The sequence below is a fragment of the Perissodus microlepis genome, unplaced genomic scaffold (assembly GCF_051167445.1).
Source record: "Perissodus microlepis isolate ML-2025 ecotype Zambia unplaced genomic scaffold, ASM5116744v1 scaffold_39, whole genome shotgun sequence".
Taxonomy (NCBI): domain Eukaryota; kingdom Metazoa; phylum Chordata; class Actinopteri; order Cichliformes; family Cichlidae; genus Perissodus; species Perissodus microlepis.
Window position 1 is genome coordinate 1 of NW_028182061.1, and position 115,528 is coordinate 115,528.

Genomic DNA, 115,528 nt, shown 5'->3' on the forward strand with positions numbered 1-115,528 from the left:
AACCAATTACATTTGCCACGCTGCAATGGATCCTGGTTTTTATGTGGCTTTTGTTTTCACACAGACTGCCCTACTTAAACATTATTGCAGCCAAATTACACCTCCCATATGGCAATGGCACTCCCTGACGGCTGCAGCTTCCCTTGGAAGTCTAATGCGTCAGACCGGAGCTTAATTACTCAGGAACAACAACAACAACAAAAAAAAAAGATAAATCCACATATATATTAGCGTCTGAGTTGCAAGGGCCAGCAGTCAAAGCAATTTTAAATGACATTTTATTTAAACATATGGGATCCCAGCACCACCCTCTCCCCAGCCACCTACTCCACCTCTTCCAAAGTGAAGGTGTGGTATCAGGGTGCTCAGCCCCGCCGTGAGATGTAATGTCTCCAGCACGTCCTGGGTCTGCACCAGCTTACAAAACAAAGAAACAGATTAGAGCTGGGGACCTGTCGCTGTTCTAAATGTCTTTGAGTGGTTACAATTTCCACTGCTTCAAATCTGTTAACTAACAAGTTTTCATTTAAATATGTGTATGAGACTCCAACGTATTTACAAGTAGTAACCTCCAGGTCTGAAAAATTAATCCAGAATGGAAGTGCAAACAACTAACAGGAGCAGTTCCTCTGAAAGACACCAAGGCTGGTGCCAATTCCCGCAGTTAGAGCAACAAATACTGAGGCAGCAGTTTGAACAGGCTTGCCAAAGCTGGACACAGCGGAAGATTGAAAAGATGTTGCTGGTCTGATGACTGCTGTGACATTCAAATGGTAGGGTCAGAATTTGGTGTAAACGACATAAAAGAATGAACATCTTGCCTTGTATTAACATTTCAAGTTGCTGATAGCGGTGTGAGAGTGTGGAGAATATTTTCTAGGCATACTTTGAGCCAATTAGTACCAGCTTAGCATTGTTTAACCACCACAGCCCAGCTAATGCTGACCATGTCTATCACTTTATAACCACACTGTACCCATTTTTTGATGGCTGCTTCCAGCTCAAATCATCTCAAACTGGTTTCTTGAACATGAAGATGAGTTCACTGTACTCCAATAGAGCATCTTTGGGATGAGGTGGAACGGCAGATTCAAGTCAACAATTAATGAACATGACTTCATGACACAGTTCTGTCAGCAACAGGGGTCATACCTGCTATAAACAAGGTGTACCTAACAAAGTGGCCAGTAATTGCATATATGCTGTTATGATGGATGTTTATAATAAATATTAACTGAGAGAGAAAAGATACACCAAAGCTACTCTAGGGTAATAACAAAACGAGGGAAATTAACAAACTACATCTAACTGTTTTGGATTCAGAACTATTATTTTCAGCCTTTTATAAGGATTAAAATTTATTTCTGGATTAATTTTGGCAGCTTGAACTAGTTAAAGAAGATGCTGCCTATCCTGACATTTACATGAGAAGTCAAAACTACTATTTAAACACAATGACGACAGACTCCAGGCAGACAATCCTGTAAAACATGGAAATATGAAGCATCTCTGATGGCTCAACACAGTAAGAAGAAGGGATGGAAATGATGTATAACTAGTTGAATACTGGAATCAGTGTTTTAAGCTGTGATGTAATAAACTAGTGCTGGGAAAATGAAAAAGAAAGAAGACAATTGTTTCCCTTTTGTGTTTTCCCGATTATGTGTCCGATATTTTAAAAAAAACAACAACTACAAACTCTTTACAGGAATAAACCTGAAACCAATTGTTCTGCTGGGGAAGTTTTGTAAGCGGTACGAAGTTTAAAAAACAACATTCACCTGAGGGAGGCCCCCAGGAGCTCAGGTCTGACTGGTTTCAGTGACCAGAAACTGGAATGTACGGTGAGCAAACTGTGTTAAAATGCAGTGACTGATAAAAGACGGATGAGCACCATCACCATCACAATTAGTTGATCAATATTCTCAATAATATAACAAAATGCTTTCTCACAGACTGTATTATAATACAAATACAAACCACACATGGATTATTGCATGGTCCTGAAGCCAGCAGCGCCCTTGGTCATGAGATTTGTTTTAAATGTTTGCTGTATTATTGTTTTTAAATCATTGGAGTATACAGATTTTAAAAGTGTTTTATGATTACAATAGTTCGTAAAGTAGCAGAAGTATTCACACATCACAGTGACGGAGGTTAAAGGTTAATTATCAACCTTCTGTGGAGGAAATAAGGTGCTTGTTGTGCATTACGTTCAACATTTTCCTAATGTACCTTCAAACAGCTAATACCGCTTGAGCATTCCTGTCTGTGCCTAATGTCAAGTCATAGTCATGTAGTTTCTCTTTTCAAGTTCTTCTTGATGAAAATCACACTTTAACCTTTGACTTTCATAAATGATGTGACAGACTTAACACCATGTTAAGTCTATTTGGCAAATTCTGATCAATTATGAAGGATTATCCAGAATATTCTGACCGGCTACCTTTGATAACGCAGAAACAGAAATCTTGAGTTGTGGTATCAGGGTGCTCAGCCCACAGATATTGAACTTCACATACCCCATCTGCCTCCATTTGGGACTGCAATGGCCTTAAAAACCCTACACATATCTTCCCTACTTAAGTGCAGCCTTTTTTCTAATGGAATTACAATATCGGCATCTGGTCTCTGACTTCTCATCAATTGTGTGGGCGTCCTTTAGAGGACATTTCATCGGAATAAAGGCAAATACGGTGGTGCCTTTATCTGCAGAAATATGTGGCCTGTAGCCAGTGGGTGGGGCACCACATGCTCGCTCTCACTGTTAGATTGGATAGAAAAGTCTGCAGCAGGACAAGCGAATATTAATGACGTTTCTGAGTGTTTCGATTCCATCAAGAACAAAAACAAATCTTAGCTAACCAACACTCACTGGGTTTTAGTGGATTACTATATTTCACAGAAATATTACAGAAACAGTTTCTTTGGTACAATAATCCAGCTGTGCAGAAATCAGGGAGTCGGGAAGAAGCAGCTCATTAAATTCTGTGCTTGTTTAAGACTGAAGCACATATTATATTATCATAATACCAGAGCTGAACTGGATGACTCATTCCTCATTAAATTACTTCAGATGTTATTTAAAAAATATATATATTTTATGCAAGTGAAGCTGCTTGTGCTGCCACCTAAACCAATCATAACGTGGCCTCAAATGTTAAAGTAACCTTATGAGCAGAATCTGATATAAGAGACTATCAGTTATGGAGACAAAGATAAAGGCAAAAAAAAAAAAAACTGTATTTAAATTAAATAAGCAAACTGATATGAATGAACCTTACATTTAGATAATACAAATCATCAGCAAGAATAATAAAAAACAAGCAAAAACAAATAATAAAAGAAACCTCAGCTAACGTGGAAGCTACACTGCAAGGTGGTCTGTTTAATAAATAAAATCTGACAGGTCACATACAGGACCATTAACATCTCTGTAAACAGAACTCAGCTCCCACAAAGCTCCAAATGAAGAAAAACTGCCTCTGCATGCAGAGAACTGTTCGTGGAGACATCCAGCATGTCGACGCACAGTGAGTGAATGATGAAGAACAAACCATAACGAGGGGCAGGGCTACTACACTGCATTGTGTCCATCAGGTAAAAAAAAAAAGAAATCTGTTGGCTAATCTACACCATATCAATAACAGCTTCCTTAAGGTTTTAAAATGCACTGCAGCTGCATTTTAAAACATATCTACAAGCAATGCCAAAGAAACACACAGGTATGAGTACAGAGGTACTATGAAGGTAGCTCACTTCTTACTGGAGTATATCACCATAGTGACTTAAACTGTAGAGCAAACCTGCTTCAGAGCAGGTTGTGTTTGAGATTACGGATCAACAAGTATGAAATCACCACTTAGCTACCAATCAGTTCTCTGGAAAACTGCTTTACAACAAGTACCTGAAAGATCCCTTTGGACTGCTGTGCCATGGATAGTGGGAGGATCTTTCCATTGATGAGCATCAGTAGTCTAATCAGTTTAGATTCTTAAATTCAACTTCATTCTTTGACTTTTCCCATTTGTCTGCAGAACAATTTCACAACATTTTGAATTCCTCTATAAACATTAATCTCGTTTTTTTCTTTTGTCTGCAACGCTTGTTCCTAGCATGTCCTCGTCCATGAAAGCATTTGATCTTATCTGAGCAATTCCTCTTGGTCTCCTGTATCACTGCTCATCATTCGACATGCTTTTCCCAGTATATCCACGGCCATTTTTGTATTTATGCTTGTATTTTCTCCCAGACTGGTAAACATCAACAGAGCTCAGCAAAAGAACTTTTAGTTCCTATTTGAACTTTATTAATACAAGTGTTTAACCTTTTCATGTTTATAGTTTTATCTTTCTTTGTAAAGTCAGCTGTTCTGCTGCTCTGTATGTGATTGGTCAGATGCCCCCAACGCCACCCCTTTCATGTAAACAGGCTAGTAGCTAAAATGGGAAACCCTGGGTTACCTTATAGAGTTGATAACTAGCGTCATGTGATCACTTAGTCTGATTGACAATGTTGGGATAAGTTAATCAAGATAACAGAAAGATTTCTTGAGTATGATGAACAATGAATTTAACTCCTAAATATGACTTCCTAACACAGAATGTGATGACGTCATACGCTTTGTACTTTGATGTGTGGTGATTGGAAGTGTCTGTGTGGTGCAGCCTGGACAGACCAGACCAGCTGCACCACACAGACACTTCAAACCTCACCCGAGGACAAAAAGCACAAGAACAACAACAAAAAAAGAAAGAAAACAAACCTTAGAAACATGCAGGGTTACAGGAGAAGCCAGTCGTGCAGAGGTGAGCCTGTGCGAGTCTGAATTTAACTCCTATTTATGACTTCCTACCAAAGAATGATGATGGGAGAATTTGGATTTATTTATTAACAGATTTATTACGCATTAGTTTTATGGGTCTGTTCCACTTAAGGTCAGATTGGTGTCTATGAACCAAAATGAGTTTCACACCAAGACTAAACTCGTGTCATGGTTTGCATTATGCAGTGGTTACAGTGGTGACACTTATTAGACTCTGAAGTCTGTGCACCAGTTTTTCAGGGTCCTATAGGTGCAATTGTTGCGACCACTGTAAATGTGACACCATCACAGAAAAATTGTATAAAATCAGAAGAAGAAAGAGAACTCTAATATGATGGCTGCACACCAGCTGGATCATTATAACAACATCACATCACATGAGTAACTTCAACATGACGAGACTTCAAGGACTCCAACAATGTTCATACAGTGAGGATAAATAATGTTTTTTATTATTTATTATAAAAAGGACACAATATAGATATATAAAATGCAGCCAGAACTCCAATAACTAACATGTCCATTAATTTGACACGTTGGTTTATATATAATTTCTTTTTCTCTCTTAGCTTTTCAGCTCCACATTTTTGCCATTTCTTCCACACTCAACTCTTTTCTACAAGCTGAGCAAACAGTGAAGGTAGGGGAGGGCTGGTGGCATTAAGAGATTTGATTGGGCAATCTAGGGGCCAGTTAGTTCTTTCCTTTGGTGAAAGTTGGGCTCTTCAATTCAGCATGGTACAACTCCAAAGATTCTGCAACATCAAACCCTCTGTCTGCTAATATTACATCCAGTTACAAGATGAGCTTCCCGACCCCCTGAACTACGGATGCCCTACATGACTGTTAGGACAACTTATGTATTGCAAGTATGCAGTACTAAGAATAACTTGATGTTTCTGACTTTGCATTATGAATTGTTTACCCACTGACAAACATTTCAAGTTCTACTAAATTAAAAAACAATTTGTGGTAACCTGATTATGATTCAAAAAGAATAATTAACAACACTTCTTGTAATGGTGTTAAAATCAGCCCAGCTTTTATTTTCATATGCAAAAAGTAAAAGAAAATCAGCCAACATACTGGACACATATAATTGTCAATATAATTGTTTATTGTTCAACACAATAAACAATTATACTGTCACCATGGTTACTGGTATTGAAAGCTTATTGATAATTTGTCCAAGTAAAGAATGCCCTCTCACAAATGTCATGTGACCACCTCATTGGCTTACAGAATCGTGATGTCACACACATTTAGAATCTTACCACCACTGTGATCCTTTGATCCTTTGATCCTAAAACCCTTAAATAGGGGTGAGACGCAAGAACTTTCAGTCCGTTATTCGCAGCATTTATGTGTGCAGCATTTAAACGTTCGCCAGAGAAGCCTTTTTTTTGGATCCTTTTCAGAGTCACTGTTAACAGATTCCAACATGTCTCCAAGAAAACAGAAAAAAAGAGAAAACGTAAAGCCCAGCGCTCCTCTTTGCAATCGAGAAGACGATACTCAACTGCAGAAGATGTGCTCGGAAGAAATGCATGAGCAAAATCTCATGACCAATCACAATACGCGACACCCGCCCCAGTCAGAGTACACCAGTTACATCTGGGAAAGTTTTTTTAAACAACGAGCGGAGATTATCAAACTGAGAGAGCACTGTGAGAGAAGGACCGCCGAAGTAGATAGACTGTTCAAACAGCTTCTTGATAAGGAGGATATTCAAAAGGAGAAAGAAATGGAACTCCTAGATATGCGGGGGAGGAACTTTGAGCTCCAAGCAAAGCTTAATAAAGTACAAGAAAAACCAACAGAAGAAATCCTCCAACAGAAGAAAAACGAGAAAGAGAGGGAAAAAAAGATTCAGGAGCTGCAAGTAAAGCTGGATGAAGCTCTGCAAAAAAATCAAGAACTCCTCCAAGAGAAGAAACAACTGGTCATAAAACTCCAAGGCACTGAGATAAATCAAAAAGTGCTGAAAGGAAGGGTTGAGTTTCTTCAAAAGAAAGCGCAACAGACCATGAAAAAGGAAGATATGGATTGCAAGCTTCAGGACAGCGAGAAACACAAGGAAGCCTTGCAAATAAAGCTTGATGAAGCTCTGCAAAAAAATCAAGAACTCCTCCAAGAAAAAGAACAAATGGACATAAAGCAGCGCAAACTGCAAGGCATGGAGGAAAAGCACAAAGGACTTCAGGCAAAGCTTGAAAAAACACTGAACAAAAATAAAGAGTTGCTTCAAGAAAAAAAGCAACTAGAAATTAAACAGAAAGAAACGGACTCCAAGCTTGAAGGCGTGGAGGAAAAATACACCGCGCTGAAAATAAAGCTTGATAAAACAGTGCAAAGAAATAAGGATTTCCTACAAGACAAAGAACAGCATGACACGAAACAGAAAGATCTGGATTGTGAGCTGCAGAACATCAAGAAACACAACCAAGGTTTGCAAGTAATGCTTGATGAAGCTCTGCAAAAAAATAAAGAAATCCTTGAAGAGAAAGAAAAACTGGACATAAACCAGAGAGGCATGCAGGAAAAATACGGAGCGCAGCAGGTAAAGCTTGATGAAACGCTGCACAAATATCAAGAGCTGCTTCAAGACAAAGAACAACGGGAAATAAAGCAGAAAAAAGATAAACAAATTCTCCAGAACTTTGAGAGGAAAAACCAACAACTGCAAGACCGTTATAACAAACTGAACTCCAAAACAACTGAGCTGGAGGGGGAAAAGAAAAAAGTGCAAAAACAATGCTCAGAGATGCAGAGTAAGCTCAGTGACATGCTGAGAAAAAACACAGAACTGGAGAAACTTTCCAACAACTTGAAGTGCAAAAACACTGAGGTGCAGATGTTAAAGCAGCAACTAGAGAAAACAAGCAAAGACCTGCAGTGTACACTTCAAGAACTCAAGAGAAGTCAGCAGCTACAAGACGCACACAACAAATTACAACACAGTTATACAGAGATGCACGAGGCAAAGCTTATGCAGGAGGCCAAATGTAAAGAACTGAAAGAAAGGCTCGAAGAAAAACAAGCCAAATTAGAAGAAGTGGAGACAACATGCAGGAAACTCGAGAAGGAAAATACACAAACAATTGATGAGTTACGAAGCCTCATCCTAGAGAAAAAAGTGCTCGTGGAAAAGATGATGGAAAAGAAGAAAAAACGCTTCCGCTTCTTCTGGAGAAAGAGCACTCCTGCTTTTTCTACTTTTTCTACTTTTCCTTCTGCTGATGTCACCCCGTCTTCCTCCTCCACCGTTGCATCGTAATTTTCACCTTAACTCCTAACACCTGTCCCATCTCCCCCCCCTTTCTCTTTCACCCTCACCCCCCAACCAGTCCCGACAGTTGACTGCCCCCTCTAGAGCCTGGTTCTGTCATAGGTTTCTTCCTTTAAAGGGAGTTGTTCCTATCCACTGTCGCACCCAGTGCTTGCTCAGAGGGCATAGTTGGGGTTCTCTCTCCTCTATCTCTTTCCTCCTTTCTATCCCTTTCCTTTACCCTCTTCTTTACCCCCCACCCCTCCCCCCTTTTCTATTCCCCCGCTTTTCTATTTCCTTAATAATTTAATAATAAACACAATTGGCTACATTTTAAATGTGTCTGATCAACGTCTTCATTCAAGAATGAATTGTCTTTCTCACGGAGTCATGTGTATTTTGTGTTTTCCTCGGGCTGGTGATCCCCGCGGTCGTTCAGCCCCGGAGTCCAGAGTTTTAGTGTTTTAATCACATTTAGTGTTACATTTCAGATCACCACAATAGGATATCCATAATTTAGGATTCAGGAATTTGTTTTAGTTCAATATCGTAATCATTCTATGACTGAGTAGTTTACAGAACCTTCAGTCTGCAGCAATAACTTCTGTTGGAGCTATTTGTTCTTATTTTTTATTATTTTGAAATTAGTTAAAGTTTGTTGTTAGTTTACTTATATTTTGGGGTTTATTTACAAGTTTATTTGTAGGTTAATATTTCTTTCAATGTTTTGTTTGTTTGATGTTACCTTGTTAAATTAGTCAGTAAAAGCTGTAGGGCCATTTTGTTTCTATAAATAAAGACACTGGTATAGGACCAGCATGCACTGGGGTGAGCCTATGGTTTTTTACTAGAGCAGGAGAAGCAGCAGGAAGTAACTAAAAATGGATCTTGTTATTGCTTGCCAAACTGGATAAAATAAACCATAAAAACGCAACTTTAAAGTTTGGACAGTGGACTTCTTTTGCCTGCGTACGAAATATTATCTCAGTGCAGCAGTGGCTTGTGGACCTTTAACTGTGGGATGTTTGGTTTGTCAAACAAAAGGAATTGCCACTACAAAAAGTAAAAAACCTGCCCGTGGACAAAGGAATAATCCTTCATTAATGGATATGTTGGATATATGGATTTCAAGGATCACCGTCGAACTCGAATAAAAGTTACTGGATCGTCTGTAAGTACTCCAGACGGATTTGATGTTGAAGCCTGGATCAACATGTCACTCGTTCATCAAAGCTGGTGAGTGATAATATTGTTTAAGCCGTAAAGGAAAACGGTGAAGCTATTGGAGTTTAAAGACATTATTTCACTACAAAGACTGATGAACTGAGTTTTGATGTACTAAATTTGTGCATAATAGGATGACTAATTGAAACATGCCAACGCCCTCTGTGGAAATGTTTGTTCACTGCAATCATGTTTGCGCTTTATGCTATGGATTCTCAGTGTGCTGTGCATCTTTATAATGTTTGAAATAATCCAAGAGGACAATAAAAATGTCGGATATTAAGAGTAAACAAGAGAGTAAACAAGAGGATGACACTCAGATGCAAGCAGAGAAAAGAAGCATCAAATTTACGCCAAAAGGTTTGGATTTGTATATAAAGACATGCCAAGAAAAGCGGAGTTCAATGTGTAAGCAAGCATCTAAGTACATGGCGAAAATTTAATGACCTCACATGAGAAGGTTAAGGAAGTGTCTTCTGAATTTGGGAAGTTTATTAAATTCTATCAAGATGCTTCAGGAGGAAAACTGCTTCAGTTATTCTCTCAGATTAGTTTCATATTTTCTGCATCAGATTTGAGTGAGATCCTGGAATGAAGACAGAAGAAAAGACTTTGTTCAAAGTTTGATTTATAGTCAAACCTTCCAGTTTATTCACACAATAAAACATCAACACAATATATGAATTCATTCATTAAAATCACAGTTTTTCCTCATTTGTTTGATGATTTTGACAAAAACAAACACAAACACACACACACATGGTCTGCCATACTCATAAAGAGAAATGTCGACATTTTTCAATACAAATATTCCAGAAACATTTAGAGGATAGAGAAGTTTACATTTTCATGTGGAGAAATATTTTAGTAAATCAAAATGATGATGAGCAGTGATAGCCTCCATAAACAGTCACAGGAAAGATCTCCTTTAAAAACTCAGAAACATCAAGAGAACAACTAGAAGATGTGGAGGTACCACCCATAATGTTTGACTGACAGCTGATCTCTGTGCAGAAATGATGGAGAGAAAATAAAATGAAACTAAAATACAGATTTAAACCCACAATATGAAATACTTCAGTCTATTTCACTTTAATCAACTCAGCAGTGTCTCCATAATTTTGAAGCCTCAGTCCAGCATAGAGCGGCTGAGTGAATGTGGTCTGGACTCTGTGGAGGAGAGTCATGGTTTCAGAGACGCTGTAGAAGGACAAAATACCTGCTCTGTGATCCAGGTACACTCCTACTCTGGAGGAACGAGGACCTGAGACAGGAGTTTGGATGTTGTTGTACATAAATGTATAACTGTTGTTGATACAATTTAATGACCAAGATTTGTCATTACGTCCAAATAAACATTCATTACCCCCATCCTTTTCTGCTGATATTCTTGTATGCGACTGCTACATAAACTCCTCCCCCTCTCCACTCCACCTCCCAGTAACAACGTCCAGTCAGACTCTCTCTACTCAGGATCTGCCACAATCCAGTGAATCTGTCTGGATGATCAGAATAAGACTGTTGATGCTTCATTAATGTTACTTTTCTGTTCCCCTCTGATAATAACAGCTGTTTGTTTGCTGTGTTTGGATCCAGTGTGATTTCACATGAATATTTTAAGAATCCAGCTCTGGTCTTTGGCCCTGGTGGATCTGACAGTAAAACATCCACTTCAGTGACTGTCAGTGAGATGTTTGTCCATTCCTCTCTCAGAATGTCCTGTAGTTTATCTCTGACCTCTGACACAGCTGCTGTCACATCCTCAAAGTAGCTCAGAGGACGGATATTGATGCTGGATGAGTCTGTAGACTCACTGAGTGCTGACAGTGAGGGGTAGTTGTGTAGAAACTGGATGTGATCCTCTGTGTGTGAGAGCTGCTTCAGCTCAGCATCTTTCCTCTTCAGCTCAGTGATCTCCTGCTCCAGCTTCTCCTGAAGCTCTTTGACTCGACTCACTTCAGTTTCCTGCTGGGATCTGATCTGCTGCTTCACATCAGAGCTTCTTTTCTGGATGAGATGGATCAGCTCAGTGAAGATCTTCTCACTGTGCTCCACTGTTTGATCAGCAGACTGATTGATGGCCTCCACCTCCTGTTGAAGCAGCTTCACATCTTTCTCTCTGTCCTGGATTCTCTGCTGGATGTTTTGTCGACTCACCTCCAGCTCTCTCTGCCTCTCAGTCCTTTCTGCTGCAGCTGAGACTGTGTCGTGGCCTTTATGTTCATCCACAGAGCAGAGATAACAGATACTCTGCTGATCAGTACGGCAGAACATCTTCATCACCTCATCATGACGAGAGCAGATGTTCTCCTGGACCTTCTTGGAGGGCTCCACCAGCTTGTGTGTTTGAAATGTGGAGGATATAAACAGAGTAGCCAGTAGTGGGACATGGTTCCAGCAACTCTGATGGTGACGGCCCGTTTGAAGCTGAAGCTCCGGCATGTGTCAAAAAATCAACACACTGCTTCAGAAACGCTGTGCTGAGGCTTGGTTTGTCTGAACAGAGTCACGTGATCAATGACGTCTGAAGCTTCATTCAGCACGTCACTGCTTCAGTACCTGATTCAATAATTTATAAGGAATTGAATCATTGGTGGGATTTGTGCTGTGTTTTGTTGATTTTGTGAGAGCGAATCAGTGTGTGACATAATTATAGACATGGAGCCAGGAAGAGAGGACGCTCTGCCTGTTCCTGAATAAAAACCAGTTCATCAGCATTTCTGCTCCCAGGTCTAAAATGTACATAAGAAATATGATATACACATAATTATAATGATATAACTTATAGTATATTATATATAAACGTACCAGTCTGCTGGTTAATTACATAATCAGGTGGAGGCAGTGACCTCACAACCTCCTATAAGCTTTAAGTTAAGGTTACTTTATTTATACCCACAGGTAAATTTGCTTTACAGAACAATGATAGCATTTGGCCTCCCTTCACAAACACACACACCTAATGAAACCTGACAAAACACATATTTAGTAATTAAACAAAATGAATCAAATCAAAAACAATTCTTATTGAGTTCAGTGACAGCAGCAGGGACAAAGCTGTTTTTATAATGCTTTGTCCTGCATCTTGGAACTAGAAACCTCCGTCCTGAAGAAAGAAGCTAAATCCACCCCGTAGAGGATGGGAACCATTTTTAAGGATTGATTAAGCCATCTGTGGTACCTGTTTAGAGTACAGGGAGTCTAAACAGGCCTGTGACTCATCTATCAGACGACTGGACCATCTCACTAACTAATTCAGTCAATTTTTCTCTGTGACAGAGGTCTGACTGAACCATGCCACCAAACAAAAAGATAAAACAGACTCAATAAAAGAACAAGAAAACAAAGTTAAAATCTTTCGCTCAATGTGGAAATGAGCAAGTTTCCTGAGGCAGTAAAGGCACTGGTGACCCTTTTTACAGACCGATTTGCAATAAAAGTTCAGTTTTTCATTGATTATGGTCCCAAGATATGTATATGATTGCACTTGCTCTATTTTCTGACCTTTAATTAAAGTGACTCTGTGCCCATTTTGTTGTTTCCTAAAATCAATAACCATATCTTTTGTTTTAGATATGTTCAATTGGAGATAAGACTCCTCCCACCACTGAACAAAGTCAGCAATGATTGGACCGTGGTGAGTTTCACCCTCTTTCAGTAAGCTGACAATAACAAAGTCATCTGTAAATTTAATGATGGCCCTGTTTTCATATCTGCTCTGACACATGTTTGTAAAGAGAATGAATAATAAGGGCGATAAGAGACACCCTGGAGGAGAACCTGTGGAGGAGAACACTGGGTCAGACAGAACCCCATTTATTCTCACTCTTTGTGACCTGTCAGTTAAAAGATCTAAAATCCAGCAAACCAGGTTTTTCCTGATTTCAAACTCTTCTAAAAGTCTTTTCATTAAAATATGGGGCTGTATTGTATTAAAAGCTGAAGAAAAATCAATGAAAAGAAGTCTTGCAAAAGTCCCTTTACTCTCTGCATGTTTAAGAATCAGATTTAGTCGAGTCAAAAGCGCGTCCTGCACTCCTCTGTTGGGCCTGTACGCAAATTGCATTGGATCCAGCTGATATTTAATCTCTTCCATAATCACATTTCTGATGATTTTTTCAAAGACTTTCATGACAACTCAGGTGAGGCAACAGGCCTGAAGTCATTCAGGACGTTTGGACGACTAGATTTAGGGACATGAACGACGACAGCTTCCTTCCAAAGCGAGGGCACATTTTGTATTTGAAAGGATTTATTAAAAATAACCTGAAATTTAGGACTGAGCTCTTTAGCACAAGATTTAATTAGGCGGCACTAATGTTATCAGGGCCCTGGCTCTTGTTCACATTAACTGTATGAAAGGCCTTTTGGACATCGCTGAGTTCAGTGATGAAGTGTTGAGTATCTTTCAGTTTCTGTTTCAGTTCAGAAGAACTAAAACGAGCATAAAGCATATTCACATCTCTGTCTGACTTAAAACCGTCTACAATGATCTGACTGCTGCTCTGGGGATTTTGAAACCCTGATATGGTTTTCATACAAGTCCAGGCAGACCCAATTTTTGCAGCAAATTTGTTTGATGTTTCACCTCTCATCTGAGAAGCTTCTTCAGTTCAGAATTTCTTCAGAGAACTGAAGTAGCTTCTTGAATGAAAGGTGAAACGCTCTTCAAGAAACTTAAAGAAGTCCAGATGCTTTTCTTTCCAAGCTCCTTAGACTACGATGACCTGAACGACTGAGAACCTTAACAGACAGTTCTTCCCTTCATTCATCATGCCTGATTTCAAAACACCAAGATGGCAGTCGTGAAAACACTCATCTTGAGTCTTCATGGGACTACGGTGAGATCAGTTATGCCTCTTATGATGTTGTCCCAGACTTCAAAGCAGTATAAAACATGTTTGCATCCTGTAACAACTCCCACTTCCCTCATTACCTTCTGTGTATTTATGTCAGAGTGTCCCTTTGTTCTGTGTTGCGTCGTCCCTCTAGGTTGTGTGCATTTCCCGTGTCTTCCCAGCGCCTCAGCTTTAGTTTCTCCCAGTATAGTTTTGTATGACTTCTTATGTTCCTGTTAATAAAGACCTGCCTTTGAGTTCATTCCCGTGTGTCTAGAGCCGTGCATTTGGGTCCTCTCTTGCCTTCACACAGCCGCCGCATGACAGTTAATACTTCCCATGGATATATCAGATCTCCATCACAAATAAAATAATAAAGGGCCATAATAAGAGTTAGAAATCCATTGTTACCGCTCAAGCTCCAGTCTGGCCCTCTCCTCCTCCAGCCGAGCCTGGATCTCCATATTAAGGGCAACTTCCAGCTGCTGCTGTGTCAGCTCCAGCTCCCTGATCCTCTTCTTCTGTTGTTCAGCCTCCTTTTCCTTCACCTGCATCTCAGCCTGCATGCTGTCTTTTATCTATGCACACACACAGCTACATAAACAGATGCACCAACAGAGCGGTATAAACTGACCTATTCCTGAATCACCTTTTCCTGGACTGTCATAACCATTTTTCCAAATCATTAAAGACTAGGTGTGAATTTTATAATGACAGTCAACATTTTGCTGCAGTTCTCAAAGATCAAAGTCAAGGAGAAAAGACTCTGTACATAATTGGTGTCAAGTGGAAAACTTTTTTTTTACCATCTCAGCCTCTTTCAGCTGTCTTTCCAGTTCCATCTGCACCTCCCTCTGCTTCCTCCGCTCTCTCTCCTCTTCCTCCCTTCGGCGAGTTTCCAGTTCCCGTGCATGCTGTGAAACAGATGAAAGAGCCATTGTTTGGTTTGTGTTTTCACCTCTATCCAGCAGGTGACACTAGGCCATCAGCTTCGAGGTTCAACGTATTGTGCTTTCAGCGGTGCTCTTCTTGATAACTTGGTTGAAGTAAGTGGGTATTTGAGTTCATGTTGCTTTCCTTACAGCTGTAAATAATCTGCTCATTCCGCTTTTGATCTTTGGCACCAACAAGTGATTTTTTCCCAGAGAAGTGCTGCTCACAGGAGATTTCCTCCATTTCAGACCATTTTCTATAAACTGGTTAGATGGTTGTACAGTTTCTGAAATACTCAGACAAGCCTGTCCGACACAAACAACAATGCATGTTCAAAGTCATTTAAATCCCCTTTGACCTTTGACCTTCAGCAGGTCGTCTTATTAACGTATACATGCCTAAATGCACTGAGCTGCTGCCATGTGATAGGCTGATTAGGTATTTGACCTAATGAGCAGCTCAACAGGTGTATCTAACAAAAATGTGGCCAGTGAGTGTACATGGTACTTTTTAAATGGACAAAATGAACTGCACTGGCAGCTGCCCAGTGCCACTATGAATTAGTTAAATAAGCACTACCATGGATAGTTTGGTGCATGATGTAATTAAATAAATATTACAAAAAAAGATTCTTATAGCCCTCACTTACCTTGATAATGTTTTCAATCTCTAAGTCCTGTTTGTCTTTCTCTTTTTCTGTCTTCTCCGTCTCATGGATAGTCAAGTCATCAGATTGGCTGCCCCTGCTGCTGCAGCTGCTGCGGGCGCTCCGGCTGCGTTCCCGCTGACTGTTTTCCCGCTGGATCCCTCTCTTCAGTTTGAGTTCATGGTGAAGGGAAGACTTTCCCTCACTCTGAAGACGGAGGGCAGTTTGAATGGCTGAATACCAGATGTAAAATCTTGGGTGTACTTTCCATTTAACTTTCCGAGTCAGACTGAATAGGATGGGTTATCTTAAAAAAATGAGGACTGGTGTAGCTTTACAGAGTAACTGAATGCATGTTTCAGAAAATATGTTAATCCCTTTTGGATAAAGTGGCTGACTGACCTCCACCTGCCGGAGCACCTCTCTGAGGGGTTCAGTAGCCGATGCCATCAGCTCAGTGTGGAACGCACCACTGACTGGGAGAGTTTTGGTCCGCATGAACTTTAGGCGCCGAGAGTTTTCCTGGAGGAAATCCAGAGCCTGAGAAGTCAAAGAAGACAGCAGAAATGACAAGAGCAGCTCTAACAACTTTTTTGATGGTTGAGAGAAGACAGAAAAGAGAACACAATAGATTCACGGTATATTAAAGCAGCAAGAATATATGAATGCATTACCTGCTGGTGCCCTGCAATAACCCTGCCATCTGGAAACAGGTAGTTGGCCACAGAGCACACAGGATTCTCCATCCCCAGACTCTTGCAGTGCTCTTTTGCCTGCAGACAGGCATAATTATACTGAGCCTGAGGTCTACCAATGACTGACAGCATCCCACTGGGAACCAGTTCTGAGGCCTTCTGCATAGTCTCCGCTCGCACCTTCACTGCATACAAAGCTAGAAGATGCATAAGGAGTAAATACAGAATATTAACCAAAGTTGTGATTAAAACACCTTTTACAAATGCACAAAAAAACCCAAAAAAGAAATCTTTCTACCTTCTGCAAAGTTCATCGCCCCAGAAAAGACAAGAGCAGCAAATTCTCCGACACTGAAACCTGCAGCAGCGAAACACATCTCAATGGCCTGTGTACAGCAGGAAACAAGTCAAAAAAAAATAAAAATGAAAATGTAACAGCCTCCCAATTATGACCGATATATCATTTACGTCACTGATACATCCGTAACTGAAATTAACTCAGAACAATTTGTTTATTTTTTTAAATGGTCATTCAGAATCCGAAGATTATTTACGGTGATGTTTTTGGTGGGAGTGAAACAACAATCTACTGATAAAAACAATAAAAACAAGATGTGATAATAAGAAATAACCACTGTTGGAAGCCTTATTTACTCTATCGCCTTAATCAGGTGCAGTAATTAAAGTTGAAATTAGAAACTTTGCATTTGAAAGATGCAAAGTAAAAAAGTAAAAAAAAACTTCCTTGTTGTACTTAATTTTTACTCCCTACATTTTTAAACAAATATCTGTAGTTTCCTCTCCGTATATTTTCAAAACAAACTCGTTACTTTGGGTTTAACGCATTTGGGGGAAGTTAATATTTCAAGTCACTGCAGGCCTTCAAACAATGAGATTTGAGCCTAAACAGTGACACATGAAAGGCAGTCGCGTTTTAATCAGTAGAGATGAAAGAGCAAACCATGTACCGTAGTTTTGATTTATTTATTTTTAGCACAACACCAGAACAACCCCACGTGCCCATAATTTGCGGTACTTCAGAAAAAAAGGAGTGAACATAAAAGGGAGTAAAATGTTGTGTCAGGTAATTTCAAATGCAGCATTTCTATCACCTCAACAAACACTAACTGTGTCACAGTGTGTTGCTAGCTAAAGCTCCACTTGCTGTATTTCACAGGAAGAGAAAGAGTGAGAGCTAACTTCACTCAGAGATATAGAAAGAAAGAGAAAGAAACCAGGCTGTATTTAAAGGTAAGGACTGCTTAGTGATATTTGATAAAATGTAATTGTATTTTAACAGGGACATAAAGTGCTTGTCTTACTCCGGCAATATGTCTGTGAAGGTTCTCAGTCATCCAGGTCATCGTAGTCAAAGGAGCTTGCAAAGAAAAGCATCTGGACTTCTTTAAGTTACTTGAAGATGTTTCACCTCTCATCCGAGAAGCTTCTTCAGTTCTAAGGTCAAATGGTGGAGAGTCCCAGATATAAACCTAGTGGGAGTATCCCCCCACAGAGGGACAAAAGGACCCCCTGATGATCCTCTAATCGCCTGAGCCAAGGTGTGAAACTGGGTGTGGGTCCCAATCAGCCAGAGTTTTGGGTGTGTTCATTGTGAAACCTGGCCCCACCTTATCATGCGAATTCCTGAGGTCAGATGGCCCAGGATGTGAGTGGGCGTTAAGGCGTCTGGGAAGGGATCTCAAGGTTTATATCTGGGACTCTCCACCATTTGACCTTAGAACTGAAGAAGCTTCTCGAATGAGAGGTGAAACGTCTTCAAGTAACTTAAAGAAGTCCAGATGCTTTTCTTTGCAAGCTCCTTTGACTTGTCTTACTCCCTTCTTCTAGCTCGAAATTACTTGCCAAGTGGTAAGGACCGTTCATGGTCACACGGTGAGAACATTGGTGTTGACTATGAAGAGATATGGTCAGACAGGGGAGGGGCCAGTCAGATTTATCAACTCAACCTCCTTAAAGCATGGAGAGAGGCTGAAACCAATCTCTGGTGAGCCCGGTTAAGGAAAGAGATGAGTTGGTGCCTGAGATGCCAAATTCCAACATCCTCATTCCCGCCATTGAGATAACAGTCTCACACAGGCCCAGAGAGCAGATGTTGCTGCATTGCAGATGTGTTATACCCCCTGCCCAGCCGAATGACTCTCAAAAAGAAAATTTTGCAGAAAATCAATGTGATCGCTTGGATCACTGGAATTATCATCTCGATATCTCTTGTCCTTCTTTCATTTCAGACGTCTTGAAAACAAGTTTTAACAAAGTCCTGGAGAAGTGCCCAATGCTGGAGGACCTCCTGCTTTACCCCTGGCTCAGATAAACTCCTCTCTGACACAAACACACACGCATACTGAATTCACATCTTGCCATACAAATGTGATACAGTAACCAACTTTCTTTCTTTCAGAAAAAAAGAAAATTGGGAGATTCAAAATTTTCCTCACAGTAATGTTTGCATCAGTCTATCAGATGAATCCCCTCCAAGTCCAATATTTACATCAGTTACAGTGATAATGCTTGGTGTCTACTTTCAGCCACCGCAGTAGAATGCCAGGAATGAATCTCATTGAAATTGTAGTTGCATTTGCTATTTAATTTAATTGTCATGGATGATACACAGACAACCCAACAGCAAACAGAGGAAAACAATGGGCTTAAATACACAGAGGGATAAATGAGGGAATAAGACACAGGATGAGAGCACAGCTGCGAGAAATCACAAACAACAAGACCATGGGGAAGGAAAACTGAAAACACTAACATAGTCTAAGGAGCTTAGAAAGAAAACGTCTGGACTTCTTTAAGTTGCTTGAAGACGTTCAAGCAAAGTTTAAGTTCTTTTCATCCGAGAAGGTGAAACATCTTCAAGCAACTTCAAGTCCAGACGCTTTCTTTCCAAACTCCTTAGACTACGATGACCTAGATGACTGAGAACCTTCACAGACATGAAAACACTAACATAGCACACAAGACTATCAAAGTAAAACAGCAAACAAGAGACTTTTACAAAGACACAGAGTTGACACAGAGACATGACTGACTGGGGAGAAATTGGGGAACATGGAAACAAGAGTGACTAGACATGACACGTGGGACACAGGGGCAAGGCAAAGTAACAGAAACCTAAAGCCTAAGAATATAACACAAGAAGAAAACAATAAAGAGAACCAAAAACATACTTAAGAATAATCAATGAATATAAATGAACAAACACAAAACACTGGGTCGCAGACTCAGTACCATGACAGTTAAATGTACATAATAAATACTTTAAATCAGATGACAATGTAGCTGACACTGTGTTTATTAGTGTGTGGTCAACCACAAATCTTCATACTGTCATCCATACATGAGGTCTTTATACAAATGATGAAAGATAATGAAAGAAACTGTTTAATTGATATGAAATGATTGAATTATATGAAATATTATGGCTTTGTCTGCCAGTGTTTTTCTGTGAACTACTTTGAACTACTGGCAGTCAGTGAAGTCACTGAAAGGCAAGATTCTATGTTGTGTTGCCGTAGTTTCCAGAGTTTACTTATAAAGCTCACTTACAGAATTCAGTTAGAAAAGTCAAGCATTTGAAGGGCGCACATTTGAAGGAATATTAACTCAATATTAACTCATTACGGTTTACATTTTCGAGTTTAAAAGTTCTCCGAAATTACAATGAAAAAGGAAACAAGAAAAATTACCACTCCAGCCGATAAGAAAGATTCAGGAGATCAAGGTAAGTAAAATAATAAAATAAAATCCTGGTAAAATCCAAATCCTAGAAATGTTGACACTGTGTGAATCATTTTTGGAGCAATTGAATCATATGTTTGATTGAAAATAGCTTTAATACAAGATGTCTAATCAAAGAAAGGTTACCGGTCTTTTGGTAAAATAATGTAATAAGTTTATTCTTGGACTCAACAGTAAAAACAGACCAACAAGTGTCATCAAGATCTGAGACTTAGTAAACCTAGTATCAATTCGCACTGGTCAGTTTTTTTATCCCAAGAATAAACTTGTGATAATTTAAGCAAAAGCAATTTCAAATTCTTTGCCATCAAACTGCTTCCAGTCCTGATGTCGGGGACTCTTTTTCACCACTGTGTTGTTGTCGTTTATAGATTGTAAGAGCAGGACTGCTAAAAGAAAGGCCAGTCCTGAAAAGAAGACCCCAATAAAAAGGAGGAGGGTCGCTGAGCAGGCTGGTCCTTCCACCAGCTCAGATGTGGTCAGAGGAGTGAAGCGCAAGGTTGTGCAAGATGAAGAGGGCACAACAAAGAAAGCAAAGAAGGCTAAACTTCTCGACCATATGAGCGGTGACAAGGAGCAAGCATCCTCCTCGTTGGACCCTGGTAAAGGTAGGCTAATTAGTTGAATAAGGGGGTAGATTAAGTGTGGTTGCTAGGTTTAAGATATTAGTGTTTAGTGTTTGTGTCTATCATCCAGTGAGCTGATGTGCTTTTGGTGTTTTCCACATCTCCAGACTTGAACAACAAACAGGTGTGCGCAAAAAATGGCAAAAGAAAGGCCGCGGGAGACAACAGAGAGTCACCCAAGAAAAAAAAAAGGAATGTGGACCAGGACAAAAAATCAGTGGCAGACCAAAAACGTAAGTAGCAAGCAGCTTGGGTTTTATATTCAGGGGAAGGGCAAAAGGAACATTTAGGCTACAGAGGAGAGTAATTTGTGTCACAGCTGTAATAAAACAAGATTTGTTGTTTTGTCTGTTCAGGTGAATTCCAAGCCAGATATGTGGAGGAGCACCAGCTCGGAGAAGGAGGCTGCGGAGCAGTGTTTGCTGGCTACCGGATAGAAGATCGTTTTCCAGTAAGTGTTCAGATGATGGTAGTAAGACGGGCAGTAACGCAGATAATGGATAATATCGTAAACTGAGACGTCTGCTGTGTTTCCACCTTTCATTATGTCATACTGAGGAAATGCTCACCAATGCTCTGTGTCTTCTAGGTTGCCATCAAACACATTCCCAAAAATAAAGTCTACTGCAAAGTGGCGGTAAGCGTCCAACACTTGAATTAGTTTTACATTACTGGATTGAATGCGGCGTTCCTCATCATCCACTTTGTTGTAATATTTCAGGATGAAAGCGGGAAGAAGCTCTCAGTGGAAGTGGCCATTATGGTTAAACTTGCAGGTGAAGCAGAAGGGTCAGTGGGAATATCAGCACCTGTGTCCTTGCTGGAGTGGTTCGACCTTGGCAAAGAGCTGATCCTGGTGCTGGAGAGACCTGTCCCCGCTGTGGACCTGCAAAAATACAAAGCAGAAAATGGAAGAACTTTATCAGAGGACAAGGCCAAGGTAGGTTGACTGGAAGAACCTTAGACTGTACAGCATTCAATCAAGGCAGAAAAGCATTAACTCATTATTGTGTTTTTCATCTTTTCCAGGTCATTCTGAAGCAACTAGTTGATGCTGTAAAGGAACTTGAGGATAAACACATCTTTCATCGGGACATCAAGGGAGAAAACATTCTGATTGAGACCGGCTCAGATGTGCCTCGAGTTCGCATCATTGACTTTGGACTGAGCTGCTTTGTTAAGCAGCGATCTCTGTATCGCATCTTCTATGGTAACATATTCTGCTCCTGCTTTTCACAGATGTAACAATTTGTGTCTTTTGTTTTAGAAGAAATTGTAATTGTGTCTGTTTGTTAGGCACTCCTCTTCACACCCCTCCCGAGTGGTACAGGAGGAGCTGCTACAGGTGTGGACCCACCACGGTGTGGCAAATGGGAGTGGTGTTGTATGAAGCGCTTCATGCACGGGACTTTAGTACCGAGAGGTTCCTCACAAAGAAACTGAGCATCAAAAAGCGTCTGTCCACAGGTAAGAAAACTTCACACTTCCAGATTCACTGATGCCTTGGATCACTAGAACTATCATCTTCATCTTTTTGATCTTTTCTTTCTTTCAAGAATGCCGGAATTTCTTGGACGCATGTTTAACTACAGTCCCGGAGAAGCGCCCAACACTGGAGGAGCTCCAGCTTCACCCCTGGCTAAGATAACACACACAAACACACAATTCACACCTTATCATATAAGTATGATACATTGTAGTAACTTCCTTTCTTTTTTCTGTTGGACAGGAATAGATAGAATGGGTCAATCTTAAAAAATAAATAAATAAAAATTTAGCTTTTTTGGAGTTCCTGTAACCCCCCCAGCCATCCCAGGAAAGGGGATCTCTCTTTGAATGGGCTTTCCCGAGGTTTCTTCCCATCGATCTGGCCCCCTGGGGAGTTTTTCCTCGTCTTCATAGAGAGCTTGGGCTGGGTCAGGAGCTCCATCAAAACTGTCTTTATTTGATGACATTAAAGTCATCAAATAAAGATGTGTTTTACTTAACGTAAAATTTGATCAAAATAAAACTTGTTTAATTCATCTTTGCTGAGGATTCTCCTTCATTACTATTTTGTTTTGTTTTTTTTTACCCATGGTGCATTTTGACAAATAAGAAAACTGAATCAGGTTAAAGTGTGCACAAAGACAGTCACACTGCAAATGATCTGAAGACTTGCATCTGTTGCTCTAACCCCCAACTAGTTTAGACAGATTTCCTGGTTCTACCAGAGGTTTTTTCCTTCAAGAAGGGAGTTTTTCCTTCCCACTGTTGCTGAGTGTTTGCTCATAGTGGGTTGTAAAAGCATAAAAGTTAATAAGAGGCATTCATAGCAGAGTTATCACAGCGGGAACTATATAGCTTAAATGTACAATTTCTACAGGACGAATTATAACTTCATTATGTATAAAAGCTCCTGTGGATAATTACTCCTATTTGTAACTTTACACAAGAGAAAGTTTGCTGTCACACTATTTATAACAGGTTGGATTTTGTCCTCTGAGTTGAGCCTTTGGTTGCAGTTTATTGAAGAATTTCCTCTAAAGTAGCTGTTGATAAAGATTTAAAGTCCTGTTTATATACAGAAATATGCTTTAGTTCATGTTTTTTTACATGTCTGCCTCAGTGGATCAGTAGAAGATCTGGCACAGGAAACTAGATGATGAAAAAAGGGTACGAATACACATATATATCTATATCTATATAGATACAGATATATATACACACACACACAGGTTGCAATGTAGTATTTTCATTTTTTCTTAGCATTTCTTTAACGTCTTGGTGCAAAAGAATACCTGCATTTGTGTGTAAAGAAATGTTACATATATACTAAAAACAGTTGGAAAAAAGAACTACAAATTTGGAAAGGAATTTATTCATGTTCTTACTCATAGATGGAGTACATGGTTTAAAAAACACTGAGGAAACAGATATGAGGCGGCTGTATCAACATAAAAACATTAATACAGTTAAAAATGAATAAAAAGTTGCACGCTTAAACTTATTTCTCTACAGTTTGTACAATTAATCCATGTAACAATAGGTTCTCTCTTAATATAGTAGTTAATTAAAATATCTTTACATAAAAATACATTTTTAAGTACTCTCCGGTGGAAGTCTGTTGTGGCTTATGTTTCTAAATGACACAACCATAAAGCAGCCCACAGAATATACAAATATGTCTTTGATAAGTGAATGTTGGCTCCCACAATGGCCTGTTAAGTTATTGCAAAAATAATTTACTGCATAATATGTCAGATTAGAACATGTTATAAGCACAAAACTGAAGGGGAAACAATAAAAACAAAAATTAAAAAACAAATACTAAATTAAGTTAAAGGATATTTCTTACTATACTATATAATTGTATAATGTTGCGTTTGATTGCAAAAGAAAACCCACCAAGAAAAAAAGAAAGAAAGAAAAAGAGAGAATAGAGTTTGATTTATTCAAAACACATTCTTTTCTTTTATTTAAGCTGTAGCGAGATTCAAATGGACAAAAGAGAAAGAAAAATATTACAGATTTGTTTTATTAATCATGAATAAACTTTATTATACACAACTCTAAATTTCAGTTGGTCTTAGTCAGATGTGTTTTTAATTAAATCCTGCAACACTGTGCTCGCTGCCATCACTTTATATCTTAGTGTGCAATTCAAATATATACTTATTACAATATTTTTCCCCCTTAACTCTCAACTCGCGTTTTTAAAATGTCTGTGATCATATTTGTCCGTTGACTTCTGTCTGGGCCTCGAACGATTCATCAGACAGGTTGGCAGCCTCCAACTGATGCTCCAGACTTTCATCATCGCCTCTATTCTGATCAACTCTTATCTTAAACTTAGTGATGAACTCATTACTGGCCAGCGCGCCCTCCTTTTTAGGGCATGTGGGCTTTGATAACAGCCGGCTTTCCAGTCGCTCTGCAAAGAAAATTCACAACACATTTCTTATTTGGTAAGCTTGTTAACAAATTTTAGTTCAGTTTTGCTGAAAGTTATAGCATGCATCAGGTAAGAAGCAATTGGTTTTTAAAAAGCATATACATTCCCCAAAACATTTTTATTATGTGCATTTTGGAGAATAAAAGATTGTACACAATTTCCCTTTTTAAAGTAAAAAGATTATTAAGTCTAATTCTTACTTATTCAGTAGATTAAAGTATTGAAACATCATTATTCATAAAATATGCACATTACAAAATTAAAGTTATTCAAAAATTACTCAAGTACTTACTCCAATACTCACATTATTCAGGTAAATTAAATTTTGTGCCAATGTAATGTCACATAAAATCTTAATCTGAATAAGGGATTTGAACCCCACTGTCACGGCCAGGGGATCAGCAGGCCGCTGACTAGTAGTGTTCTCTCTCTTGCTCTCTCTCTCTCTCTTGCTCTCTCTCTCGCTCTCTCGCCAGGGCGGAACTCATGGTGGGTTCACGCCCTCGGCCCACGCCCCTCTGAAGAGGAAACACCTGGGCCTCATCAGTGCAGCCAGCATTTAAGCCAGGGAGTGGCTTCTACTCATCGCTGGATCGTTGTGTGTGACTCGCGTCAGTGCAGCCCGGCTCTGAGCAAGTTCTCTTTTGCTTCCCTGTGCAAAACCTCTAACGTGTGTTTCCTTCTGTACATAGATCCCCTGGACCCGACTCTGCATTCCCCGAGCGGATTCCCTTTTTGTGTGAGTGTTTGGAGAGAGAGTCAGAAGAGGAGCAAGTGTCTTTTCCCTACCTGGATTTCCCCGGAGCCTTTTCCCTGTCACCGCTTTGTATATAGCACTATCCCCTGCACTGTTTGTATATACACCTGGTGGAACTGTAATAAATACTGACTGTGCCTCTGAGTCCTGCGTGTGAGTCCTCAAGCGAACCGTGACACCCACACAGATGAGAGCTTAGCAGTGAAGCTCTCTCTTAAAATTTGAGTTATAAAGTCAGAAGTTATCACTGACAGAGATCCATGTTCTTTTAACATAAGAAAGAATATTTGCTGTATTGACATTAATCCAAGCCCTTAAAACGCCATTTTGGATTAAGCATTTCCTTTTAGAAAAGTCTTCAATGAGCAGGAAGCTCCAGTACTGAAAAAGAAGCCAACATCAACTGCTAAACGTGCTAAAAGTAAGTAAGTCCCCGTAGACTCCTATGATCAAAACACATACAGTATAAAAGTTATAGGTTACAGATCTGAAAAGTAAAACAAATGTCAAAGTGCAAAAAGACTTATGGTCCCATAGAAGTCTATTCCATTTGCCTGGAATTAGGTGAACACCTTTGTGACAAATTTAATGGCTCAGTCATTTGTTTCATGTCATATTTAATAAAAGACTGACATGGTGGCATGTTGAATTGTCCATTTTGCACATATTTGGTCATTCTAAGCGTCAGAAGGGGAAAGATCATTCTGGGAATGCCTACTGGCGAAGGACGTGTGACTGACAAGTCCAGTGTGTGAAGTTTAACTACAGTCTAAGGAGCTTGGAAAGAAAAGCATCTGGACTTCTTTAAGTTTCTTGAAGAGCGTTTCACCTCTCATTCAAGAAGCTTCTTCAGTTCTCTGAAGAAATTCTGAACTGAAGAAGCTTCTCAGATGAGAGGTGAAACATCTTCAAGAAACTTAAAGAAGTCCAGATGCTTTTCTTTCCAGCTTCATTAAAGAAACACAAGCTGGTGGAGCCCTCCAAGAAGCTCCAGGAGAACATCTGCTCTCGTCATGATGAGGTGATGAAGATGTTCTGTCGTACTGATCAGCAGAGTATCTGTTATCTCTGCTCTGTGGATGAACATAAAGGCCACGACACAGTCTCAGCTGCAGCAGAAAGGACTGAGAGGCAGAGAGAGCTGGAGGTGAGTCGACAAAACATCCAGCAGAGAATCCAGGACAGAGAGAAAGATGTGAAGCTGCTTCAACAGGAGGTGGAGGCCATCAATCAGTCTGCTGATCAAACAGTGGAGCACAGTGAGAAGATCTTCACTGAGCTGATCCATCTCATCCAGAAAAGAAGCTCTGATGTGAAGCAGCAGATCAGATCCCAGCAGGAAACTGAAGTGAGTCGAGTCAAAGAGCTTCAGGAGAAGCTGGAGCAGGAGATCACTGAGCTGAAGAGGAAAGATGCTGAGCTGAAGCAGCTCTCACACACAGAGGATCACATCCAGTTTCTACACAACTACCCCTCACTGTCAGCACTCAGTGAGTCTACAGACTCATCCAGCATCAATATCCGTCCTCTGAGCTACTTTGAGGATGTGACAGCAGCTGTGTCAGAGGTCAGAGATAAACTACAGGACATTCTGAGAGAGGAATGGACAAACATCTCACTGACAGTCACTGAAGTGGATGTTTCACTGTCACAACCAGAGCCAAAGACCAGAGCTGGATTCTTAAAATATTCACGTGACATCACTCTGGATCCAAACACAGCACGGATATATTTGTTATTATCAGAGGGGAACAGAAAAGTAACATTAATGAATCAACAACAGTCTTATTCTGATCATCCAGACAGATTCACTGGATCGTGGTCGGTCCTGAGCAGAGAGAGTCTGACTGGACGTTGTTACTGGGAGATGGAGTGGAGAGGGAGAGGAGGTTATGTAGCAGTTGCATACAAGAGTATCAGCAGAGCAGGGAGTGAATGTGTATTTGGACGTAATGACAAATCTTGGGCATTAGATTGTATCAACAACAGTTATACATTTTGGTTCAACAACATCCAAACTCCTGTCTCAGGTCCTCGTTCCTCCAGAGTAGGAGTGTACCTGGATCACAGAGCAGGTATTTTGTCCTTCTACAGCGTCTCTGAAACCATGACTCTCCTCCACAGAGTCCAGACCACATTCACTCAGCCGCTCTATGCTGGACTGAGGCTTTACGATAATTTAATTTATCCTGGAGACTATGCTGAGTTGATCAAACTGAAATAGACTGAAGTCTTTCATATTGTGGGTTTAAATCTGTATTTTAGTTTCATTTTATTTTCTCTCCATCATTTCTGCACAGAGATCAGCTGTCAGTCAAACATTATGGGTGGTACCTCCACATCTTCTAGTTGTTCTCTTGATGTTTCTGAGTTTTTAAAGGAGATCTTTCCTGTGACTGTTTATGGAGGCTATCACTGCTCATCATCATTTTGATTTACTAAAATATTTCTCCACATGAAAATGTAAACTTCTCTATCCTCTAAATGTTTCTGGAATATTTGTATTGAAAAATGTCGACATTTCTCTTTATGAGTATGGCAGACCATGTGTGTGTGTTTGTGTTTGTTTTTGTCAAAATCATCAAACAAATGAGGAAAAACTGTGATTTTAATGAATGACTTCATATATTGTGTTGATGTTTTATTGTGTGAATAAACTGGAAGGTTTGACTATAAATCAAACTTTGAACAAAGTCTTTTCTTCTGTCTTCATTCCAGGATCTCACTCAAATCTGATGCAGAAAATATGAAACTAATCTGAGAGAATAACTGAAGCAGTTTTCCTCCTGAAGCATCACAAAGTTCAGAGTTCATGTTTAGAGCAGAAGATTCAGCAGTCGCTCTGTGACCTTTCAACTTTCTTCACTAAAACAGCTTCATTACAGAGAAACAAGTCACATTTTCTTGATGTTCTTAAGTCCTTTACAATGTTTTTAATGGTCCTTGAATGCAGCATCAGTGTCGCAGGTTTAAAAGGTCACTTTCTGTTGTGTTCAAAGATTTCCTTCAGATATGGTCTTTAATCAGTAAAGCCAGTGATACAGCAGTGTCATTAGCTGTGTTATTGGCACCAGGCTGTGTTTATGTATGTATTTAATTCTGTCTGAGGATGTCTTCAGCATGAAATGATCATTTGCTCAGCTGCTGTGTCTCATCTCTTATCAGACATTGGTTGGAACAGAGTTTTGTTGCTGACCATCTGACAAGAGGGTGAAGAAAAGCTTCAGGCTTCATTTGGACACTACGTTGGACAGAAGTCTCCACAAAAATGACTCAGAAACACAAATATTATTAATGAAAGTCCAAATGTCAAAAAGGGGTCATACATGATCCTGAGAAATGTCCTTGAACATTTGAACATGAGTCAGAGGGTTGTCAGGTTTCTACACTGCATCGTGGCATCAAGCCTGAGATGTCTGTGTAAACAAGTATGGAGGACACAAATGCACAGACGCAGTCGAGCTGTTTACTGCTGATGAGGAAGGAAAATAGTCTGTTGGATATTAAAGCAGCATTTATTAGAGTAAGAACAGATACTTGTGTCCTTCATTTGATCCCCGTCAATTTACAGAAGACTTAAGGACCCTTTGACTTCTAACATACAGCTGCATGTTTACAATTTTATTATTTATTGATTTATTTCTAGCAAAGCGAGACTTTACTGATTAAAGACATATAATCAGACAGACAGTAATAAATAATCAAATACATCAAATTATCATCAATGTTTAAATAAAAGCAAGCATTGCAACAAACAAAACAACAATTCAACAGACAGTTCTATAAAACTGTGGATGATTCAAAGTGCTGCTATAACTGCACAACAAAACTGCAGTGAGTAAAGCTTTGGATGTTCAGTTTAGTTATAATGACAGTTAAACAACTAAAATACTCGATTAAGTAGGTGAGAAAAAGTTACATTTACTGGATCAGTTTAAGACCAAAATACATTTGAATGAATTACTGACATGGACACTGTGAAAAATTACTAAACAGTTCAGGCAAAATTTTACTAAAACCTTGAATTAAACTTTAAAGTTTACATTTCAAGCACATCTTGATGTTTTAATTTAAAATCCACTGTGACTGTGTACACAGGAAAGACTACAAAATAATGTTTTGTTTGTTTGTTTTTGTAAACATTGTGGAGCGATCTGCATTTGTTATTGCTAAATTTAAATATTTGTGTCTATTAAATGATCATGATGGCAGTAATGTCATATGAACATAGCATAGCATCTTTATTTATAATGCACTTTACATCCAACAATGTTGACCAAAGTGCTACAAATATAAAACAGAGAGAAAACAGTTTAAATTACATATAAAATATCTTAAAATTAAAAATAATATAATTAATAAGAAAACATATTAAGAGACATCAACAAGTCCTGCTGTGCTGAAAGCCAAGGTAAATAAATTTAAGATAAGATAAGATAACCTTTATTAGTCCCACACGTGGGAAATTTGTTTTGTCACAGCAGGAAGTGGACAGTGCAAAAGTTATATAGCAAAATTAGAATACAATAAGAATAAAATACTGTACACAATTGTACAGAATAGAACAAAATAAAATACTATATACAGTAGAATAAATAGAATAAAATATACAATAGGATAAAAATAGAATGCAAATGCTTTATACAACTGAGTAAAAATACAACTTTGTCAGAAAAAGAGTATTGCACTTAGTGTTATTGCACATGTGTGGATGTGTGTGTTTGATCAGTTGGAGTCTTTGTTGTGGAGTCTGACAGCAGTGGGGAGGAAAGACCTGCGAAATCTCTCCGTCCCACACCGTGGGTGCCGCAGCCACTGAAGGAGCTGCTCAGTGCTGTCACAGTCTCCTGCATGGGGTGGGAGATGTTGTCCATCAGGGACGACAGCTTAGCCACCATTCTCCTGTCACTCACCACCTCCACTGGGTCCAGAGGGCATCCTAGAACAGAGCTGGCCCTTCTAATCTAATATGTTTTAAGACGTGATTTAAAAACAGATAAGGAAGGTGCCTGTCTAACATGTAAAGGCAACTCATTCCACAATTTTGGTGCTGCCACATCAAACGCCCGATCCCCTCTGAGCTTACGATTAGTCCTAGGCACACTCAAGAGGAGCTGGTCTGCCGACCTGAGGGACCGGGAAGGTATGAAGAAGCTCAGAGAGGTACAGAGGGGCAGCATTGGACAAACATTTAAAAACAAATAAAAGCAGCTTAAAATGGATCCTAAAATGCACGGGCAGCCAATGAAGTGAATATAAAACTGGGGTGATATGCTCGCATCTACGAGTGCCAGTTAAAAGGCGTGCAGCAGCATTCTGAACTAGCTGTAGTCGAAAAACAGAAGATCCACTCACCCCAAAATAAAGAGAATTACAGTAATCCAGCCGAACGGTTACAAAAGCATGGATTACTGTTTCAAATTGTTGTCTCGCAAGTAAGTGCTTAATTTTGGCCTCAGATGAAAGAAACTAGACGTTACAACCAACCCGATCTGGCTTTCAAGCTTAAGCTCAGAATCCATTTTAAAACCCAGATTAACAATCTCTGGTTTACAGAATGATTTCAGGGATTGCAAATCAACACACGGAACAGCAGTAGAGGCAGGTCTGAACACCATTACTTCAGTTTTAGAATCATTAAAACAAAGAAAGTTTAGCGCCAACCACGACTTGACGTCCTCCAGACATGTTTGCAAACGATTTACAGACGACCCATCTTTCTTTTTAAGAGGAACATAAATCTGGCAGTCATCTGCATAACAGTGAAAAGAGAGTCCGTGTTTCCTAAGAATTGAGCCCAATGGAAGTAAATAAAGCGAAAACAAGGCCCAGAATGGAACCCTGTGGTACTCCATGAGACAACGGAGCACGGGAGGACTCACAGTTTCCTAAGCGAACTGAAAAGGTTCGATTTGTTAAGTAAGACCTGAACCATTTCAGAGCCACACCTGTTACACCGACACACTGCTCCAAATGTGAGATTAAAATTTCATGGTCTACAGTGTCAAATGCAGCAGTTAAATCGAGTAAAATAAGAATGACACTTTCACCAGAATCACATGATGAAAATCTATCATTAAAAATTCTTAAAAGTGCTGATTCAGTGCTATGCATTGCTTTAAAACTAGATTGAAAAATCTCCTGAACATTTTGTGCATTCAAGTATGGGATCAATTGGTCATATACAATTTTTTCCAAGACTTTAGATAAAAAGGGCAGCTTAGATATTGGTCTAAAATTTTCAACAGCGTTTGTATCTAGCCCAGGTTTCTTAAGAAGTGGCTGCACAATTACATCTTTGAAATCCTTTGGAACCACACCTGAGGTAAGGCTGATATTTAAAATGGTTAAAATAGTTGGACCTATGGTAGGAAAAACTTCTTTCAGAAAACGGGGAGGGATAGCATCGTAAGGTGAGCCTACAGGCTTTAAATGATCCACCACCTCCTGTAGCTGAGCAAGAGTAACCAACTCAAACTGTTGCAAGACAGCTGAGAAAATTGGAAGATCAGAGGGGTCAGATGTGGGAAAAATAATCCGCGCCCTAGCCGAGGCTACCTTGTTTATAAAGAAGTGCAGAAACTTTTCACACATTTCATGTGAAGGCTCAAAACTAAGAGCAGAGGGAGGGCTTAAAATAGTCTCAATTGACTTAAACAATATATGTGGTTTCTGATAATTCACCATAATAATGTTTGCAAAGTATTTCCGCTTTGCTTCTTTATTGTAAGCTGATATAAGGCCCAGTGCTCTCTTAAATTTTGTAAGGAGACCAGTAAGTTATCTTTTTTCCATCTCCGCTCAGTCCTACGACATTCACGCCTCGCAGCACGGGTTTCATCATTCAACCAATGTTCAAACGTAGTCTTAGGATGCCTGATTTTTAGAGGGGCAACAATATCCAAGACAGTCTGACAAGTGGTATGAAACCAAAAACTGAGTTCCTCTACGTATTGGAGCGTCTCAGGCAGGGTTGATTTTAGCCCATTTTTGAATGAATCAAAGCCCCCCAAAGATTTCTTACTTCTCTGACAATATTTGCTGTTTGTGTGACACACTACTAAAAATGTAAAAAGCACACAGTACTTGGTTGAGACGTAACATTTTAACAACAAAAGTATAGATAACCCCTCCCCCCTCCCAAAATGGTTTGTTCCAGCTCGCCTCTCCCCTACTCTGGCTCTAGCACCCTTGGTGCCAGAGCTATGGTGGCTGAGACGCAGCGGAGCGGAGGTGTAAGTGCCTGGCTTAAAACAGGACATATTAGCTGCATTTAACCTTCAGTTACTCTTTATATAGTTAGGTAGGAGTCAGACCATGTTTCTTTTTAGCTGAAAAACATTACACCAGGTAACCTGCAGTGTTAAAAATGTGTTTTCCGACGATATTTGCTACCCTACAATCCGTCCTGCTCTGTAGTAAAATCAGCCACATTTGACCGCCCTGTTGCTCCCATTGAAAGTTATACAGCCTATTTAAAATCTAAAACTTAAAATTGTCAGTAGCCTGCTGCTGTTACCACTGTCCTGTTTGAAATGGAATGAGAGAAGCTGGTTATTTTGTCATATGTGCCGAAATTAAACCCAGGAGCCACATTCAGGTAAAAGTGTAAGAACAAATGATCCATCAATAAAGGATAATGTTGGATCAGTGTTTCAATATTTATATCTTTTATTAGATGTACATGTGGTTTGGTTATTTGCCTTTTGTTGAAAGTACACTGAGAGAGGACTTTTATTAGTGATCTTAATAAAAAAAAAATTTCATATTAAATTTTTTCATATTAATGTAATTTTTTCATCTAATTGAATACAATCTATTTGTGTATGATTGTCAGTCCAAAGAGGGAGAGAGGAGGAAAGAGGGGAACGTGAGGAGAAAGTACAAGGTCAGGAAGAACCAGGTAAGGAACCAGACAGGGAACAGTGACAGGCACAAGAGAAACTGTTAACCTGCTTGAGAGAGTTGACCACCAAAAGTGACAGACAGATTTGCCAACTTCAAGGTGAGGCGACATAGGTTAAAATAAAAGAAAACATCTGCAGAGCCATAGTAGTATCTGCAGTAAAGATCTTTTTCATACATAGTATACACCGTACCACAGGCAAAGTTGCCTCCATTTTTGTAATTTTATATCAATATTTTGTACATTTGTACATTTCAAGGACTCTATTTTTGGAGTGTATTTTTATATATCTGTATTGTATTATACACACACATTAAAAGTGAACCTCTGTCCAAAAAATGCACTCAGTTTACTTCTCATTTACTGTGAGCATCATTCTCCCTCAGTAATTACGGTTAGGATATGTTTTTTTTTTTTATTTCAATCCATTCTTCATTTGCAGCATTTAAATAACCTTTATCTGATTTGATGGTTTTGTTATATACTTTAAAAACGTGTTTTGCTTTTCTTTCACAAATGTGGGGATTAAATTGTGTTAAAATGTACAAAACAGTGATGTCATGTTTTGTGACGAGGACCCAGACACAGAGAAACTTGATGAATTTAAGAATCTTATGATTTAATAAAGAAATTTAGAGACTTGCACAGAGATGGTAAAATTATGATGACTAATAACGGAGATGAAGACAACAGACGACAAGGACAGGGAGGAACAGGGGTTTAAATGCACCAAGGAGACACTCAGAGGAAACTCAGGACAACTGGAGACATTTAAGGATGCAGGGACTGACAGAGACAGGGAAGAAGTCTCATCGTGATGAGTAAAGTTTATCTTGCCTGGCTGGGCAGCTCTCTAGGTGCTCAGCCCCCTCAAAGCTCTGATCCACGAATCGCCCCTGGTCTCAGGAATGGAGAACTGATTATAGTAGGTGGAGAACCGTGCTGCAGTGGAAGAATTTAACAAACGAAATGTCTTAGCAGGGACATGCCCCCTGAATTCATTTCTAGATAAAGAGATGTCAAACAGAACCGGCATATGATCAGAGAAAACAGGATCAGAGACTTTCAGATTAAAAACAGGCAATAAGTGCGCTACAACCAGATCGAGAGTGTGGCCACACTGTTGCGTGGGTGCAGACACACATCGAACTAAATTAAAAGAATCAGTAAGATTCAAAAAGTCTTAAACCATCGGCTTATCTGGACAGCACACATGAATATTAAAATCCCCAACAATAAGAAAGGAGTCATATTTTATCGTGACTTCAGTTAGAAATGCAGCAAATTCCTTTATAAAGTCCTTACTGAATTTTGGGGCCCTGTATATTATTGTGCACAGTACAGGGGGAGAACAGGCTATAGAGATTGAAAATGTGACGTCATTCAGGGGCAAAACCGCAAAGGATTCTGGGAACGAGTGGCAAGCGGTACTAGCGCACGCAGGCTTTCACATGAAAACAGTCACACAGCGATAAAAAGAAACACAAAAAATGACAAAAAGCTGTTGTATTATTAACTGCAATAGCTGGTCGCATGACAGCCACGGGAAGCCGACGGTAAAGAGATCGGTTGTTATCGGATTACGTCGTGGAAGAGAAATTGTTTAACGTTTCCGAAGTAACAAAGAGGCGACGGATGGCCTGGATTGCAGACCAAATATAACGTTTCAGAACACTCCAGCTCACATGTTAGTCTGCTCCAAGCATTTCCACAAAGGTAAGTCTTCTGTTGTAGTTATTACGTAATTTATCATAACATCATTGTTGATGTAGGTTACAAATAAGTCTTATATTGATTTGAATTGAATTCGTTGCTGCTTTGTTCGCTGTGGCTTTGCGGGCTAATTTTTGCCAATTTTTGATGTGTTTTATAGAAAAATCAGCCTACAAAATGCTGGAATGCGATCCAGACTGGGCACCCTCTATCAACCTGGGTCATACCGAGTGTAAAGCTGCTACCACAGCGAGATTTGATCGGTTAAGAGAGAGAGCGATATCAAAACAGCCACAAAAAGTCTGCATATATGTGCCCAAGTGTTGTATTGAAGCAAGCAAGTGATGAATAACTGTTTTCCAGTATGTTGGTTTTTTTTCTCATTGTTGATTTGTTTTTCACCGAAGCAGCTAATAAAGCATGATGGAATACAAGTTTGCCTCTTTCTTGTAAGATTCTATAATAGAATGAAACAATAATGCCATTTATAAATAAAGAAAAAATGAATGAATTACAAAACACTTTTTTTCTATTAGATCTGAAAATGTTGTGTAACACTACAACCTGAAACAACAAATAGATTGTGTTGGCCTGTACAGGAGATAAAGAACAAAAATGTAACAACAGCAGTGAAATGGAATAGTCCAAATCACCAAAGTAAACTGGACCTGGGCTTGTTGCAGGGATCTAAAGTTACTAAACATTTTGTGAGTGTATGCACTCACACTTCACTCAGGATCATATAATATTAAATATGTGCATGATGAAAGTTGGGCAGCACGCTAACGTGCTTACTCCACTCTGTATGCTCGTATGGGTCTGACCCTTTCACTCCTTTGATTTTTTCCTCGTACTTTTTTTTTTTGGCCTTTTCGTCAAGTCTGTCTTCGTACGGACCTGCCGAGTTCTTCGTCGTTTTGTACATAACTGTTTTGGGGGTAAATAAAATGCAAGTAGGGATTAAAACCGCAGAATTAATGATTACCGGTGCTGGAAATGCTAGTGTTTGATGCAGTGTCTTGATGTTGTTGCCACTCGTACCCGGCATGCAATGCACGAAAGTCACGTGGTCTGTCAATCTCTATTTCAAACAGTAACAGTTCAAAACTGGAAAAATAAAATTCCAATGAAAGCTGTTTACACTTGTAGCGATCTCTGAAGATAGTAGCTACTCCTCCACCTCGACCAGATCTGCGTGGAACATTAAAATAGCAGCAAAAGTTCTGCAAAGGCGCTGGAATCACCAGCAGTTATCCACGTCTCAGTTAGGCAGAGAAAGTCCAAGTACTGTGACAAAAAATATTCCTTAAGGATAAAAGTCTTATTCGATACCGGCGTTTACCAGGCCAAATTTGGCCGGAGTTGAATAGTCACCAGACTTAGAAGCTCGTGCAACATAACGCAGGTTTTGCAGATTCACTCCGCGCTGCCATGGACAGGGAGGCAGGGGGTGGCCGGGCGGGAACAGCTCAGAGCCAGCGAGCGGCACCAGATACGTATAGGATGGCTTACGAAGATGCCAGGGAAAAGGGGGGCGACAGGCAACGCCAGGGACAGCAAAACCAAACGCCAGACAGGCCTTCAGTTTCACTAATCTCCCACTCCGTTTGCCGCGACGGCGACCTCGCTTCCGCAGAGACGGCACAGGTACACGGAGCAGGTGAGTAAGAACCAACGACAGGAGCGGAGGCGGTATTTTGTGTGCATTTCCCGGTCTACACACCGGCGTATTGGGGGATAGTCGAAGATCATAGACCAGCAGGGAGTCTACATCATAGCAGAATAAAAACATTAAAACAGAAATTTGGAGGAACAGACGGCAAGACATACACATCGGCGCCATCTTCGATCCAGCAATCTGCGATTTTCTGTTTGATTTAGTGGAGTCAGTTGTTCCCATGCATCATTCTGTAAGTGTGAGAATGAACTAAGATTAGAAAATGTCAAAATATAAAGTTTTATTTATTTTTATTCATCACAGCATCCTAAACTTTGCTGAACTTTTTGAAATATAAAATGAACTTGCTGAGTGTTGACTGTCATAACTCAAGAAAACTTAAACTGGGCTGACCCAGTTGAAACTAATTTTAACAGTTTAAACCAGTTAAACTAGTTTATCTGGGTCAGACTTGTTACTGCATGCTGTAACCAAACATACCACACCCTGCATCATGTGATTGGCTCTTGGTCGCTCTGTAAGAATATTTCTTTAGTGCCTCCCTTCACAGATGTGTCTGTATCAGGATGGGTCTAAACAACATGGTGTAAATGCAGTTGCTGGTGAGCCTCATTTCCTGTAGGAGGTGAACAAGAGCAGAGATCTGTTTCCCTTCAGAGCACAAAGGTTGTTTCTGTTCAGAGGAAGTGAAACTGTCTGACAGTCACTGAGAGACGGTGAAACGGCACAGCACATGAATCAAATGGACCAAACAAAATTCTGCTGTTCAGTCTGTTTGGATCTACTGAAGGATCCGGTGGCTATTCCCTGTGGACACAGCTACTGCATGAACTGTATTAAAAGCTTCTGGGATGAAGAGGAAAAGAAGAAAATCTACAGCTGCCCTCAGTGCAGACAGACTTTCACAGCGAGGCCTGTCCTGGAGAAAAACACCATGTTAGCAGATTTAGTGGAGGAGCTGAAGAAGACTGGACTCCAAGCTGCTCCTGCTGATCACTGCTATGCTGGACCTGAAGATGTGGCCTGTGATTTCTGCACTGGAAGAAAAATGAAAGCCTTCAAGTCCTGTTTAGTCTGTCTGGCATCTTACTGTGAGAAACACCTTCAGACTCATTATGATGTGGCTCCATTAAAGAAACACAAGCTGGTGGAGCCCTCCAAGAAGCTCCAGGAGAACATCTGCTCTCGTCATGATGAGGTGATGAAGATGTTCTGCCGTACTGATCAGCAGAGTATCTGTTATCTCTGCTCTGTGGATGAACATAAAGGCCACGACACAGTCTCAGCTGCAGCAGAAAGGACTGAGAGGCAGAGAGAGCTGGAGGTGAGTCGACAAAACATCCAGCAGAGAATCCAGGACAGAGAGAAAGATGTGAAGCTGCTTCAACAGGAGGTGGAGGCCATCAATCAGTCTGCTGATCAAACAGTGGAGCACAGTGAGAAGATCTTCACTGAGCTGATCCATCTCATCCAGAAAAGAAGCTCTGATGTGAAACAGCAGATCAGATCCCAGCAGGAAACTGAAGTGAGTCGAGTCAAAGAGCTTCAGGAGAAGCTGGAGCAGGAGATCACTGAGCTGAAGAGGAAAGATGCTGAGCTGAAGCAGCTCTCACACACAGAGGATCACATCCAGTTTCTACACAACTACCCCTCACTGTCAGCACTCAGTGAGTCTACAGACTCATCCAGCATCAATATCCGTCCTCTGAGCTACTTTGAGGATGTGACAGCAGCTGTGTCAGAGGTCAGAGATAAACTACAGGACATTCTGAGAGAGGAATGGACAAACATCTCACTGACAGTCACTGAAGTGGATGTTTTACTGTCAGATCCACCAGCAGAGCCAAAGACCAGAGCTGGATTCTTAAAATATTCATGTGAAATCACACTGGATCCAAACACAGCATTCAACTGGCTGTTATTATCAGAGGGGAACAGAAAAGTAACAGTAATGGAAGAACATCGGTCTTATTCTGATCATCCAGACAGATTCACTGGATTGTGGCAGATCCTGAGTAGAGAGAGTCTGACTGGACGTTGTTACTGGGAGGTGGAGTGGAGAGGGGGAGGAGTTTATGTAGCAGTCGCATACAAGAATATCAGCAGAAAAGGATGGGGTAATGAATGTGTATTTGGACGTAATGACAAATCTTGGTCATTAAATTGTATCAACAACAGTTATACATTTATGTACAACAACATCCAAACTCCTGTCTCAGGTCCTCGTTCCTCCAGAGTAGGAGTGTACCTGGATCACAGAGCAGGTATTTTGTCCTTCTACAGCGTCTCTGAAACCATGACTCTCCTCCACAGAGTCCAGACCACATTCACTCAGCCGCTCTATGCTGGACTTTTGTTTTATGATTATGGAGTCACTGCTGAGTTGATTAAAGTGAAATAGACTAAAGTCTTTCATATTGTGGGTTTAAATCTGTGTTTTAGTTTCATTTTATTTTCTCTCCATCATTTCTGCACAGAGATCAGCTGTCAGTCAAACATTATGGGTGGTACCTCCACATCTTCTAGTTGTTCTCTTGATGTTTCTGAGTTTTTAAAGGAGATCTTTCCTGTGACTGTTTATGGAGGCTATCACTGCTCATCATCATTTTGATTTACTAAAATATTTCTCCACATGAAAATGTAAACTTCTCTATCCTCTAAATGTTTCTGGAATATTTGTATTGAAAAATGTCGACATTTCTCTTTATGAGTATGGCAGACCATGTGTGTGTGTTTGTGTTTGTTTTTGTCAAAATCATCAAACAAATGAGGAAAAACTGTGATTTTAATGAATGACTTCATATATTGTGTTGATGTTTTATTGTGTGAATAAACTGGAAGGTTTGACTATAAATCAAACTTTGAACAAAGTCTTTTCTTCTGTCTTCATTCCAGGATCTCACTCAAATCTGATGCAGAAAATATGAAACTAATCTGAGAGAATAACTGAAGCAGTTTTCCTCCTTTGCATCTTGATAGCATTTAATAAACTTCCCAAATTCAGAAGACACTTCCTTAACCTTCTCATGTGAGGTCATTAAAGCAGAAGTTTTCCCCATGTACTTAGATGCTTGCTTACACATTGAACTCCGCTTTTCTTGGCATGTCTTTATATACAAATCCAAACCTTTTGGCGTAAATTCGATGCTTCTTTTCTCTGCTTGCATCTGAGTGTCATCCTCTTGTTTACTCTCTTGTTTACTCTTAATATCCGACATTTTTATTGTCCTCTTGGATTATTTCAAACATTATAAAGATGCACAGCACACTGAGAATCCATAGCATAAAGCGCAAACATGATTGCAGTGAACAAACATTTCCACAGAGGGCGTTGGCATGTTTCAATTAGTGATCCTATTATGCACAAATTTAGTACATCAAAACTCAGTTCATCAGTCTTTGTAGTGAAATAATGTCTTTAAACTCCAATAGCTTCACCGTTTTCCTTTACGGCTTAAACAATATTATCACTCACCAGCTTTGATGAACGAGTGACATGTTGATCCAGGCTTCAACATCAAATCCGTCTGGAGTACTTACAGACGATCCAGTAACTTTTATTCGAGTTCGACGGTGATCCTTGAAATCCATATATCCAACATATCCATTAATGAAGGATTATTCCTTTGTCCACGGGCAGGTTTTTTACTTTTTGTAGTGGCAATTCCTTTTGTTTGACAAACCAAACATCCCACAGTTAAAGGTCCACAAGCCACTGCTGCACTGAGATAATATTTCGTACGCAGGCAAAAGAAGTCCACTGTCCAAACTTTAAAGTTGCGTTTTTATGGTTTATTTTATCCAGTTTGGCAAGCAATAACAAGATCCATTTTTAGTTACTTCCTGCTGCTTCTCCTGCTCTAGTAAAAAACCATAGGCTCACCCCAGTGCATGCTGGTCCTATACCAGTCTCTTTATTTATAGAAACAAAATGGCCCTACAGCTTTTACTGACTAATTTAACAAGGTAACATCAAACAAACAAAACATTGAAAGAAATATTAACCTACAAATAAACTTGTAAATAAACCCCAAAATATAAGTAAACTAACAACAAACTTTAACTAATTTCAAAATAATAAAAAATAAGAACAAATAGCTCCAACAGAAGTTATTGCTGCAGACTGAAGGTTCTGTAAACTACTCAGTCATAGAATGATTACGATATTGAACTAAAACAAATGCCTGAATCCTAAATTATGGATATCCTATTGTGGTGATCTGAAATGTAACACTAAATGTGATTAAAACACTAAAACTCTGGACTCCGGGGCTGAACGACCGCGGGGATCACCAGCCCGAGGAAAACACAAAATACACATGACTCCGTGAGAAAGACAATTCATTCTTGAATGAAGACGTTGATCAGACACATTTAAAATGTAGCCAATTGTGTTTATTATTAAATTATTAAGGAAATAGAAAAGCGGGGGAATAGAAAAGGGGGGAGGGGTGGGGGGTAAAGAAGAGGGTAAAGGAAAGGGATAGAAAGGAGGAAAGAGATAGAGGAGAGAGAACCCCAACTATGCCCTCTGAGCAAGCACTGGGTGCGACAGTGGATAGGAACAACTCCCTTTAAAGGAAGAAACCTATGACAGAACCAGGCTCTAGAGGGGGCAGTCAACTGTCGGGACTGGTTGGGGGGTGAGGGTGAAAGAGAAAGGGGGGGTGGGGGGGGAGATGGGACAGGTGTTAGGAGTTAAGGTGAAAATTACGATGCAACGGTGGAGGAGGAAGACGGGGTGACATCAGCAGAAGGAAAAGTAGAAAAAGTAGAAAAAGCAGGAGTGCTCTTTCTCCAGAAGAAGCGGAAGCGTTTTTTCTTCTTTTCCATCATCTTTTCCACGAGCACTTTTTTCTCTAGGATGAGGGTTCGTAACTCATCAATTGTTTGTGTATTTTCCTTCTCGAGTTTCCTGCATGTTGTCTCCACTTCTTCTAATTTGGCTTGTTTTTCTTCGAGCCTTTCTTTCAGTTCTTTACATTTGGCCTCCTGCATAAGCTTTGCCTCGTGCATCTCTGTATAACTGTGTTGTAATTTGTTGTGTGCGTCTTGTAGCTGCTGACTTCTCTCGAGTTCTTGAAGTGTTCACTGCAGGTCTTTGCTTGTTTTCTCTAGTTGCTGCTTTAACATCTGCACCTCAGTGTTTTTGCACTTCAAGTTGTTGGAAAGTTTCTCCAGTTCTGTGTTTTTTCTCAGCATGTCACTGAGCTTACTCTGCATCTCTGAGCATTGTTTTTGCACTTTTTTCTTTTCCCCCTCCAGCTCAGTTGTTTTGGAGTTCAGTTTGTTATAACGGTCTTGCAGTTGTTGGTTTTTCCTCTCAAAGTTCTGGAGAATTTGTTTATCTTTTTTCTGCTTTATTTCCCGTTGTTCTTTGTCTTGAAGCAGCTCTTGATATTTGTGCAGCGTTTCATCAAGCTTTACCTGCTGCGCTCCGTATTTTTCCTGCATGCCTCTCTGGTTTATGTCCAGTTTTTCTTTCTCTTCAAGGATTTCTTTATTTTTTTGCAGAGCTTCATCAAGCATTACTTGCAAACCTTGGTTGTGTTTCTTGATGTTCTGCAGCTCACAATCCAGATCTTTCTGTTTCGTGTCATGCTGTTCTTTGTCTTGTAGGAAATCCTTATTTCTTTGCACTGTTTTATCAAGCTTTATTTTCAGCGCGGTGTATTTTTCCTCCACGCCTTCAAGCTTGGAGTCCGTTTCTTTCTGTTTAATTTCTAGTTGCTTTTTTTCTTGAAGCAACTCTTTATTTTTGTTCAGTGTTTTTTCAAGCTTTGCCTGAAGTCCTTTGTGCTTTTCCTCCATGCCTTGCAGTTTGCGCTGCTTTATGTCCATTTGTTCTTTTTCTTGGAGGAGTTCTTGATTTTTTTGCAGAGCTTCATCAAGCTTTATTTGCAAGGCTTCCTTGTGTTTCTCGCTGTCCTGAAGCTTGCAATCCATATCTTCCTTTTTCATGGTCTGTTGCGCTTTCTTTTGAAGAAACTCAACCCTTCCTTTCAGCACTTTTTGATTTATCTCAGTGCCTTGGAGTTTTATGACCAGTTGTTTCTTCTCTTGGAGGAGTTCTTGATTTTTTTGCAGAGCTTCATCCAGCTTTACTTGCAGCTCCTGAATCTTTTTTTCCCTCTCTTTCTCGTTTTTCTTCTGTTGGAGGATTTCTTCTGTTGGTTTTTCTTGTACTTTATTAAGCTTTGCTTGGAGCTCAAAGTTCCTCCCCCGCATATCTAGGAGTTCCATTTCTTTCTCCTTTTGAATATCCTCCTTATCAAGAAGCTGTTTGAACAGTCTATCTACTTCGGCGGTCCTTCTCTCACAGTGCTCTCTCAGTTTGATAATCTCCGCTCGTTGTTTAAAAAAACTTTCCCAGATGTAACTGGTGTACTCTGACTGGGGCGGGTGTCGCGTATTGTGATTGCTCATGAGATTTTGCTCATGCATTTCTTCCGAGCACATCTTCTGCAGTTGAGTATCGTCTTCTCGATTGCAAAGAGGAGCGCTGGGCTTTACGTTTTCTCTTTTTTTCTGTTTTCTTGGAGACATGTTGGAATCTGTTAACAGTGACTCTGAAAAGGATCCAAAAAAAAGGCTTCTCTGGCGAACGTTTAAATGCTGCACACATAAATGCTGCGAATAACGGACTGAAAGTTCTTGCGTCTCACCCCTATTTAAGGGTTTTAGGATCAAAGGATCAAAGGATCACAGTGGTGGTAAGATTCTAAATGTGTGTGACATCACGATTCTGTAAGCCAATGAGGTGGTCACATGACATTTGTGAGAGGGCATTCTTTACTTGGACAAATTATCAATAAGCTTTCAATACCAGTAACCATGGTGACAGTATAATTGTTTATTGTGTTGAACAATAAACAATTATATTGACAATTATGTGTGTCCAGTATGTTGGCTGATTTTCTTTTACTTTTTGCATATGAAAATAAAAGCTGGGCTGATTTTAACACCATTACAAGAAGTGTTGTTAATTATTCTTTTTGAATCATAATCAGGTTACCACAAATTGTTTTTTAATTTAGTAGAACTTGAAATGTTTGTCAGTGGGTAAACAATTCATAATGCAAAGTCAGAAACATCAAGTTATTCTTAGTACTGCATACTTGCAATACATAAGTTGTCCTAACAGTCATGTAGGGCATCCGTAGTTCAGGGGGTCGGGAAGCTCATCTTGTAACTGGATGTAATATTAGCAGACAGAGGGTTTGATGTTGCAGAATCTTTGGAGTTGTACCATGCTGAATTGAAGAGCCCAACTTTCACCAAAGGAAAGAACTAACTGGCCCCTAGATTGCCCAATCAAATCTCTTAATGCCACCAGCCCTCCCCTACCTTCACTGTGTGCTCAGCTTGTAGAAAAGAGTTGAGTGTGGAAGAAATGGCAAAAATGTGGAGCTGAAAAGCTAAGAGAGAAAAAGAAATTATATATAAACCAACGTGTCAAATTAATGGACATGTTAGTTATTGGAGTTCTGGCTGCATTTTATATATCTATATTGTGTCCTTTTTATAATAAATAATAAAAAACATTATTTATCCTCACTGTATGAACATTGTTGGAGTCCTTGAAGTCTCGTCATGTTGAAGTTACTCATGTGATGTGATGTTGTTATAATGATCCAGCTGGTGTGCAGCCATCATATTAGAGTTCTCTTTCTTCTTCTGATTTTATACAATTTTTCTGTGATGGTGTCACATTTACAGTGGTCGCAACAATTGCACCTATAGGACCCTGAAAAACTGGTGCACAGACTTCAGAGTCTAATAAGTGTCACCACTGTAACCACTGCATAATGCAAACCATGACACGAGTTTAGTCTTGGTGTGAAACTCATTTTGGTTCATAGACACCAATCTGACCTTAAGTGGAACAGACCCATAAAACTAATGCGTAATAAATCTGTTAATAAATAAATCCAAATTCTCCCATCATCATTCTTTGGTAGGAAGTCATAAATAGGAGTTAAATTCAGACTCGCACAGGCTCACCTCTGCACGACTGGCTTCTCCTGTAACCCTGCATGTTTCTAAGGTTTGTTTTCTTTCTTTTTTTGTTGTTGTTCTTGTGCTTTTTGTCCTCGGGTGAGGTTTGAAGTGTCTGTGTGGTGCAGCTGGTCTGGTCTGTCCAGGCTGCACCACACAGACACTTCCAATCACCACACATCAAAGTACAAAGCGTATGACGTCATCACATTCTGTGTTAGGAAGTCATATTTAGGAGTTAAATTCATTGTTCATCATACTCAAGAAATCTTTCTGTTATCTTGATTAACTTATCCCAACATTGTCAATCAGACTAAGTGATCACATGACGCTAGTTATCAACTCTATAAGGTAACCCAGGGTTTCCCATTTTAGCTACTAGCCTGTTTACATGAAAGGGGTGGCGTTGGGGGCATCTGACCAATCACATACAGAGCAGCAGAACAGCTGACTTTACAAAGAAAGATAAAACTATAAACATGAAAAGGTTAAACACTTGTATTAATAAAGTTCAAATAGGAACTAAAAGTTCTTTTGCTGAGCTCTGTTGATGTTTACCAGTCTGGGAGAAAATACAAGCATAAATACAAAAATGGCCGTGGATATACTGGGAAAAGCATGTCGAATGATGAGCAGTGATACAGGAGACCAAGAGGAATTGCTCAGATAAGATTAAATGCTTTCATGGACGAGGACATGCTAGGGACAAGCGTTGCAGACAAAAGAAAAAAACGAGATTAATGTTTATAGAGGAATTCAAAATGTTGTGAAATTGTTCTGCAGACAAATGGGAAAAGTCAAAGAATGAAGTTGAATTTAAGAATCTAAACTGATTAGACTACTGATGCTCATCAATGGAAAGATCCTCCCACTATCCATGGCACAGCAGTCCAAAGGGATCTTTCAGGTACTTGTTGTAAAGCAGTTTTCCAGAGAACTGATTGGTAGCTAAGTGGTGATTTCATACTTGTTGATCCGTAATCTCAAACACAACCTGCTCTGAAGCAGGTTTGCTCTACAGTTTAAGTCACTATGGTGATATACTCCAGTAAGAAGTGAGCTGCCTTCATAGTACCTCTGTACTCATACCTGTGTGTTTCTTTGGCATTGCTTGTAGATATGTTTTAAAATGCAGCTGCAGTGCATTTTAAAACCTTAAGGAAGCTGTTATTGATATGGTGTAGATTAGCCAACAGATTTCTTTTTTTTTTTACCTGATGGACACAATGCAGTGTAGTAGCCCTGCCCCTCGTTATGGTTTGTTCTTCATCATTCACTCACTGTGCGTCGACATGCTGGATGTCTCCACAAACAGTTCTCTGCATGCAGAGGCAGTTTTTCTTCATTTGGAGCTTTGTGGGAGCTGAGTTCTGTTTACAGAGATGTTAATGGTCCTGTATGTGACCTGTCAGATTTTATTTATTAAACAGACCACCTTGCAGTGTAGCTTCCACGTTAGCTGAGGTTTCTTTTATTATTTGTTTTTGCTTGTTTTTTATTATTCTTGCTGATGATTTGTATTATCTAAATGTAAGGTTCATTCATATCAGTTTGCTTATTTAATTTAAATACAGTTTTTTTTTTTGCCTTTATCTTTGTCTCCATAACTGATAGTCTCTTATATCAGATTCTGCTCATAAGGTTACTTTAACATTTGAGGCCACGTTATGATTGGTTTAGGTGGCAGCACAAGCAGCTTCACTTGCATAAAATATACATATTTTTTAAATAACATCTGAAGTAATTTAATGAGGAATGAGTCATCCAGTTCAGCTCTGGTATTATGATAATATAATATGTGCTTCAGTCTTAAACAAGCACAGAATTTAATGAGCTGCTTCTTCCCGACTCCCTGATTTCTGCACAGCTGGATTATTGTACCAAAGAAACTGTTTCTGTAATATTTCTGTGAAATATAGTAATCCACTAAAACCCAGTGAGTGTTGGTTAGCTAAGATTTGTTTTTGTTCTTGATGGAATCGAAACACTCAGAAACGTCATTAATATTCGCTTGTCCTGCTGCAGACTTTTCTATCCAATCTAACAGTGAGAGCGAGCATGTGGTGCCCCACCCACTGGCTACAGGCCACATATTTCTGCAGATAAAGGCACCACCGTATTTGCCTTTATTCCGATGAAATGTCCTCTAAAGGACGCCCACACAATTGATGAGAAGTCAGAGACCAGATGCCGATATTGTAATTCCATTAGAAAAAAGGCTGCACTTAAGTAGGGAAGATATGTGTAGGGTTTTTAAGGCCATTGCAGTCCCAAATGGAGGCAGATGGGGTATGTGAAGTTCAATATCTGTGGGCTGAGCACCCTGATACCACAACTCAAGATTTCTGTTTCTGCGTTATCAAAGGTAGCCGGTCAGAATATTCTGGATAATCCTTCATAATTGATCAGAATTTGCCAAATAGACTTAACATGGTGTTAAGTCTGTCACATCATTTATGAAAGTCAAAGGTTAAAGTGTGATTTTCATCAAGAAGAACTTGAAAAGAGAAACTACATGACTATGACTTGACATTAGGCACAGACAGGAATGCTCAAGCGGTATTAGCTGTTTGAAGGTACATTAGGAAAATGTTGAACGTAATGCACAACAAGCACCTTATTTCCTCCACAGAAGGTTGATAATTAACCTTTAACCTCCGTCACTGTGATGTGTGAATACTTCTGCTACTTTACGAACTATTGTAATCATAAAACACTTTTAAAATCTGTATACTCCAATGATTTAAAAACAATAATACAGCAAACATTTAAAACAAATCTCATGACCAAGGGCGCTGCTGGCTTCAGGACCATGCAATAATCCATGTGTGGTTTGTATTTGTATTATAATACAGTCTGTGAGAAAGCCTTTTGTTATATTATTGAGAATATTGATCAACTAATTGTGATGGTGATGGTGCTCATCCGTCTTTTATCAGTCACTGCATTTTAACACAGTTTGCTCACCGTACATTCCAGTTTCTGGTCGCTGAAACCAGTCAGACCTGAGCTCCTGGGGGCCTCCCTCAGGTGAATGTTGTTTTTTAAACTTCGTGCCGCTTACGAAACTTCCCCAGCAGAACAATTGGTTTCAGGTTTATTCCTGTAAAGAGTTTGTACATGATAGATAGTTGTTGTTTTTTTTTAAATATCGGACAAATAATCGGGAAAACACAAAAGGGAAACATTTGTCTTCTTCCTTTTTCATTTTCCCAGCACTAGTTTATTACATCACAGCTTAAAACACTGATTCCAGTATTCAACTAGTTATACATCATTTCCATCCCTTCTTCTTACTGTGTTGAGCCATCAGAGATGCTTCATATTTCCATGTTTTACAGGATTGTCTGCCTGAAGTCTGTCGTCATTGTGCTTAAATAGTAGTTTTGACTTTTCATGTAAATGTCAGGATAGGCAGCATCTTCTTTAACTAGTTCAAGCTGCCAAAATAAATCCAGAAATAAATTTTAATCCTTATAAAAGGCTGAAAATAATAGTTCTGAATCCAAAACAGTTAGATGTAGTTTGTTAATTTCCCTCGTTTTGTTATTACCCTAGAGTAGCTTTGGTGTATCTTTTCTCTCTCAGTTAATATTTATTATAAACATCCATCATAACAGCATATATGCAATTACTGGTCACTTTGTTAGGTACACCTTGTTTATAGCAGGTATGACCCCTGTTGCTGACAGAACTGCGTCATGAAGTCATGTTCATTAATTGTTGACTTGAATCTGCCGTTCCACCTCATCCCAAAGATGCTCTATTGGAGTACAGTGAACTCATCTTCATGTTCAAGAAACCAGTTTGAGATGATTTGAGCTGGAAGCAACCATCAAAAAATGGGTACAGTGTGGTTATAAAGTGATAGACATGGTCAGCATTAGCTGGGCTGTGGTGGTTAAACAATGCTAAGCTGGTACTAATTGGCTCAAAGTATGCCTAGAAAATATTCTCCACACTCTCACACCGCTATCAGCAACTTGAAATGTTAATACAAGGCAAGATGTTCATTATTTTATGTCGTTTACACCAAATTCTGACCCTACCATTTGAATGTCACAGCAGTCATCAGACCAGCAACATCTTTTCAATCTTCCGCTGTGTCCAGCTTTGGCAAGCCTGTTCAAACTGCTGCCTCAGTATTTGTTGCTCTAACTGCGGGAATTGGCACCAGCCTTGGTGTCTTTCAGAGGAACTGCTCCTGTTAGTTGTTTGCACTTCCATTCTGGATTAATTTTTCAGACCTGGAGGTTACTACTTGTAAATACGTTGGAGTCTCATACACATATTTAAATGAAAACTTGTTAGTTAACAGATTTGAAGCAGTGGAAATTGTAACCACTCAAAGACATTTAGAACAGCGACAGGTCCCCAGCTCTAATCTGTTTCTTTGTTTTGTAAGCTGGTGCAGACCCAGGACGTGCTGGAGACATTACATCTCACGGCAGGGCTGAGCACCCTGATACCACACCTTCACTTTGGAAGAGGTGGAGTAGGTGGCTGGGGAGAGGGTGGTGCTGGGATCCCATATGTTTAAATAAAATGTCATTTAAAATTGCTTTGACTGCTGGCCCTTGCAACTCAGACGCTAATATATATGTGGATTTATCTTTTGTTGTTGTTGTTGTTGTTGTTCCTGAGTAATTAAGCTCCGGTCTGACGCATTAGACTTCCAAGGGAAGCTGCAGCCGTCAGGGAGTGCCATTGCCATATGGGAGGTGTAATTTGGCTGTAATAATGTTTAAGTAGGGCAGTCTGTGTGAAAACAACATCCACATAAAAACCAGGATCCATTGCAGCGTGGCAAATGTAATTGGTTTTAATGTTGGTGCTAGCTGATTTATGTGGAAAATACTGGGTAAAGTTCAGGTTTGAATGACAGTCAATGTCCCGTATACTTTCTGGGTTTTTTTTTTTTTTGACTGGCATTTTGTAAAGTTGAACAAGTAAATGAAAAGTATGTTAAGGATTAATAAAACAGTTGGAATAACTGCAAATGCTGAAATAATGTAATGATGCAACTGCTAGGAAGTTGAGGGTTAAATCGTTTTAGACACCATCTGCGGTGTAACTGTAATAGCTCTCTGACATGTGAGAAGGAAGCGCCAAATGGTGAACGATATTAGTTTCAGGTGCACAGTACATACGATTGTGCTGAAGATACGTCCCATTACAAAGTGACTGAATGGTTCTTTAACAGATTTATTTTTCAGGTAATTAACAGTCATTTAAACCTGACTAAAGCCCTAAAATAGATGCATTTTGTGAACCAAAAAGAGTAATTCATGTAAAACATGAAAGTCACAAGACTGTGAAACCACATCACCAGAGAAAACCTGCTGGGACCAGACTGTACAAATCAAGTTTCCATCCTGCCTTTTTTTTCTGTGTATCAGAGCAGCTGACAGTTAAAGCAAAAGCACAACTGGTTTCAGTTCCTTAAAACAAAGACAGTGTAAACATGTTTAATGGTATGAGGTCCAAAAGTCATTGAAGCTAGATGATAACGGAAATCTTTTTCTGGGTCATGTGACAGTGATTTTTACAGGGTTTTTTTAGTAGAAAAGTCCAATTTAAGCTCAGTTATAAGTGAAAGAGCAATTTGAAGCTGCTCACTTCAGTACTGTAAAATAATGAGTTGCAGCTGTTGTAATCTCTTCATGCAGGAAATGGTAAGAAATGCAAACATTAATTAATTAACTCAAGAGTAAGTGAAAAGACTGATTGATTTGAGAGAAGTTTCGTTCGTTTACATGAAGAAAAAGATGTAATACAACGTTTTTTTCAGACATTGTGTTTCTGTTGGCTTCATCCGAACAATCACCATGTAGTAGAGAGTTTACTGCTGGATGTGAACAGGCTGGGATGACATCCGACACCTCAGGTGTTGCACTAGACTGTGGTGGTGACGGGAGAACTGAGCCAGAAGGTGAACGTTTTGATTTACTAGTCGATCTGCATTCCAGATCTCAGAAACGTTGAGTAGTGAAGATATCACAGACGCAAGCAGCAGAAATGAGTTTCTCCTGAAGGGTTCAGTCTTTGAGATACGGTGAAGAGTTTGAGTGGCAACCATACAGAGAGCATCAACAACTTTGCATATATATGGTTGGTTTTGTGCATGACTAGTGGTTTGAATTAGATTTTGGGGGGGTTGTGTTGTGCTTGTTTTTTTGTTTGTTTTGTGTTTTGTTTTGTTTTGTTTTTAGCTCTGCTCTCAGAAACCAGAAACATAAACACTCTTAGCACTGCAAAGCCCAAAGATCTCTAAAAGCTTTGTATTATGAACAAATCGTTATAAAATCTAACTCAACAATGTAAATCCACAGCCTGATGGAGCTTATTCTGCTTTACTATGTTGTTCAAAAAAAGAAGCAGACGATTGTCAGAATTTTTATTATGTCTACAAAGACTTAGATGCTTTAGAAAATCGCTGAGGTTTACTCCCTGAGAGGAGATTGCCATTTCTTTACCTTCTTCATCTTCTTTTCTACAGATGCAGTGATGCTTTTAACCTCCACACAGTGACTCCACATCACCAACACCAGCCTCGCTTCCAGCTCCAATGATCTTCCACCTCTGACTCTTTCCTAAAATTGACCAGTAGGTGGTGCCAGCCCTGCCCAGGTGGGGTGGCCAGCGATGGAAGGCCGACGTGGTGGAGGCAGCAGCAGCGGTAGCTACTCACAGATCCCTGTCAGAACAGGCATGGGGTCTGTCAACTCCCCGGCCGTTTCTGTGAGATTGGAGGCGTACGACATCGGAGAGAAGAAATGCATCTCGGATGTGAGGAGGACTTTCTGCCTCTTTGTCACCTTTGACCTCTTGTTCATCACCATGCTCTGGATCATAGAACTCAATGTAAGTCTGTGTTTGTAGTGGCTGTGACAGCAGCTTTGTTTTTTTATTAGATATCTGTAGTAATAAAGTTTTTACAGCAATGTAAAACCACACGAGATTAAGATATATCACCAGACAGTGAGCCTTTTTGACTGAGTCAGCCTACTCGGGAGAAATTTATTGGATGCATCTGCTGTCTTCTATGTATTTTGCTCAAGAAAAAACTAAAACTGAAGATGATTTTATTATTTCCCAGAGATTAAAGGGTTATTTAAAAGTAAAGTTAAACAAAGTCAGGAAAGATAAAACGCTAGTATTGAAGTTTTTAAAAAACTCCAAAGTAGGTGAAGCCGTTAAAAGGCCAGGCTCAGAGCCTTTGGTTTTGCTTTTTTGTGGAAAAACATTTATTGTTCTTTTAGAGCAGGGGTGTCAAACTCAAATACACAGTGGGCCAAAATTCAAAACTGGAACAAAGTCGCGGGCTAACGTTAATATTTATTGAAATATATTTATTCCTCCAGATATAAGAATGAATCTTTTCTTATGGACTCAAACACGTTTTGCTGAAAAACTGAATATGGAACAAGCAAAGCTTAATACTAAACAATATATATATTAGCTGTATAATACCAGTAGGCCAGCTCTGATAGTAATTTGGTATGTATTCGCGGGCCAAATGTAAGTAGGCTGCGGGCCAAATTTGGCCCACGGGCCAGAGTTTGACACCTATGTTCTACAGCGTCTCTGAAACCATGACTCTCCTCCACAGAGTCCAGACCACATTCACTCAGCCGCTCTATGCTGGACTGTTGGTGTACCTGCTGGATAGAGGTGAAAACACAAACCAAACAATGGCTCTTTCATCGGTTTCACAGCATGCACGGGAACTGGAAACTCGAAGGGAGGCAGAGGAGAGAGAGCGGAGGAAGCAGAGGGAGGTGCAGATGGAACTGGAAAGACAGCTGAAAGAGGCTGAGATGGTAAAAAAAAAGTTTTCCACTTGACACCAATTATGTACAGAGTCTTTTCTCCTTGACTTTGATCTTTGAGAACTGCAGCAAAATGTTGACTGTCATTATAAAATTCACACCTAGTCTTTAATGATTTGGAAAAATGGTCATGACAGTCCAGGAAAAGGTGATTCAGGAATAGGTCAGTTCATACCGCTCTGTTGGTGCATCTGTTTATGTAGCTGTGTGTGTGCATAGATAAAAGACAGCATGCAGGCTGAGATGCAGGTGAAGGAAAAGGAGGCTGAACAACAGAAGAAGAGGATCAGGGAGCTGGAGCTGACACAGCAGCAGCTGGAAGTTGCCCTTAATATGGAGATCCAGGCTCGGCTGGAGGAGGAGAGGGCCAGACTGGAGCTTGAGCGGTAACAATGGATTTCTAACTTATTTTATTTGTGATGGAGATCTGATATATCCATGAGAAGTATTAACATTTTCAGTTGCTTCTTCCCTTTTTCCCCTCCTTCAGGTTGCTGCAGGCTGAAGATGAAAAGAGGAAACATTTCCAGCTCCTCCAGGAGCAGCAACGTACAATGCAAAACCTCAGCCCCATACAGGAGCTGTCAGATGGCAGTCCCGATGAGGATACCCCCTCAGCCCTCAACTCTGCCTCTCAGGAGCTCCAGGATCTGCAGGCATCTCGCCAAAGAAGCCACCAGCGTCTGGAGGTGAACAAATTTGTTTTGACTGGCTTTGTGAGCAGCATCTTATTTAGTGCTCTTCTAAAACAACACTGATGAGGATGCCTGCATGATTTTTGTTTCCAGGAGGTTCAGGAGAGGCTGAGGAATGCCAGTCAACATGTACGGCACTGGAACATCCAGCTGAACCGACTGATGACCCCCATTACTCCTGCAGGTGCCGTATTCACTTTGCCTCTTTGCAGCACAGACTTCTGGAACAGAGTGTTAGTATAGTTAATAACAGTGTAGACCATATAATCTGTCAGATAATTGCATTAAAATGCTACAAAAGGCACCTACCCCCAAACATGTCAAGAGATTCATTCAGTGACTTGAATGAAAGAATCTGACTCACCTCAAGTTAATTAAAATGAAAACTAAATCTTATTATGATTTAAACACGGAAATCTTAAAACGAAAAATAACCGCATGCACAGTTGTTACAGGCTGCAAACATGTTTTATACTGCTTTGAAGTCTGGGACAGCATCATAAGAGGCATAACTGATCTCACCGTAGTCCCATGAAGACTCAAGATGAGTGTTTTCACGACTGCCATCTTGGTGTTTTGAAATCAGGCATGATGAATGAAGGGAAGAACTGTCTGTTAAGGTTCTCAGTCGTTCAGGTCATCGTAGTCTAAGGAGCTTGGAAAGAAAAGCATCTGGACTTCTTTAAGTTTCTTGAAGAGCGTTTCACCTCTCATTCAAGAAGCTTCTTCAGTTCTCTGAAGAAATTCTGAACTGAAGAAGCTTCTCAGATGAGAGGTGAAACATCTTCAAGAAACTTAAAGAAGTCCAGATGCTTTTCTTTCCAAGCTCCTTAGACTGTAGTTAAACTTCACACACTGGACTTGTCAGTCACACGTCCTTCGCCAGTAGGCATTCCCAGAATGATCTTTCCCCTTCTGACGCTTAGAATGACCAAATATGTGCAAAATGGACAATTCAACATGCCACCATGTCAGTCTTTTATTAAATATGACATGAAACAAATGACTGAGCCATTAAATTTGTCACAAAGGTGTTCACCTAATTCCAGGCAAATGGAATAGACTTCTATGGGACCATAAGTCTTTTTGCACTTTGACATTTGTTTTACTTTTCAGATCTGTAACCTATAACTTTTATACTGTATGTGTTTTGATCATAGGAGTCTACGGGGACTTACTTACTTTTAGCACGTTTAGCAGTTGATGTTGGCTTCTTTTTCAGTACTGGAGCTTCCTGCTCATTGAAGACTTTTCTAAAAGGAAATGCTTAATCCAAAATGGCGTTTTAAGGGCTTGGATTAATGTCAATACAGCAAATATTCTTTCTTATGTTAAAAGAACATGGATCTCTGTCAGTGATAACTTCTGACTTTATAACTCAAATTTTAAGAGAGAGCTTCACTGCTAAGCTCTCATCTGTGTGGGTGTCACGGTTCGCTTGAGGACTCACACGCAGGACTCAGAGGCACAGTCAGTATTTATTACAGTTCCACCAGGTGTATATACAAACAGTGCAGGGGATAGTGCTATATACAAAGCGGTGACAGGGAAAAGGCTCCGGGGAAATCCAGGTAGGGAAAAGACACTTGCTCCTCTTCTGACTCTCTCTCCAAACACTCACACAAAAAGGGAATCCGCTCGGGGAATGCAGAGTCGGGTCCAGGGGATCTATGTACAGAAGGAAACACACGTTAGAGGTTTTGCACAGGGAAGCAAAAGAGAACTTGCTCAGAGCCGGGCTGCACTGACGCGAGTCACACACAACGATCCAGCGATGAGTAGAAGCCACTCCCTGGCTTAAATGCTGGCTGCACTGATGAGGCCCAGGTGTTTCCTCTTCAGAGGGGCGTGGGGCGAGGGCGTGAACCCACCATGAGTTCCGCCCTGGCGAGAGAGCGAGAGAGAGAGCAAGAGAGAGAGAGAGAGCAAGAGAGAGAACACTACTAGTCAGCGGCCTGCTGATCCCCTGGCCGTGACAGTGGGGTTCAAATCCCTTATTCAGATTAAGATTTTATGTGACATTACATTGGCAAAAATTAAATTTACTTGAATAATGTGAGTATTGGAGTAAGTACTTGAGTAATTTTTGAATAACTTTAATTTTGTAATGTGCATATTTTATGAATAATGATGTTTCAATACTTTAATCTACTGAATAAGTAAGAATTAGACTTAATAATCTTTTTACTTTAAAAAGGGAAATTGTGTACAATCTTTTATTCTCCAAAATGCACATAATAAAAATGTTTTGGGGAATGTATATGCTTTTTAAAAACCAATTGCTTCTTACCTGATGCATGCTATAACTTTCAGCAAAACTGAACTAAAATTTGTTAACAAGCTTACCAAATAAGAAATGTTTTGTGAATTTTCTTTGCAGAGCGACTGGAAAGCCGGCTGTTATCAAAGCCCACGTGCCCTAAAAAGGAGGGCGCGCTGGCCAGTAATGAGTTCATCACTAAGTTTAAGATAAGAGTTGATCAGAATAGAGGCGATGATGAAAGTCTGGAGCATCAGTTGGAGGCTGCCAACCTGTCTGATGAATCGTTCGAGGCCCAGACAGAAGTCAACGGACAAATATGATCACAGACATTTTAAAAACGCGAGTTGAGAGTTAAGGGGGAAAAATATTGTAATAAGTATATATTTGAATTGCACACTAAGATATAAAGTGATGGCAGCGAGCACAGTGTTGCAGGATTTAATTAAAAACACATCTGACTAAGACCAACTGAAATTTAGAGTTGTGTATAATAAAGTTTATTCATGATTAATAAAACAAATCTGTAATATTTTTCTTTCTCTTTTGTCCATTTGAATCTCGCTACAGCTTAAATAAAAGAAAAGAATGTGTTTTGAATAAATCAAACTCTATTCTCTCTTTTTCTTTCTTTCTTTTTTTCTTGGTGGGTTTTCTTTTGCAATCAAACACAACATTATACAATTATATAGTATAGTAAGAAATATCCTTTAACTTAATTTAGTATTTGTTTTTTAATTTTTGTTTTTATTGTTTCCCCTTCAGTTTTGTGCTTATAACATGTTCTAATCTGACATATTATGCAGTAAATTATTTTTGCAATAACTTAACAGGCCATTGTGGGAGCCAACATTCACTTATCAAAGACATATTTGTATATTCTGTGGGCTGCTTTATGGTTGTGTCATTTAGAAACATAAGCCACAACAGACTTCCACCGGAGAGTACTTAAAAATGTATTTTTATGTAAAGATATTTTAATTAACTACTATATTAAGAGAGAACCTATTGTTACATGGATTAATTGTACAAACTGTAGAGAAATAAGTTTAAGCGTGCAACTTTTTATTCATTTTTAACTGTATTAATGTTTTTATGTTGATACAGCCGCCTCATATCTGTTTCCTCAGTGTTTTTTAAACCATGTACTCCATCTATGAGTAAGAACATGAATAAATTCCTTTCCAAATTTGTAGTTCTTTTTTCCAACTGTTTTTAGTATATATGTAACATTTCTTTACACACAAATGCAGGTATTCTTTTGCACCAAGACGTTAAAGAAATGCTAAGAAAAAATGAAAATACTACATTGCAACCTGTGTGTGTGTGTGTGTGTGTATATATCTGTATCTATATAGATATAGATATATATGTGTATTCGTACCCTTTTTTCATCATCTAGTTTCCTGTGCCAGATCTTCTACTGATCCACTGAGGCAGACATGTAAAAAAACATGAACTAAAGCATATTTCTGTATATAAACAGGACTTTAAATCTTTATCAACAGCTACTTTAGAGGAAATTCTTCTATAAACTGCAACCAAAGGCTCAACTCAGAGGACAAAATCCAACCTGTTATAAATAGTGTGACAGCAAACTTTCTCTTGTGTAAAGTTACAAATAGGAGTAATTATCCACAGGAGCTTTTATACATAATGAAGTTATAATTCGTCCTGTAGAAATTGTACATTTAAGCTATATAGTTCCCGCTGTGATAACTCTGCTATGAATGCCTCTTATTAACTTTTATGCTTTTACAACCCACTATGAGCAAACACTCAGCAACAGTGGGAAGGAAAAACTCCCTTCTTGAAGGAAAAAACCTCTGGTAGAACCAGGAAATCTGTCTAAACTAGTTGGGGGTTAGAGCAACAGATGCAAGTCTTCAGATCATTTGCAGTGTGACTGTCTTTGTGCACACTTTAACCTGATTCAGTTTTCTTATTTGTCAAAATGCACCATGGGTAAAAACAAAACAAAACAAAAAAACAAAACAAAATAGTAATGAAGGAGAATCCTCAGCAAAGATGAATTAAACAAGTTTTATTTTGATCAAATTTTACTTTAAGTAAAACACATCTTTATTTGATGACATTAAAGTCATCAAATAAAGACAGTTTTGATGGAGCTCCTGACCCAGCCCAAGCTCTCTATGAAGACGAGGAAAAACTCCCCAGGGGGCCAGATCGATGGGAAGAAACCTCGGGAAAGCCCATTCAAAGAGAGATCCCCTTTCCTGGGATGGCTGGGGGGGTTACAGGAACTCCAAAAAAGCTAAATTTTTATTTATTTATTTTTTAAGATTGACCCATTCTATCTATTCCTGTCCAACAGAAAAAAGAAAGGAAGTTACTACAATGTATCATACTTATATGATAAGGTGTGAATTGTGTGTTTGTGTGTGTTATCTTAGCCAGGGGTGAAGCTGGAGCTCCTCCAGTGTTGGGCGCTTCTCCGGGACTGTAGTTAAACATGCGTCCAAGAAATTCCGGCATTCTTGAAAGAAAGAAAAGATCAAAAAGATGAAGATGATAGTTCTAGTGATCCAAGGCATCAGTGAATCTGGAAGTGTGAAGTTTTCTTACCTGTGGACAGACGCTTTTTGATGCTCAGTTTCTTTGTGAGGAACCTCTCGGTACTAAAGTCCCGTGCATGAAGCGCTTCATACAACACCACTCCCATTTTCCACACCGTGGTGGGTCCACACCTGTAGCAGCTCCTCCTGTACCACTCGGGAGGGGTGTGAAGAGGAGTGCCTAACAAACAGACACAATTACAATTTCTTCTAAAACAAAAGACACAAATTGTTACATCTGTGAAAAGCAGGAGCAGAATATGTTACCATAGAAGATGCGATACAGAGATCGCTGCTTAACAAAGCAGCTCAGTCCAAAGTCAATGATGCGAACTCGAGGCACATCTGAGCCGGTCTCAATCAGAATGTTTTCTCCCTTGATGTCCCGATGAAAGATGTGTTTATCCTCAAGTTCCTTTACAGCATCAACTAGTTGCTTCAGAATGACCTGGAAAAGATGAAAAACACAATAATGAGTTAATGCTTTTCTGCCTTGATTGAATGCTGTACAGTCTAAGGTTCTTCCAGTCAACCTACCTTGGCCTTGTCCTCTGGTAAAGTTCTTCCATTTTCTGCTTTGTATTTTTGCAGGTCCACAGCGGGGACAGGTCTCTCCAGCACCAGGATCAGCTCTTTGCCAAGGTCGAACCACTCCAGCAAGGACACAGGTGCTGATATTCCCACTGACCCTTCTGCTTCACCTGCAAGTTTAACCATAATGGCCACTTCCACTGAGAGCTTCTTCCCGCTTTCATCCTGAAATATTACAACAAAGTGGATGATGAGGAACGCCGCATTCAATCCAGTAATGTAAAACTAATTCAAGTGTTGGACGCTTACCGCCACTTTGCAGTAGACTTTATTTTTGGGAATGTGTTTGATGGCAACCTAGAAGACACAGAGCATTGGTGAGCATTTCCTCAGTATGACATAATGAAAGGTGGAAACACAGCAGACGTCTCAGTTTACGATATTATCCATTATCTGCGTTACTGCCTGTCTTACTACCATCATCTGAACACTTACTGGAAAACGATCTTCTATCCGGTAGCCAGCAAACACTGCTCCGCAGCCTCCTTCTCCGAGCTGGTGCTCCTCCACATATCTGGCTTGGAATTCACCTGAACAGACAAAACAACAAATCTTGTTTTATTACAGCTGTGACACAAATTACTCTCCTCTGTAGCCTAAATGTTCCTTTTGCCCTTCCCCTGAATATAAAACCCAAGCTGCTTGCTACTTACGTTTTTGGTCTGCCACTGATTTTTTGTCCTGGTCCACATTCCTTTTTTTTTTCTTGGGTGACTCTCTGTTGTCTCCCGCGGCCTTTCTTTTGCCATTTTTTGCGCACACCTGTTTGTTGTTCAAGTCTGGAGATGTGGAAAACACCAAAAGCACATCAGCTCACTGGATGATAGACACAAACACTAAACACTAATATCTTAAACCTAGCAACCACACTTAATCTACCCCCTTATTCAACTAATTAGCCTACCTTTACCAGAGTCCAACGAGGAGGATGCTTGCTCCTTGTCACCGCTCATATGGTCGAGAAGTTTAGCCTTCTTTGCTTTCTTTGTTGTGCCCTCTTCATCTTGCACAACCTTGCGCTTCACTCCTCTGACCACATCTGAGCTGGTGGAAGGACCAGCCTGCTCAGCGACCCTCCTCCTTTTTATTGGGGTCTTCTTTTCAGGACTGGCCTTTCTTTTAGCAGTCCTGCTCTTACAATCTATAAACGACAACAACACAGTGGTGAAAAAGAGTGCCCGACATCAGGACTGGAAGCAGTTTGATGGCAAAGAATTTGAAATTGCTTTTGCTTAAATTATCACAAGTTTATTCTTGGGATAAAAAAACTGACCAGTGCGAATTGATACTAGGTTTACTAAGTCTTAGATCTTGATGACACTTGTTGGTCTGTTTTTACTGTTGAGTCCAAGAATAAACTTATTACATTATTTTACCAAAAGACCGGTAACCTTTCTTTGATTAGACATCTTGTATTAAAGCTATTTTCAATCAAACATATGATTCAATTGCTCCAAAAATGATTCACACAGTGTCAACATTTCTAGGATTTGGATTTTACCAGGATTTGATTTTATTATTTTACTTACCTTGATCTCCTGAATCTTTCTTATCGGCTGGAGTGGTAATTTTTCTTGTTTCCTTTTTCATTGTAATTTCGGAGAACTTTTAAAATCGGAAATGTAAACCGTAATGAGTTAATATTGAGTTAATATTCCTTCAAATGTGCGCCCTTCAAATGCTTGACTTTTCTAACTGAATTCTGTAAGTGAGCTTTATAAGTAAACTCTGGAAACTACGGCAACACAACATAGAATCTTGCCTTTCAGTGACTTCACTGACTGCCAGTAGTTCAAAGTAGTTTACAGAAAAACACTGGCAGACAAAGCCATGATATTTCATATAAGTCAATCATTTCATATCAATTAAACAGTTTCTTTCATTATCTTTCATCGTTTGTATAAAGACCTCATGTATGGATGACAGTATGAAGATTTGTGGTTGACCACACACTAATAAACACAGTGTCAGCTACATTGTCATCTGATTTAAAGTATTTATTATGTACATTTAACTGTCATGGTACTGAGTCTGTGACCCAGTGTTTTGTGTTTGTTCATTTATATTCATTGATTATTCTTATGTATGTTTTTGGTTCTCTTTATTGTTTTCTTCTTGTGTTATATTCTTAGGCTTTAGGTTTCTGTTACTTTGCCTTGCCCCTGTGTCCCACGTGTCATGTCTAGTCACTCTTCTTTCCATGTTCCCCAATTTCTCCCCAGTCAGTCATGTCTCTGTGTCAACTCTGTGTCTTTGTAAAAGTCTCTTGTTTGCTGTTTTACTTTGATAGTCTTGGGTGCTATGTTAGTGTTTTCATGTCTGTGAAGGTTCTCAGTCATCTAGGTCATCGTAGTCTAAGGAGTTTGGAAAGAAAGCGTCTGGACTTGAAGTTGCTTGAAGATGTTTCACCTTCTCGGATGAAAAGAACTGAAACTTTGCTTGAACGTCTTCAAGCAACTTAAAGAAGTCCAGACGTTTTCTTTCTAAGCTCCTTAGACTATGTTAGTGTTTTCAGTTTTCCTTCCCCATGGTCTTGTTGTTTGTGATTTCTTGCAGCTGTGCTCTCATCCTGTGTCTTATTCCCTCATTTATCCCTCTGTGTATTTAAGCCCAATGTTTTCCTCTGTTTGCTGTTGAGTTGTCTGTGTATCATCCATGACAATTAAATTAAATAGCAAATGCAACTACAATTTCAATGAGATTCATTCCTGGCATTCTACTGCGGTGGCTGAAAGTAGACACCAAGCATTATCACTGTAACTGATGTAAATATTGGACTTGGAGGGGATTCATCTGATAGACTGATGCAAACATTACTGTGAGGAAAATTTTGAATCTCCCAATTTTCTTTTTTTCTGAAAGAAAGAAAGTTGGTTACTGTATCACATTTGTATGGCAAGATGTGAATTCAGTATGCGTGTGTGTTTGTGTCAGAGAGGAGTTTATCTGAGCCAGGGGTAAAGCAGGAGGTCCTCCAGCATTGGGCACTTCTCCAGGACTTTGTTAAAACTTGTTTTCAAGACGTCTGAAATGAAAGAAGGACAAGAGATATCGAGATGATAATTCCAGTGATCCAAGCAATCACATTGATTTTCTGCAAAATTTTCTTTTTGAGAGTCATTCGGCTGGGCAGGGGGTATAACACATCTGCAATGCAGCAACATCTGCTCTCTGGGCCTGTGTGAGAGTGTTATCTCAATGGCGGGAATGAGGATGTTGGAATTTGGCATCTCAGGCACTAACTCATCTCTTTCCTTAACCGGGCTCACCAGAGATTGGTTTCAGCCTCTCTCCATGCTTTAAGGAGGTTGAGTTGATAAATCTGACTGGCCCCTCCCCTGTCTGACCATATCTCTTCATAGTCAACACCAATGTTCTCACCGTGTGACCATGAACGGTCCTTACCACTTGGCAAGTAATTTCGAGCTAGAAGAAGGGAGTAAGACAAGCACTTTATGTCCCTGTTAAAATACAATTACATTTTATCAAATATCACTAAGCAGTCCTTACCTTTAAATACAGCCTGGTTTCTTTCTCTTTCTTTCTATATCTCTGAGTGAAGTTAGCTCTCACTCTTTCTCTTCCTGTGAAATACAGCAAGTGGAGCTTTAGCTAGCAACACACTGTGACACAGTTAGTGTTTGTTGAGGTGATAGAAATGCTGCATTTGAAATTACCTGACACAACATTTTACTCCCTTTTATGTTCACTCCTTTTTTTCTGAAGTACCGCAAATTATGGGCACGTGGGGTTGTTCTGGTGTTGTGCTAAAAATAAATAAATCAAAACTACGGTACATGGTTTGCTCTTTCATCTCTACTGATTAAAACGCGACTGCCTTTCATGTGTCACTGTTTAGGCTCAAATCTCATTGTTTGAAGGCCTGCAGTGACGTGAAATATTAACTTCCCCCAAATGCGTTAAACCCAAAGTAACGAGTTTGTTTTGAAAATATACGGAGAGGAAACTACAGATATTTGTTTAAAAATGTAGGGAGTAAAAATTAAGTACAGCAAGGAAGTTTTTTTTTAACTTTTTTACTTCCTACCTCTGGAGCCAATTAAGCTAAATTTAAGAAGCGCATGTCTGTGTATACTTAAAAGCTCTTATAGTTATTTTCACTTTGTAGACAAATTAAAGCACAGAAAAGAAAAACACGATACATTAGAGCATGACATACTTTGACCTGAGGTGGCGCTGCAGCGTGAAAGAGCCTGAACGTCAACCGGAAGAAGACGAGAATAAACTCCGTATAAACAACATGGCGTCTCTCTGTGAGGTGTCATGCCGAGCAACTATAACTGTTCCTGCATATATGTCCCTCCTCAATGTGAAGAAGACTGGACTCCAAGCTGCTCCTGCTGATCACTGCGTGTTCCTCCTGTGTCTAAAATCTATTTCCATTATGAATCAGGAAACTGTTTGCACCAATCATAAAGGCAATAAAATACGTCACACACTAAGAAATAACAAAAAGGAATTGTGGATTTCAAGGAGATTTTTCCCTCGTTTTTTGAAATCATAAGAATACAAACTAATGCAAGACTGTCATGTTTTCATAAGTTTGTAGAGACACTGTTCTGTTGTATTCTAGGACATCAGTCACTTTTTAAATGCATGCTACTCCTCATCATCATCATCATTATCATCATCAGCACCCATGACCTCCTTTTAGTCTTTGTTTTGTTATTTTTCAGAGTTCAGGAGACGTTCTTATGGGATTTCCACAGTGTACAAGTACTGTTTAGACCCTTTACCTAAAAGAAAAGAGTAAAGTACAAAGTAGATTTACTCACTGCAGGAAAATAATGCCTCAATCTGATATATTGTCTTATATGACAAACTGAAACTGATGCATCAAAGTGTAAGCAGCATTTTCCTGTTACAGCTGGTCTAGATGGAACTGATCTGATCTCCTTTATGTACAGGTAGATATCCAGTGGGTTTGCTAAGGGTCACAGATGAGGGGCTGTGTGAGATGTTTAATGGGAAAGGAAATAAAACCATTGTTCCAGACCTGCAGCTAAGATATTCGAGTATCTTCAAATATGAAGCTGAGTATTACTTCCATACTTTGCTCCACTGCTGATGACCTTGTTACCTGCTGCTCCCTGTTAATGATCAGCCTCAGTTCTGATAGTAAACTGTTGGCTCTCGTTCTGTCAGGTTGTTGCTCAGTGATGTCTTGTTTTCATTTTTACTTCTTCTTCAAATGTGTCTTCCTTTAACTCTTTGCTTTTGTTTCTGCTTCAAACACCAAATGATACACGTGCTGCACCTCTGATGGTTTGTCAGAGAGCAGAACAATTTACATTACAGAGAATATTTTACAGTTGAACATAAACTTTAAATGCATCATGTGATTCCCATTACTGGCTGACTTGTCCGTGTCTTTTGAAAGGTGATAGTTGTGTATCTTTAATCAGTTAATGCAATATGCTTGACTGAAAGAGCCATCCAGCGGGTCAGATGGAGAATTTTTCATGCCGAATGTGACCCACGAGCCTTATGTTTGACACCCCTCATTTATACCCTTTCTCTAAAAGAACAGATTCAATTACAGTGTGGATTTGCTCACCACAGCAAAAATCATGCCTGGATGTGATAAATTGTGTCATATCTGACCTCTAAGTATCATTTTAACTGTCACAACTGGTGAAGATGGAGCTGAACTCACCAGCAGCATGTGTAGTTAGATTTTTACTGGTTAGCAAATGTTCACATATGAATATCAGCGGCTGTGAGATTTTTAATGGGAGTGAAAAAAATGCTACAGTTTCTGGAAACTTGAGTTTGTTTGAGTTTCTAAAAATTCATTTACATCTGAAGTGGCGCTGAGCAACAGCTGCTTTTTGTGAGAGGGAAAAACAAGTTGTTGTTGTTTCTTTATTTAAAACTTAATCTGAAGGTTGTGCCACAATTTCAGCTGCAAGAAGTGCAAAACAGCACATAAATAGAAAAAATTATTATTGATTAAAGTCCCTGAAAGTATAAAGGACAGTTTTACATGTACTTGGATACTTTCAGCTACTCTGCGTGACTTTTGTACCCTGCTGCTCCCTGTTAATGATCAAACTCTGACTGACAGTAAACTGTTGACTCTCGTTCTGTCACGTTGTTGATCAGTGACGTCTTGTTTTCAGATGTCTGCCTTTAACTTTTTGGTTTTGTTTACTGAGTAATATACCAGGTGTTGAAGCTCTGATGGTTTTTCAGAGAGTAACAACTTTTATTACAGAGAACATTTTAAAACTCAACATAAACTTAAAATGAATTATATGTAACACATTATTGGCTACTTTAACTGTGTTTTTAGGATCTCTATCTTCCTGTATTATCTGTACTTGAAGGACTGTGTATAAAGGACTTTGACTCTGTAATCAACCGTGGATGTGAAAGCCTTCAATTTCAGTCCCAAAGTCAGAAATTGTTTCATTCCAATGAAATATACATTTTATAAGTTGAGTCTTTTTGTGCTCTGCAACACAGTGCATGTACATGTGTGTACAATTTGTGAAGTCATCAGTCCTCTGTCACTGTGTTTAGAATGACTGTTTTCTTTTCTAAATCATAGAGATGTTTCCTGATGCTGCGTGATGGCTGTGACTGACTGTGAGGATGGAAATAAACAGAAACACTGAGAGAGTTTCTTGGTCAGTATATAAACAAACATATGGCAGATGAGACTGCTACATACATTTTTAATATGTGTTGTAATTTTTCAGTTGCGTTGTCCATTGTGATGACCATCTCACGCAGGTCCAGAGAGCAGATGTTGCTGCATTGCAGCAGCTTTTTGCAGATGTGTTCTCCCCCTGCCCGACCGTACAGCTGTGAGAGCTGTACGGTTTTATAACCCGCCCTGGTGTGACGCTGCGTTCACGGCCCTACTGGTTACCTGACCTTAAAAGTCAAATTATTTAGAGAGAATTGGCTGAAATACTGATGCTGGGAGTAATAAAAGAGCCGCACAGTGAGTGGTATAGCCCCATAGTTCTTGTAAGTGAAGACAGATGGGTCTGTTTGTTTCTGTCAACTACCACAAGGTAAATGAGTGTGTCTCAGTTTGATGCTTACCCAATGCCCCGACTCAAGAAACTCCTGGAACGGTTAGGCACTGCTTGCTTTCTCAAGACACTGGATTTAACCGAGGGCTACTGACAGATGCCTTTGTCTCCAGAGTCTAAGGAAAAAAGATATTTCTCCACTCTGAATGGTTTGTACCAATTTATCACACTTTTGCTTGGCTTGCTGGGAGCCTAAGCCACTTTCCAATGACTCATGGACTGGGTGCTGAGTCCACGCATCTTTTATCGAAGATGGGGTTTTTATTTTGCATGGTTTTATTGGCAATCCTAACAGTTGTTTGGTGTTATTGACACTCACAAACAATTACGTACTCACGGGAGTTTCTTTTGAACCTTCTGTGGAACTGCCCATCTCTGGATTCTTTTTACCCTTCAGTGTTTTCCAGCCCTGGATCATCCTCTAATCACAGGAACACTTTTGAGGACTGAGGAAGCAAATATGATACAATCGCAATTCTTTGCCATCAATAATCCTGGCTAATGTGCAGTCTCTGAGGAGTAAATTGGATGAACTGAATCTGAATATCGCACATTTATGTGACTACAGGGACACATGTCTGATGGCATTCACAGAGACTTGGCTCAGGGATTCTGATCCTAATTTAGCAATTTGAATCAGCTGAGTTGGATCAAGAACACATCTAAAAGCTGTAGGACACCGGCACTCGAGGCCTGGAGTAGCCTACCCCTGCACTAAACCATAAACGTTGTTGCCATTGCACATTTTTGATGATAGAATTTGGGCTGTTTCTTTGGGCTTTTGTGTGTGTGTTGTGTTTGCTTGTTTTGGTCTCTCTGTATGGACAGACTGCAAATCAGTTTTCCACAAAAAAGTTCCCATTGACTAATGCCTTAAAAGATGGATTGCATCTTGGTGCAGTGTTTCTGCAAGCCGAAGGTGAGCACTGGAAACTTATAGCCTACGCATCCAGATTCATGACAGAGAGTGAGTGTCATTTACACTCAAACTGAGAAGGAATGATTGGTATTTGGGTGCAGTTTGTCACGCTCTACTACTGTTGTGTTATTTTTTTCTGCTCTTCTGTGCTCACTCAGTTTTAATGATGTATTAGCTGCCCTGGTGTATGATCGCCTGGCTTTGCTATCCATCCGATCCTCTATGATGCCTCACGATGTCTCGTCATCCTCCGGCATTTTCCACCCTCCTCCATTAGCTGGATCCTCGTCAGGCGATTTCGGTGGTTCCTCTAGACCACGGAGAAGGAGAGGGAGAAGAGGAGGTATTCAGGTAAAGCTCAGGCTTTACTGGCGGCGGGGTTTGGCTGGTAAGCGACGTCGAGTGTGCGTTGTCTCCTGTGTTCAGAAAAGCTCCATGGAGGGGGACTTGTTTTCCACAGCCTTGTTTGGATACGCTGGGCCCGGCTCTTTGAGACCGTGCCACCTTAGGAGGGTTTATCCAGACTCTTCTTCGGGCTGGCATTTTCTTCCCTCGGTGAGCTGATTCTAGGAGCGTGACTGCTCGAACCCTGTGTATTTATGTCCCTTAACTCGAGCCTCTGCAGATAATGAGGCTTCTAGCTCACTGAATATGGCGCTTTTTAACGCTCGATCTCTGTCTAATAAATCATTCTTGTTGAATGGTTTTATATTATCTAAAAAACTGGATTTTTTTATTCCTGACTGAGACCTGGCAGCGGGATGTAGACTACTCGTCACTTGTTGAACTCTGCCCGGATGGCTATACTTTTATTACCCGGCCTCGGTTATCTGGTTGGGGTGGTGGGCTTGCCGTGGCTTTCCAGGACCATTTCTCCTGCCGCTCCGTTAAAATTGGACATTTTCTTTCATTTGAGCTGCAGCTGCTTAAAATTGGTAACAAGGATCCTTTCTACTGTGCTGTGGTGTATCGTCCACCTAATAGGTTCTGATAGCTCTAATAGGTTATTTTTATCAGAGCTCAGTGACTTCTTATCCGCTACTATGAAGCTGTCTAGGGTGCTCATAGTTGGGGACTTTTTTTTTTTTTTTTGCCTGTCCCGTTTGGCTCTTTTGCCATCAGAATTATTGTCTAAAGGCAAAGAAAGATGCCCAACGGATTTACTTTACCAAATTGACCATCCCAGCCTTGCCGTAATGGTCCATTTGATTCACCTTTTATTGTTTATTTTATTTTCACTTGCTGAATACGGGACAGACTTGACTGGGGGAAAGAAGGGGAGAAAGAAAGAGGGAGAAAAAAAAGCTGAGAAGAGGGACGGGGGAGAAGGGCAAAAAACAACAGAATAAGCAGAGAGAAAGAAAAAAAAAATGCATATATTGATCACTTGTTGAGACAACACGTTCTCACTCCCAACTCGTCAAACGTGTGACGCATGGCCAGGCTCCCTCTGCTTCACTTATAGACGCGCAGGGTACCCCCCTCGCGTCGGGAATTGACGTGAAGGGTCCTCCGATTGAAGAGATTGCCGCGGAAGTGCCTGTTGTCGGTATATTTAGACATTTTCCAAATCACATTGTAGTGACGTATACAGAACACAATAAATTATATAATGTAAACAACTACCTGAAAAACAGGTAGAACGATACTTTTGTATCGTTTATTGCATTTATGGAGGGAGTGGTGTATGCTGGGTAATGGCACAGCTAGCTACTGGGTGACTTTATTCACCCGCTTCGGCTGTTATCAGTCCATACAGTGGGCGTTATTAGCACAAATCAGTCCCATAGATATGGGCCATCTCCTGCTAGATTGTTCAGAATGTTGTTATCATCCATCCAGATGGAGGATCACTAACAGGAGCGTGGAAGACTCCAGAATCCACTCTGGCTGGAATCCGGTGGATATGCAGTGTGTACAGGTAAGACCATTTAAACGGACAGCATTTATAGAATGACTATTAAAAGTCAGCGAGTGTCAGTAATGTTAATGTGGTTATCTTAGTAATACACAGAGTGCTAATATAACAGCTTTAAGATGCATTTGTAGATATTATTACGTGTTTTACCGTCTTTATGGTGCTAGCTTAAAGTTACGGTGTAAACGTTAGCTTATATTGGAGGAAAGCTGTTACTGGTTAAACGATGTTAGCACAGAAATATTAGCTTCTGTCATGACTGATGAAGTTACTAGTTAATAAAGTTTTCAGTAAAGTGTTTAAACGCAGCCACAGACTGACAGCAAATATCTCGATTAGCTTCAGTGCATCTATAATACATATGTGCAAGTTTCAGTGCTTCGTTTAAACTGTATGATACTTATACTGACCCAGGGTCAGTGTAAAATACAATCCTAGCTGTGTGAACAAAGCCTGGCTCCTTTAATCCTGCATGACAAACCTCAGGATGCAGGTTATTATTACTCTTTCCTGCTGGCACACCTGTCACACCTGAGAGTCAGCTAGAAACTTACAGTGACGTGGACATCATGCAAAGACTGCCAGACTCTGTAATACTGCAAATGATCAGTGACTCAGGTTATCACTAAACTTTAAACGGCACCTTTGTGTCTCTGTGTGTGTGCTGAACATTTAGGATTGAGTCAGGCTGCATCAGCTGAAGCTGTTATTTGTATATATCAGTATTTTTTTTATTCAGGTGTGGGGAAAATACGTAAGACTGCAGTGAAGCGATGCACCAGATTAATCTCTGGCCAAAGGTATCGTACTTAAATCAGACTACTGATCCAGCCACATCAGCCTTTTGTGAGGTCTGTTTAAAGTTGACTAAAAGTGAACTCCAGGTTCCTGAGAGGTGGACTGTGAGCACAGAAACACATGTTCATACATACAGCTGCAGCAAACTTACATTAATTTTTAATAGATTTGTTACTCTGATGTCTGTCTCTGTGTTAGTCCTCTGACAGACTGGTGACCTGTCCAGGTGTGCTCTACCTATGACTACTGGGACAGGCTCTAGCCTTTTTTAATAGAAGTTTTCTGTTATTCTCATTTAAAGTATTTAAGTGCTTATGCATATGCTTAGTTGTGACACTGTTACTGTTCAGTGAAAGTTTCTAAAACTAGATGAACTTACTTCAGCGTCAGCAGTTTGAGAAAACAACTCCCTTTACAGGTGCTGATAAGGCCAAGGGCACAAAACAGCTTAACCATTGATCCGTTAGGTTTCATAGCGAGACACGTGAAGTGTGGTGCGATCAGTTTGTAACTTCCTCCCTCTTCCTTGGAATGCATAAAGGAGTAGGAGCACAACTTCTGTGGCAGCGCTGACATGACTGAACTGTGATGTTTGATGTGTGTTGGCGCAGTAATAAATAGCTTGATCACAGCTCTTTCTGTGTTGCAGACTTTATTTAAAAAATTCCACGACACCTCCCACCCTCCCACTGTGAACCTGAATTGAATATTCAGAAGACATTTGTTTAAATAGTTCTACAAATCTGAGCTGTTGGTGTGTCCTTGGATTGTGTGGTAATAATATTAGAGCTAGCAATCTTTCTTACTGAATCTCTACTATGAGTCATGTTACCTGAGATTAATTCTATGTTTACCTGTCAGCCTGGACAAATGTGCTGTGTGAAGGAAATTAAATTAAATCAGATCTGAACTGCGTACATTTAAGGAACCTGTTCATATTTAATTGAAATATGAACCAGTGATTTTTTTGATTGCTGATTCCAAGAGAGTCTTTGTGGAAATCCTGTTTGGCTTTTTGTTATTTTAATTCTCTTCTCTGTTTTCCAGAACAGTTCTCCACAGTCACTGTCCACATGGGTCAGTGGGACCAAGAAGCACTCTGCTAATGTGTGGACTCTGACCAGCAACATCCAGCAAGGCCCAGACAGCGTTTTCTATCTCCCAGCTGGAGTTTTTTGTTTGTCTGTGATGGGAGAGTCAGATTTTTGTTGAGCTTAACACTTGCAGAGGTAAGTCAGTTTGCAGAGATCCCTCCCACCCTGGCTTTTATGTCCTAGATTTCTTATCTGAAAGAGTAATATTTCAGTGACTGCTGCTTATACCACAGGTTAATACACGCTACTGATCCCTGATAGGAGAATCATCAATTTTGGCAACAAAGAAGCCTGGTGGATGTTTGTTTACAGTCTGATGATGGGACATCATGCTCTGCATCTTCAAAGTTTGCCTCCTCATTATTATTCATACCCAGTAATGTGAAGTATGCTTATATCTACTATAACTGAACCAACCTGGTGCTCTTCATTTATGGAGGCTGTTGAGTCTGAATGTTGGATGTTGTGTATCTCGTGTTCTCTGGGCTTTGTTGTCCTCAGTCTTTTCGCAGGATCAGAAAACAAAACCAGGAGGCGCGTAAATGTTTCTTCTCCATGATGTTTCTTCAAATGTTTCTTCTGGATGATGATAAGACTGTGACACGGGATGCCACCTTTGGTCTTGTGATGAAGCAAAGCTCAGGAAGAAGTGGGATTAAATGGTACCCACATGTGTGCTGCTGAGAAGGATGTACAGGGGCACCTGCAGCCAAATCCAAGCTTCAGGTTAGTTGTAGTTGCAGAACGCTATAGGACTGAGACAGCTGAGGCATCAAATGTTTGATTAAACGGATGAAAAAGAGAAGTTTCTTCCCTATAATTATCACTTCTTAAAATCTGTAGCAACTTCAAGTCTGTCAGCGTGCTGAGCATGCTCAGAATGTGACAATATATTTTTGTTCAATATTTAATTTCTTTCAGTTGCAATTGTTAAATGAAAAAAAATTAAAAATATATTCTTATAATTTAGCAAACTAATTTATCAAAACAAAATATACACATATCTGTATTAGTTTTAATAAATTAATTTGACACCTGTATTGAAAATACCATATTGTATTCATACAGAATCAGTTTGGTATCATTGTTTGTCTGCTCACCGATTGTTGAAACTAAGAGCTACTTTGATCTGTTAAGATCTAAAGTATCCAAAGTTGAGCTCTGATGTTTCTTCACCCTTGTGTGTGTGTGATATGTGATTTCCTACATGCTGGCAGAGCAGAGCAGCAGTTTGTGCTCACAGATGGTGACGGTGTGGAGAGACGATGGTGTTTCCTCAGGAGAACCAGCAGAGTCACTTGCTAACTGATGTTCGTCTGCACTGCACAGAGGAAATCAACTGACCGAGGTTTGTCCAGTGACATGTTATGAAATGTATATTTGTTTTATGCTTACAGTTATGTTTTTCTTGACAGAGGCTCTGCAGAGGTTAGACAAAGCAGAGAAAACGTGCTTTACATTTTACTGTGATTTATTGAGATATTTGTTGCCTGATGTTCAGCAGGAATGGAGAAATAGAATCAAAGGGAGATGTTTTTGTAATGATGTAAGTAAATCTTCAATATTATTTATTTGCTTGGTTATATTAGGAGTGTTTCTGAGTGAGGGGGAGAGGAGTCATCATCCAGGTAAAGTGACGTAGATCAGTGGATACACTTGTCTCCCCTTTAAAGGAGACGATCCAAGTCATCCTTAAATGTTAGTGCTTTCAAATACACAAACATTTTTAAAGGACAAAAATGAACATCCAACTTTGACTGTAATACAAAATAAATCTTTGCATGTGTGTTTTCAAACTCTCAGATGGGCAGCATATCAGTCTTGGACTGTCTAACCTGCAGCACTGAATGACCACCACACATGAGCATGTTCCTGCAACATTCAGCATCTGATCCTTCATCTGTGTGCTTCTGCTTTTGGTAAGTAGAGTTACCCAACTCCAGTAACTCTAAACACATGCCATCCATTTCTAACGGCCTGGTTATGTCACACAGTGGAAATTTGTGTTTTTATGTTTTATCAATCTGTGTATTGGTACATAGTGTTGATTTTATTGTGATATTTATATTGCATGGTTTTATCCTCATATTTATATTGTGTGTGTTAATGTTGTACCATATTCCTTTAATCCATTGTGGACTAAACAGACAATTGTAGGCACCTGTGAGGTGGGGGCGTTCCCCAAGGTGGCCTATCAGCCGCCAGGTTGACCTGTTAAAGGGGATAGTGAGCGCAGAGACAAAAAAAGCGACGCACGAAAGGTGAGCAGGAGAAAAAGGAACGCGTGCAAGCCCGCACGTGTGTGGAAGGAACTGCTGCCTGACTGTGGGGTGCCGCGAGTCGTTCGGCGATCCAGTCCCAACGGCAGGAACGGCAACAGTGGGTGGCGATGGCCGCAATTCACAACAGGGCAGGGATGCCCCTCTGCCTGCATCTGACGGTGAGACAAGGGAGGCCGTGTTCAGGTGTGGAGTGGGACGGGACTGTGCGGCGACGCGCTGTCAGGAGGGGACAGGTCTGCGATAGGAGCCTCCTCCCTGGTCTGCTGCTGGCGAGTTTTACCATACCGGAAGAGAAGTTCCTCTCCTGTCTCTTTCAGATAAGGACCATTCGCCCATGTGTGGCTGGACTGTGGGATTATGGGACTGTGGGAGGGTAATTTTAGCATATGGAAAACATTTTTTAGCCTTGTTTTAATAGTGTATAGTTATTTCTGCCGGCAGGGTTTTTAGCGGGTTGCAAACACTATTTTTATTGTATACGGGGAATTTTAACTTGTATTTGTGATTCTGGCTGTGTGTGGTTTTTTTTTTTTTTGTTTTTTGTTTTTTTATGGAAATAAATGGTGTGTTTGAAGCCAGCTAAGTTTCTATACTCTGAGCGCTGACCCACTCACTCCCCTTTTCGCTTGTATGTATACAGGCGTGGTGGTGAAGATTTAGGTCCACCAGTCTTAGCGGCTACAGTTACTTCCTGTCAGTTACTTCAGAAACCATGTGGTCACCTGACCTAACACTGTTTCTTCTTCTTCCCCTTAATGTTCAAGTGTCACATGTCAAACAGCTGGAGAGGAAACTACACCAGTGTACTGGGATGTTTCACCAACACGTGCCAGATGCTGTTCCTTCATGGTGACATCACCAGAGACAGCCCCACCCACCTCAGGACCTCGCCATTGATCATGATGATTATAATGATGACAGCGAGCGGAACTAAGACTGTAAAAATCCACGACCAGAATTTTTCTTTCTAATTATTAATGAATACTGAGAGCCTCTTTCTGTGTTTTGTCTGTTTTGGGGTTGGTTGTTTTTTTTTTTTTTTTGTTTTTTTTTTTTTTTTTTTTACCTCATTTGTTACTAACAAAGTTCACCAAACTCACACAGTTTACATTCTGTATGTTTCCATCTTTACCAGCCACACTCTAACTGCATTTAAGAAAATAATCCTTAGAAATTGTTGTTTTTCTCTTTTGTAATTGATGATAATTCAGTGAATATACTGCGCTGCTTCCTTTTATTGCGTCACACATTGCTTTAAGTTTTTCAGTGTCCAGTTAGTTCTTACTGCTGTTTGAATTCTCTGTATGTTTGACCCTGTAGACTGTTTGATGGACTGCTTGTCTTCCTGTTTGTTACCGCTGCCTGTTTTTGAATAAAGATTTGGATTTCTGACTTCAACACAGCCTCTGCGTGTCCTCCCTTTGTGTCCTCTTCCTCTGTGAATGTGTTGCATGTGTCACAGATTCATTTTATTAACAGCTTTCCCACAGTGAGTTGCATCAGCATTCATTCACAGCACATTTCAGAAGGATTCAGATTAATACAGTGATCCTACAGTCAGAATTATCCTGACAGACTGCCACTGTAAATGATCTTTCATCAGGTAAATTTTAAAGTTCAGTATTTCAAAGCAGGAGTTATGAAGAATCATACTGGCATTAGGACTAATAATATGTACTTACAAAGTCAAAGTTTTTAATTATGCTAGAATATTGGAAGACAATCAACTTTTAGTGTTTTCCGCATATTAATTCTGAAATAGAGACGGTGACCCTAACTGTACAGAAGCACTAAACAACTGACAATCTAACAGACATCATTGGCCTGAGCTGTCATGCACAGTGAGTCTGATCCTTTGAACTGTGAGAGTCTGACAAGCATGTTTCTGGTCAGTTTGGAAGAAATAATATCACAATGTTGATCTTTCTTTCCAATATTCCTTCTCTTTTACAACATAAACTGTGATCAAAGGTACTTATGTTCACAGCATGTAATAATACTGACAGTCCAGGGCATTGTGGTCTGTTGAGCTAGGGTTAGGGTTAGCAATTCAGACATATGTAATCAATATTAAATGTCTCTGACGTGGGCCACTGTCCGCAGTGTTGGGAAATCCATACCAGGCTGGAACGAGTCAAGGTAGGTGAGCATCCACGAGAAGACACAGCAGATGCATCCTACTAATACTGACAGGACCAGGAGACTCCAGAAACCGAGCATCTTCTCTTCAGTGCCATCCTCTCCTGTCACCCTCTCTGCCCGCAGCTCTTTGAGTATGGGGTAGATAAGGGCACAGAGAAACCCTTATTACTAATTTGTATTATAATTCAATTTTCATGAAATATTCATATTCAGTATTGGTCCTTTTATATTAATAACCATGTATCCACCCAGGCTCATGGTGGGGCAGGGCTCTGTCCTGGGATGCTTGAGTACAAGGTAATGTACACCCTGACCAGGTATCCAGTCTGTCAGAATTGTTTTCAATATTTGGTTCAAAAACATGAGTGACAACAAAAATCCAACTAGGATTCTTGCATATGATGAATGAAGTCTGTCTTTGACTGTATTGTCCAGCTGATCCATCAAACCCCCAGCAGGTGAACCTTATTCATGACATAACACGGCAACAATGTAAAAAATTAAACAGCAACAGTCTAAATGTAAAGTGCATTCTAAACTCCTCTTCAATAAATCATATGCAAAGAGTCATTCAGGACTGTAAAACGTGAACTACAGAACCCAGAGTCTTCATCATTAAATCTCTGGTTGCTTCATTTTTCTATCCTATATCAGATACTTTAAGGTTAGGTTAGGTAAACTTGCATTCTCATGGTGAGGCAAAGTGCTTTATGTGTGTGTGTGCGCGTGTCATGAACGGCTATAAAAGGCCTATAATTAAAGAACAAAGCGGGGTTTGAGTTCGAGTTACGGCAGACTGTCACTACTTGTAAATGGAACGCAGCCTTCCTACGGCGGACAGCTAATAACAGGAATCGGACGCGGTCCACCCAAGTCCACAGCAACCACCATAGCAACCGCCTAGCATGACCTTAAAAACATATTCTGTCTTCATAACTATCAAAAACGTGAAATGATTTGCAAAGTGTTTAAGTGTTACAGCTGCAGAGAGCTATGACGGTATCTTTGGAAGCTGTTTACATAGCTAATAATATACGATGTAACCATGGAGACAGTCAGTCACGTGAGCTAGCGGTGCATGTTTACTACAGTGAATAAGGTGATTGCGTGCACAGCGTCCACACGCTGCAGAGGGTAAAGACATTACTTCAATATTGTTTTATATTGATATATATTTGCCTTCTGTTGACCATCACCTCAGGTTCACCATTACAGTTTCAGCATACAGATGCACACTGTCTAAATATCAACACATTCAAAAACTCATGTCTCAGAAATAAGCACAGCTGTTCATGTTTGTCATTAGAGTTTTATTTGTAAGAAAATTATGAACTTCATATTGTGTATCAAATAAAAGAACATTTCACAACTCTGAGTCAACAGAAACAGGTAACAGAAATGTCTCTAATGTAGACATGTACAGTGTAGTGTAAGCATTAAAAGATCATAAAGGAAACACTAACATTCATGTGAAACTAATTGTAATAAAAAATGAACAGGTGGTTTATAGATGTAAAAGAAAGAATCTGAAAACAACACTTTTTTGGTCTAAGTGATCAAAGTAGAAAACAGAACTGATGTTCAAGAACAAACCGTAGCTGCACTAATATTACACATCTCCATTGTTGTGGTGAACAGACATGTTGCTTTTAAAACCACATGCAGTGTGTGACCATGACTGTTCACTGAGACCATGAACGCCACTTCGCTGAAGCATTCTTCTTCTTCTTCTTCTTCTTCTTGCCATTAAAATGGAAGCAGAAGGAGCACGAGGTGCTGTGATCTACTGAAAGGAAAAAGCAGAACATCTGAGCTGAAAGCAGTCAGCTGAAATCATTAAGATAGAAACAATCATTCAATGCAGTGTCTCACGTATCTTAGCCTGTTACAACTGTTGATACAAGCTAAATACGGTTAACACACAGTGTCAGGGAGCTCCAGTGTGGGAACTAGTGGCTTTAGGTTTGTAGTCATTTAACTTTCATCCATTCATTCATTTAATTCAGGAGGAAGAAATGTCAGGTTGGTGCAGGCTGGTTACATGCATTTGGTCCCATGCTGTCTTTAACTAAATGACTTGGTTCACTTTATGGCTGGGCTGTATGTGGGGTTATATCATGTTATTTGGGCAGGAGTACCTGTCCCCTGTTAGACTTAGAAAGTTTCTCCATAAGTAGAGTTTCTAACTCTTATAGCACATCTGTGGCTGACAGCTTTGCTCTTTTTACCCCACACTGGTTGTGAGTGTGTAAATACCACTAGTACCACTAGGGTTGCAGTTAACTTGGGAGGAAGGGGTGGGTCTGCCAGGACTAGATGTATAACAATTATCTGGGATACATAAATTTCATAATGCATGCATATATCTCTATAAACCTGGCCTGAGGGCTGCCATTTTTACATTCAGTTATTTCTCTGTTGGAACTAAATAATGAATGTGTTACAGTTAAAGTGAAACACTGGTCAGTGTAAATGGCTCATTGGGACACAGAAACCTTTAAATTAAACCCTATCACCTGATATCGAGTGTCAAACAATATCAAAGCTGTAAAAGCTGTTTACAGTCAGAATTTATAAAACTATGATTGTAAATAAATTCAAACAAGTGAGCTTTTCTCTTTGTGCTGAATATCAACACTGTGATTTCTTAGACTGTAAGCTTTACTTTAGCGCAACCACTTGTAGAAGCTGCCACTCCAAATGTCTTTTGATAACAAGAAAAAAATACCTTTTCAGTCCACGGCCTGAAGTTCTTCTCTGACATCTTCTGCCATCGGCTTTGTCTGCTGGTTTGAAGACAATAGACCACAAAAAAGATGATTTAGTCACTTTGTCTGCATCATGCAGCTTGAATGTGTCGTGTAACAATGTTGAATAGCCGTTGTTATCCCTCTGCTGTGTCAGTAGGATTGTACTGTACAGCATCTCATTGATATGTGAGGAATGCTAATGTAACACGATAACAGACTTACATCATTAAAACATAAAGGACAGGAGATATTTAGATATTTTTATATTTATATTACATTTTATAGCTGACGGATATTACTAAATAGATAGAATTTACTAAATAGCTGGATGAACATGAAAAATATGTCCATAATCACAAATGACCATGAGAGCCAGTAGAATTAATTCAACTGGACACTCAAAAGACGTCCTTAAATGCTCTTTAAGTGGCAGAACAAACGAACAAACAGTTAATTGCTTACTTGAGATGAAATCTGCTCAGCTACTTTGAAAACAGCTTCTAACTGGTTCCTCCTTTAACAGAATGACTGCTCAGGGGTAAGGCCATCATGCAGTCCAGCAACCTTTATGGTTCTGCTTTGATTCACCAGGAACTATTAGGGAAACCTTCCAGCGCCTCCTGTGAAAGACACAGGCATAAACACACAAACATTTATTAACATGTTCCACAGTCTTCCAGTTTGATTTTCTCATCCTGTGGACAACAACGTACATGGATGCAGGTTTATTGTTAACTTTTGTAAGGTTTATTTAGTGAACATATCCAGCTACAGCTCCACTGTGATCCTGAACTGGATAAGCACTTAAGAAAATGTGTCAATAAATGGACGTACATCAACTTACTATATTTATCCAAACAGACGGGACCAATAATGCTTCACTGAGTTAGAGACTTTAACAGTCTCTTCTATGTAAGAATGTCTCGTGCTGATATACCTGCAAACTTGACAACAAAGGTTTTTCAGACTGCATGTAGCTGTCCTCTATGTCAGCTCACACATTTACATTCATGTCACACTTATTTCTGCTTTCCCATTTTATAATTATTACTTACATTTTGATTAGATACCTTGAGTTTGTAAATGATCAGATTACATAATTGGAATACAATGTATCCAATTCAGGGTTGCGGGAGGATGAAGCCTATCCCAGCTGATACAGGACAAAGACAGGCTGCCAGTTTATTGCAGGGCTAACACAATATGTGTAACAGAAAATCCACTTAAATGTTTGATATTTCTTATAATAATCATAATTATGACTATTATTTAAAGGTTTCTTTATAAATACATTTTGATTTTTTATAACCTCTAAAATATAAACCTGAGCTGTTTCAGATTCTGACCTCTGACCTCAGTGACCTGGCTGTGTCCTCACTGCAGCTCCCTCTTGGAAGTACGTCTGCTTCTTGTCTTCCCCCAGTGTTGACCGCCTGCCCTTGATATCACGTACTGTACCTGAGGAACAAAAAAGGACAAACACTTGCCTTCATTTAAGAAGTACATTCATACAGAGGTAATCTATGGAAACACACTAGTTCAACCTTTGGGAGGAATCAGTTCCTGTGAAACATTTCTGTAAATGAACATCATGTGGAGAATGAATGAAATGAGTTCTTCAGGTGACTCAGCAGTCCCACACTGACAAATGAAATCTAGTTAAACTATTAAGCATCTTTGCTCTTCTGAAATCTGTGTTAAACAACAACAAACATAAATTAGTAACAAAAATACAGCTGAGTAGAGGCTTTACAAACCACCAGCAGCCATAATGCTAAATATTAATCTTCAAATGTTTCTGAGCAGTCTTCAAGCTGCTTTTAACACATTAAAGTCCCACAGTCAATGCAGCCTGACTCAAACCTAGATGTTCAGCACACAGAGACACAGAGGTACCGTTTAAAGTTTAGTGATAACCTGAGTCACTGATCATTTGCAGTATTACAGAATCTGGCAGTCTTTGCATGATGTCCACATCACTGTAAGTTTCTAGCTGACTCTCAGGTGTGACAGGTGTGCCAGCAGGAAAGAGTAATAATAACCTGCATCCTGAGGTTTGTCATGCAGGATTAAATTTACAGTGGCTTTGTTCACACAGCTAGGATTGTATTTTACACTGACCCTGGGTCAGTATAAGTATCATACAGTTTAAACGAAGCACTGAAACTTGCACATATTTATTACAGATGCACTGAAGCTAATCAAGATATTTGCTGTCAATCTGTGGCTGCGATTAAACACTTTACTGGAAACTTTATTAACTAGTAACTTCATCAGTCATGACAGAAGCTAATATTTCTGTGCTAACATCGTTTAAACAGTAACAGCTTTACTCCAATATAAGCTAACGTTTACACCGTAACTTTAAGCTAGCACCATAAAGACGGTAAAACACGTAATAATATCTACAAATGCATCTTAAAGCTGTTATATTAGCACTCTGTGTATTACTAAGATAACCACATTAACATTATTGACACTCGCTGACTTTTAATAGTCATTCTATAAATGCTGTCCGTTTAAATGGTCTTACCTGTACACACTGCATATCCACGGGATTCCAGCCAGAGTGGATTCTGGAGTCTTCCACGCTCCTGTTAGTGATCCTCCATCTGGATGAATGATAACAACCTTCTGAACAATCTAGCAGGAGATGGCCCATATCTATGGGACTGATTTGTGCTAATAACGCCCACTGTATGGACTGATAACAGCCGAAGCGGGTGAATAAAGTCACCCAGTAGCTAGCTGTGCCATTACCCAGCATACACCACTCCCTCCATAAATGCAATAAACGATACAAAAGTATCGTTCTACCGGTTTTTCAGGTAGTTGTTTACATTATATAATTTATTGTGTTCTGTATACGTCACTACAATGTGATTTGGAAAATGTCTAAATATACCGACAACAGGCACTTCCGCGGCAATCTCTTCAATCGGAGGACCCTTCACGTCAATTCCCGACGCGAGGGGGGTACCCTGCGCGTCCATAAGTGAAGCAGAGGGAGCCTGGCCATGCGTCACACGTTTGACGAGTTGGGAGTGAGAACGTGTTGGACTGGACTTGTTACTGGGAGGTGGAGTGGAGAGGGGAAGGAGTTGATGTAGCAGTCGCATACAAGAATATCAGCAGAAAAGGATGGGGTAATGAATGCTGGTTTGGACATAATGCCAAATCTTGGTCATTAGATTGTAACAACAACAGTTATACATTTCGGTACAACAACATTGAAACTCCTGTCTCAGGTCCTTGTTCCTCCAGAGTAGGAGTGTACCTGGATCACAGAGCAGGTATTTTGTCCTTCTACAGCGTCTCTGAAACCATGACTCTCCTCCACAGAGTCCAGACCACATTCACTCAGCCGCTCTATGCTGGACTTTGGCTTCAAAATTATGGAGACACAGCTGAGTTGATTAAAGTGAAATAGACTGAAGTCTTTCATATTGTGGGTTTAAATCTGTATTTTAGTTTCATTTTATTTTCTCTCCATCATTTCTGCACAGAGATCAGCTGTCAGTCAAACATTATGGGTGGTACCTCCACATCTTCTAGTTGTTCTCTTGATGTTTCTGAGTTTTTAAAGGAGATCTTTCCTGTGACTGTTTATGGAGGCTATCACTGCTCATCATCATTTTGATTTACTAAAATATTTCTCCACATGAAAATGTAAACTTCTCTATCCTCTAAATGTTTCTGGAATATTTGTATTGAAAAATGTCGACATTTCTCTTTATGAGTATGGCAGACCATGTGTGTGTGTTTGTGTTTGTTTTTGTCAAAATCATCAAACAAATGAGGAAAAACTGTGATTTTAATGAATGAATTCATATATTGTGTTGATGTTTTATTGTGTGAATAAACTGGAAGGTTTGACTATAAATCAAACTTTGAACAAAGTCTTTTCTTCTGTCTTCATTCCAGGATCTCACTCAAATCTGATGCAGAAAATATGAAACTAATCTGGGAGAATAACTGAAGCAGTTTTCCTCCTGAAGCATCACAAAGTTCAGAGTTCATGTTTAGAGCAGAAGATTCAGCAGTCGCTCTGTGACCTTTCAACTTTCTTCACTAAAACAGCTTCATTACAGAGAAACAAGTCACATTTTCTTGATGTTCTTAAGTCCTTTCAGATGTTTTTAATGGTCCTTGAATGCAGCATCAGTGTCGCAGGTTTAAAAGGTCACTTTCTGTTGTGTTCAAAGATTTCCTTCAGATATGGTCTTTAATCAGTAAAGCCAGTGATACAGCAGTGTCATTAGCTGTGTTATTGGCACCAGGCTGTGTTTATGTATGTATTTAATTCTGTCTGAGGATGTCTTCAGCATGAAATGATCATTTGCTCAGCTGCTGTGTCTCAAACGACTCCTACAGTCTTTGCTTATGTGACCAACTTTTAAACAACCAAAACAAATTCCCCTTTCCTTGATAAAAGTCAGCTTATCTCGATGCATTTTAGCTTTAAACTGCTTACAATTCTCTAGTAAATGATTGCTGTGTGAACAAAACAAACAACTATGCAGAACAGTGGAATTTGTTCTGCTTCCAGTTGATTGAGTTTTGACTCCTGGAACCGTACTGACATTAGTGGCAAAACTACTTCCCTTTTTTCTTTGCTTGGTGGAACTTGAAACTTTAAAGCTGCTTCCAGATTGTGAGTCTTGGATGTTGCCAAACACTGGATCTTATGCTACTTTCACCTGTTTTATTATGAAGGCAACCAGATCAGTGAACACTGCTCTGTGACCATTTTGTTCCTGCAGTTCATAGGCAACAACTCTCCATTTTTCCCTCAATTTGTATGGAAGTTTCATAACAATCATTCTCATATTTGAGGGCAAATCCAACTCCTTCATATAAACAACTTGCTGTGTTAGATTCGAACATCCTTGAAGAAAAAGAGAGAATGACTGTAGACCTTTCACATCCTCACTTTTAATAGGTGCCCAACTCACAATCCTCTCCATCTATGCAGAGGCAATTTTATTTCCGTTCCCAAAATGTTCTTCAAGAAGATATTTGTCTGTGGAATAGCCCTGCTCAGGAGGTAAATGCTGACAACTATGCACCAAGTCTTTAGGCTGCCCCCTAGTGAACTGCTCTAAAAAATGCAAACAGTCGCTCCAGTTATCAGTTTTAGCTTCCACTCCATTTTCAAAGGCATTCATAAATGATCTGTACTGTAAAGGGTCTCCATCAAACATAGGGATGTTTCTAGCTGGAAGGACAGAAGATAAGTTTTGTTTTACAAGCAAAGTAGTGATGTCATTTTGTTTTTGCATAATATTGACAATCTCCTTCGTGCAATTCTCAGTCAAAGTAGGAGACTGAGGCTGTGTTTGCTGCGTCACTTGAGCTGAATCATCAACTTTTACCATCACCTCATCCACCTGATGTTGGTTTTGACTTTGTCTAGGTATGATTACTTGTGATTCAGATGCAGAATTTGTACCAGAGTAATCTCTTTCTGCCGGAACAAATGTATCAGCACAAGGATTTAAATTAGGCGCTTCTTGTACGTGCCCTCTTTCAAAATAAGAGTTCATTCCATCAGAACGCTCAGAGCTACAAACTGAGTTTATTTTTAAGACACGAAGCTTTGCCTTAGTTGCTGCCAACTCTGTTTCCAAGGATAATTTCTCCTTTTCTTTTCTCAGTTTTTCCTCTTGCGCTTCAATAGAATGTTTTTCTTTAATGCAGCGAGTCGCTCCATGAGCGCTGCCTTGTCAGCCGCAGCTTTAATGCGTGCGGAAGATGTTGATGAAATTCGACTTTGCTGTGACAATGTTTTCGAAGGTGGCTTTACACTTGAGATATTAGAGACACTGTCTTCAGGATTTATTTCATCCAAACTTTCAACAGCTTGATCATTAAGAGCAGTATTGCTTTGTTCAGTATACGGCTCGCCTGCTTGCTGCAACCAAACCTTTACTTTGTCCATAAAAACAGAGAATGCTGTCACCTTAGACTGAAAATGTGCGCTTTGCCTTTTCACTTCATCTTCTGGCAGTGGCAAACTTAAAAAGGATTCTTGCAAAGCGTTTGCATCTTGATAGCATTTAATAAACTTCCCAAATTCAGAAGACACTTCCTTAACCTTCTCATGTGAGGTCATTAAAGCAGAAATTTTCCCCATGTACTTAGATGCTTGCTTACACATTGAACTCCGCTTTTCTTGGCATGTCTTTATATACAAATCCAAACCTTTTGGCGTAAATTTGATGCTTCTTTTCTCTGCTTGCATCTGAGTGTCATCCTCTTGTTTACTCTCTTGTTTACTCTTAATATCCGACATTTTTATTGTCCTCTTGGATTATTTCAAACATTATAAAGATGCACAGCACACTGAGAATCCATAGCATAAAGCGCAAACATGATTGCAGTGAAGAAACATTTCCACAGAGGGCGTTGGCATGTTTCAATTAGTGATCCTATTATGCACAAATTTCGTACATCAAAACTCAGTTCATCAGTCTTTGTAGTGAAATAATGTCTTTAAACTCCAATAGCTTCACCGTTTTCCTTTACGGCTTAAACAATATTATCACTCACCAGCTTTGATGAACGAGTGACATGTTGATCCAGGCTTCAACATCAAATCCGTCTGGAGTACTTACAGACGATCCAGTAACTTTTATTCGAGTTCGACGGTGATCCTTGAAATCCATATATCCAACATATCCATTAATGAAGGATTATTCCTTTGTCCACGGGCAGGTTTTTTACTTTTTGTAGTGGCAATTCCTTTTGTTTGACAAACCAAACATCCCACAGTTAAAGGTCCACAAGCCACTGCTGCACTGAGATAATATTTCGTACGCAGGCAAAAGAAGTCCACTGTCCAAACTTTAAAGTTGCGTTTTTATGGTTTATTTTATCCAGTTTGGCAAGCAATAACAAGATCCATTTTTAGTTACTTCCTGCTGCTTCTCCTGCTCTAGTAAAAAACCATAGGCTCACCCCAGTGCATGCTGGTCCTATACCAGTGTCTTTATTTATAGAAACAAAATGGCCCTACAGCTTTTACTGACTAATTTAACAAGGTAACATCAAACAAACAAAACATTGAAAGAAATATTAACCTACAAATAAACTTGTAAATAAACCCCAAAATATAAGTAAACTAACAACAAACTTTAACTAATTTCAAAATAATAAAAAATAAGAACAAATAGCTCCAACAGAAGTTATTGCTGCAGACTGAAGGTTCTGTAAACTACTCAGTCATAGAATGATTACGATATTGAACTAAAACAAATGCCTGAATCCTAAATTATGGATATCCTATTGTGGTGATCTGAAATGTAACACTAAATGTGATTAAAACACTAAAACTCTGGACTCCGGGGCTGAACGACCGCGGGGATCACCAGCCCGAGGAAAACACAAAATACACATGACTCCGTGAGAAAGACAATTCATTCTTGAATGAAGACGTTGATCAGACACATTTAAAATGTAGCCAATTGTGTTTATTATTAAATTATTAAGGAAATAGAAAAGCGGGGGAATAGAAAAGGGGGGAGGGGTGGGGGGTAAAGAAGAGGGTAAAGGAAAGGGATAGAAAGGAGGAAAGAGATAGAGGAGAGAGAACCCCAACTATGCCCTCTGAGCAAGCACTGGGTGCGACAGTGGATAGGAACAACTCCCTTTAAAGGAAGAAACCTATGACAGAACCAGGCTCTAGAGGGGGCAGTCAACTGTCGGGACTGGTTGGGGGGTGAGGGTGAAAGAGAAAGGGGGGGTGGGGGGGGAGATGGGACAGGTGTTAGGAGTTAAGGTGAAAATTACGATGCAACGGTGGAGGAGGAAGACGGGGTGACATCAGCAGAAGGAAAAGTAGAAAAAGTAGAAAAAGCAGGAGTGCTCTTTCTCCAGAAGAAGCGGAAGCGTTTTTTCTTCTTTTCCATCATCTTTTCCACGAGCACTTTTTTCTCTAGGATGAGGGTTCGTAACTCATCAATTGTTTGTGTATTTTCCTTCTCGAGTTTCCTGCATGTTGTCTCCACTTCTTCTAATTTGGCTTGTTTTTCTTCGAGCCTTTCTTTCAGTTCTTTACATTTGGCCTCCTGCATAAGCTTTGCCTCGTGCATCTCTGTATAACTGTGTTGTAATTTGTTGTGTGCGTCTTGTAGCTGCTGACTTCTCTCGAGTTCTTGAAGTGTACACTGCAGGTCTTTGCTTGTTTTCTCTAGTTGCTGCTTTAACATCTGCACCTCAGTGTTTTTGCACTTCAAGTTGTTGGAAAGTTTCTCCAGTTCTGTGTTTTTTCTCAGCATGTCACTGAGCTTACTCTGCATCTCTGAGCATTGTTTTTGCACTTTTTTCTTTTCCCCCTCCAGCTCAGTTGTTTTGGAGTTCAGTTTGTTATAACGGTCTTGCAGTTGTTGGTTTTTCCTCTCAAAGTTCTGGAGAATTTGTTTATCTTTTTTCTGCTTTATTTCCCGTTGTTCTTTGTCTTGAAGCAGCTCTTGATATTTGTGCAGCGTTTCATCAAGCTTTACCTGCTGCACTCCGTATTTTTCCTGCATGCCTCTCTGGTTTATGTCCAGTTTTTCTTTCTCTTCAAGGATTTCTTTATTTTTTTGCAGAGCTTCATCAAGCATTACTTGCAAACCTTGGTTGTGTTTCTTGATGTTCTGAAGCTCACAATCCAGATCTTTCTGTTTCGTGTCATGCTGTTCTTTGTCTTGTAGGAAATCCTTATTTCTTTGCACTGTTTTATCAAGCTTTATTTTCAGCGCGGTGTATTTTTCCTCCACGCCTTCAAGCTTGGAGTCCGTTTCTTTCTGTTTAATTTCTAGTTGCTTTTTTTCTTGAAGCAACTCTTTATTTTTGTTCAGTGTTTTTTCAAGCTTTGCCTGAAGTCCTTTGTGCTTTTCCTCCATGCCTTGCAGTTTGCGCTGCTTTATGTCCATTTGTTCTTTTTCTTGGAGGAGTTCTTGATTTTTTTGCAGAGCTTCATCAAGCTTTATTTGCAAGGCTTCCTTGTGTTTCTCGCTGTCCTGAAGCTTGCAATCCATATCTTCCTTTTTCATGGTCTGTTGCGCTTTCTTTTGAAGAAACTCAACCCTTCCTTTCAGCACTTTTTGATTTATCTCAGTGCCTTGGAGTTTTATGACCAGTTGTTTCTTCTCTTGGAGGAGTTCTTGATTTTTTTGCAGAGCTTCATCCAGCTTTACTTGCAGCTCCTGAATCTTTTTTTCCCTCTCTTTCTCGTTTTTCTTCTGTTGGAGGATTTCTTCTGTTGGTTTTTCTTGTACTTTATTAAGCTTTGCTTGGAGCTCAAAGTTCCTCCCCCGCATGTCTAGGAGTTCCATTTCTTTCTCCTTTTGAATATCCTCCTTATCGAGAAGCTGTTTGAACAGTCTATCTACTTCGGCGGTCCTTCTCTCACAGTGCTCTCTCAGTTTGATAATCTCCGCTCGTTGTTTAAAAAAACTTTCCCAGATGTAACTGGTGTACTCTGACTGGGGCGGGTGTCGCGTATTGTGATTGCTCATGAGATTTTGCTCATGCATTTCTTCCGAGCACATCTTCTGCAGTTGAGTATCGTCTTCTCGATTGCAAAGAGGAGCGCTGGGCTTTACGTTTTCTCTTTTTTTCTGTTTTCTTGGAGACATGTTGGAATCTGTTAACAGTGACTCTGAAAAGGATCCAAAAAAAAGGCTTCTCTGGCGAACGTTTAAATGCTGCACACATAAATGCTGCGAATAACGGACTGAAAGTTCTTGCGTCTCACCCCTATTTAAGGGTTTTAGGATCAAAGGATCAAAGGATCACAGTGGTGGTAAGATTCTAAATGTGTGTGACATCACGATTCTGTAAGCCAATGAGGTGGTCACATGACATTTGTGAGAGGGCATTCTTTACTTGGACAAATTATCAATAAGCTTTCAATACCAGTAACCATGGTGACAGTATAATTGTTTATTGTGTTGAACAATAAACAATTATATTGACAATTATATGTGTCCAGTATGTTGGCTGATTTTCTTTTACTTTTTGCATATGAAAATAAAAGCTGGGCTGATTTTAACACCATTACAAGAAGTGTTGTTAATTATTCTTTTTGAATCATAATCAGGTTACCACAAATTGTTTTTTAATTTAGTAGAACTTGAAATGTTTGTCAGTGGGTAAACAATTCATAATGCAAAGTCAGAAACATCAAGTTATTCTTAGTACTGCATACTTGCAATACATAAGTTGTCCTAACAGTCATGTAGGGCATCCGTAGTTCAGGGGGTCGGGAAGCTCATCTTGTAACTGGATGTAATATTAGCAGACAGAGGGTTTGATGTTGCAGAATCTTTGGAGTTGTACCATGCTGAATTGAAGAGCCCAACTTTCACCAAAGGAAAGAACTAACTGGCCCCTAGATTGCCCAATCAAATCTCTTAATGCCACCAGCCCTCCCCTACCTTCACTGTGTGCTCAGCTTGTAGAAAAGAGTTGAGTGTGGAAGAAATGGCAAAAATGTGGAGCTGAAAAGCTAAGAGAGAAAAAGAAATTATATATAAACCAACGTGTCAAATTAATGGACATGTTAGTTATTGGAGTTCTGGCTGCGTTTTATATATCTATATTGTGTCCTTTTTATAATAAATAATAAAAAACATTATTTATCCTCACTGTATGAACATTGTTGGAGTCCTTGAAGTCTCGTCATGTTGAAGTTACTCATGTGATGTGATGTTGTTATAATGATCCAGCTGGTGTGCAGCCATCATATTAGAGTTCTCTTTCTTCTTCTGATTTTATACAATTTTTCTGTGATGGTGTCACATTTACAGTGGTCGCAACAATTGCACCTATAGGACCCTGAAAAACTGGTGCACAGACTTCAGAGTCTAATAAGTGTCACCACTGTAACCACTGCATAATGCAAACCATGACACGAGTTTAGTCTTGGTGTGAAACTCATTTTGGTTCATAGACACCAATCTGACCTTAAGTGGAACAGACCCATAAAACTAATGCGTAATAAATCTGTTAATAAATAAATCCAAATTCTCCCATCATCATTCTTTGGTAGGAAGTCATAAATAGGAGTTAAATTCAGACTCGCACAGGCTCACCTCTGCACGACTGGCTTCTCCTGTAACCCTGCATGTTTCTAAGGTTTGTTTTCTTTCTTTTTTTGTTGTTGTTCTTGTGCTTTTTGTCCTCGGGTGAGGTTTGAAGTGTCTGTGTGGTGCAGCTGGTCTGGTCTGTCCAGGCTGCACCACACAGACACTTCCAATCACCACACATCAAAGTACAAAGCGTATGACGTCATCACATTCTGTGTTAGGAAGTCATATTTAGGAGTTAAATTCATTGTTCATCATACTCAAGAAATCTTTCTGTTATCTTGATTAACTTATCCCAACATTGTCAATCAGACTAAGTGATCACATGACGCTAGTTATCAACTCTATAAGGTAACCCAGGGTTTCCCATTTTAGCTACTAGCCTGTTTACATGAAAGGGGTGGCGTTGGGGGCATCTGACCAATCACATACAGAGCAGCAGAACAGCTGACTTTACAAAGAAAGATAAAACTATAAACATGAAAAGGTTAAACACTTGTATTAATAAAGTTCAAATAGGAACTAAAAGTTATTTTGCTGAGCTCTGTTGATGTTTACCAGTCTGGGAGAAAATACAAGCATAAATACAAAAATGGCCGTGGATATACTGGGAAAAGCATGTCGAATGATGAGCAGTGATACAGGAGACCAAGAGGAATTGCTCAGATAAGATCAAATGCTTTCATGGACGAGGACATGCTAGGGACAAGCGTTGCAGACAAAAGAAAAAAACGAGATTAATGTTTATAGAGGAATTCAAAATGTTGTGAAATTGTTCTGCAGACAAATGGGAAAAGTCAAAGAATGAAGTTGAATTTAAGAATCTAAACTGATTAGACTACTGATGCTCATCAATGGAAAGATCCTCCCACTATCCATGGCACAGCAGTCCAAAGGGATCTTTCAGGTACTTGTTGTAAAGCAGTTTTCCAGAGAACTGATTGGTAGCTAAGTGGTGATTTCATACTTGTTGATCCGTAATCTCAAACACAACCTGCTCTGAAGCAGGTTTGCTCTACAGTTTAAGTCACTATGGTGATATACTCCAGTAAGAAGTGAGCTACCTTCATAGTACCTCTGTACTCATACCTGTGTGTTTCTTTGGCATTGCTTGTAGATATGTTTTAAAATGCAGCTGCAGTGCATTTTAAAACCTTAAGGAAGCTGTTATTGATATGGTGTAGATTAGCCAACAGATTTCTTTTTTTTTTTACCTGATGGACACAATGCAGTGTAGTAGCCCTGCCCCTCGTTATGGTTTGTTCTTCATCATTCACTCACTGTGCGTCGACATGCTGGATGTCTCCACAAACAGTTCTCTGCATGCAGAGGCAGTTTTTCTTCATTTGGAGCTTTGTGGGAGCTGAGTTCTGTTTACAGAGATGTTAATGGTCCTGTATGTGACCTGTCAGATTTTATTTATTAAACAGACCACCTTGCAGTGTAGCTTCCACGTTAGCTGAGGTTTGTTTTATTATTTGTTTTTGCTTGTTTTTTATTATTCTTGCTGATGATTTGTATTATCTAAATGTAAGGTTCATTCATATCAGTTTGCTTATTTAATTTAAATACAGGTGGGTTTTTTTTGCCTTTATCTTTGTCTCCATAACTGATAGTCTCTTATATCAGATTCTGCTCATAAGGTTACTTTAACATTTGAGGCCACGTTATGATTGGTTTAGGTGGCAGCACAAGCAGCTTCACTTGCATAAAATATACATATTTTTTAAATAACATCTGAAGTAATTTAATGAGGAATGAGTCATCCAGTTCAGCTCTGGTATTATGATAATATAATATGTGCTTCAGTCTTAAACAAGCACAGAATTTAATGAGCTGCTTCTTCCCGACTCCCTGATTTCTGCACAGCTGGATTATTGTACCAAAGAAACTGTTTCCGTAATATTTCTGTGAAATATAGTAATCCACTAAAACCCAGTGAGTGTTGGTTAGCTAAGATTTGTTTTTGTTCTTGATGGAATCGAAACACTCAGAAACGTCATTAATATTCGCTTGTCCTGCTGCAGACTTTTCTATCCAATCTAACAGTGAGAGCGAGCATGTGGTGCCCCACCCACTGGCTACAGGCCACATATTTCTGCAGATAAAGGCACCACCGTATTTGCCTTTATTCCGATGAAATGTCCTCTAAAGGACGCCCACACAATTGATGAGAAGTCAGAGACCAGATGCCGATATTGTAATTCCATTAGAAAAAAGGCTGCACTTAAGTAGGGAAGATATGTGTAGGGTTTTTAAGGCCATTGCAGTCCCAAATGGAGGCAGATGGGGTATGTGAAGTTCAATATCTGTGGGCTGAGCACCCTGATACCACAACTCAAGATTTCTGTTTCTGCGTTATCAAAGGTAGCCGGTCAGAATATTCTGGAAAATCCTTCATAATTGATCAGAATTTGCCAAATAGACTTAACATGGTGTTAAGTCTGTCACATCATTTATGAAAGTCAAAGGTTAAAGTGTGATTTTCATCAAGAAGAACTTGAAAAGAGAAACTACATGACTATGACTTGACATTAGGCACAGACAGGAATGCTCAAGCGGTATTAGCTGTTTGAAGGTACATTAGGAAAATGTTGAACGTAATGCACAACAAGCACCTTATTTCCTCCACAGAAGGTTGATAATTAACCTTTAACCTGCGTCACTGTGATGTGTGAATACTTCTGCTACTTTACGAACTATTGTAATCATAAAACACTTTTAAAATCTGTATACTCCAATGATTTAAAAACAATAATACAGCAAACATTTAAAACAAATCTCATGACCAAGGGCGCTGCTGGCTTCAGGACCATGCAATAATCCATGTGTGGTTTGTATTTGTATTATAATACAGTCTGTGAGAAAGCCTTTTTTTTTTATATTATTGAGAATATTGATCAACTAATTGTGATGGTGATGGTGCTCATCCGTTTTTTATCAGTCACTGCATTTTAACACAGTTTGCTCACCGTACATTCCAGTTTCTGGTCGCTGAAACCAGTCAGACCTGAGCTCCTGGGGGCCTCCCTCAGGTGAATGTTGTTTTTTAAACTTCGTACCGCTTACGAAACTTCCCCAGCAGAACAATTGGTTTCAGGTTTATTCCTGTAAAGAGTTTGTACATGATAGATAGTTGTTGTTTTTTTTAAATATCGGACACATAATCGGGAAAACACAAAAGGGAAACATTTGTCTTCTTTCTTTTTCATTTTCCCACCACTAGTTTATTACATCACAGCTTAAAATACTGATTCCAGTATTCAACTAGTTATACATCATTTCCATCCCTTCTTCTTACTGTGTTGAGCCATCAGAGATGCTTCATATTTCCATGTTTTACAGGATTGTCTGCCTAGAGTCTGTCGTCATTGTGCTTAAATAGTAGTTTTGACTTTTCATGTAAATGTCAGGATAGGCAGCATCTTCTTTAACTAGTTCAAGCTGCCAAAATTAATCCAGAAATAAATTTTAATCCTTATAAAAGGCTGAAAATAATTGTTCTGAATCCAAAACAGTTAGATGTAGTTTGTTAATTTCCCTCGTTTTGTTATTACCCTAGAGTAGCTTTGGTGTATCTTTTCTCTCTCAGTTAATATTTATTATAAACATCCATCATAACAGCATATATGCAATTACTGGTCACTTTGTTAGGTACACCTTGTTTATAGCAGGTATGACCCCTGTTGCTGACAGAACTGCGTCATGAAGTCATGTTCATTAATTGTTGACTTGAATCTGCCGTTCCACCTCATCCCAAAGATGCTCTATTGGAGTACAGTGAACTCATCTTCATGTTCAAGAAACCAGTTTGAGATGATTTGAGATGATTTTGAGATGGAGTGGTACAGTCTATGTTTTTAGGGGAAATCACTGAAAAAGAAATCATAGCTATTGTAGCAGAATCTAAAAACAAGACATCCACTGACTGTGATGGGTTAGACATGGTCATCGTAAAAAAGACCTTGGATTGTATAATCAAACCTCTCGGTTATATTTTTAATCTCTCATTTTATTCAGGTGTATTTCCTGACCGAATGAAAGTGGCAAAAGTTATCCCTCTTTATAAATCGGGAGACAGACATAGTTTTAATAATTATAGACCAGTATCATTGCTATCATAGTTTTCTAAAGTGCTTGAAAAACTCTTTGCACAAAAATTTGATAGTTTCATTGAAAAACATCAACTGTTAAGCGAAAGTCAATACGGATTTTCGACGGAACAGATCAACAGCAATAGCATTAATGAATACTATTGAAGACATTTCATCAGCAACACATCATAATAAATATACTATAGGGGTATTCATTGATTTAAGAAAAGCTTTTGACACTCTGCAACACTCCATCTTGATTTCTAAGTTAAGAACTTATGGTGTGAGAGGAATAGTATTGAACTGGTTAAGCAGCTATTTAGATAATAGGTTTCAGTATGTGCAGTGTTTAGGCAATTCATCTGATAGAATGAAAATAGAATGTGGGGTCCCTCAAGGTTCTGTTTTAGGACCAAAACTTTTTAATTTATATATAAATGACATTTGTGATGTGTCAAAAATGTTGAATTTTGTTTTGTTTGCAGACGATACAAATTTTTACTGTTCCGGAGAGAACTTGAAAGAATTGGCTAAAATTATGGTTATTGAAATGAAAAAAATTAAAAAATGGTTTGATGTAAATGAGTTATCGCTGAATTTGGAAAAAACAAAGTTTATGATATTCGGAAACCGTGTAAAGGAGGAAGAGATAGTATTATCTATAGAGGGAGTATTAATTGAAAGAGTGACAGAATTCCGTTTTCTGGGTGTAATAGTGGATGACAAGTTAACATGGAAATCACATATTGAACATGTTAAAAAAAAGTTGGCTAAAAGTATTTATATCCTGGGTAATGTTAGATATATATTAGATTACAAGACAATGAGAATATTATATTTTTCATTGTTTCTACCCTATCTGAGCTATTGTGTTGAAGTATGGGGGAATACATACGTGACTAATATGAAACCATTATATTTATTACAGAAGAGAGCGATTCGAATTATGCATATTGTTAAATATAGAGAACACACTAATAATTTGTTTATAAAATCGAAATTGTTAAAACTAGAAGACATAGTGAAATTACAGACTTTAACTATTATGTTTAGGGCGAAAAATAAAACACTACCTCTTAAGTTACAAAGTTTATTTGTATTGTGTTCAGAAAATGGGGACGGCAGAAGGAAGTTTTATTTTAAGCACCGGTTTGCTCGAACCACACAAAGGCAAATGTGTCCAACAGTCATAGGCATAAGAAACTGGAATTCTCTCAGTGATCATCTTAAGTGTTGTATAAATGTTTCTCAATTTAAAATCTGCTATAAGAATAAAATGATAAACCAATATGAAGAAGTTGAAAAGAATAGAATTTAATTGTAGAAAAATGATCCTTTTAGTTTGATATTTAGTGGTATTGCTCATTGTTGAGTATATTGTTCTGTTTGCTTTGTTTTGTTTTGTTATGTGCAGAAAATTGTCATAGTGTAATTTTGGTTGCCTACTTGTATTACCACAGATAGGGGGCAGGTATCAATAAGAATTTATTCTTCTTCCTGCTCCTTTTCATGCATGGAAACAGTGTTACTTTAATTGAAAGGAAGGTTGTGTATGGGAATGCATTACTGCTGTACCATGTGTGAAACAAAAAAATAAAATAAAAAAAATAAAAAATAAATTTGAGCTGGAAGCAGCCATCAAAAAATGGCTACAGTGTGGTTATAAAGTGATAGACATGGTCAGCATTAGCTGGGCTGTGGTGGTTAAACAATGCTAAGCTGGTACTAATTGGCTCAAAGTATGCCTAGAAAATATTCTCCACACTCTCACACCGCTATCAGCAACTTGAAATGTTAATACAAGGCAAGATGTTAATTCTTTTATGTCGTTTACACCAAATTCTGACCCTACCATTTGAATGTCACAGCAGTCATCAGACCAGCAACATCTTTTCAGTCTTCCGCTGTGTCCAGCTTTGGCAAGCCTGTTCAAACTGCTGCCTCAGTATTTGTTGCTCTAACTGCGGGAATTGGCACCAGCCTTGGTGTCTTTCAGAGGAACTGCTCCTGTTAGTTGTTTGCACTTCCATTCTGGATTAATTTTTCAGACCTGGAGGTTACTACTTGTAAATACGTTGGAGTCTCATACACATATTTAAATGAAAACTTGTTAGTTAACAGATTTGAAGCAGTGGAAATTGTAACCACTCAAAGACATTTAGAACAGCGACAGGTCCCCAGCTCTAATCTGTTTCTTTGTTTTGTAAGCTGGTGCAGACCCAGGACGTGCTGCAGACATTACATCTCACGGCGGGGCTGAGCACCCTGATACCACACCTTCACTTTGGAAGAGGTGGAGTAGGTGGCTGGGGAGAGGGTGGTGCTGGGATCCCATATGTTTAAATAAAATGTCATTTAAAATTGCTTTGACTGCTGGCCCTTGCAACTCAGACGCTAATATATATGTGGATTTATCTTTTTTTGTTGTTGTTGTTGTTGTTGTTCCTGAGTAATTAAGCTCCGGTCTGACGCATTAGACTTCCAAGGGAAGCTGCAGCCGTCAGGGAGTGCCATTGCCATATGGGAGGTGTAATTTGGCTGTAATAATGTTTAAGTAGGGCAGTCTGTGTGAAAACAACATCCACATAAAAACCAGGATCCATTGCAGCGTGGCAAATGTAATTGGTTTTAATGTTGGTGCTAGCTGATTTATGTGGAAAATACTGGGTAAAGTTCAGGTTTGAATGACAGTCAATGTCCCGTATACTTTCTGGGTTTTTTTTTTTTGACTGGCATTTTGTAAAGTTGAACAAGTAAATGAAAAGTATGTTAAGGATTAATAAAACAGTTGGAATAACTGCAAATGCTGAAATAATGTAATGATGCAACTGCTAGGAAGTTGAGGGTTAAATCGTTTTAGACACCATCTGCGGTGTAACTGTAATAGCTCTCTGGCATGTGAGAAGGAAGCGCCAAATGGTGAACGATATTAGTTTCAGGTGCACAGTACATACGATTGTGCCGAAGATACGTCCCATTACAAAGTGACTGAATGGTTCTTTAACAGATTTATTTTTCAGGTAATTAACAGTCATTTAAACCTGACTAAAGCCCTAAAATAGATGCATTTTGTGAACCAAAAAGACTAATTCATGTAAAACATGAAAGTCACAAGACTGTGAAACCACATCACCAGAGAAAACCTGCTGGGACCAGACTGTACAAATCACGTTTCCATCCTGCCTTTTTTTTCTGTGTATCAGAGCAGCTGACAGTTAAAGCAAAAGCACAACTGGTTTCAGTTCCTTAAAACAAAGACAGTGTAAACAGTGTTTAATGGTATGAGGTCCAAAAGTCATTGAAGCTAGATGATAACGGAAATCTTTTTCTGGGTCATGTGACAGTGATTTTTACAGGGTTTTTTTAGTAGAAAAGTCCAATTTAAGCTCAGTTATAAGTGAAAGAGCAATTTGAAGCTGCTCACTTCAGTACTGTAAAATAATGAGTTGCAGCTGTTGTAATCTCTTCATGCAGGAAATGGTAAGAAATGCAAACATTGATTAATTAACTCAAGAGTAAGTGAAAAGACTGATTGATTTGAGAGAAGTTTCGTTCGTTTACATGAAGAAAAAGATGTAATACAACGTTTTTTTCAGACATTGTGTTTCTGTTGGCTTCATCCGAACAATCACCATGTAGTAGAGAGTTTACTGCTGGATGTGAACAGGCTGGGATGACATCCGACACCTCAGGTGTTGCACTAGACTGTGGTGGTGACGGGAGAACTGAGCCAGAAGGTGAACGTTTTGATTTACTAGTCGATCTGCATTCCAGATCTCAGAAACGTTGAGTAGTGAAGAAATCACAGACGCAAGCAGCAGAAATGAGTTTCTCCTGAAGGGTTCAGTCTTTGAGATACGGTGAAGAGTTTGAGTGGCAACCATACAGAGAGCATCAACAACTTTGCATATATATGGTTGGTTTTGTGCATGACTAGTGGTTTGAATTAGATTTTGGGGGGGGTTGTGTTGTGCTTGTTTTTTTGTTTGTTTTGTGTTTTGTTTTGTTTTGTTTTTAGCTCTGCTCTCAGCAACCAGAAACATAAACACTCTTAGCACTGCAAAGCCCAAAGATCTCTAAAAGCTTTGTATTATGAACAAATCGTTATAAAATCTAACTCAACAATGTAAATCCACAGCCTGATGGAGCTTATTCTGCTTTACTATGTTGTTCAAAAAAAGAAGCAGACGATTGTCAGAATTTTTATTATGTCTACAAAGACTTAGATGCTTTAGAAAATCGCTGAGGTTTACTCCCTGAGAGGAGATTGCTATTTCTTTACCTTCTTCATCTTCTTTTCTACAGATGCAGTGATGCTTTTAACCTCCACACAGTGACTCCACATCACCAACACCAGCCTCGCTTCCAGCTCCAATGATCTTCCACCTCTGACTCTTTCCTAAAATTGACCAGTAGGTGGTGCCAGCCCTGCCTAGGTGGGGTGGCCAGCGATGGAAGGCCGACGTGGTGGAGGCAGCAGCAGCGGTAGCTACTCACAGATCCCTGTCAGAACAGGCATGGGGTCTGTCAACTCCCCGGCCGTTTCTGTGAGATTGGAGGCGTACGACATCGGAGAGAAGAAATGCATCTCGGATGTGAGGAGGACTTTCTGCCTCTTTGTCACCTTTGACCTCTTGTTCATCACCATGCTCTGGATCATAGAACTCAATGTAAGTCTGTGTTTGTAGTGGCTGTGACAGCAGTTTTGTTTTTTTATTAGATATCTGTAGTAATAAAGTTTTTACAGCAATGTAAAACCACACGAGATTAAGATATATCACCAGACAGTGAGCCTTTTTGACTGAGTCAGCCTACTCGGGAGAAATTTATTGGATGCATCTGCTGTCTTCTATGTATTTTGCTCAAGAAAAAACTAAAACTGAAGATGATTTTATTATTTCCCAGAGATTAAAGGGTTATTTAAAAGTAAAGTTAAACAAAGTCAGGAAAGATAAAACGCTAGTATTGAAGTTTTTAAAAAACTCCAAAGTAGGTGAAGCCGTTAAAAGGCCAGGCTCAGAGCCTTTGGTTTTGCTTTTTTGTGGAAAAACATTTATTGTTCTTTTAGAGCAGGGGTGTCAAACTCAAATACACAGTGGGCCAAAATTCAAAACTGGAACAAAGTCGCGGGCTAACGTTAATATTTATTGAAATATATTTATTCCTCCAGATATAAGAATGAATCTTTTCTTATGGACTCAAACACGTTTTGCTGAAAAACTGAATATGGAACAAGCAAAGCTTAATACTAAACAATATATATATTAGCTGTATAATACCAGTAGGCCAGCTCTGATAGTAATTTGGTATGTATTCGCGGGCCAAATGTAAGTAGGCTGCGGGCCAAATTTGGCCCGCGGGCCAGAGTTTGACACCTATGTTCTACAGCGTCTCTGAAACCATGACTCTCCTCCACAGAGTCCAGACCACATTCACTCAGCCGCTCTATGCTGGACTGTTGGTGTACCTGCTGGATAGAGGTGAAAACACAAACCAAACAATGGCTCTTTCATCTGTTTCACAGCATGCACGGGAACTGGAAACTCGAAGGGAGGCAGAGGAGAGAGAGCGGAGGAAGCAGAGGGAGGTGCAGATGGAACTGGAAAGACAGCTGAAAGAGGCTGAGATGGTAAAAAAAAAGTTTTCCACTTGACACCAATTATGTACAGAGTCTTTTCTCCTTGACTTTGATCTTTGAGAACTGCAGCAAAATGTTGACTGTCATTATAAAATTCACACCTAGTCTTTAATGATTTGGAAAAATGGTTATGACAGTCCAGGAAAAGGTGATTCAGGAATAGGTCAGTTTATACCGCTCTGTTGGTGCATCTGTTTATGTAGCTGTGTGTGTGCATAGATAAAAGACAGCATGCAGGCTGAGATGCAGGTGAAGGAAAAGGAGGCTGAACAACAGAAGAAGAGGATCAGGGAGCTGGAGCTGACACAGCAGCAGCTGGAAGTTGCCCTTAATATGGAGATCCAGGCTCGGCTGGAGGAGGAGAGGGCCAGACTGGAGCTTGAGCGGTAACAATGGATTTCTAACTTATTTTATTTGTGATGGAGATCTGATATATCCATGAGAAGTATTAACATTTTCAGTTGCTTCTTCCCTTTTTCCCCTCCTTCAGGTTGCTGCAGGCTGAAGATGAAAAGAGGAAACATTTCCAGCTCCTCCAGGAGCAGCAACGTACAATGCAAAACCTCAGCCCCATACAGGAGCTGTCAGATGGCAGTCCCGATGAGGACACCCCCTCAGCCCTCAACTCTGCCTCTCAGGAGCTCCAGGATCTGCAGGCATCTCGCCAAAGAAGCCACCAGCATCTGGAGGTGAACAAGTTTGTTTTGACTGGCTTTGTGAGCAGCATCTTATTTAGTGCTCTTCTAAAACAACACTGATGAGGATGCCTGCATGATTTTTGTTTCCAGGAGGTTCAGGAGAGGCTGAGGAATGCCAGTCAACATGTACGGCACTGGAACATCCAGCTGAACCGACTGATGACCCCCATTACTCCTGCAGGTGCCGTATTCACTTTGCCTCTTTGCAGCACAGACTTCTGGAACAGAGTGTTAGTATAGTTAATAACAGTGTAGACCATATAATCTGTCAGATAATTGCATTAAAATGCTACAAAAGGCACCTACCCCCAAACATGTCAAGAGATTCATTCAGTGACTTGAATGAAAGAATCTGACTCACCTCAAGTTAATTAAAATTAAAACTAAATCTTATTATGATTTAAACACGGAAATCTTAAAACGAAAAATAACCGCATGCACAGTTGTTACAGGCTGCAAACATGTTTTATACTGCTTTGAAGTCTGGGACAGCATCATAAGAGGCATAACTGATCTCACCGTAGTCCCATGAAGACTCAAGATGAGTGTTTTCACGACTGCCATCTTGGTGTTTTGAAATCAGGCATGATGAATGAAGGGAAGAACTGTCTGTTAAGGTTCTCAGTCGTTCAGGTCATCGTAGTCTAAGGAGCTTGGAAAGAAAAGCATCTGGACTTCTTTAAGTTTCTTGAAGAGCGTTTCACCTCTCATTCAAGAAGCTTCTTCAGTTCTCTGAAGAAATTCTGAACTGAAGAAGCTTCTCAGATGAGAGGTGAAACATCTTCAAGAAACTTAAAGAAGTCCAGATGCTTTTCTTTCCAAGCTCCTTAGACTGTAGTTAAACTTCACACACTGGACTTGTCAGTCACACGTCCTTCGCCAGTAGGCATTCCCAGAATGATCTTTCCCCTTCTGACGCTTAGAATGACCAAATATGTGCAAAATGGACAATTCAACATGCCACCATGTCAGTCTTTTATTAAATATGACATGAAACAAATGACTGAGCCATTAAATTTGTCACAAAGGTGTTCACCTAATTCCAGGCAAATGGAATAGACTTCTATGGGACCATAAGTCTTTTTGCACTTTGACATTTGTTTTACTTTTCAGATCTGTAACCTATAACTTTTATACTGTATGTGTTTTGATCATAGGAGTCTACGGGGACTTACTTACTTTTAGCACGTTTAGCAGTTGATGTTGGCTTCTTTTTCAGTACTGGAGCTTCCTGCTCATTGAAGACTTTTCTAAAAGGAAATGCTTAATCCAAAATGGCGTTTTAAGGGCTTGGATTAATGTCAATTTCAGCAAATATTCTTTCTTATGTTAAAAGAACATGGATCTCTGTCAGTGATAACTTCTGACTTTATAACTCAAATTTTAAGAGAGAGCTTCACTGCTAAGCTCTCATCTGTGTGGGTGTCACGGTTCGCTTGAGGACTCACACGCAGGACTCAGAGGCACAGTCAGTATTTATTACAGTTCCACCAGGTGTATATACAAACAGTGCAGGGGATAGTGCTATATACAAAGCGGTGACAGGGAAAAGGCTCCGGGGAAATCCAGGTAGGGAAAAGACACTTGCTCCTCTTCTGACTCTCTCTCCAAACACTCACACAAAAAGGGAATCCGCTCGGGGAATGCAGAGTCGGGTCCAGGGGATCTATGTACAGAAGGAAACACACGTTAGAGGTTTTGCACAGGGAAGCAAAAGAGAACTTGCTCAGAGCCGGGCTGCACTGACGCGAGTCACACACAACGATCCAGCGATGAGTAGAAGCCACTCCCTGGCTTAAATGCTGGCTGCACTGATGAGGCCCAGGTGTTTCCTCTTCAGAGGGGCGTGGGCCGAGGGCGTGAACCCACCATGAGTTCCGCCCTGGCGAGAGAGCGAGAGAGAGAGCAAGAGAGAGAGAGAGAGCAAGAGAGAGAACACTACTAGTCAGCGGCCTGCTGATCCCCTGGCCGTGACAGTGGGGTTCAAATCCCTTATTCAGATTAAGATTTTATGTGACATTACATTGGCAAAAATTAAATGTACTTGAATAATGTGAGTATTGGAGTAAGTACTTGAGTAATTTTTGAATAACTTTAATTTTGTAATGTGCATATTTTATGAATAATGATGTTTCAATACTTTAATCTACTGAATAAGTAAGAATTAGACTTAATAATCTTTTTACTTTAAAAAGGGAAATTGTGTACAATCTTTTATTCTCCAAAATGCACATAATAAAAATGTTTTGGGGAATGTATATGCTTTTTAAAAACCAATTACTTCTTACCTGATGCATGCTATAACTTTCAGCAAAACTGAACTAAAATTTGTTAACAAGCTTACCAAATAAGAAATGTTTTGTGAATTTTCTTTGCAGAGCGACTGGAAAGCCGGCTGTTATCAAAGCCCACATGCCCTAAAAAGGAGGGCGCGCTGGCCAGTAATGAGTTCATCACTAAGTTTAAGATAAGAGTTGATCAGAATAGAGGCGATGATGAAAGTCTGGAGCATCAGCTGGAGGCTGCCAACCTGTCTGATGAATCGTTCGAGGCCCAGACAGAAGTCAACGGACAAATATGATCACAGACATTTTAAAAACGCGAGTTGAGAGTTAAGGGGGAAAAATATTGTAATAAGTATATATTTGAATTGCACACTAAGATATAAAGTGATGGCAGCGAGCACAGTGTTGCAGGATTTAATTAAAAACACATCTGACTAAGACCAACTGAAATTTAGAGTTGTGTATAATAAAGTTTATTCATGATTAATAAAACAAATCTGTAATATTTTTCTTTCTCTTTTGTCCATTTGAATCTCGCTACAGCTTAAATAAAAGAAAAGAATGTGTTTTGAATAAATCAAACTCTATTCTCTCTTTTTCTTTCTTTCTTTTTTTCTTGGTGGGTTTTCTTTTGCAATCAAACGCAACATTATACAATTATATAGTATAGTAAGAAATATCCTTTAACTTAATTTAGTATTTGTTTTTTAATTTTTGTTTTTATTGTTTCCCCTTCAGTTTTGTGCTTATAACATGTTCTAATCTGACATATTATGCAGTAAATTATTTTTGCAATAACTTAACAGGCCATTGTGGGAGCCACCATTCACTTATCAAAGACATATTTGTATATTCTGTGGGCTGCTTTATGGTTGTGTCATTTAGAAACATAAGCCACAACAGACTTCCACCGGAGAGTACTTAAAAATGTATTTTTATGTAAAGATATTTTAATTAACTACTATATTAAGAGAGAACCTATTGTTACATGGATTAATTGTACAAACTGTAGAGAAATAAGTTTAAGCGTGCAACTTTTTATTCATTTTTAACTGTATTAATGTTTTTATGTTGATACAGCCGCCTCATATCTGTTTCCTCAGTGTTTTTTAAACCATGTACTCCATCTATGAGTAAGAACATGAATAAATTCCTTTCCAAATTTGTAGTTCTTTTTTCCAACTGTTTTTAGTATATATGTAACATTTCTTTACACACAAATGCAGGTATTCTTTTTCACCAAGACGTTAAAGAAATGCTAAGAAAAAATAAAAATACTACGTTGCAACCTGTGTGTGTGTGTGTGTATATATATCTGTATCTATATAGATATAGATATATATGTGTATTCGTACCCTTTTTTCATCATCTAGTTTCCTGTGCCAGATCTTCTACTGATCCACTGAGGCAGACATGTAAAAAAACATGAACTAAAGCATATTTCTGTATATAAACAGGACTTTAAATCTTTATCAACAGCTACTTTAGAGGAAATTCTTCAATAAACTGCAACCAAAGGCTCAACTCAGAGGACAAAATCCAACCTGTTATAAATAGTGTGACAGCAAACTTTCTCTTGTGTAAAGTTACAAATAGGAGTAATTATCCACAGGAGCTTTTATACATAATGAAGTTATAATTCGTCCTGTAGAAATTGTACATTTAAGCTATATAGTTCCCGCTGTGATAACTCTGCTATGAATGCCTCTTATTAACTTTTATGCTTTTACAACCCACTATGAGCAAACACTCAGCAACAGTGGGAAGGAAAAACTCCCTTCTTGAAGGAAAAAACCTCTGGTAGAACCAGGAAATCTGTCTAAACTAGTTGGGGGTTAGAGCAACAGATGCAAGTCTTCAGATCATTTGCAGTGTGACTGTCTTTGTGCACACTTTAACCTGATTCAGTTTTCTTATTTGTCAAAATGCACCATGGGTAAAAAAAAACAAAACAAAAAAACAAAACAAAATAGTAATGAAGGAGAATCCTCAGCAAAGATGAATTAAACAAGTTTTATTTTGATCAAATTTTACTTTAAGTCAAACACATCTTTATTTGATGACTTTAATGTCATCAAATAAAGACAGTTTTGATGGAGCTCCTGACCCAGCCCAAGCTCTCTATGAAGACGAGGAAAAACTCCCCAGGGGGCCAGATCGATGGGAAGAAACCTCGGGAAAGCCCATTCAAAGAGAGATCCCCTTTCCTGGGATGGCTGGGGGGGTTACAGGAACTCCAAAAAAGCTAAATTTTTATTTATTTATTTTTTAAGATTGACCCATTCTATCTATTCCTGTCCAACAGAAAAAAGAAAGGAAGTTACTACAATGTATCATACTTATATGATAAGGTGTGAATTGTGTGTTTGTGTGTGTTATCTTAGCCAGGGGTGAAGCTGGAGCTCCTCCAGTGTTGGGCGCTTCTCCGGGACTGTAGTTAAACATGCGTCCAAGAAATTCCGGCATTCTTGAAAGAAAGAAAAGATCAAAAAGATGAAGATGATAGTTCTAGTGATCCAAGGCATCAGTGAATCTGGAAGTGTGAAGTTTTCTTACCTGTGGACAGACGCTTTTTGATGCTCAGTTTCTTTGTGAGGAACCTCTCGGTACTAAAGTCCCGTGCATGAAGCGCTTCATACAACACCACTCCCATTTGCCACACCGTGGTGGGTCCACACCTGTAGCAGCTCCTCCTGTACCACTCGGGAGGGGTGTGAAGAGGCGTGCCTAACAAACAGACACAATTGCAATTTCTTCTAAAACAAAAGACACAAATTGTTACATCTGTGAAAAGCAGGAGCAGAATATGTTACCATAGAAGATGCGATACAGAGATCGCTGCTTAACAAAGCAGCTCAGTCCAAAGTCAATGATGCGAACTCGAGGCACATCTGAGCCGGTCTCAATCAGAATGTTTTCTCCCTTGATGTCCCGATGAAAGATGTGTTTATCCTCAAGTTCCTTTACAGCATCAACTAGTTGCTTCAGAATGACCTGGAAAAGATGAAAAACACAATAATGAGTTAATGCTTTTCTGCCTTGATTGAATGCTGTACAGTCTAAGGTTCTCCCAGTCAACCTACCTTGGCCTTGTCCTCTGGTAAAGTTCTTCCATTTTCTGCTTTGTATTTTTGCAGATCCACAGCGGGGACAGGTCTCTCCAGCACCAGGATCAGCTCTTTGCCAAGGTCGAACCACTCCAGCAAGGACACAGGTGCAGATATTCCCACTGACCCTTCTGCTTCACCTGCAAGTTTAACCATAATGGCCACTTCCACTGAGAGCTTCTTCCCGCTTTCATCCTGAAATATTACAACAAAGTGGATGATGAGGAACGCCGCATTCAATCCAGTAATGTAAAACTAATTCAAGTGTTGGACGCTTACCGCCACTTTGCAGTAGACTTTATTTTTGGGAATGTGTTTGATGGCAACCTAGAAGACACAGAGCATTGGTGAGCATTTCCTCAGTATGACATAATGAAAGGTGGAAACACAGCAGACGTCTCAGTTTACGATATTATCCATTATCTGCGTTACTGCCTGTCTTACTACCATCATCTGAACACTTACTGGAAAACGATCTTCTATCCGGTAGCCAGCAAACACTGCTCCGCAGCCTCCTTCTCCGAGCTGGTGCTCCTCCACATATCTGGCTTGGAATTCACCTGAACAGACAAAACAACAAATCTTGTTTTATTACAGCTGTGACACAAATTACTCTCCTCTGTAGCCTAAATGTTCCTTTTGCCCTTCCCCTGAATATAAAACCCAAGCTGCTTGCTACTTACGTTTTTGGTCTGCCACTGATTTTTTGTCCTGGTCCACATTCCTTTTTTTTTTCTTGGGTGACTCTCTGTTGTCTCCCGCGGCCTTTCTTTTGCCATTTTTTGCGCACACCTGTTTGTTGTTCAAGTCTGGAGATGTGGAAAACACCAAAAGCACATCAGCTCACTGGATGATAGACACAAACACTAAACACTAATATCTTAAACCTAGCAACCACACTTAATCTACCCCCTTATTCAACTAATTAGCCTACCTTTACCAGAGTCCAACGAGGAGGATGCTTGCTCCTTGTCACCCCTCATATGGTCGAGAAGTTTAGCCTTCTTTGCTTTCTTTGTTGTGCCCTCTTCATCTTGCACAACCTTGCGCTTCACTCCTCTGACCACATCTGAGCTGGTGGAAGGACCAGCCTGCTCAGCGACCCTCCTCCTTTTTATTGGGGTCTTCTTTTCAGGACTGGCCTTTCTTTTAACAGTCCTGCTCTTACAATCTATAAACGACAACAACACAGTGGTGAAAAAGAGTCCCCGACATCAGGACTGGAAGCAGTTTGGCAAAGAATTTGAAATTGCTTTTGCTTAAATTATCACAAGTTTATTCTTGGGATAAAAAAACTGACCAGTGCGAATTGATACTAGGTTTACTAAGTCTTAGATCTTGATGACACTTGTTGGTCTGTTTTTACTGTTGAGTCCAAGAATAAACTTATTACATTATTTTACCAAAAGACCGGTAACCTTTCTTTGATTAGACATCTTGTATTAAAGCTATTTTCAATCAAACATATGATTCAATTGCTCCAAAAATGATTCACACAGTGTCAACATTTCTAGGATTTGGATTTTACCAGGATTTTATTCTATTATTTTACTTACCTTGATCTCCTGAATCTTTCTTATCGGCTGGAGTGGTAATTTTTCTTGTTTCCTTTTTCATTGTAATTTCGGAGAACTTTTAAACTCGAAAATGTAAACCGTAATGAGTTAATATTGAGTTAATATTCCTTCAAATGTGCGCCCTTCAAATGCTTGACTTTTCTAACTGAATTCTGTTAGTGAGCTTTATAAGTAAACTCTGGAAACTACGGCAACACAACATAGAATCTTGCCTTTCAGTGACTTCACTGACTGCCAGTAGTTCAAAGTAGTTCACAGAAAAACACTCTGGCAGACAAAGCCATAATATTTCATATAATTCAATCATTTCATATCAATTAAACAGTTTCTTTCATTATCTTTCATCGTTTGTATAAAGACCTCATGTATGGATGACAGTATGAAGATTTGTGGTTGACCACACACTAATAAACACAGTGTCAGCTACATTGTCATCTAATTTAAAGTATTTATTATGTACATTTAACTGTCATGGTACTGAGTCTGTGACCCAGTGTTTTGTGTTTGTTCATTTATATTCATTGATTATTCTTATGTATGTTTTTGGTTCTCTTTATTGTTTTCTTCTTGTGTTATATTCTTAGGCTTTAGGTTTCTGTTACTTTGCCTTGCCCCTGTGTCCCACGTGTCATGTCTAGTCACTCTTCTTTCCATGTTCCCCAATTTCTCCCCAGTCAGTCATGTCTCTGTGTCAACTCTGTGTCTTTGTAAAAGTCTCTTGTTTGCTGTTTTACTTTGATGGTCTTGTGTGCTATGTTAGTGTTTTCATGTCTGTGAAGGTTCTCAGTCATCTAGGTCATCGTAGTCTAAGGAGTTTGGAAAGAAAGCGTCTGGACTTGAAGTTGCTTGAAGATGTTTCACCTTCTCAGATGAAAAGAACTTAAACTTTGCTTCAACGTCTTCAAGCAACTTAAAGAAGTCCAGACGTTTTCTTTCTAAGCTCCTTAGACTATGTTAGTGTTTTCAGTTTTCCTTCCCCATGGTCTTGTTGTTTGTGATTTCTCGCAGCTGTGCTCTCATCCTGTGTCTTATTCCCTCATTTATCCCTCTGTGTATTTAAGCCCATTGTTTTCCTCTGTTTGCTGTTGAGTTGTCTGTGTATCATCCATGACAATTAAATTAAATAGCAAATGCAACTACAATTTCAATGAGATTCATTCCTGGCATTCTACTGCGGTGGCTGAAAGTAGACACCAAGCATTATCACTGTAACTGATGTAAATATTGGACTTGGAGGGGATTCATCTGATAGACTGATGCAAACATTACTGTGAGGAAAATTTTGAATCTCCCAATTTTCTTTTTTTCTGAAAGAAAGAAAGTTGGTTACTGTATCACATTTGTATGGCAAGATGTGAATTCAGTATGCGTGTGTGTTTGTGTCAGAGAGGAGTTTATCTGAGCCAGGGGTAAAGCAGGAGGTCCTCCAGCATTGGGCACTTCTCCAGGACTTTGTTAAAACTTGTTTTCAAGACGTCTGAAATGAAAGAAGGACAAGAGATATCGAGATGATAATTCCAGTGATCCAAGCGATCACATTGATTTTCTGCAAAATTTTCTTTTTGAGAGTCATTCGGCTGGGCAGGGGGTATAACACATCTGCAATGCAGCAACATCTGCTCTCTGGGCCTGTGTGAGAGTGTTATCTGAATGGCGGGAATGAGGATGTTGGAATTTGGCATCTCAGGCACCAACTCATCTCTTTCCTTAACCGGGCTCACCAGAGATTGGTTTCAGCCTCTCTCCATGCTTTAAGGAGGTTGAGTTGATAAATCTGACTGGCCCCTCCCCTGTCTGACCATATCTCTTCATAGTCAACACCAATGTTCTCACCGTGTGACCATGAACGGTCCTTACCACTTGGCAAGTAATTTCGAGCTAGAAGAAGGGAGTAAGACAAGCACTTTATGTCCCTGTTAAAATACAATTACATTTTATCAAATATCACTAAGCAGTCCTTACCTTTAAATACAGCCTGGTTTCTTTCTCTTTCTTTCTATATCTCTGAGTGAAGTTAGCTCTCACTCTTTCTCTTCCTGTGAAATACAGCAAGTGGAGCTTTAGCTAGCAACACACTGTGACACAGTTAGTGTTTGTTGAGGTGATAGAAATGCTGCATTTGAAATTACCTGACACAACATTTTACTCCCTTTTATGTTCACTCCTTTTTTTCTGAAGTACCGCAAATTATGGGCACGTGGGGTTGTTCTGGTGTTGTGCTAAAAATAAATAAATCAAAACTACGGTACATGGTTTGCTCTTTCATCTCTACTGATTAAAACGCGACTGCCTTTCATGTGTCACTGTTTAGGCTCAAATCTCATTGTTTGAAGGCCTGCAGTGACTTGAAATATTAACTTCCCCCAAATGCGTTAAACCCAAAGTAACGAATTTGTTTTGAAAATATACGGAGAGGAAACTACAGATATTTGTTTAAAAATGTAGGGAGTAAAAATTAAGTACAGCAAGGAAGTTTTTTTTTACTTTTTTACTTTGCATCTTTCAAATGCAAAGTTTCTAATTTCAACTTTAATTACTGCACCTGATTAAGGCGATAGAGTAAATAAGGCTTCCAACAGTGGTTATTTCTTATTATCACATCTTGTTTTTATTGTTTTTATCAGTAGATTGTTGTTTCACTCCCACCAAAAACATCACCGTAAATAATCTTCGGATTCTGAATGACCATTTAAAAAAATAAACAAATTGTTCTGAGTTAATTTCAGTTACGGATGTATCAGTGACGTAAATGATATATCGGTCATAATTGGGAGGCTGTTACATTTTCATTTTTATTTTTTTTTGACTTGTTTCCTGCTGTACACAGGCCATTGAGATGTGTTTCGCTGCTGCAGGTTTCAGTGTCGGAGAATTTGCTGCTCTTGTCTTTTCTGGGGCGATGAACTTTGCAGAAGGTAGAAAGATTTCTTTTTTGGGTTTTTTTTGTGCATTTGTAAAAGGTGTTTTAATCACAACTTTGGTTAATATTCTGTATTTACTCCTTATGCATCTTCTAGCTTTGTATGCAGTGAAGGTGCGAGCGGAGACTATGCAGAAGGCCTCAGAACTGGTTCCCAGTGGGATGCTGTCAGTCATTGGTAGACCTCAGGCTCAGTATAATTATGCCTGTCTGCAGGCAAAAGAGCACTGCAAGAGTCTGGGGATGGAGAATCCTGTGTGCTCTGTGGCCAACTACCTGTTTCCAGATGGCAGGGTTATTGCAGGGCACCAGCAGGTAATGCATTCATATATTCTTGCTGCTTTAATATACCGTGAATCTATTGTGTTCTCTTTTCTGTCTTCTCTCAACCATCAAAAAAGTTGTTAGAGCTGCTCTTGTCATTTCTGCTGTCTTCTTTGACTTCTCAGGCTCTGGATTTCCTCCAGGAAAACTCTCGGCGCCTAAAGTTCATGCGGACCAAAACTCTCCCAGTCAGTGGTGCGTTCCACACTGAGCTGATGGCATCGGCTACTGAACCCCTCAGAGAGGTGCTCCGGCAGGTGGAGGTCAGTCAGCCACTTTATCCAAAAGGGATTAACATATTTTCTGAAACATGCATTCAGTTACTCTGTAAAGCTACACCAGTCCTCATTTTTTTAAGATAACCCATCCTATTCAGTCTGACTCGGAAAGTTAAATGGAAAGTACACCCAAGATTTTACATCTGGTATTCAGCCATTCAAACTGCCCTCCGTCTTCAGAGTGAGGGAAAGTCTTCCCTTCACCATGAACTCAAACTGAAGAGAGGGATCCAGCGGGAAAACAGTCAGCGGGAACGCAGCCGGAGCGCCCGCAGCAGCTGCAGCAGCAGGGGCAGCCAATCTGATGACTTGACTATCCATGAGACGGAGAAGACAGAAAAAGAGAAAGACAAACAGGACTTAGAGATTGAAAACATTATCAAGGTAAGTGAGGGCTATAAGAATCTTTTTTTGTAATATTTATTTAATTACATCATGCACCAAACTATCCATGGTAGTGATTATTTAACTAATTCATAGTGGCACTGGGCAGCTGCCAGTGCAGTTCATTTTGTCCATTTAAAAAGTACCATGTACACTCACTGGCCACATTTTTGTTAGATACACCTGTTGAGCTGCTCATTAGGTCAAATACCTAATCAGCCTATCACATGGCAGCAGCTCAGTGCATTTAGGCATGTATACGTTAATAAGACGACCTGCTGAAGGTCAAAGGTCAAAGGGGATTTAAATGACTTTGAACATGCATTGTTGTTTGTGTCGGACAGGCTTGTCTGAGTATTTCAGAAACTGTACAACCATCTAACCAGTTTATAGAAAATGGTCTGAAATGGAGGAAATCTCCTGTGAGCAGCACTTCTCTGGGAAAAAATCACTTGTTGGTGCCAAAGATCAAAAGCGGAATGAGCAGATTATTTACAGCTGTAAGGAAAGCAACATGAACTCAAATACCCACTTACTTCAACCAAGTTATCAAGAAGAGCACCGCTGAAAGCACAATACGTTGAACCTCGAAGCTGATGGCCTAGTGTCACCTGCTGGATAGAGGTGAAAACACAAACCAAACAATGGCTCTTTCATCTGTTTCACAGCATGCACGGGAACTGGAAACTCGCCGAAGGGAGGCAGAGGAGAGAGAGCGGAGGAGGCAGAGGGAGGTGCAGATGGAACTGGAAAGACAGCTGAAAGAGGCTGAGATGGTAAAAAAAAAGTTTTCCACTTGACACCAATTATGTACAGAGTCTTTTCTCCTTGACTTTGATCTTTGAGAACTGCAGCAAAATGTTGACTGTCATAAAATTCACACCTAGTCTTTAATGATTTGGAAAAATGGTTATGACAGTCCAGGAAAAGGTGATTCAGGAATAGGTCAGTTTATACCGCTCTGTTGGTGCATCTGTTTATGTAGCTGTGTGTGTGCATAGATAAAAGACAGCATGCAGGCTGAGATGCAGGTGAAGGAAAAGGAGGCTGAACAACAGAAGAAGAGGATCAGGGAGCTGGAGCTGACACAGCAGCAGCTGGAAGTTGCCCTTAATATGGAGATCCAGGCTCGGCTGGAGGAGGAGAGGGCCAGACTGGAGCTTGAGCGGTAACAATGGATTTCTAACTCTTATTATGGCCCTTTATTATTTTATTTGTGATGGAGATCTGATATATCCATGAGAAGTATTAACTGTCATGCGGCGGCTGTGTGAAGGCAAGAGAGGACCCAAATGCACGGCTCTAGACACACGGGAATGAACTCAAAGGCAGGTCTTTATTAACAGGAACATAAGAAGTCATACAAAACTATACTGGGAGAAACTAAAGCTGAGGCGCTGGGAAGACACGGGAAATGCACACAACCTAGAGGGACGACGCAACACAGAACAAAGGGACACTCTGACATAAATACACAGAAGGTAATGAGGGAAGTCGGAGTTGTTACAGGATGCAAACATGTTTTATACTGCTTTGAAGTCTGGGACAGCATCATAAGAGGCATAACTGATCTCACCGTAGTCCCATGAAGACTCAAGATGAGTGTTTTCACGACTGCCATCTTGGTGTTTTGAAATCAGGCATGATGAATGAAGGGAAGAACTGTCTGTTAAGGTTCTCAGTCGTTCAGGTCATCGTAGTCTAAGGAGCTTGGAAAGAAAAGCATCTGGACTTCTTTAAGTTTCTTGAAGAGCGTTTCACCTCTCATTCAAGAAGCTTCTTCAGTTCTCTGAAGAAATTCTGAACTGAAGAAGCTTCTCAGATGAGAGGTGAAACATCAAACAAATTTGCTGCAAAAATTGGGTCTCCCTGGACTTGTATGAAAACCATATCAGGGTTTCAAAATCCCCAGAGCAGCAGTCAGATCATTGTAGACGGTTTTAAGTCAGACAGAGATTTGAATATGCTTTATGCTCGTTTTAGTTCTTCTGAACTGAAACAGAAACTGAAAGATACTCAACACTTCATCACTGAACTCAGCGATGTCCAAAAGGCCTTTCATACAGTTAATGTGAACAAGAGCCAGGGCCCTGATAACATTAGTGCCACCTAATTAAATCTTGCGATAAAGAACTCAGTCCTAAATTTCAGGTTATTTTTAATAAATCCTTTCAAATACAAAATGTGCCCTCGCTTTGGAAGGAAGCTGTCGTCGTTCATGTCCCTAAATCTAGTCGTCCAAACGTCCTGAATGACTTCAGGCCTGTTGCCTCACCTGAGTTGTCATGAAAGTCTTTGAAAACATCATCAGAAATGTGATTATGGAAGAGATTAAATATCAGCTGGATCCAATGCAATTTGCGTACAGGCCCAACAGAGGAGTGCAGGACGCGCTTTGGACTCGACTAAATCTGATTCTTAAACATGTAGAGAGTAAAGGGACTTTTGCAAGACTTCTTTTCATTGATTTTTCTTCAGCTTTTAATACAATACAGCCCCATATTTTAATGAAAAGACTTTTAGAAGAGTTTGAAATCAGGAAAAACCTGGTTTGCTGGATTTTAGATCTTTTAACTGACAGGTCACAAAGAGTGAGAATAAATGGGGTTCTGTCTGACCCAGTGTTCTCCTCCACAGGTTCTCCTCCAGGGTGTCTCTTATCGCCCTTATTATTCATTCTCTTTACAAACATGTGTCAGAGCAGATATGAAAACAGGGCCATCATTAAATTTACAGATGACTTTGTTATTGTCAGCTTACTGAAAGAGGGTGAAACTCACCACGGTCCAATCATTGATGACTTTGTTCAGTGGTGGGAGGAGTCTTATCTCCAATTGAACATATCTAAAACAAAAGATATGGTTATTGATTTTAGGAAACAACAAAATGGGCACAGAGTCACTTTAATTAAAGGTCAGAAAATAGAGCAAGTGCAATCATATACATATCTTGGGACCATAATCAATGAAAAACTGAACTTTTATTGCAAATCGGTCTGTAAAAAGGGTCACCAGTGCCTTTACTGCCTCAGGAAACTTGCTCATTTACACATTGACCGAAAGACTTTAACTTTGTTTTCTTGTTCTTTTATTGAGTCTGTTTTATCTTTTTGTTTGGTGGCATGGTTCAGTCAGACCTCTGTCACAGAGAAAAATTGACTGAATTAGTTAGTGAGATGGTCCAGTCGTCTGATAGATGAGTCACAGGCCTGTTTAGACTCCCTGTACTCTAAACAGGTACCACAGATGGCTTAATCAATCCTTAAAAATGGTTCCCATCCTCTACGGGTTGGATTTAGCTTCTTTCTTCAGGACGGAGGTTTCTAGTTCCAAGATGCAGGACAAAGCATTATAAAAACAGCTTTGTCCCTGCTGCTGTCACTGAACTCAATAAGAATTGTTTTTGATTTGATTCATTTTGTTTAATTACTAAATATGTGTTTTGTCAGCTTTCATTAGGTGTGTGTGTTTGTGAAGGGAGGCCAAATGCTATCATTGTTCTGTAAAGCAAATTTACCTGTGGGTATAAATAAAGTAACCTTAACTTAAAGCTTATAGGAGGTTGTGAGGTCACTGCCTCCACCTGATTATGTAATTAACCAGCAGACTGGTACGTTTATATATAATATACTATAAGTTATATCATTATAATTATGTGTATATCATATTTCTTATGTACATTTTAGACCTGGGAGCAGAAATGCTGATGAACTGGTTTTTATTCAGGAACAGGCAGAGCGTCCTCTCTTCCTGGCTCCATGTCTATAATTATGTCACACACTGATTCGCTCCCACAAAATCACCAAAACACAGCACAAATCCCACCAATGGTTCAATTCCTTATAAATCATTGAATCAGGTACTGAAGCAGTGACGTGCTGAATGAAGCTTCAAACGTCATTGATCACGTGACTCTGTTCGGTCAAACCAAGCCTCAGCACAGCGTTTCTGAAGCAGTGTGTTGATTTTTTGACACATTTTTTGAGAGAGAGAGAGATCAGATGATCAAATGTCAACAACCTGATTGGCCCAAGTGTGAAGATGTGACGTCCAGTGAGGGAAGGGGGGAGAAAGGGTGATCAGGTATAAAAGTGAGGTGAAGAAGAGATTCGGGGTTCTTCCCTTTTGTCCTCTGTGAGATGAGCAGGTCAGAAGTTTGGATCTAAGAGGTTCACAGTTCAAATTCCAGCAGAGACGCTAAAAGGAGAACCACAGTCCAACCTGTGAATGTTTTTAACCCTTTGTGAAACAACAAAGGCATAAATATGATCATATAAATATTATCTACTGGGTCAGACTCATAGGATCAGGGATTAGAACTCCTTTTATCAGAGAGATGAAATCTACTTCCTGTACAGGGTTTTTTTGTGGGCCTACCGATCGACAGAAACTAGAGTCAATAAAAAAACTGGACATTGGCTCAATGTGTGTGTGGCACAGGGAAACAAGGACTGAGCGCTGTGTAGTCCCACATAAAGTCAGACACCTGGTCACCCTAGGTGGACCATGGCATGGTCTATATGGAGGATACAGACACTGCTGAAAACATGACTCTGTCTGGTTTAGATGATAAAATGTCTTTACTTTAGGAGGCTGTGGCTCAGAGTACATTCACATAATGCCTTTGAATAAATGTAAAAAGCTTGTTTTTCTCCTGCTTTGATTTCTTTGTCCAGGTAGAAATTCTGCTTTTTGCCTCTAAAATCTGAAACAGTTTGAAACAAAGTTTGGCGCTCTAATCCTCTCTGTGTTTGTCCTTTGGTCAGATGGTGATATTGAATGAAATATTCCAGTATTCAGTAGCTCAGCAGCTTTGTAACATGTGGTTTTGCACACTGTTCAAACCTCAGATGTTTGTGTAAACAAGTGTGGAGGACACAAACTCACGGGGGGAGGAACGACATTTACTGTTGATGTGTCTGACATTTAGTCTCCATGAGTTCTCATGAGACTGAAGAACTCTGTGATCTCTAACATGCAGCTGTATGTTTTGAAATTATGTGTCTCATTCTCTGGACCAGTGGTCCCCAAACTACGGCCTCCACATTTGACCCAGCCCCCTGAACAATATTAGAGATGCATTATTATTTTTTCAGTCTGGCCACGTGATCGACACTAATGCACCCATAGCACACTGGGGTGTAGTGGGCCTGACCGACTGAATCTCTGGAAATGTTTCTTCATGTTAATAAAGCTCATTTGATTTGAATTGTGAACCACACCAAAAAAATTTTTCTGCTACTACGACCTCACTTTGCCCAGAACGTGAACGTGACCCCCCCCCCCCCCCAGAACGCAATAATGTTAGGTAAGAGAAAAATTGCTTCAGAATGCAGGGTATTTAACCTGCAGTGGACACACGATTATTTTTTTGTTCAATGCAAAGAAAAGGCTGTTTGTCTCATCCAACACGTGGCGGTAT

General features: G+C 39.6%; 9 protein-coding genes, 2 long non-coding RNA genes and 2 pseudogenes across 18 annotated transcripts; 7 read left to right on the top strand and 6 right to left on the bottom strand.

Annotated features, from left to right (window-relative positions):
- Positions 1-5,474: 5,474 nt before the first annotated feature.
- Positions 5,475-9,459, top strand: LOC146360507 (uncharacterized). Its single transcript, XM_084922788.1, has 2 exons — positions 5,475-7,961; positions 9,451-9,459. The coding sequence occupies exons 1-2, from the start codon at positions 6,267-6,269 to the stop codon at positions 9,457-9,459; spliced, it is 1,704 nt and encodes a 567-aa protein (XP_084778914.1). The 5' UTR covers positions 5,475-6,266.
- Positions 9,460-10,399: 940 nt separating this feature from the next.
- LOC146360508 (tripartite motif-containing protein 16-like) lies at positions 10,400-11,759 on the bottom strand (annotated as a pseudogene).
- Positions 11,760-16,000: 4,241 nt separating this feature from the next.
- Positions 16,001-16,908, bottom strand: LOC146360509 (malonyl-CoA-acyl carrier protein transacylase, mitochondrial-like). Its single transcript, XM_084922789.1, has 3 exons — positions 16,728-16,908; positions 16,409-16,626; positions 16,001-16,274 (listed from the first exon to the last, which is right to left on the bottom strand). Exons 1-3 carry the CDS (start codon positions 16,804-16,806, stop codon positions 16,038-16,040), a joined length of 534 nt encoding a protein of 177 aa, XP_084778915.1. The 5' UTR covers positions 16,807-16,908; the 3' UTR covers positions 16,001-16,037.
- Positions 16,909-21,313: 4,405 nt separating this feature from the next.
- Positions 21,314-22,316, top strand: LOC146360510 (serine/threonine-protein kinase pim-1-like). The gene is made up of 5 exons (XM_084922782.1): positions 21,314-21,325; positions 21,407-21,454; positions 21,539-21,757; positions 21,847-22,027; positions 22,114-22,316. The coding sequence occupies exons 1-5, from the start codon at positions 21,314-21,316 to the stop codon at positions 22,314-22,316; spliced, it is 663 nt and encodes a 220-aa protein (XP_084778908.1).
- A 14,965-nt stretch (positions 22,317-37,281) lies between these two features.
- Positions 37,282-39,638, top strand: LOC146360511 (tripartite motif-containing protein 16-like). Its single transcript, XM_084922783.1, has one exon. The coding sequence runs from the start codon at positions 37,539-37,541 to the stop codon at positions 39,204-39,206; it is 1,668 nt and encodes a 555-aa protein (XP_084778909.1). The 5' UTR covers positions 37,282-37,538; the 3' UTR covers positions 39,207-39,638.
- A 12,859-nt stretch (positions 39,639-52,497) lies between these two features.
- LOC146360512 (differentially expressed in FDCP 6 homolog) lies at positions 52,498-56,171 on the top strand. Its single transcript, XM_084922784.1, has 5 exons — positions 52,498-52,626; positions 52,855-53,021; positions 53,126-53,324; positions 53,424-53,514; positions 55,711-56,171. Exons 1-5 carry the CDS (start codon positions 52,498-52,500, stop codon positions 55,911-55,913), a joined length of 789 nt encoding a protein of 262 aa, XP_084778910.1. The 3' UTR covers positions 55,914-56,171.
- A 1,445-nt stretch (positions 56,172-57,616) lies between these two features.
- LOC146360513 (serine/threonine-protein kinase pim-2-like) lies at positions 57,617-60,552 on the bottom strand. Its single transcript, XM_084922785.1, has 9 exons — positions 60,287-60,552; positions 59,662-59,898; positions 59,411-59,536; positions 59,193-59,287; positions 59,007-59,054; positions 58,704-58,922; positions 58,434-58,614; positions 58,177-58,347; positions 57,617-58,087 (listed from the first exon to the last, which is right to left on the bottom strand). Exons 1-9 carry the CDS (start codon positions 60,345-60,347, stop codon positions 57,996-57,998), a joined length of 1,230 nt encoding a protein of 409 aa, XP_084778911.1. The 5' UTR covers positions 60,348-60,552; the 3' UTR covers positions 57,617-57,995.
- Positions 60,553-66,605: 6,053 nt separating this feature from the next.
- LOC146360514 (uncharacterized) lies at positions 66,606-73,825 on the top strand. Of its 8 annotated transcripts, XR_014799655.1 has the most exons (8): positions 66,606-66,743; positions 66,902-67,131; positions 68,586-68,664; positions 70,507-70,688; positions 70,787-71,279; positions 71,771-71,901; positions 72,143-72,472; positions 72,701-73,825. It is a non-coding gene; the product is annotated as an uncharacterized LOC146360514 (long non-coding RNA). The 8 variants fall into 8 exon arrangements; XR_014799657.1 differs by lacking the exons at positions 66,606-66,743; positions 66,902-67,131 and adding an exon at positions 67,200-67,298; XR_014799656.1 differs by lacking the exons at positions 66,606-66,743; positions 66,902-67,131 and adding an exon at positions 68,207-68,292.
- A 3,468-nt stretch (positions 73,826-77,293) lies between these two features.
- LOC146360515 (uncharacterized) lies at positions 77,294-80,940 on the bottom strand. Its single transcript, XR_014799658.1, has 5 exons — positions 80,637-80,940; positions 80,261-80,339; positions 79,074-79,185; positions 78,190-78,347; positions 77,294-77,763 (listed from the first exon to the last, which is right to left on the bottom strand). It is a non-coding gene; the product is annotated as an uncharacterized LOC146360515 (long non-coding RNA).
- Positions 80,941-82,694: 1,754 nt separating this feature from the next.
- On the bottom strand, positions 82,695-84,103 carry LOC146360516 (uncharacterized; annotated as a pseudogene).
- Positions 84,104-98,364: 14,261 nt separating this feature from the next.
- On the top strand, positions 98,365-102,126 carry LOC146360517 (differentially expressed in FDCP 6 homolog). The gene is made up of 5 exons (XM_084922791.1): positions 98,365-98,525; positions 98,754-98,920; positions 99,025-99,223; positions 99,323-99,413; positions 101,611-102,126. The coding sequence occupies exons 1-5, from the start codon at positions 98,397-98,399 to the stop codon at positions 101,811-101,813; spliced, it is 789 nt and encodes a 262-aa protein (XP_084778917.1). The 5' UTR covers positions 98,365-98,396; the 3' UTR covers positions 101,814-102,126.
- Positions 102,127-103,600: 1,474 nt separating this feature from the next.
- LOC146360518 (serine/threonine-protein kinase pim-2-like) lies at positions 103,601-106,443 on the bottom strand. The gene is made up of 9 exons (XM_084922787.1): positions 106,181-106,443; positions 105,559-105,795; positions 105,308-105,433; positions 105,090-105,184; positions 104,904-104,951; positions 104,601-104,819; positions 104,331-104,511; positions 104,074-104,244; positions 103,601-103,984 (listed from the first exon to the last, which is right to left on the bottom strand). The coding sequence occupies exons 1-9, from the start codon at positions 106,239-106,241 to the stop codon at positions 103,893-103,895; spliced, it is 1,230 nt and encodes a 409-aa protein (XP_084778913.1). The 5' UTR covers positions 106,242-106,443; the 3' UTR covers positions 103,601-103,892.
- Positions 106,444-108,727: 2,284 nt separating this feature from the next.
- LOC146360519 (malonyl-CoA-acyl carrier protein transacylase, mitochondrial-like) lies at positions 108,728-109,844 on the top strand. Its single transcript, XM_084922790.1, has 3 exons — positions 108,728-109,116; positions 109,219-109,436; positions 109,571-109,844. The coding sequence occupies exons 1-3, from the start codon at positions 109,038-109,040 to the stop codon at positions 109,805-109,807; spliced, it is 534 nt and encodes a 177-aa protein (XP_084778916.1). The 5' UTR covers positions 108,728-109,037; the 3' UTR covers positions 109,808-109,844.
- The last annotated feature ends 5,684 nt before the right edge of the window (positions 109,845-115,528 follow it).

Bases quoted from the DNA above. Each gene is read 5' to 3' on its own strand.
- LOC146360507 (XM_084922788.1), top strand. From the start codon at position 6,267: ATGTCTCCAAGAAAACAGAAAAAAAGAGAAAACGTAAAGCCCAGCGCT.
- LOC146360509 (XM_084922789.1), bottom strand. From the start codon at position 16,806: ATGTGTTTCGCTGCTGCAGGTTTCAGTGTCGGAGAATTTGCTGCTCTT. The intron at 16,627-16,727 runs GTAGAAAGATTT...TGCATCTTCTAG, and splicing joins GGCGATGAACTTTGCAGAAG to CTTTGTATGCAGTGAAGGTG. The intron at 16,275-16,408 runs GTAATGCATTCA...TTGACTTCTCAG, and splicing joins TTATTGCAGGGCACCAGCAG to GCTCTGGATTTCCTCCAGGA.
- LOC146360510 (XM_084922782.1), top strand. The intron at 21,455-21,538 runs GTAAGCGTCCAA...GTAATATTTCAG, and splicing joins AAGTCTACTGCAAAGTGGCG to GATGAAAGCGGGAAGAAGCT. The intron at 22,028-22,113 runs GTAACATATTCT...TCTGTTTGTTAG, and splicing joins TCTGTATCGCATCTTCTATG to GCACTCCTCTTCACACCCCT.
- LOC146360511 (XM_084922783.1), top strand. From the start codon at position 37,539: ATGAATCAAATGGACCAAACAAAATTCTGCTGTTCAGTCTGTTTGGAT.
- LOC146360512 (XM_084922784.1), top strand. From the start codon at position 52,498: ATGGCTCTTTCATCGGTTTCACAGCATGCACGGGAACTGGAAACTCGA. The intron at 52,627-52,854 runs GTAAAAAAAAAG...GTGTGTGCATAG, and splicing joins AGCTGAAAGAGGCTGAGATG to ATAAAAGACAGCATGCAGGC. The intron at 53,022-53,125 runs GTAACAATGGAT...CCCCTCCTTCAG, and splicing joins GCCAGACTGGAGCTTGAGCG to GTTGCTGCAGGCTGAAGATG.
- LOC146360513 (XM_084922785.1), bottom strand. From the start codon at position 60,347: ATGAAAAAGGAAACAAGAAAAATTACCACTCCAGCCGATAAGAAAGAT. The intron at 59,899-60,286 runs GTAAGTAAAATA...TGTCGTTTATAG, and splicing joins GAAAGATTCAGGAGATCAAG to ATTGTAAGAGCAGGACTGCT. The intron at 58,615-58,703 runs GTAGGTTGACTG...CATCTTTTCCAG, and splicing joins TACCAGAGGACAAGGCCAAG to GTCATTCTGAAGCAACTAGT.
- LOC146360517 (XM_084922791.1), top strand. From the start codon at position 98,397: ATGGCTCTTTCATCTGTTTCACAGCATGCACGGGAACTGGAAACTCGA. The intron at 98,526-98,753 runs GTAAAAAAAAAG...GTGTGTGCATAG, and splicing joins AGCTGAAAGAGGCTGAGATG to ATAAAAGACAGCATGCAGGC. The intron at 99,414-101,610 runs GTGCCGTATTCA...TTTTCTTTGCAG, and splicing joins GACCCCCATTACTCCTGCAG to AGCGACTGGAAAGCCGGCTG.
- LOC146360518 (XM_084922787.1), bottom strand. From the start codon at position 106,241: ATGAAAAAGGAAACAAGAAAAATTACCACTCCAGCCGATAAGAAAGAT. The intron at 105,434-105,558 runs GTAGGCTAATTA...CCACATCTCCAG, and splicing joins CTCGTTGGACTCTGGTAAAG to ACTTGAACAACAAACAGGTG. The intron at 103,985-104,073 runs GTAAGAAAACTT...CTTTCTTTCAAG, and splicing joins CAAAAAGCGTCTGTCCACAG to AATGCCGGAATTTCTTGGAC.
- LOC146360519 (XM_084922790.1), top strand. From the start codon at position 109,038: ATGTGTTTCGCTGCTGCAGGTTTCAGTGTCGGAGAATTTGCTGCTCTT. The intron at 109,117-109,218 runs GTAGAAAGATTT...TGCATCTTCTAG, and splicing joins GGCGATGAACTTTGCAGAAG to CTTTGTATGCAGTGAAGGTG. The intron at 109,437-109,570 runs GTAATGCATTCA...TTGACTTCTCAG, and splicing joins TTATTGCAGGGCACCAGCAG to GCTCTGGATTTCCTCCAGGA.